This window comes from Rhipicephalus microplus, chromosome 7 (genome assembly GCF_043290135.1).
Source record: "Rhipicephalus microplus isolate Deutch F79 chromosome 7, USDA_Rmic, whole genome shotgun sequence".
Taxonomy (NCBI): Eukaryota; Metazoa; Arthropoda; class Arachnida; order Ixodida; family Ixodidae; genus Rhipicephalus; species Rhipicephalus microplus.
Genome location: NC_134706.1, coordinates 19,352,527 through 19,496,705, shown reverse-complemented (window position 1 = coordinate 19,496,705; position 144,179 = coordinate 19,352,527). Strand labels below are relative to the sequence as shown.

The window sequence follows — 144,179 nt, the reverse complement described above, 5'->3', positions numbered from 1 at the left end:
AGGTGTTTGTTACGTGGAGGACGACGACATTTCGTTAGCCACTGGTGGTCGATGTGAAAGTGTGTAACAACTATTGGGCCACCCAACATTTAAAGTATGAATAAGCTTCGGGGGCGGGTGCCAGAACCCCCTAACTGCCCCCTTGTTCGTGCATTGCTTTTGGTTGTATGTTCGCTCAGCGTAAGCAAAGTTTGCAATATTTTTTTGTAAATCTTGAATCGATAGAATGGAAGATAAAAAGTTAAGGTATTCATAATTTCCGGATAAAAAAGAACTGCCAAGGGCATCTCGATGTGGGGTGCCTATAGCAGCAAATCACTGTCACGTAAAGTTACTTGCTATTTCCTACCTACTATGAGGAAGTGGCAAAACACTCATGAATGTCCACGGTTAGTATGTGTATTTGACGAGTTTGTTGCTGCCTTGACAACTATCTGATGTGAAACGTTGGTTTCAGTGAAAGAAATGAAGCTTTGGTACAGCAGCGTGCCATTTATACATCTTCCTTAAATCCCACGAGAAATGTAGGTGACAAACTGAGACAATGAATCATTGATCGAGTCAAAGCATGAGACGTCAAAAAAACATACGTCCATTCGTAATTTTTTGCATGTGGCGCCACCTTTGCAATTGTTTGCAAAGCCTTCAAAACTAACATTTTTTCAGCGATGACAGATGGCGATACATTTTGCTGTGGCCGTGGCAGTGGTAGCATTGAAAGGCGGTCTTTGTTAAAATTACGGAGATATCCGCGACCCATGAGCCGCATTGCCAGAAAAGTTGAATCGTTTAATCAAGCAAAGACAGCTGCCTGAATACACTAATCCTGGCTAGAAAATATTCGCGCGACATGAGGCCCCTTAGTATCGCGCGCTCGCTGCGTACCACTGTCCGTTCTATTTATTGATTGCGGGAATTCTCACCACCCATTATGTGGCTCGATCATTTACCCTCCCATCTTTTAGCGTTTTTGTGTAGATAGAGCTCGCGCGCAACTTTAACATACTCACGCAAAATTTACGTCAGACTGGTCAGCGTAGAAATGACTGGCACATCGTCCAAGCGGCACGACCACCGCCGCCTTGGTCTGTGGTAAAGGGTCCGCTTCGGCTGCGGGAGGTCGTGGGTTCAAATGCCACTGCCGCCGGTCACCCACCGGTTTCTGCAAAACGGGCGCAAGCGCTTCCCCGGACTGGCGCTTGGCTACTCAGGGGTGACGTCGCTAGAGAAAGGAGCCTGCGCCGTAAGAACCCGTCCAAACTCACGTAAGCACAGAACGTGAGACCTACTCGAATGGGGCAGGCACTGCCCCGTGCTCCCAATCAGGCTGCAGAAATTACGTGCCTTTCTTCTCTTCTAACCACTACCACCTCCAATCGAATGAGGTGGTCAAGTTTATGTGATTCATATGTCTTTTCGTTTAGCCTGGTGGCTTCGACAGACAGCGATGAAGTCGTGGCAGTTGAATACGAATGCCTAGCTGTTGGTTGTCCAGCTGCCACACGGGTAACTTGGACGATGACGTTGTACGTGTCGTCCTGTCAATGCGAGCAGCGTGGACGCGATACTTGCTGACGATGCCGCGCGACCTGACTGCAATACGCATGCGCGGTGCGCCTGGGCGGGTGGAACTTTTTTTAAAATAAAGAACAACAGTGCAGCTGCGCAAGTTGTAGAGCTAGACCTCCGCCGTATTTCATGTCCAGGGTGATTTGACACCTCCCGCGTTTTTTTTTTTCTTCCTTTAGCTTTTCGTGTGGTACGAAAGTATTCACACGCCTTCACACCGACCACCAGTTGCCCAAGTTAGCCGTTCCACATGAACACTTCCCGAAAAAGAAACAAAAAACAAAATACTGGGTACGGCCCTGGTCGTACTGTACTTGCAGAGTAACACAAATGTGAGGAAGCCCCGCCTCCGTAGAATGTCAGAATAAGTTGTTGACGAATATACTGTTCTCGTCTAATGAAGTTTATTAATTGATATGTGGGGTTTAGTGTCTCAAAACCACCTTACGATTATGATTGATTGATTGATATGTGGCGTTTAACGTCCCAAAACGACCATATGATTATGAGAGACGCCGTAGTGGAGGGCTCCGGAAATTTTCACCTCCTGGGGTTCTTTAACGTGCACCCAAATTCGAGCACACAGGCCTACAACACACCTTACGATTATGAGAGACGCTGTAGTGGAGGGCTTCGGAAATTTCGACCACCTGACGTTCTTTAACGTGCACCACAATGAACGTTATATACGATCATAAAATGCGCGTTTTCATCGCTCAACTGTCGGGAAATGAAGTAGTTATGTGCGATTTTATCTCGCAGAAGACGTCAAGTGGACGAAAAAACCGTTATAGTCGTGAAAAACGAGCTAGGGTCAAAGTAAACGTTTCTCAGAGTGGCCTTTAGTGGCTAACAACGTAAACGATTTCTTAGTGTGCGTGAGTGCTGACACCCCCCCCCCCCGCCCCAAAAAAAAAAGAGACGTGCCTGACGTCAGCACTAAGCGGTGTCGCTCTTGAGGTTTCCCGATTGTCAGCTACGAGCTTTTATCACCACCTGTGCAGTTGGAAAGACACAAAACTGAGGCAAATCAACGAATGGAGCACGGCAGTCACGCTTGGCATAGAAAAACGATTGGGCGGCTGCATGGCAAAGCAGTACAGGAGACAGTTCACGTCTGATATTTCGCGTACAGGGACCAATGGAGAGAATGTAGGAAATTACAAACGTCGCGGGAATTGCAATTCGTGCGACACGAAGTGCACCAGAAGAGAAATCCCAGTAGAGAATCACTTTCATAGGGTGGTGGAGGGCCCTCTAATATTTAATTGCCCCGCGCTTCCTGAAACGCGCGTTTGTACACCGCACTACGAACATACATTCCGGCATTCTGAATGCTCTGAACATTGGTATGCTTCGAGGCCACGTCAAAACTACGGTTTTGAGGCATTGTGCTATTGTTTTTCAAAGTCAGTCGGTTGGTCGTTCGGTCGGTTGTTCGGTTGGTCGGTTTGTCGGTTAGTCAAGAACTTGATTAAAAGTTCATGAGGAGTTTAAACCACCAGGGTGTCCACGACAGGCATCCTAGCAGAGGCGACGCCCGAGTCGAGGCGGAAACGTGGTGGCGTTCCGGAAGTTCTTGGGCCCTCTGAACTGCCTCTAGTTGATATTGGAGCTTCGGGCTCCTGAGTGCCTCTTTACAGTCGGACTCACTGGTGAGAGGTCCCTGGGGTAACGCGGGACATTGCCAGAGCATGTGTACGAGTGAACAGTACATTTCTGTGCAGTCTGGGCATTGTGGATTTATGTCCGAGTTGTAACGGCTGAGTCGGCCCCGTGATAGCTACGATCGGTGGTGTGCCAAATACACTAAATAATTTAAAATGTACTCATGAAAATGTACGCCTACTATTTTGAATATTTATATTTCAAATATGATTTGGTGAACGTCCCTATTGATACCTCCTTCTTGCACAACTTTGTTTTCGAATGTAGCATGTTGGTTCAAATGTGAACTGGATTGCTTTGCTTGTGCCGTAGTGTTGACACCGTGAATCTGCGACGTGGGGCGTTGTCAAGCTGTGCCACGCAGCTTTGATCCCCTCTCCCAACCACTTAGTAAAAAAACAGTATGCGGTAAATAAACTCAGCCCAAAAGAAAAGGGCACGTCATTGTCTAGTCTACCATGCACAGGGATAACGTCAAACACCACAGCAAATGTAAAAGCGGTAGCTTACTGATATCAGAAAGCCATGGCGAACACGTGATATGATAATGGGCTCGCGTGTGGAATGCTCGAGTGCCGGTATAATTCTACAGAGATCCGTGTTTGCTACATTTTCATTGCTGAAAATGCCCACCATACCGACATCCGATGATCACCACTGCAGTCTAGTTCACCCTAACGAGACGCCAGACTCCGGGAAAGAGGTTCTACGTGCCGACTCCATTGTTAAGGTAGTTGTGCCCCCTCGTGGGAAATGAAATCGTGATGCCCCTGGTTTGAAACGATGACCGCTACAGCAACCATGGCCACAAAGCCCAGTGACATGTGTGATGGGCACCCGCTGCCTCCCATGAGCGAAGCCGGTACACGACCAACCACGATAATGGTGGCTTCTCTAGGCTTATAGCATCTGATATACATGACATAGCCGACATTGAATGACCCGATTTACATTATTGAAATGACATGGGGTCGTGTATGCGCTGCTGTGAAGTTCTCGGTCGTACCTCTGGTGCAAGACTGGCAGTGCGGGTCATGGTACCGCACAGCTGCCACCGATTGCCAGGAAGTCCGAAATCGTTCCTTCGGTGCTGAGAGTATGAGTCGTAGTGTCCTAGCCGCTGTCACCCCAAAGGCACAATGTCTACTAGCAAGGATGGCACGTGGCAGACAGTCACAACGCTGACAAGCCGACGTAGCCGAGGTTGGACTTTCACTCAGAGGCTGAGCAAGGGGGGCAAGCGTATAGAAAAAAAATAACAACATCAGAGCAGGTAAGTTTTTTGTCGTACGAAGCCTGCCAGCATGACAAAGTTGGCTGGGGTGACAGCCTTGATGGGGGGCCGGCATGACCTTAAATAACGCATACTCTTACAAAAATTCTTATTAAAAAAACAAAAAGAAGTTATTGAGCAATGACAACAGATGGCATTGAAAATACGTGACGGTTAAAAAAACGTTGAGTAAATTGTTGACCAGGATTGAAAATTAGCTCACGACTTTTAATTTAGAAGCCATCAATGAACACGATAGAGAAACAACATAATTATTGTTCACGAGATACTGAATTCCTCATAGGTACTTTTATAGAAATGAGTCAATGACATTTTTATTGCAAAGTGCCCAACAAAAATATTGTCGACAAACTTTTGAAGCAAGTCAATGAGTATTGCGTAACCTTTGATGATTAATAGAGTCAATCATGCGATGATAGTCCGACAATAAAAAAATCAATAGTAATTTTCACAAGGGATAGCCCATTGCCTCATGTCTTCTTCACGGCGCCTGGAGCGTAATCCACATCGTTCTCTCAATTTATGGATGGGCTGCCACGCAGGGGGTCATTGACCGATCTATGAAACAAGTGCCTATTTAATAGTGAAGAGAAAAGAAAAATGCCCTTGTTTGTAGTCTCTCTTATTAGGGTCATGGCTAAGCGCCTTGCGGGGAGGGAAATGGGACTTAAAGGGGATAGAGAGAAAAAAGTGAGAAGATAGTGGAGTAGAAGAGGGGGTCTTCCACCCTGGCACTGGCAGAAGGCCAACGCATCTTAATTAAGTTATCGTAGGGTTTAGCAGGTCCCGCAAATTACAAGAAAGCCCGTAGGGCTGGCAGTGGTGACTGCGCAGGGAAAAGAATGTTTTCCATAGATGTCGCTAGAAGCCCAACATGTTGGTAGCGGCTCACCAGTCTGCCGCAGGAGCAGATCATGTTCTTGAATATTTCGGCATCGCCGCATCCGCTACACGCAGCTTCGTTGGTCGTACCCGAACAGCACGAAGTAGAACAGCACTTCGCCCACCTGACAAGTGGTCAGTTGGGCGAAGTAGCAACGCCGATGTGTTCTTCCGAGGAGTTACGACTCTCGAGCGTCTACGACTACTACGGCGTCTTTAGACCCACACGTCACCACAATAGTGCCATGTCCTATCCGGCCATTTTACGGATGTCCCACAGATGTACTGGAAGAGGCACGACTCGCAACGAAAGTATTTCGGAGCTAAAAGCCTTCGTATTCCCAAGTGAACTTCACTGCAACAGGGAGTTTGTCGTGTGCGACATATGTCGCATAGCAATATCTACGCAAAATCCAAGGGGAAGAAAAGGTCAGGATATTGCACCCATATATCGTGCATGTCTTGGGCCTGGATCTTACGAAGACTTCTTTTTTCTGCACAGTACAAGACGTCCCGCGCACACATTGAAGAACGTAACTGTCACAGTCGTATCAGTTGGCGGTGCAGTGATTCAACTATCAGAACCAGCGGTATAGTTTCGGTGGTCGTAGCCGAACAGCACAAAATCGTAGAAGTACCGCTGGTATAGTCCTTCCACCTGACTCGCCGTAAGTTGGTCGAAGTATCGTCGCCGGCGACGCTCCCCAAGTGTCTCGTTGCGATGCTCCAGTGTCGATGACTCTGGTGGCACCTTGAGACCCATGCGTCGCCACAGCAGCGCCATGTCTCGTCCGGCCGTCTCCAGGTGTCCCACAAAGTTGTACCGGAAGAGACACGGCTCACAACGGGAGTAGTACGGCGCCCAGTGGTCGTCCCACTGGGATACAGGCACCCGAAGTAAGTAGTCCACAAACTGGGGAAAAGTGATGGCGTGGGTAGAGTTGGTCGTGGCGTCGCTGTTGCTGCTTCCGTTGTTGTCAGCCAGGATGCGGTCCCAGTAGACTTCGTAAAAGAAGCGTTCCCTGTCCCTGGGTTTTCCGGCCTTGTCCTCGAAGGCCGAGACTAGACGCTCGAAGGGGTGCCGCACGAAAAGAACCTGCGGATCGAAGCGATAGGACAGTTATTGGCTGGCCGTGACTAAAGGGCGTAGCGTGAATATCTTCATTTTGGCGGGAGGGTCGTTCCACACCTTGAATTATCAATTTTAGTGCGCACCTGTTTATGTTTGCGAACCCCCGACATCCCACCTACGTCAATGCCGTGACTAAATCTGCGTATTTAGGTGGGATCGGGGGTTCGCCTCGCGCTCGATATTTATTATGGACATCGCAGTGATGGGGAATGCGATGATGCGCTACATGTGCTCCTACAGTAGCTATCTGGATTGTGAGAATTCTAATAGTAGCGCACGCGCTCACCACAAACGTACAGTGAATAACCAAGCGCTGTGCGGCTGTTACTAACCTATAGCATTACAAATATTGCAGGCTCACCACCAAGGCGAGTCGCTTTTCGGAGCTAGATGCACCGCTGTATGCTGCTGCAAATATCCCACGCGCCATGGCGTGATAACCGGACGAAGCTTACAACTTCTAAAATGTACAGGAAAGACTCAACATACTGCGCTAAACGACTGTTTATTGCAAACGGGAACGCATACGACGCTCGGAAGTAGCGATGGCACCGGCGAAGATACAAACTCAGTTTGACGAATTTGGTTCGGTGTGATCGTTTCAAAGGTTGGAAGACATCGGCAGCAACTCTAGTACAAGGAGAACGCCATAGGCGTCCGCGTCAAGGGCTAACCGCTTGAAAAAAGTTCCTGTGATACAACTAGTCATGTAATCCGTTGTAATATTAGCTTTATAATAAACATCTGTTCATCACTATGCACGTTGTGTTATCGCTCTAGAAGAATATTTTAAAAGAGCATCGCAATGTTTGCCGTCTGGCCTTCATTGCCAGGATTATTTGTTAGGTCCCCAACGATAAAATCAGTATTTCCGGGCTGCTTTTGTGAGCAAGTATGAGTACGGTGTCCGCACCCAGTGTCTTATATTTTTTTTTAGAGTGGAGCACTCTAAACTCCCGATTAGTTTCCCATTCATGCATATCACGTGGCTTGACGATGCTCCCAGTAAAGCGCGCAGTACAGGTCGCAAGAAGTCTAGTGATACTCGAATGATGAAAATTAACCAGCAAGGCCAAAATATTATATTTAACAGAAATGACCAAAGAGTTATATTGAATTAACTATAAATTGCATAAAAACGTTTTTGAAAGCTGTGGCTGACTCAGGGGATGCGCAAAAAACGGTGCAACGCCTCATCTCGCCTCGCCCAGCGAGCAGTGGCCCATCCCCTTAAAGGCCAACTCCTGCGATTTTTTTTTACCATTTCGGGATAATGGTGCTGTTATGTTCCTGAGACAATCTTGTCACGCGCCCGATAGCGGAAATGCTCAACAGATTAGAAAAATAATTTTAATTAGCGAAAACCGCAACATCAAAACCCCGCCAAGTGCGCTTCTACGTGCGACGTAATCCTTTGCCTGAACTATGGCCTCCGAGATGGCAGGCGCGCAATGGGTTGAAAAACACGCTTCGTGCTCGTCATCTCGGATGCCATGTCTGAAACCTGCCTGGTTGCGCACAACGCCGCCATTAACACTACCTCTCCACACCGTCCAAGTTCGTACCTGTGGCGATCAGCTAACACGCTTACGCTGTTAGGATGAATATATGGCTACAGTGCTCTAGATAATATGGCGAATCGTGTGCGGACCTCTACGCAACACCTTTTTTCACGTATAGCACGCCCGCCAACACAATACGCCCATAGAGAAACATACTTGCATAAAAAGAGCGGACACTCTCGTAGGCCCCTGCAGCCGAACTACTGCGCTACTTTCAGCGCCACGACTGGCTGGGGAGACCCGATCATGTCTTCAGCATAAATGAAGTAATAAATTTTTCTTTCGGACGTTGGGATTTGAACCCGTGCCCCCATGCTCCGAAAGCGAGTGTAGACTACACACCCATGCTTCCACAAAAGGAATGCCTGTACACTCAGTGCGCACATTTAAACCACATGAATGTGGAGACTTTAAGCAAAACGAATGCAGAAAGACAACACTTTCTAGTGAAACTTTACTGATTTTAGTGGTAAAGCATTAAAAGTCTTTAGCAGGACACGATGCAGAGGTGATATGAAAAATTGCAGAAATCAATCTGGTTTTTTCTTCGCGAAAATTTGATGCCAAACTTTGGCTCTCAGTGTCCTTCTAAGGAGGCTATCAAATGTTTTTTTGCAAAAAAGTAAAACTTAGCATTAGCACGCAATGTAGCAGTCAATCCGAGTCTGGTTTCAAACTTACGGGACGGCTTTGTGCTCTCCCATAGTAGAGTACCTCGTACTCTAAATCGTTAACGACTATTTATAAACACACTTGTTCGGCCGTAGAAAGGCTCGAGTGGCCAATCTATACCCAGTATATTTCTCTACGAAGCGCGAGCCGAACCCATAGCGGTCAAGCAGACGCTGCAGTGGCACATCAATTTCGTCACTTCCGCTTTGTACAAATCGACGCAACCCCCACAATGTTGCCATTATTTCTGGCAAGCGAGGTGTGAGGTAGAAGGCAAGCTATAAAATCCACACGAAAAGAATCTGCCAAGCTCTGAAGCCTGCCAGTTGGCATGAATGGCGCAAACATGTAAACGAACGTACCCAGTGAATTTCACTGACCTTGGAAAATCGCCGGAGTTGGCCATACTCGCGCGTTGCATCGTGTCAGAGTGGGGGCTTTTTGACGCGGCGTCGCACCCTCTCCCTATGGAGAGAGAAAGCAAGCTGCGTGAACCTGCGTTCCCTCACCCTTCGAAGAGAGAGGGTGGTGGCGTCGCCGCGTCAAAACGCCACGCGCTGACGCAATGTGACGCGTACGTGTAGTCGCGCCTTTACGCTATGTCGGAGCTGTGTAGCTACACCCGATGGGGAAACAACCTTACGAAACTCGGCTTGCACGACGCCTATCTCAACTGCCCTAACAAGCAGGAAGTCGATACAGCGCACCAGAAAGTATACTGCGCATGTTGCACACCGAGTTTTCGAACTTCCTTAACAATATTCTACTCACGCTGGGGAAACGTGTATATCTGCTTACCTCCAACCCTGACGCGAAGGACGATTTGTCAAAGGGAACAGTGAAACCTGTACGAATAAGAACTGTTGGATGCCTACGATATATACTCATCGGGCTTCACCGTGGCGGAGGAGCCGTACGATTTTTTGTGAGCGGTACTGTTGTCCGCTACTGCTGTTGTGCTGTGACAACCGCTCGCCGATTCACTCCTTGACAAAGTTAAATTAGCCCCCCTCAACCTTCCTTTCCTTGCACTCGATCATGGCGGAATTCTAATTGAACAGCCATTTATACTTCTCGCTTCCCAGGAGTAGATACACGCCGGGTTCTCAGTTAGGAGCGGCGGACACTGGTTGGGAGAATGGCAAGGTTTCACCCCCCCCCCCCGCCCTCTCACTGAACGAGTACGAAGAAGAAGCAGCCGTGTCCTTTTCGTTCTTTTGTGCCTTGTCACCGTGTGCTGCTTGAGCAATAAACGTGCACCAACTCGTCCAACATTTAACGTTACGAAGAAGAAGCTTCGCGATGGATGCAAAAAACCAAAACAAACGGAACTCACTAATGACGTGTGCTTTACAGCGGCCTACCTTTGACGACCGGCTTCACGGGAGTAAAGAGGGTATGTACTGTAAACTTGGTACTGTAAACACTTCTTGAAGTACATCAGAGGAATTCAGTCATCATTGTCGCCAGAAATCTGGTTGGACGTAACCCTATATATTGCATTGTGGGTATGCGTAAAATGGAGACATTGAAAGCCACCTACATTCAAAGGCGCCTGGATAAAAATGAATATGACGTGGAGATATCAAATGTGAAATCCAGTGTTTTGGCTGAGCGTGTTTCCGGGAGACACAATATCGACTGGTGAAATCCACGTGTTCTCCACAGGGGAAAAACAAAGAAACAAACTGTCACACGGATGTATCCACGCTGGCGCACATGCTCTGGGAGTGTAAGGCAATGTACACTAACCCCGACCCTACTTCGGTCACGTGGGAGGCGGCCCAGCGCAGCTCCCTCCTGGCCGACCAACTTGGGTCGTCCAGCAGGCCCGCGGAGCGGCCTGCTTGGCCTAACGGTCCCTACGTGAGAGTCACCCACTGTGCGCTGACGCCCGCCTTCCTGGACCACAGTAAAGTTTCGCAACCAACCCACTAACACGGCGTCCTCATCTTGAGTCGCCCGTGATACAGACCACCCCGCACACTCTAAACAGGAATGATGACAATCTACCGTGTGCGCACTGCCTGCGTGATATATTCGAGCGCACAGAAGGCGGTCTGCTCGAACACATGTATTAATTTTACTTAACTTGTGAAGAAGGCTCCTCTTTAGGAGCCAAAAGGTCGTTTTTAGATGCGATTAGCTTACGGCGGAGTTCAAGACCGGTATGCGGCGTTCCCACTCTTTACGCGCATGCGCAACAGCTGGCCCAAGCACTGCCAGAACGCACTCACGCATACTGGCCCGTCCCGGCCCGTGTAAGGGGTTGGGTGCTGCGACACCGAGGCCTCTCCCACTTATTCTCTCAGCAATCGTGTGATGGTGTCGGGCAACGAGGTTCTGCACATGCACCCGCATGGCGCGCTTCAACAAGAGTTCGTGACGTGTAACAGCAACAGAAACTACTGAGCGAATTCGTGGTGTGCTTCACTTGCAAGGACGCGTTAACACCTGTTAATTCGTACGTCATGAACGGAGCTTTAAGTCGACCCATGCGCCGCTTCGCAAGCTGCTCACGGTTGAGGTGATGTAATATTTCTTGCGTGTTTCGAAATTCACTTTGATCGGCGGAGTGCCTACAGCTTTTTTGTCACCTTCATCAGGTAATCGGAAGCCATATCTGACTGAGTCACAAGGTGTCACAAGATGACAACCAAGAAAGCAATCGAAGCCATAAGGGCCGGATATTTTTTAACAAAGCACTCGAAGCCGTTAGCTATGGATATATATTTTCTTTATAAATACGCAGTGCAAGATAATAAGTGGCTATTTTATGACGAACAAAATTCAAAACTTCACTTGCTATCGTGATGCCACCACGACAAAATGGTACAACCTATAGGCTTCTTGACAAGACACCATTGTACTGTGAGCAATATGGAAAATGAGACGAACTTCAATGTTTGAAGGGAGTGCTGCACAAATATAAGGTGACGCGCTAATTTACCAATACAAATCTGAATCACCCCTGGAGAAACGTCGTCTGGTATGTGTAGAATTTAGTATCATTGCAGACCGCCCTAAACCTAGTCTTGAGGAGAATTCGTGTAAACAGCTCGAAGGACCACTGAAGAGCCCCTGCAATGTCCGAAAACTTTGTTGCCTGAGCAGGAATTTATTTATTTATTTATTTACAGATACTGCTGTCTCGATACACGAGACATTGCAGGAGTGGGTACATTAGGAAAAGGAACGGACATACGTTAAGCAATACCAAAGAAACATACAAAGCATTTAACACATATTACAAAATATGCTTAGGCAGTTCTTTCAAAAACAGTTCAATTGGTTTTTCGCGTAGGGAACCATCTAGGTTGTTCCAAATTTCAACAACGGCTGGAAAAAAAGAATGCTTAAAACAATTTACAAATGGCTGGAAGGGAACAATGTTGAGTGGGTGAGATCGGCGCGTGGCTCGTCGTGCTGAATCACAAAAAGTAATTGGTGCTTCAATGCAACTGCGGCTGTGTACAATCTTATGTAGCAGAGTGACACGGTCAAGTGTGCGTCGGAAAGCAAGGGGTTCTAACGACAATGAGCATGCGTGAGATGAGGGAGAAAAATTGCGGTCATACCGGCCAAATATAAATCGTATTGCTTTTTTCTGTATACCCTCGGGCATATTTATGTCAAGTGCAGTATAGGGTGACCACACCGCTGAGGCGTACTCTAGCAATGGTCGGACGAGCGATTTATACGCCGTTAATTTGCAGTCCTTGGTAGAGTGCTTGAGTGTTCGTTTTATGTATCCCAGTTTTCGAAGTGCTCTAGCGCAAATTGTTTCAATGTGATGGTGCCACTTTAGGTTTTGAGTGTAGGTAACACCAAGATATTTGAATGTATCAACAGAGTTTAGGTAGTGCCCATTGTAACTATAACTAAACTTTAGCGGCTGTTTTTTGTTAGTAATTGTCATTTGAACAGTTTTTTGGTGATTAATGTTCATTTGCCACATGGCGCTCCAACCACAAAAGGACGAAAATACTTTGTTCAAATCATCTTGGTCATGAGCATTATTTACGCTAGTATATAAAACGCAGTCGTCAGCGTACAATCGCAGCTTCACTGGTGTGTCCTTAATGATCTCTGCGACATCGTTAATATAAATAATGAACAATAGGGGCCCAGGCACCGAGCCCTGTGGTACCCCGGAAGTGACTGCACACGACAATGACTGCACATGCTCAAACGTAACAAATTGTGACCTCAAACGTAGCCAATCAGCTATCCAGCCTAATATTTTGTCATCGTTAATAATACTTCTGAGTCTAGTAAGAAGTTTTTTGTGACATACTACATCAAATGCTTTGCTATAATCTATGAATATGCCGTTAACCTGTCCTCGAGTATTAAGAGCCGAAGCGATGTCGTGAGTGAATTCAATGAGCTGTGTAGTTGTAGAAAAACCAGAGCGGAAACCATGCTGAATGGAACAAAGAGTGCTGGTATGAAATAGAAAACCTGTTTCCGATAGACATGGCTTTTATACCTACCGAGAACGCAATATGCCTATCCACAATTCAGGATGTATGCAGTTGCGTGGACAGTACGTGCAAATGTGTGGTTTCTGATGAGGACAGCTTTACTTCCCCATACAGCACTGCGCATGATCCAACACTCCATTGTTTGCTGCCAGTACTTAGCAAGAGTAATCAAAATCACACCAACTGGGAGACGGTGTATCTGAAATTTCCCAGCCGACTCCGTATGCCTGTAAAAATTGATCGTGTCAAAATAGACGCATAGGAGGATGGCGGAGCTTCCTGGTCCAGAGGTCGAGTAGACATCAAATTGTTTGTATGCAGTACACCCTCTTTAAGGACTCACATGCTCTGGAACGGTGGTCAGCAACACTGACCACCTCATGGCAGCTATATCACAAGCAGGAGTTTTTTTTCGTGTGTCTAATATAGTTTTTGTAAACTTTTCTCAAAATACTTGCACCAAAATTGGATATTAAAAATGAAGACGTTTTCTGTGCGTCAAAAAAAAAAAATTCCGCCATATCCACGAAGTGAATGATGATGAGTGGGCGAAGCTCCGGAGGTAAACCTGGTAAACCATGAATCCTCTGTACATTTTGCCCACTCGATTTTATTACATCGCTCCCCCTAGCGTACGTCGCCGCACTAAATCGAACGATTGCCTTCAACCAATGACACGCGCCATATGTGACATCATTCCTATTTTATAAGATCTCGCGTCTTTCATCAACTACAAGTACCGCTTTCTAGTTTATAACATCTTGCATCTTTTCATCATCAGCTACAAGTACCACCATCTAGTAAACACTACAAGAACTAAACGAGAGGTGGCTACATAGAGGAGACGGTACCGCCATCTAGTGAACACTGCAAGAACTAAACTAGAGGTGGTTACATACAGGGGACGGTACCGCCATCTAGTGAACACTGCAAGAACTAAACTAGAGGTGACTACATACAGGATACAGGGGACGCACAGCCCACGCCCTAAAGAGCTTCGCCCCTAAAAGTAAGGCATGTTGTTCGGTGCATCTAATTGCACTACATGTGACACCGTCAATATCACAACACATGTAGCCGAAGAACCTTGGGCACTTAACTGGCTTCAGCGCAGTGCAGCTTGCCGAGAAACAGTCAGATCAGTTTGGTAGAAGATTGCCAGGTAAACGAAGATTCAAGGAAAAGTTAAGCCGGCCTGTGTGAACGAACAAAAGAGACTGACGGATCTCTCCGAATCAAGCACCTCACTCTCGGGAAACAATTCATTCCATGCGTGTGCGTGTCAAACGTGAAAAGCAACTCTTTTTTAGCTTTTTATATCAGGTCATTCATCTTGGAGGTAGTCGTCGATATTGCAGTCGAAACATAGCATATAGTATATGATTGCATGCCAGACACAAATGCACTCAAAGCTCATCATAAGAAAGTCAAATCTGCCTAAAAAATATCTTGTTATATCCAAATGTTTTTTGCAAACAGTTATTCATAACACTGTATTCATGAAAAAAGTATTCTTTGCCTACTTCGTTATGACGAATAACTCGTTATATCTGAGTTCACTACATCTAGGTTTGAATGCAAGGGGCTGGCTCGATGCTTGCGTGATGCCGTTAACGAAATTGTGTGCTTGAAATAAAAGTTGCAGCTACTGTTGCAGCAGTACTAAACTCATTTGATGCCTCTTCAGAGGGCGCTGTCAATAGAATAACCCTAGCTCTATTGACTGCATGAGTTACATCACAGATTTAGCTCACAATCTAGAGGAACGGCGCGCCAGAGGGCTCATGCATTACAATCAACTGACCACAAAGACCATTGCCAACATTAAAGTACCGTGACAACATTAACAGCTCCTAAAACGCGTGCTAATGTCAATGGTCATATTCAGTTTTCATCATAATTAATGAAAGTGAACAATTGTGAAGTAGAGTGGTAAGTACGTGTCAATAGAACGCGCAGAATAAGATGCACAACTCAAACAAAAGATGCACATTTGGCTGTGATCTCGAGAGAGAGGAAATAAAATGTTCGTGTGGTCTCTCGGTGAGGTCAGTGAATGCGATTCTTATTAGTCTGGCATCCCACTGGGGTGGGCTACTGTCCTCTGCATCTCACAAGAACTTCTTGGGTCTTGAAATGCGAGCTGTACAGAGCTGCTTGCAGCCCCTTCTTTGTTGGGTTGTGTCATGGGTTGTGTGGGTGGCTTGTGTGGACATTCCTATCGCACGTGATACAGGGTGGCTGTTTAACTGTCGTAGAATCTGCACTGTGGTGCATCTGTGTCGAGATCTATCATATATTTTATGTAATATGTATGAGTTGGGTACGACGTACAGTGTCTGCCGACGGTGCCAAAGTGCCATACCTGAGGTTCCTGACTGAGGTTGGGACTCGGGGACAGATGTTTTCCTTGTTTCAGCGTTTGATGTTGCAGAATTTCAGAGCATGAGTGTATAAAAAAGGACCATATATATATGCATGGCCGAGGGTGGGTGTGGTATGCCAGGGTCTTCGATCTGGAATAGTAATTCTCGGACCAAGGCGTTGGCAAGCTCACTGCCTATTACTCTGCGGTGGCTGGGTATCCATATCAGCTAATTTCATTCTCCTAATAATAGTGGTGACGACTGCTATGCGAGTAATCGCTGTGCAATTAGCATGAGCTGGCATTTGCAGAAATTTCGGTATGCTGCTTGTGAGTCTCTGCCATGCTGTATAGTTAAATTGCGTCCGGGGCGTTGAAATACAATCAATTTATTTTTGCTTGGTGAATAACACTTGCCGTGTGTTTGCTGTTCACTGGTCCAGCTGCAAAGAGCACGTATGAGCAGTTGGCGTCCTCGAGCCTTGGCCAGTGTCCAATATATGTAGATGTTCGTGGAACTGTGGATGCATGGTGAAGTCCCGCTTCCATTCGCATGGGATATGTTGTGTCTTCCTACTCTGAATAGGTGCTGCGGCCGGAGGGTGTGTAGTTAATCGGATGCAGTCTAGGCGCGGATACAGCCACTCATTTTAAGGGAAGGCGGTCGCTTGAGGAAGGGCGGTTAGAAGTGTAGGCACTCTACTTGATGTGAAACCGATGATATGTGGTGAAACCAGAGACGTCGAGGGGTCCTCAGTCTTTTGATTTTAGTAGTTACGATAATCAAGAGAACCACATCACACCCTAAGTATTGAATTTCTTCTCACCGTGGTCTATCATTTCTCCTAATCGTTGGACGACAGACACTGAATTAGGGAGGATTCGGGGGTGCTAACGCAGGCACTACTGAGGGAAGCGATCGCTCCCCCCCCCCCCCTGCTGGACTGAATGCTTACTGCGCGCGATTACAGAACAACTATATACTACCATCTTATCCAGCGATCTAGTAGCGTTGCATCTTTATCAACGTCCTCTCCATGTTCAAACACAAAGACCGTTTACTAGCTTGTTTGTTTTGTCTGCAGACAGCGCGACAATCAGCGAATCTCAACTGCCTCAGAGATTGTCGCCACTGGTGTATTTGTATTTCCTTTCATACAGTCAAAGTTCTAGTTTCTTAAAAACATTGCACTGCGTGCAAAACGTTGCATGGAGCGTATGGTAGTTTTGCAAATCATAAGCGCTGTCGAGAGGGCTACTTTGCCGATCTCGCGATTTTCGAAGACGCTAGCGCCATCTGTTATTTGTATAGCGAAACGGTACGGTGCACATAAACCAGCGTTGTAGCGACGGCAGAGCCACCGCAGCCGTGGCCTCGTGGTTGAGTGTCCGCTTCGGCTGCGGGAGGTCGTGGGTTCAAACCCGCGTTACCGCCGGTCACCCACCGGTTTTCCAAATGGGCACAGGCGTCCCCCGGCCCGACACTCGGCTTCTTCAGGGGTGACACGTCTGGGAAAGGCAGCCTACGGCATTGAAATCCCGTCAAAACATGTGAGCAACCTGCAAAGGGACGAGAAGCCGATGAATAGAGAAGTCGCAAAAAAAAAAAAAAAAAACCTCGAGAGACTGGTTTTCCAGACCGCGTACATAACTCACTACTATGAGTTATGTGCCTTACTCACCAACAATTGCGAGCTGCACGTTGCGCGGTTATCGCTCACAGATCGCGTAACTGGCTCTTATCGACACATGGTCAATGTGCATGACGGGTGGCACATCGGTGGGGCTCCTTTCTTTTTTTTTTTTTCGTATTCGAACCGCCACCGCTGGGCATACGCTCTAAATGCGCGCCATTGCGAAAACGATGGCCGTAGTTGAGCTGGTAATTGATTGATTGATATGTGGGGTTTAACGTCCCAAAACCACTATATGATTATGAGAGACGCCGTAGTGGAGGGCTCCGGAAATTTCGGCCACCTGGGGTTCTTTAACGTTTAACGTGCACCCAAATCTGAGCACACGGGCCTACAACATTTCCGCCTCCATCGGAAATGCAGCCGCCGCAGCCGGGATTAGTTGAGCTGGTAGAGAACATCGGATGCATTTATTCGAAGGTCGCAGGTTCGGTCCCTGCCAGCGGTAAGTTGTCATTTTCTGCCAGTTCTGATTACTGTTTTGTGTCTAACTAAGGAAGCTACAACAACAACAAAAAAAGGAGGTTTTGCACCTATATTTTCCTCAATGATTGCGAAGTGCCATTCATGTCTGCGGAAGCTAGGGATAAATCATTACAAATTATCAACGTGGTAAAAGTTAAACACAGTGCAATGTTAGAAAAGACGAATGAAAAAAAAAAACAGGACGAGCGCTGACTGACAACTGACTGTTTTATTGCTTCAATGTGATTTATGCCAACGGGAGATTCGCAAATTCTACATAATGTAGACTCGGGGCCTAATGTTTGTTGAGCACGAGAAAACGTTGCATTATTAAACATTTTATGACTGCATTCGACCGAGCTAGTGGATGTTAGCGCGTATGAGAACAGGCTGGGTATCTAAATTGGAAGTTTCAGTTAGTCAAAGCAGCTCTTGCGTCACATGGTTTTCAGGTTTTGGCGTTAACTGTTGTAGTTTGGGGGATTAGGGAGCGAGGGGCGGGGGGCACCTGCTTAAAATGGGTTTAGAAGTGTGGCAGTTTGGGCTAGTTGGTATGACATGACGATAGTTATAGCGCGAGAACAGAACGACAACGAGAAGACAAGAAGGACACGAGCGATATTGTCCTTGTTTTTTTTTTGTAGTCGTTTTGTTCTGACGCTATAACTATCGTTAAATTTGACATTCTGAAATAGCCCGGCGTGACACACCTGGCACCGTGGCACTGTAATGCCCCTGCTTCACTGTGATATTATGCTATAGTGTACTATAATCTAGCACACTATAATTATGCCAGGATTTATTGGCGTGATATCGATTGTTACGTGAGAAGAATGAATTGAACTCAGTACCTTTGAGAAATAAAACTCTGATAACAAGATCTCTCGATAAATGCAACAGGCTCCCGCGTGCTAACGAACCACACAATAAATAAACATGCGGAACGCGCAGTGCGGAGACAATTGCTACCAATTCAACTAAAAACAACAACAAAGTACAGAACGTTAGCGCCATCTTTTGTTTTTACGACAAAGCTTGGTTGCATTGTGTTGTTTTAGTGTTGACAGATGGCGGAACAATTACAAAATTTAGTGGGGACTTTGATTTGATATTTGCCAGGTTTCCGCAGATTAATTGCAGAAAGGGAACCAATTTGTCAATTACGCAGTGAAGCAGGAACTCGAGTGCTAGAAAGAGGTATACTTAAGGTCTATATTCCGGGTGAAATTTGACCGCTAGCTTTTCGCTACTCTGATATGCCGTGAGCCACGGGCACCAACCAACCACGTTTTGAAGAAATTCACGCCACGCATTCGATTACATTTTGCCCCTTGCATGCGTTTTAGTTCACAATTCACGCGTGACAACTCAGTGTAGCCGTTAATAGCGCATCACCAACCTACCACGCCACAGCAGTTGTGGCTTCGTTATACAAAGAAAAAAGGGGTGAGGTCAAACAGTTTTCTTTAGACGGAGTACCAGTCCGGTCTAAAGTCCAGCTCGTCGTAAATGTTTTTTAGGTGGATAGCCATTTGAATGAAGTGTGCGCTTGAAGAGGTGGTGGGCTCTGCATTGCGGTCTTGCATTCGTGTCTTCCACAAGCTGTGCATACCCATGAGGAAAAACATATCATATGGTACTTCATCAAGCGCTGCTGGTGGAAGATAACGAATTGTGTGTGAATTAATGACGAAACGTTTTTTCAGTTTCGTGATTTCGCGATTTGATTGTACTTTTGTTCACTTGATTTTGTCTTTATTGTGCAATTACTCTATTAAATACCATGAAAAAACGAAAGCAGCCGTGGTTTCGCGGTAAAGTGCCCGCTTCAGCTACGGGAGGTCGTGGGTTCGAATTCCACTGCCGCCGGGTACCTGTTAGTTTCTACGAAATGCGCACAAGCGCTTCCCGGTCTGGCCCTTCGGCCATTCAGGGGTGATGTCGCATGGGAGAGGAGCCTGCGCCCTTAAAAGCCCGTGAGAAACTCGTGAGCACAAATCGTGTGACCAATTTGTTGTCACGGTTTTGTCCATCTATCTGGCTGTGGTCGGGAGCCATGGCGACGACTACGCTTTTACGTCGCGGTAAACGACGAACATCGCTCCGAAGCAGAACGTGGTAGACGACGTGCACTGTGCGTACTTCGCCGCGCGACCTGGCACAATACGCATGCGCAATACGCCTGGGCGGGTGGCACTTTCTTTAAATAAAAAACAGTGCAGCTGTGCAAGTTGTAGAGCTGGAAGTCCGCCGTATTTCCTGTCCAGGGGGATTGGACAACTCCGCGTTTTTTTTCTTCCTTTAGCTTTTCGTGTGGTACGAAAGTATTCAAACGCCTTCACACCGACCACCACTTGCCCAAGTTAGCCATTCCACATGAACACTTCCCGAAAAAAAAAACAAAAAAAAAAACACTGGGTACGGCCCTGGTCGTACTGTACTTGCAGAGTAACACGAATGTGAGGAAGCCCCGCCTCCGTAGAATGTCCGAATAAGTTGTTGACGATTATAATGTTATCGTCTAATGAGGTTAATAATTGATATGTGGGGTTTAGCGTCTCAAAACCACCTTACGATTATGAGAGACGCTGTAGTGGAGGGCTCCGTAAATTTCGTCCACCTGGCGTTCTTTAACGTGCACCACAATGAAGGTCATATGCGATCATAAAATGCGCGTTATCACCGCTCATCTGTGGGGAAATGAAGTAGTTATGTATGATTTTTTTCTCGCAGACGACGACAAGGGGACGAAGAAACCGTTATGGTCGTGAAAGACGAGGTAGGGTCAAAGTCAACGTTTATCAGAGTGGCCGTCAGTGGCTAACAACGTAAAGGATTTTTTATGTGTGAATGTGTGAGTGCTGACCCCCCCCCCCAAAAAAAAAAAGAAGAAAGGACGTAGAGTGCCGGGCTCCCAACCCGCCATCAGCATGACGTCGTACATGCTTCGCATGACAGCACACTCTTTGTGACAGCTGGGGAAGATCCAGCTCACCAAGGAACCTTGATCAGTGCCGTGAAACCAACATATGCGCACTGACAAACGGTAAAACACCGGTAAAACGTAAACGGATGTTCGCACTGGAACGACGGTCAATCTTTTACAAACATTATAACGACTTATACAACCGTACGATTTACAAATCTCCAAAAAGTCTTTCAACTCCACTAGTATTTCGTATTGAAATGCCCCTTCTCCTTGCCAAAAATGCCCCATGCCTGCTGACCCGAAGGAGAGGGCCCCGCCGCGGTGGTCTCTAGTGGCTAAGTTACTGGGCTGCTGATCCGCAGACCTCGGGATCAAATTCCGGCTGCGGTGGCCACATTTCTCGAAGCAGGCGAAAATGCTGCAGACCCGTGAGCTCAGATTTGGGTGCACGTTAAAGAACCCCTAATGGTCGAAATTGCCTGAGCCCTCCACTATGGCGCCTCTCGTAATCGTATTGTGGTTTAGGGACGCTGAACCCTGCATATCAAATTAAATACTACAGGTCCGTGTACGATGGACGTTGAAGAGGGCATGTATTTCAGGATACCTCCACTACGGCGCCTCTCAGAATCGTATGGTTTTGGTAAGCAATACCCTAGTGATCAAATGTCAAGCCCCTACAAGTTCTATGGGCTTGAATTAAAGGGCCTCTCACCACCTTGCGTTCAAAGACGAGGGAGTGGTTTCCTTCTCGGCTTTGCTGCCCTTCATACAGGCGATATTTCCTCCTCGCCACGTATTTCTGAAAAAAAAAGCACGTGAATGAGGTCTGCACTAAGCGTTGTCGCTCTTGAGGTTTCGCGCATGTCAGCTACGAGCTGTTATCACCGCCTGTGCAGTTGGAAAGACACAAAACTAAGGGAAATCAACGAATGGCGAACGGCAGTGACGCTTGGCATAGAAAAACGAATGGGCGGCTGCATGGCAAAGCAGTACAGGAGACAGTTCACGTCTGATATTTCGCATACAGGGACCAATAGAAACAAAGTAGTAAATTAATGACGTCGGGGGAATTACAATTCGTGCGGCACGAAGTGCACCAGAAGGGGAACCCCAGGAGAGAATAATGTGGTCACTGTTTTTCTTTTTTTTCATTTTCAGAGGCTGGTGGAGGGCCCTCTAATATTTAACTGCCCCATGTTTCCTGAAAAGCGAGTTTGTACACCGCACTATGAACATACAATCGAACGCTCTAAATGCTCTGAACATTGGTATGCTACGAGGCCACGCCAAAAGCACGGTTTTGAGGTATTGTGCTATTGTTTGCCAAAGTCAGTCAGTCAGTCAGTCAGTCTGTCTGTCGGTCGGTTGGTCAGTCGGTCGGTCGGTCAGGAACTTTGTTAAAAGTTCATGAGGAGTTTAAGCCACCAGGGTGTCCACGACGGACATCCTAGCAGAGGCGACGCCCGAGTCGAGGCAGGAACGTAGTGGCGTTCCGGCAGTTCTTGGGCCCTCTGAACTGCCTCTAGTTGATGTTGGAGCTTCGGGCTCCTGAGTGCCTCTTGCTAGTCGGACTCACTGGTGAGATGTCCCTGTGGTAACGCGGGACATTGCCAGAGCATATGTACGAGTGAACAGTACACTTCTGTGCAGTCTGGGCATTGTGGATTCATGTCCGAGTTGTAACGGTGTCACAAAATGAGCGCTCAAAAAGGGGCGTGCCGCCAAATTCTCGTGACGAAGCGCCGAGAGGTCAACGATAAAGAAAAGAAAACAAGCATCCAAAGACTCCTCGGGCGCACGTCCTTCTCTTCTCGGAAGCGAGGGTTCGCCGACGAACCTCCTCTCATCGGTGCCCTAGCAAGCCCTAGAATGTTCTACATGGAAAGGGGCGGGGTGATGCCGGCTTGTGTCATCCGTCGCGGACGGCCTTCGAACCGTCTCGCCCTTTCCCCCAGCCTTCGCTGCGTATCGCGCCGACAAAATGATAACTTTCTGGAATCTCGCACGGAAGGTATTTAATCGAGCAGCCGAGATGGGAGAGCAGCAGAAGGAAGGTAACGCCAGAGTGCGTAGGGTATCCCGCCGCGTCTGTCGGTGAAGGTTTTGTCCTTAGTGAAAAAGCAGGAGAAGAAGAAAGGATGTGCCAGAGTGCGTAGGGTATCCCGCCGCGTCTGTCGGTGAAGGTTTTGTCCTTAGTGAAAAAGCAGGAGAAGAAGAAAGGATGTGCCAGAGTGCGTAGGGTTTACCGCCTTGTGGGCGAAGCCTTTTGTCTTCCGTGACAAAGGAGGAGAAGAAGGAAGTGGAGAAGAAGAGGATTTCCACCTGAGTGGTGACGACTCGAGCTGCAGGCAAGAGTGTGTGTCTACCGCTATCGAGCGACGACGCGTGGCAACAGCTGCGAGTGTGAAGCCGACGTGTTTCCGGCGAAGAAGTTTGAAGCGTGGAGAGCGGCGAATTGAAGACGTGAGGTTTCCTGGAAGAGAAACTTCGGGGGCAGCGGAACGACAAAAAACGCTGGACTTTGAGTGAGTGATTCTCGGAAGAGTATCATTCACACTTTTGTTCCAAGAACTTTGGAATGAATAAGTTTTCTAATTCTTTAGTCTTTAAGTGTCTTGGTAGTTCAATGCATGCGACTGCATTGTAGTGCGTATTGCTGTCTGTGTCCATTATTTCGAGAGTGGCTGATTGTACTGTGTATTACGTTGTTTGATTGGTGACATATTGTACTCAACTATTGTGGAGTGTGCATACTGGTGTATTGGTTTTGATCTACCAATATTGAGAATATAATTTTGTTTTGTTTATCAACTCTCGGCTCTGACTTGTTCTTTGGACCACAGCCGGCGTCTGCTGGCGCGCCAAAAAGGACCACTTCTAAATTGTCCACGCTTTCGTGGTATGGTTCGGGGTCCGATACGTCGGCCCTCGGAATTACCCGGCGATCTTCCACGAAATAACGGGACCCGTGACAAACGGTTGAGTCAGCCCCGTTATATCTACGATCGGTGGTGTGCCAAATACAATAAATAATTTAAAATTTACTCGAGAAAAATGTACGCGTACTATTTAGAATATTTAAAATTCGAATATGTTTTGGCAAATGTCCCCGTTGATACCTCCTTCTTGCACAACTCTGTTTTCGATTGTAGCATGTTGGTTCAAATGTGATCTGGATTGCTTTGCTCGCGCCGTAGTGTTGACACCGTGAATCTGCGACGTGGGGCGTTGTCAAGCTGTGCCATGCAGCTTTATGCCCCTCTCCCAACCACTTATAAAAAAAACAGTATGCGGTAAATAAACTCGCCCCAAAAGAAAAGGGCGCGTCATTATCTAGTGTACCGCGCACAGGGATAACGTCAAGCGCCATTGCAAATGTTAAAGCGGTGGCTTACTGATATCAGAAAGCCATGGCGAACACGTGATAAGATGACGGGCTCGCGTGTGGAATGCACGCGTGCTGGTATAATTCTACAGAGATCCGTATTTGCTACATTTTCATTGCTAAAAATGCCCACCATACCGACATCCGATGATCACCACTGCAGTCTAATTCACCCGAACTAGACGCCAAACTCCGGGCAAGAGGTTGTACGTGCGATGTGGCGCCAACTCCATTGTTAAGGTAGTTGTTTCCCTCGTGAAAAGCAAATCGCGGTGGTCCTGGTTTACAACGATGACCGCTACAGCAACCAGAGCCACAAAGCCCGGCGACAGCGAGATGCGTGATGGGCACCCGCTGCCTCCCATGAGCGAAGCCGGCATACGACCAACCACGGTAATATTGGCTTCTCTAGGTTTATAGCACCTGGCATGCATGACATACCTGACAATGAATGATCCGGTTAACATTATTGAAATGACAAAGGGTCGTGTTGGCGCTGTTGTGAAGTTTGAGGTCGTACCTCTGGTGCACGGCTGGCAGTACGGGTCATGGTACCGCACAGCTGCCACCGATTGCCAGGAAGTCCGAGGTCGTACCTCTGGTACTGAGAGTACGAGTCGTGGTGTCCTAGCCGCTGTCACCACTAAGGCAAAATCGCTACTAGCCAGGATGGCGCGTGGCAGGCATTCACAACGCTGACAAGCCGACGTAGCCGAGGCCGGACTTTCACTCATAGGCTGAGCAATGGGGGCAAGCGTTTAGAAAAAAAAATAACATTAGAGTAGGTAAATTTTTGTCGTGCAAAGCCTGCCAGCATGACAACGTTGGCTGGGGTGACAGCCCTGACGAGTGGCCAGCATGACCTTAAAAAACGCATACCCTTACAAAAATTCTTATTGAAAAAAAAGAAAAAGAAGTTATTGAACAATGACAACAGATGGCACTGAATATACTTGGCGGTTCAATCAAAATATTGTTGAGGAAAATGTTGACCAGTATTGAAAATTGGCTCACGACATTTATTTTAAAAGCCATGGATCTATGAAATCGGTAGAGAATCAACAGAATTATTGTTTACGACATACTGAATTTCTCAATGGTATTTCAATAGAAATGAGACAATGACATTTTTATTGCAAAGTGTCCTACAAAAATATTGTCGGCAAACTTTTGAAGCAAATCAAATAAGTATTGCAGAACCATTGATGATCAATAGAGTCAATCATGCGATGATAGTCCGACAATGGAAAATCAACAGTAATTTTCAGAAGGGATAGCCCATTGCGTTGTGTCTGCTTCATGGCGCCTGGAGCGTGATCCACATCGTCCTCTCAATTTAAGGAGGTGCATGCCACGCAAGGGGTCGTTGACCGATATATGAAACAAGTGGCTATTTATAGGAGAAGAGAAAAGAAAAATGCCCTCGTTTTTGTCTCTCTTATTGGGGGCACGGCTAAGGGCCTTGCGGGGAGGGAAATGGGACTTGAAGGGGATACAGAGATAAAGTGAGGAGATAGGGGAGTAGAAGAGGGGGTATTCTGCCCTGGCACGGGCAGAAGGCCGACACATCCTAATTAAGTTATGATGGAATTCAGCAGGTCCTGTAAACTCCAGGAAAGCCCCCAGGGCTGGCAGTGGTGACCGCACAGGGAAAAGAATATTCTCCATGGATGTCGCTAGAAGCCCAACATGTTGGTAGCGGCTCACCAGTCTGCGTCGGGAGCAGATGATGTTGTTGAGCACTTCGGCATCGCCGCATCCGCTACACACAGCTTCGTTGGTCGTACCCGAACAGCACGAAGTAGTAGAAGTACTGCCGATGTAGTCTTCCCACCTGACTAGTGCTCATTTGGACGAAGTTGCAACGTCGATGTGTTCTTCCGAGGAGTTGCTGCTCTCCAGCGTCTACGACTACTACGGTGTATTTAGATCCACACGTCACCACAATAGTGCCATGTCCTGTTCAGCCGTTTTACGGATGTTCCACAGGTGTACCGGAAGAGGCACGGCTCGCACGTAAGTATCACGGAGCTAAAAGCCTGCGTATTCCCAAGTGAACTTCACTGCAACAGGGAGTTTGTCGTGTGCCACATGTGCGCATTGCAACATCTACGCAAAATCCAAGGGGAAGGAAGGGTCAGGATATTGCACTCGTAATCTGTGCATGTGTTGGGCCTGTATCTTACGCAGGCGTCTTGTTTCTGCACAGTGGAAGACGTCCCGTGCACACATTGAAGAACATAACTGTCACATTCGTATCAGCTGGCGGTGCAGTGATTCAACTATTAGAACCAGCGGTATGGTTTCGGTGGTCGTAGCCGAACAGCACAAAATCGTAGAAGTACCGCTGGTACAGTCCTTCCACCTGACTCGTCGTCAGTTGGTCGAAGTATCGTCGCCGTCGACGCTCCCCAGGTGTCTCGTTGCGATGCTCCAGGGTCGATGACTCTGGCGGCATCTTGAGACCCATGCGTCGCCACAGCAGTGCCATGTCTCGTGCGGCCGTCTCCAGGTGTCCCACAAAGTTGTACCGGAAGAGACACGGCTCGCAACGGGAGTAGTACGGCGCCCAGTGGTCGTCCCACTGGGATACAGGCACCCGAAGCAAGTAGTCCACAAACTGGGGAAAAGTGATGGCGCGTGTAGAGTTGGTCGTGGCGTCGCTGTTTCTGCTTCCGTTGTTGCCAGCCAGGATGCGGTCCCAGTAGACTTCGTAGAAGAAGCGTTCCCTGTCCCTGGGTTTTCCGGCCTTGTCCTCGAAGGCCGAGACTAGACGCTCGAAGGGGTGGCGCACGAAAAGAACCTGCGGATCGAAGCGATAGGACAGTTATTGGCTGACCGTGTCTAAAAGGTGTAGCGAGAATATCTCTATTTTGGTGGCAGGTTGTTCCACACCTTGAATGATCAATTTTTGTGTGCGCGTATTTATGTGTGCGGACCCCCGACATCCCGTCTACGTCAATGCCGTGACTGAAGCTGCGTATTTAGGGTGTTAAGAGGCGTAGGCGGGATCTGGGTTTCGACTCACGCTCGATATTTATTCTGGACATCGCAGTGATGGGGAATGCGATGATGCGCTAAGTGTGCTCCTACAGTAGCTATCTCGATTATGAGAATTCTAAATGTAACACACGTGTTCACCACAAATTTACAGTGAATAACCAAGCGTGGTGCTGCTGTTACTAACCTATAGCATCACAAATAGTGCAGGCTCACCACCGAGCCGAGTCACTTTTCTTAGCAAGATGCGCCGCTGGATGCTTCAGCAAATATCCCACGCGCCGTTGCGTGATAACCGGGCGAAGCTTACAAGTTCTAAAATGTACAGGAAAGACTCAGCATACTGCGCTAAACGACTGTTTATTCCAAACGGGGACGAATACAACGCTCGGAAGCAGCGATGGCACCGGCGAAGATACAAACCCAGTTTGACGAATTTTGTTCGGTGTGATCGTTTCAAAGGTTGGAAGACATCGACAGCAACTCTAGTACAAGGAGAACGCCATAGTCGTCCGTGTCAAGGGCTAACCGCACGAAGAAAGTTCCTGTGATACAACTAGTCACGTAATCCGTTGTAATGTTAGCTTTATCATAAACATCTGTTCATCACTATGCAAGTTGACTTATCAGACTTATCGTTCACTTTTCATCGGGTTACGGAACAATATCGTTCACTTTTCATCGGGTTACGGAACAAGACAGAGACACAATCTTACTATCTCTCCATTGATGCAACGAACAAATTGTTTCAAATATTCTTTTTTTCCGAGGACTATCGTGGATTGGAACAGTCTACATAACGATGTTGTTACCCTAAATACATTGTCTGCATTTGAAGAGTCACTGCAGAAATGATTGTTATCTATGTTTGTACCTTGCTTTTTGTTGATTCTCTTGTCTAGAAGAATCACTGCAGCTATCAGTTACATAAGTTTGTATTACAATTGTTTTTGATTGTTTGTTTGCCTGTTTTCACTGATGTTTATGTTTATGTTTTGTACCACCCCTGCTATGATCTCGTAAAAGATCGCAGTATCAATAAATAAATAAATAAAAAAAAGTTGTGTTATCGCTCTAGAAGAATCTTTTAAAATAGCATCGCCCTGTTTTTCGTCTGGCCTTGATTGTCAAGATTTTTGTTAGGTCCCCAACGATAAAATCAGTATTTCTGGGTTGCTTTTTTGAGCAAGTATGAGTACGGTGCCCGCACCCAGTGTCTTTTATTTTTTTTAGAGTGGATCACTCTAAACTCCCGATTCGTTTCCCATTCATGCATATCACGTGGCTTTACCATGCTCCCAGTAAAGCGCGCAGTACAGGTCGCAAGAAGTCTAGTGATACTCTAATGATGAAAATTAACCAGCAAGGCCAAAAATATTAAAATTAACAGAAATGACCAAAGAGTTATATTGAATTAACTATAAATCGCATAAAAACGTTTTTGAAAGCTGTGGCTGACTCAGGGGGTGCGCGAAAAACGGTGCAACGCCTCATCTCGCCTCGCCCAGCGAGCAGTGGCCCATCCCCTTAAAGGCCAACTCCGATGACTGTTTTTACCACGTCAGGATAATGGTGCTTTTATGTTCCTTAGACAATCTTGTCATGCGCCCGATAGCGGAAATTCTCAACAGATTAGAAAAATATTTTTAATTAGCGAAACACCGCAACATCAAAACCGCGCCAAGTGCTCTTCTACGTGCGACGTAATCCTTTGCCTGTACTATGGCCTCCGAGATGGCAGGCGCGCAATGTGTTGAAAAACACACTGCGCGCTTGTCATCTGGGATGTCATGTCTAAAACCTGCCTGGTTGCGCACAACGCCGCCATATAACACTACCTCTCCACGCCGTCCAAGTTCGTGCCTGTGGCGATCAGCTAACACGCTTACGCTGTTAGGATGAATATATGGCTACAGTGCTCTAGAGAGTATGGCGAATCGTGTGCGGACCTCTACGCAACACCTTTTTCCACGTATAGCACGCCCGCCAGCACAATACGCCCATAGAGAAACATACTTGCATAAAAAGAGCGGACAATCCCGTAGGCCCCTGCAGCCGAACTACTGCGCCACTTTCCGCGCCACGACTGGCTGGTGAGACCCGATAATGTCTTCAGCATAAATGAAGTAACAAATTCTTCTTTCGGACGTTGGGATTTGAACCCGTGCCCCCATGCTGCGAAAGCGAATGTAGGCTACACACCCATGCTTCCACCGAGGGAATGCCTGTACACTCAGTGCGCACATTTAAACCACATGAGTGTGGAGACTTTGTGCAAAACGAATGCAGAAAGACAACACTTTCTAGTGAAACTTTACTGATTTTTGCGCTAAAGCATTAAACGTCTTTAGCAAGACACGATGCAGAGCAGATTTAAAAAATTGCAGAAATCCATCAGACTTCTTCTTCCCGAAAATTTGATGTCAAATTTGGGCTCTCATTGTCCTTCTAAGGAGGCTATCAAATATTTGTATTACAAAAAAAGTAAAGGTGAGCATTAGTACGCAATTTAGCAGTCAATCGAGTCTGGTTTCAAACTTACGGGACGGCTTTGTGCTCTCCCATTGTAGAGTACCTCGTGCTCTAAATCGTTAACAACTATTTCTAAACACACTTGTTCGGCTGCAGAAAGTATCAAGTGGACAATCTATACGCAGTATATTTCTCTGCCAAGCGCCAGCCAAACCCATAGCGGACACATCAGTATCGCCACTTCCGCTTTGTACAAATCGATGCAACCCACACAATGTTGCCATTATTTCTGGCAAGCGAGGTGTGAGTTTGAAGGCAAGCTACAAAATCCACATGAAAAGAATCTGCCAAGCTCTGAAGCCTGCCAGATGGCATGAATGGCGCAAACATGTAAACGGACGTACCCAGTGAATTTCATTGACCTTGAAAAATCGCCGGAGTTGGCCACACTCGTGCGTTGCATCGCGTCAGTGGAGGCTTTCTGACGCGGCGTCGCACCCTTTCCCTATGGAGAGAGAAAGCAAGCTGCGTGAGCCTGCGCTCCCTCACCCTTCGAAGAGAGAGGGTGGCGGCGTCGCCGCGTCAAAACGCCACGCGCTGACGCAATGTGACGCGTACGTGTAGTCAGGCCTTTACGCTGTGTCAGGGCTGTGTAGCTATATACACCCGATGAGGAAACAACCTTACGAAACTCGGCTTGGATGGCGCCTGTCTCAACTGCCTAACAAGCGGGAAGTCGATACTGCGCACCAGAAAGTATACTGCGCATGTTGCACACCGAGTTTTCGATCTTTCGTAACAATATTCTATTCACGCTGGAGAAACGTGTATACTTGCTTACCTCCAACCCTGACGCGAAGGACGATTTGTCAAAGGGAACAGTGAAACCTGTGCGAATAAGAACTGTGGGATGCCCGGGATATCTGTTTCCTCGGGCTTCACCGTAGTGGAGGAGGAGTACCATTTTTTTGTGAGCGGTGCTGTGCTCCGCTACTGCTGTTGTGCTGTGACCACCGCTCGCTGATTCAGTCCTTGACAAAGTTAAATTAGCCTCCCTCAACCTTCTTTTCCTTGCACTCGATCATGGCGGACGTCCAATCGAACAGCCATTTCCATCTCCGGGAGTAGGTACGCGCTGGGCTCTCCGTTAGGAGTGGGGGACACTGGTTGAGATAATTGCAAGATTTGCCCCCCTCCCGCCCCCAGCCCTGTCTTTGAACGAGTACGAAGAAGAAGCAGCCTCGTCCTTTTCGTTCCTTTGTGTCTTGTCTCCGTGCGCTGCTTGAGAAATGAACGTGCGCCAACTCGTCCAACTTTTAACCTTACGAAGAAGAAGCTTCGTGATGGATGCATAAAGCAAAACAAACGGAACTCACTAATGACGCGCCGTTTACAGCGGCCTACCTTTGACGACCGGCTTCACGGGAGTAAAGAGGGTATGTACTGTCAACTTGGTACAGTAAACACTTCTTGAAGTACATCAGAGGAATTCAGTCATCATTGTCGCCAGAAGCTTTTATTACGGCGGACCCCCTCAACTGTCATCTGCGCCGGTGTATTCTTTCTGCTAGAATTAAGCCAGAACTGCTGACGATGAAAGCGCGTTGAACTTTCCCTGCAACTTGCAGCGACCATGAGATCGTCTCTGGCTTAGACCCCCACCTTTTCGCAGCATTCGAATCGAACGGCTTGTCAGAGCACGCCATGCAAATCGCCAACTGGTCCGGTGAAGAGTCATCACAATCTGCCCTTCCAATCAGTGTTTTCCACCTCAACAATGGAGTCCTGGAAAGCACTATTTACCGGCTTTCCAAAGGTACAAAAGTTCGGTTCATCCTGGGTCCCTTGCTGTATGGCAAAAATGTCAAGTTCTTCATAAACACCCCACTTGTAGCTGGCTCTGGCTACTCGAGGACAAAGTATAACCAAGTTCACTGGAGCCATGACGTCCACAACCCCAATGATGAGACGGCATACTTTGCTGATGTCACATTCACACTGGCTGGAAGCTTTAATTACTACTTCACATGCAATGAGGAAAACGAACAAGCTGGGTCGGGTTACTTTCTTGTTGATCCTGTGCTTCATCGTGGCAAGGATCGGGAGGTGCTGCCCCTGAACTGTATCCAGTGCCAGACAGTGCTGACCAAGTGCCTAGACCACTTCGATAGCTGGAAGGACAAGCTCGCAGTCAGCCGTGAGAGTGGTTACAACTTTGTCCACTTCACACCCATCCAGGAGCTCGGGGCCTCCCATTCTTCCTACTCTCTCCGTGACCATCGCAAGCTTAATCCCATGTTCAGCACGCCAGATCACACATACGACATGATGGACGTAGAGCAACTGGTCAACATGATGTGTGATGAATGGAAAATGTTGTCATTGACAGATGTTGTGTTAAACCACTCGGCCAATGAGACTGCCTGGCTCAGAGAGCACCCAGAGTGTGCGTACAATCTAAAAAACTCGCCACATCTCAAGCCAGCCTTCCTTCTGGATGTGGCCATCCACTGTTTCAGCCTTGAGATATCAACAGGCAAGTGGGCGTCCGAGGGAATCCCCGCATCCATCACACGAGAGGAGCACCTCGATGTACGTCAAACTGCCTCACGCTGGTCTTCTTTTTTTAGAACTCTTGATTGATTTTGACTATTTATATTTGTTAGGCAAACTAAGAATTTTAGGTCCGAAGTGAATTTGAAGCAAATAGTGATTTAGTTAAATAATTTCAAATAGTTCATATATCACGTCTTATTGAAATAATGCATATATTTGTCGTAACCCAACTAACTTGAGGTGAATAGAAGGAGTCCTAATATTGACTCCTTAGATACTCCATATTTTATTGTTCCGTAGTTAGAGCAAGTGTCGTTATGTAGCTTTGTGTATTGTTGACGTGCAGTCAGGTAGCTTTTCATAAGGATTTTTGCAATGCCACGAATTCCATAAATTTCTAATTTTGCTAAGAGAATGTCATGTTGAACCGAATCAAATGCTTTACTGAAGTCGAGAAATAGTCCAATAGTAAAGTGTTTCATTTCAATGTTTCGAATTAAGACATTCTTTATATAAAGTAATGTGGTTTCAGTAGATTTCCCAGGTTGAAAACCGTATTGATGGTCACTTATCACATTATTTGCGGAAAGGAGCCAAAGAAACGTGCATAAATTATTTTTTCAGCAACCTTAGAAAAAATTGGCAGAACTGAAATTGGCCGGTAAAACCGAATTCTGTTTTATTTCCACCTTCAAAAACAACAGCAACACGTGCTATCTTTAATCTATCTGGGAACACGCCAGTAGCCAACATCTGGTTGAATATATAGGTCAGTGGTTCTATAAGGCAACTAATGAAATTCTTAATTGGCAATGGTGAAATGTCATCATCACCAGGAGGGCAATTCTTTTTTAGAGAATTAATAATGGTTGTTATTTCTGCTTCTGTTGTTGGCGTCAGAAATATTGAGTCATAGTTGGAAATCTGAATGCATGACGTAAGAAAGGTATTATTAGGCAAGGGAATCGAGCCGGCATATTTGCCAGCTTCTAGGAAGTGTTGATTGAATTTGTCGGCTAACGTAACACCGTCATAGATAATACCCTTAACCAGCATTTCGACGGGTGTTGTGTTAGCTTTGCTGCCTATGAGTTTTAATTCCTTCCCAGATTTGCTTAGCATTGTTACCTTTGCTTTAACCACTGAGCTACCACAGCGGCCTAACATTGTTACTTATGTTTGAAAACTTTTTTCTGTAAAGTGACGACTTTGCTTTTTTTTAGATCAGCATTTAGCACATTACGAAGCTTTTTGTATTCAACTAATATCCCAGAACTTCTCGTTCTAAGAAATTTAGTGAACATCAAGTTTTTTCTTTTATTCTCATAAAAAGAGCCTTGTTTATCCAATCTTTACGGGCCTTTCTGTATTTTCTAATTACCATAACAGGAACAGCGACATTGTAATGGTTAATAACCTTTATAATGAAATTTTTGTACGCTTCATTTGGATCGGTTGCATTGTAAACGTCTGTCTAATCGGTTGTTTTCAGCAACTCACAGAAAACAGCGATATTATTGGAACCATTCGTTGTACGTGAATAGATATAGGGGTAGTTCGTTTTTTACTTAAAGGGACAAATACAAAGAACGGCAAGTGGTTACTTAGACCAGAGGAAAACACTCCGGAAAAAACCGCGTCCTGAGAAAAGTTCGTGTAGCAAAGATCTCTTATTGCTGCTGTTGATTAGTTTACTCGTGTTGGGGACTCAATCGTATTTGTATAGCCATACAGTAGCATTATTTCAGTTAAGGCCGCTTGAATCGGAGATGACCGCAGGGGTGCCTGCGCAAGTAGGCGTTTGGTGTGTAGCGACACCACGAACCCGAGCTAACGGGGGAGTTTCGACTCCCTCCCACGCCTAGCCGTGCGTGGCTTTGCCGTGTCCGAGGAAAAGGGGATCCTGGGGGTTGAGCCGACGCTGGGTGATTGGACCGTTAAGGCCCCCCGGCAGAGGCAACACACCCCTTTGGCCCCGGCTTCACGTAGACGGCACCCCTGAGCTGACCCACCCAGGGGAATCGGCAGTCGCCTTTTCCTATCTCTCCCTCCCTACATCTTCGTCTTTATCTCTTACTATTTATCTGTCCTGTCTTATACTCTCTTCCGTTTACTTCCAAACTTCCTGGCGGCTAGGGTTAACCCTGTGCAAATAGCCTACCTTAGTCTAGGCGCATTGGGTTATAGTGGCGTTGTACGGCTGGCGTCTGCAGGTTTCAGCATTTGTAAACTTGTAGCGTCCCCTCGTTGGGCTCCGTGGTGGGTGGCCGCCAATGCTGCTGAACAACAATAAGGAAGACATGCATGGAGCATTCCCACTACTGTCTGATCGTACCGGCTTAAAGCCGGTACGCACCGATGATCTCACCAGAGAAGGATTGGCCACCCTGGTGCAGTATCTGGCCACCCCCTCCCGTAGGCATTCGTCAATTAACTCACGGCCCTCAGTCCCCACCAGCTGCGGAGCAACTGACCACGGCGGCGGTCAGATCTGCAAAGCAGCAGAGGGTGCTAGGAATCTCTGGATACGGACAGGTCACCATTGGAACTTGAACTTAGCAACGTTTAACGTTAGAACGTTATCTAGTGAGGGAAGTCTAGCTGTATTATTCGGGGAGCTAGAAGGCATTAAATGAGATATAATAGGGCTGAGTGAGGTTAGCAGGACAGATGAGGCCTATACTGTGCTACAGAATGGGCACGTCATTTGCTATCGGGGCTTGGCAGACAGAAGAGAACTGGGAGTAGGGTTCCTAATTCACAGAAACATAGCTGGCAACATAGAGGATTACTACAGCATTAATGAAAGGGTGGTAGGCATTGTAATTAAACTGAATAAAAGATACAAAATGAAGGTAGTACAGGCTTACGCGCCTACATCCAGCCATGATGACGCTTCAGTTGAAAGCTTCTATGAAGACGTGGAATCGGCAATGAGTAAGGTGAAAACACAGTATACTATAGTAATGGGCGACTTTAATGCAAAGGTAGCGAAGACGCAGGCTGGAGACCAGGCAGTAGGAGATTATGGCATCGGCACTAGAAACGCCAGAGGAGAGCTACTAGTAGAATTCGCAGAACGCAATAATCTGCGTATTTTGAATACCTTCTACCGAAAACGAGAAAACCGCAAGTGGACATGAAGGAGCCCTAATGGCGTAATTAAGAACGAAATAGACTTTATAATGACTGCACACCCAGGAGTCGTGCAGGATGTGGAAGTGGTTGGCAAGGTAAGATGCAGTGACCGTAGAATGGTACGGGCTCGAATCAGCCTAGACTTGAAGAAGGAACGACAGAAACTGATACGCAAGAAGCCAATCAATGAGCTAGCACTGAGAGGGAAAGTACAGAAATTCAGAGTGTCACTGCAGAACAGGTACTCTGCTCTTAGCGAGGAAACCAACCTTAGCGTAGATACAATGAATGATAATCTGACGAGTATCATCACGGAGTGTGCAGTGGAAGTTGGAGGCAGGGTAGCTAGACAGGATACCGGCAAGCTTTCCCAGGAAACGAAGAACCTAATTAGGAAGCGTCAAATCATGAAAGTGTCAAGTACAACAGACAAAATAGAACTGGCAGAGCTTTCGAAGTTGATTAATAGACGTAAAGTATTCGATGTAAGAAGGTATAACATGGAGAGAATTGAGCACGCTCTGAAAAACGGAGGAAGCGTCAAAGCAGTGAAGAGGAAACTTGGGATAGGCAAAAGGCGGATGTATGCACTAAGGGACAAAGAAGGCAAAATAACTACCAATATGGATAAGATAGTTGAAATAGCGGAGGAGTTTTACAGAGATCTGTACAGAAGCCGGGACAACCACGACTTTATTACTATAAGAACTAGCAGTAACCCAGGTGACACTTCACCAGTAATGATAGAAGAAGTCAAAAAAACTTTGGAGAGCATGCAAAGAGGCAAAGCTGCTGGTGAGGATCAGGTAACATCAGATTTGTTGAAAGATGGAGGACAGATTGTGTTAGAAAATCTAGCCACCTTGTTTACGAGGTGTCTTCTGACGGTAAGAGTATCAGAGTCTTGGAAGAACGCTAACATCATCTTAATACATAAGAAAGGAGATGACAAGGACTTGAAGAATTACAGGCCGATCAGCTTGCTCTCTGTAGTATACAAGCTATTTACAAAGGTAATTGCTAGCAGAGTAAAGAAAACATTAGAATTCAATCAACCAAAGGAACAAGCAGGATTTAGAACAGGCTACTCAACAATTGACCACATTCATACTATCAATCAGGTAATAGAGAAATAACCAACCACTCTACATAGCCTTCATAGATTACGAGAAGGCGTTTGATTCAGTAGAAATATCAGCCGTCATGCAGACACTGCGGAATCAGGGCGTAGATGAAATATATATAAACATTCTGGAAGAAATCTACAGGGGATCAACTGCTACCATAGTACTTCATAAAGAAAGCAACAGAATACCAATGAAGAAGGGTGTAAGGCAGGGGGACACAATCTCCCCAATGCTATTCACTGCGTGCTTACAGGACGTTTTCAGAAGCCTAGAATGGGAACAGTTAGGGTTAAGAGGTAATGGAGAGTACCTCAGTAACCTGCGCTTCGCCGATGACATTGCATTGCTGAGTAACTCAGGGGACGAATTGCAACTCATGATTACGGAGTTAGACAAGGAGAGCAGAAAGGTGGGTCTTAAAATTAATCTGCAGAAAACGAAAGTAATCTACAACAACCTCGGAAAGGAGCAGCGCTTTGCGATAGGTAATAGTGCACTTGAAGTTGTGAAAGACTATGTCTACTTAGGGCAGGTAATAACCGCAGAGCCTAACCACGAGATTGAAGTAACTAGAAGAATAAGATAGGGGTGGAGCACATTCGGCAGGCACTCTCAAATTATGACAAGTAGATTGCCACTGTCCCTCAAGATGAAGGTATATAACAGCTGTATCTTGCCAGTACTTAGCTACGGAGCAGAAACCTGGAGACTCACAAAGAGGGTTCAACTTAAATTGAGGACGACGCAGCGAGCAATGGAAAGAAAAATGGTAGGTGTAACCTTAAGAGACAAGAAGAGCGCAGAGTGGATTAGGGGACAAACGGGAGTTAAGGATATCATAGCTGCAATAAAGAAGAGGAAATGGACATGGGCCGGGCATGTAGCACGTAGACAGGATAACCGCTGGTCATTAAGGGTCACCAACTGGATTCCCAGAGAAGGGAAGCGGGGTATGGGGAGACAGGAGGTTAGGTGGGCAGATGAGATTAAGAAGTTTGCGGGTATAAATTGGCAACAGCAAGCACAGGACCGGGTTAACTGGCGGAACATGGGAGAGACCTTTGTCCTGCAGTGGACGTAGACAGGCTGATGATGATGATGATGTCGCCAGAAATCTGGTTGGACCTAACCCTATATATTGGATTGTGGGAATGCGTAAAATGGCGACATTGAAAGGCGCCTGGATAAGGACGATTATGACGTGGAGAAAGCAAATGTGAAATCCAGTGCTTTGACTGAGCGTGCTTCAGGGAGACACACAATCGACTGGGGGAATCCACGTGTTCTCGGCAGCGAAAAAAAGACTGCCACACGGATGTATCCACGCTGTCGCACATGCTCTGCGAGTAGAAGGCAATGTACACTAACCCCGACACTACTTCGGTCACGTGGGAGGCAGCCCTAGGCAGCTCCGTCCTGGCCGACCAACTTGGGCCGTCCAGCAAGCCCGCGGAGTGGCCTGCTTGGCCTAACAGTCCCTACGTGGGAGTCACCCGCTGTGCGCTGACGCCCGCCTTCCAGGACCACAATAAAGTTTCGCAACCAACCCACCAACACGGCGTCCTCATCTTGAGTCGCCCGTGATATAGACCACCCTATGCACTCTCAACAGGAATGATGGCAATCTACCGTGTGCGCGCTGCCTGGGTGATATATTCAAGCGCACAGAAGGCGATCTGCTCGAACACATGTATTCATTTTACTTAATTTGTGAAGAAGGTTCCTCTGTAGGGGCCAAAAGATTGTTTTTAGATGCGATTACTTGACGGGGGAGTTCAAGACCGGTATGCGGCGTCCGGTATGCGACTCTTTACGCGCATGCGCAACAGCTGGCCCAAGCACTGCCAGAACGCACTCACGCATACTGGTGCGTCCAGGCCCGTGTTGGGTGCTGCGAAACTGAGGCCTCTCCCCCTTACACTCTCTCAGCAATCGTGTGATGGTGCCGGGCAACGAAGTTCTGCACATGCACCCGCGGGGCGCGCTCCAACTGGAGTTCGTGACGAGTAACAGCAACACAAACTACTGAGCGAATTCGTGGTGTCCTCCACTTGCAAGTACGCGTGAACAGCTGGCAATTCGTACGTGATGAACGTAGCTTTAAGTCTACCCATGCGTTGCTTCACAAGCTGCTCACGGTTGAGGTGATGTAATATTTCTTGCGTGTTTCGAAATTCACTTTGATCGGCGGAGTGCCCTACACGTTTGTTTTACCTTCATGAGATAATCGGAAGCCATATCTGACCTAGTAAAGATATGGACTGCACTCGACCCTTTCACCGGAGATGTTCATAGATAGAGCGCGGCCGCCCCCCCCCCCCCTGCATGCCACCCCCCTCTCCTAGTTCGCCTGCCTATCTTGAAACTCACGCTCACCCTGGTGTACTGGCGCAGCTTGCTGAGAGGCCAGTGCGTGGGGCCAATTCGGAACACCCGCTCGTTGAACGAGGAGTGCAGTGCGTCGTCATCCCGTTTGCCGGGGGTGGCGTTGATCCGCCGCAGGGAGGCGAACAGGGACTTCAGCGATGTCGAAGCTACCTGCGTCGCCGTGAAAGGTAATGCGTACGCTGATTAGTGCTATGATGTACTCGTGGCGGGATGAAATAAGTGGTTACAGCAGAAGGGACATGATGAAAACACTGTGGCCCGTCGACAAATTCAAAATGGTAGCACGGCGACGTTCCTTGTGCGCGATGACCCAGCTCATTGATCACCTGAGAGAGGGGGGGGGGAGACGCAAAAAGTCTGCAACATACATTGTTTTACTTTGTCGGACTGGTCTCGGAATGGTTTGACGAATAGGTTTATGATCACGCGAGCTTCTGTTGGCAATAGTGGCCGAAGGTTTCTGATGTTGCATTGCGAAAAATGCTTACTTCCTGTTTTTACTATTAGAAAGCCAAATACCAAACTCAGGACGCTGTAAAAAGCATGTAATAGTTTCATTTTCATTTTTAAACCATTGAAAAACTTGTTTTTTGAACTCGACCAGGGGTGCCCCACCGCGGTGGTCTAGTGGCTAAGGTACTCGGCTGCTGACCCGCAGGTCGCGGGATCAAATCCCGGCTGCGGCGGCTGCATTTCCGATGGAGGCGGAAAAGTTGTAGGGCCGTGTGCTCAGATTTGGGTGCACGTTAAAGAACCCCAGATGGTCGAAATTTCCGGAGCCCTCCACTACGGCGTCTCTCATAATCATATGGTAGTTTTGGGACGTTAACCTCACATATATCAATGAAGTTAACACTGCCAGGCGGAAGGTGAAGGAGGTGCTGCGATAATACTTTGCCTCTCCACCTGAATGATTTACTTTGTGCATACCTATGCCTGCCACAGTCTGTCAGCCGATCTTGTACACATAGAGTTTCCCAAAATTAACTAGAGAGGACTCTGGCGCTGCGATCGTTTTGTGACCATGGAAATAATGGGTAGTACACAGATTTGCCTAGTCTTCGTACTTGCGGACGGCGAATCGGACTTGTGGCTTCGTTTATTGCTGTGTTTCGGTTTTGTTTCGAAGGAAATAACGAACCATTTTGAACTCTGTGACCCAATTTGAAAAGGTAAACCTAAAAAAAATAATGCGGCAAAGCCATCCGCTGAACCTTTGCTGATTTTGTTTCGTGAGAAAACAGCTCCAAGCCATGCGAACACACAGGAAGCCAGAAGCAGGCCAGAAGTTGGGAGATTGGACAAAATCTTTATACTACGCATCATTACCATGCTCACTGAAGCATTGTGCGTTACAGCTCCCATAGACACTAGCTCTTCAATTACCTTGTGTTTAGATTCATGTTTGGGTTGTATTAGTGCCGCAGTCTTGAAGAAGTATGGAGCTGTATGAACTAGCACAAAATCTCAAGCGTATGCATGGGGCTTCACATGATTTAATGAATGGAGATAATTTTGGAGGGCTTGTTTTTTTGTTTGAAACTGCCTTAATGAGAGCCTGCAGATAATGAATCCAAGGAAGGTACAGGGAATGCTAATTGTACTGCTTTAGGTGCAATGTTATAATTGTGATAGAGATGTGAAGAAAGTAAAGTAGACGAAAAGACGACGCTGGCAGGAAGCGCACCTGCGTAATCGAATGTTGTAATGAAAGGTGCATGGTCCAAAGTTGGCCGATCTGGTCCCTCCCGGTGACAATTGGATTTTTTATCCTTTTTACTTTCCGTGCCGTGCTGTCACGATTACTACAATACACTTAAAATGATGCAATTAACTTACCCTATATCTTCCTTAGCTCCTCGTTCACGTAAATTAATAACATCTGGTGCCCTGCACATGCAACCTTACGGCATCTTTGGACAAACCTATATGCCCAGTACAGACCAGTACTGGGCGTACTCGTACTGGCCAGTTCGCACCGGTACGCCCAGGTGCTACGGTGATAGATGAGATGAAATGGTGCGCAAATAGCATGATAATGCAATTTGTTGTAGATGTCACGAGATGCCAAACAAGAAAGCGGTTGAAGCCATAAAGGCCGGATATTTCTTAAAGCGCTCGAAGACCTCAGCTATGGATATATATTTTGTTTATGAATACGCAATGCAAGATAATAAGTGGCTATCTTAGGACGAAGAAAATTCAAAACTTGACATGCTATCTTGATGCCACCACGACAAAGTGGTACAATTCATGGCTTCTTGACAAGACACCATTGTGCTGCGAGCAATATGGAAAATGAGACGAATTTCAATGTTTGAAGGGAGTGCTGCGCAAATATAAGGTGTTGCGCTAAGTTATCAATACAAATCTGGATCACCCCTAGAGAAACGTCGTCTACTACGTGTAAAATTTAGTATCATCGCAAACCGTCCTAAAGCTAGTATTGAGGAGAATTCGTGTGAACAGCTCGAAGGAGTGCAGAAGAGCCTCTGCAATGTCTGAAAACTTTGTTGCCTAGGGTAGAACAAAGAGTGCTGGTATGAAATAGAAAACCTGTTTCCAATAGACATGGCTTATATACCTACCAAGAACGCACTATGCCTATCCACAATTCAGGATGTATGCAGCTGCGTGAACAGTACGTGCCAGTCTGTGGTTTCTGAAGAGGACAGTTTTACTACCCCATACAGCACTGCGCATGATCCAACACTCCATTGTTTGCTGCCAGAACTTAGCAAGTGTAATCAAAATCACACCAACTGGGTGACGGTGTATCTGAAATTTCCCAGTCGACTCCTTATGCCTGGGAATATTTATTGTATCAAAATAAACGCATAGGAGGATGACGGAGCTTCCTGGTCCAGAGGTCGAGTAGACGTCAAATTGTTTGTATTCAGTACGCACTCTTTAAGGACCCCTATGCTGTGGAACGGTGGTCAGCAACACTGACCACCTCATGGCAGCTATATCACAAGCAGCAGTTTTTTTTTCGTGTGTCTAATATAGTTTTTGTAAGTTTTTCTTAAAATGCGTGCACCGAAATTGGATATTAAAAATGAAGACATTTTCTGTGCGTCAAAAAGTAAGGCATGTTGTTCGGTACATCTAATTGCACTACATGTGACACTGTCAATATCACAAAACATGTAGCCGAAGAAGATTGGACACTTAAATGGTTTCAGCGAAGTGCAGCTTGCCGAGAAACCGTCAGATCAGTTTGGTAGAAGCTTGCCACGTGAACGAAGATTCAAGGAAAAGTTAAGCCGGCCTGTGTGAACGAACAAAAGACACTGAAGAATCTCTCCGAATCAAGCGCCTCACTCTCGGGAAACAATTCATTCCATGCGTGTGCGTGTCAAACGTGAAAAGCAACTGTTTTTTAGCTTTTTATATCAGGTCATTCATCTTGGAGGTGGTCGTCGACATTGCAGTTGAAACATAGCATAAGATATATGATTTCATGCCAGACAAAAAATGCACTCAAACCTCATTATAACAAAGTCAAATCTGCCTAAAAAATATCTTGTTATATCGAAACGTTCGTTACAAACGGTTATTCATAACTCTGTATCTGTAACAAAAGTACTCTTGCCTACTTCGTTATGACCAAGAATTTGTTATATCCGAGTTCACTATATCTAGGTTTGAATGTATGGGGCTGGCTCGATCCTTGCGTAACCGTTAACAAAACTGTGTGCTTAAAATAAAAGTTACAGCTACTGTTGCAGCAGTACTAAACTCATTTGATGCCTCTTCAGAGGGTGCTGCCGATAGAATAACCCTAGCTCCATTGACTGCATGAGTTACTGCACGGATTTAGCACACAATCTAGAGGAACAGCGCCCCAGAGGGCTCATGCATTACAATCAACTGACCACAAGGGCCATTGCCACCATTATAGTACCGTGACAACATTACCAGCTCCCAAAACGCGAGCTGAAGTCAAGGGTCATGTTCAGTCTTCATCATAAATAATGAAAGTGAACTCTTGTGAAGTAGAGTTGTAAGTACGTGTCAACAGAAAGTGCAGAGTATGATGCACAACTCAGTCAAAATATGCACATTTGGCTGTGATCTCGAGAGAGAGGAAATAAAATGGTCGTGTGGTCTCTCAGTGAGGTCAGTGAATGCGATCCTTATTAGTCTGGGATCCCACTGGTGTGGGCTACTGTCCTCACGCATCTCACAAGAACTTCTTGGGTATTGAAATCTGAGCTGTACAGAGCTGTTTGTCACCACTTTTTTGTTGGGTTGTGTCATGGGTTGCGTGGGTGGCTTGTGTGGGCATTCCCATCGCACGTGATACAAGGTGGCTGCTTAACTGTCGTAGAATCTGCACTGTGGTGCATGTGTGTCGAGATCTATCATATATTTTATGTAATATGTATGAGTTGGGTACGACGTACAGTGTCTGCCGGCGGGGCCGAATTGACATACCTGGGGTTCTTTACTGAGGTTGGGACTCGGGGGCAGACGTTTCCCTCGTTTGATGTTGCATAATTTTAGAGCATGTGTGTAAAAGGTCCATATATATGCATAGCCGAGGGTGGGAGTGGTATGCCAGGGTCTTCGATCTGGAATAGTAATTTTCGGACCAAGGCGTTGGCAAGCTCACTGCCTCTGACTTTGCGGTGGCTGGGTATCCGTATCAGCTACTTTCGTTCTCCCAATAATAGTGGTGACGATTGCTATGCGAGTAATCGGTGTGCAATGAGCATAAGCTGGCATTTGCAGAAATTTCGGTATGCTGCTTGTGAGTCTCTGCCATGCTGTATAGTTAAATTGCGTCCGGGGCGTTGAAATACAATCAATTTATTTTTTGCTTGCGGAATGACACTTGCCGTGTGTTTGCTGTTCACTGGTCCAGCTCCAAAGAGCACGTATGAGCATTTCGCGTGCGCGAGCCATAGCCAGTGTCCAATATATGTAGATGATCGTGGAACTGTGGATGTATGGTGAAGTCCCGCTTCCATTCGCCTGGGATATGTTGTGTCTTCCTACTCGGAATAGGTGCTGCGTCCGGAGCGTCTGTAGTTAATCGGATGCAGTCTAGGCGCGGATACAGCAACTCATTTTAAGGGAAGGCGGTCGCTTGAGGAAGGGTGGCTAGAAGTCTAGGCACTCTACTTGATGTAAAACCGATGTTATGTGGTGAAACCAGAGACGTCGAGGGGTCCTGAATCTTCATTTTAGTAGTTACGATAATCGAGAGAACCACATCACGTCCTAAGTATTGAATTTCTGCTCACCGTGGTCTATCATTTGTCCTAATCGTTGGATGACAGACACTGAATTAGGGAGGATTTGGGGGTGCTAACAACAGGCACTGAGGGAAGCGATCACTCCCCCCCCCACCCCCCTTTGCTGGACTGAATGCTTACTGCGCGCGATTACAGAACACCTACATACAACCATCTTATCCAGCAATCTAGCAGCAATGCATCTTTATCAACGTCCTCTCCTAGTTCAAACACAAAGACCGTTTAGTAGCTTGTTTGTTTTGTCTGCAGTCAGCGCGACAATGAGCGAATCTCAACTGCCTCAGGGATTGTCGCCTTTCATACAGTGAAAGTTCTAGTTTCTTAAAAACATTGCACTGCGTGCAAAACATTGCCTGGAGCGTATGATAGTTTTGCAAATAATAAGCGCTGTGGCGGAAGCGCTACGTTGCCGATCTCACGATTTTCAAAAACGCTAGCGCCATCTGTTATTTGTATAGTGAAACGGTACGGTGCACATAAAACCCGCGTTGTAGCGCCAGCAGAGCCACCGCAGCCGTGGCCTCGTGGTTGAGTGTCCGCTTCGGCTGCGGGAGGTCGTGGGTTCAAACCCGCGTTACCGCCGGTCACCCACCGGTTTTCCAAATGGGCACAGGCGTCCCCCGGCCCGACACTCGGCTTCTTCAGGGGTGACACGTCTGGAAAAGGCAGCCTACGCCATTCAAATCCCGTCAAAGCATGTGAGCAACCACTGACCTGCAAAGGGAAGGAAAGGTGATTTGTGAAAAAAGTCGCTCAGTTAAATCACAAAGACGTGCCGCGCTCAGTCGCCGCTGTACTAAACTCGAGAGACCGGTGTTCAACACCGCGTACAAAACTTACTACCGTGCTCCGCACGCCTCACTCACCACGAGTGCGAGCTGCACGTTGCGCGGTTCCCGCTCACAGATCGCGTAACTGGCTCCTATCGCAACATGGTCGATGTGCATGACGGGTGGCACATCGGTGGGGCTCCTTTTTTGTTTTTTTTTTCGTATAACGAACGACCAGATCGCCCCGGTGGTAAGGATTCGAACCGCCACCGCTGGGCATACGCTCTAAATGCGCGTCATTGCGAAAACGATGGCCGTAGTTCAGCTGGTAGAGAACATCGGATGCATTATTCGAAGGTCGCACGTTCGGTTCCTGCCAGCGGTAAGTTATCATTGTCTGCCAGTTCTGATTACTGCTTTGTGTCTAACTAAGGAAGCAACAACAACAAAAAAGGAGCCCTTGCACCCATATTTCCCTCAATTATTGCGAAGCGCCATTCATGTCTGCGTTAAGTAGGGATAAATCATTACAAATTATCAACGTGGTAAAAGCTAAAAACAGTGCAATGTTAGAAAAGACGAATGAAAAAAAAAAAAACAGACAGGACGAGCGCTGACTAACAACTGACTGTTTTATAGCTTCAATGTGATTTATGTCAACGGGAGATTCGCCGATTCTGTCATAATGTAGACTCGGGGCCTAATGTTTGTTGAGCACGAGAAAACGTTGCATTATTAAACATTTTATGGCTGCATTCGACCGAGCTAGTGGATGTTAGCGCGTTTGAGAACAGGCTGGGTATCTAAATTCGAAGTTTCAGCAAGATCAGGGCAGCTCTTGCGTCGCGTGGTTTTCAGTTCTTGGCGTGAACTGTTGTTTTTTGGGGGATGAGGGATCGAGGGGGGGGGCACCTGCTTAAAATGGATTTAGAAGCATGACAGTTTGGGCTAGTTGGTATGACATGACGATAGTTATAGCGCGAGAACAGAACGACAACGAAGAGACAAGCAGAACACGAGCGATATTGCCCTTCCTGTTTTTTTTTTTTGTAGTCGTTCTGTTCTCACGCTATAACTATCGTTGAAATCGACATTCTGAAAAATCCCGGCGTGACACACCTGGTACCGTGGCACCATAATTCTTCTGCTTCACTGTGATATTATGCTATAGCGTACTAGAATATACTCTAGTACACTATAATTATGCTAGGATTTATTGGCGTGATATCGATTGCTACGTGAGAAGAATGAATCAAAACTCAGTACCTTTGAGAAATGAAACTCTGATAAGAAGATCTCTCGATAAATGCAACAGGCTCTCGCGCGCTAACGAACCACACAATAAATAAACACGCGGAACGCGCAGTGCGGAGACAAATGCTACGAATTCAAATAAAAAGAACAATATACAGGACTTTAGTGTCATCTGTTGTTTTTACAACAAAGCTTGTCTGTTTTGTTTTGTTTTAGAGGTGACAGATGGCGACACCATTGCAAAATTTAAAGGAGACTTTTTGATTTGATATTTCCGCAAATTTCCGCAGATAAATTGCAGAAAGGAAACCATTTTGTTAATTACGCAGTGAAGCAGGTACTCGAGTGCTAGAAAGAGGTATATTTAAGGTCCACATTGCGGGCGAAATTGGACCGCTAGCTTTGCGCCACTCTGATTGCTGGGATGCCGTGAGCCACGGGCACCAACCAACCACGTTTGGAAGAAATTCACGCCACGCATTCGATTACATTTTGCATGCGTTGTTGTTCACAATTCACACTGGACAACTTAGCGTAGCCGTAAATAGCGCATCACCAACCTGCCACGCCACAGCAGCCGTGGCCTCGTGGTATAGCTACAAACGTTCATAAAATGCGATCCGTGCTCGAATGTGTTGACAACAGTCAAGCTAGTGTGGCCATATTCCAGCTGGATCTGGAGAAAGCGTTTGATTGCGTTGCCCACGCTCTTTTGTTTCCAGTATTGAAGCACATTAATGTTGGTAAGATAATTATTGACGGAGTAGCCATGGAATACCGGAACGGTAGTACGAGACTAATTATCAACAAGACATTGGGCACCCCCATTAGAATTGAGCGCTGAGTGCGTCAAGGTTGCCCTGTTAGTCCACTTTTGTTTTGCATCTATATTGAAACTTTATGTCGGTCGATATTGCAGAATGACATCAATAATGGGTTTAGAGTACAATCTTCAGAGGTCAAACTACTCGCATACGCTGATGATGTTGCGATTTGTAGCACTTCCTATGAAGGTATTGAAGAATCAATCAGAGTTTTTAAATCTTTCGCCGAAGTTACAGGAAGCCACATAAACTGTGGTAAATGCTTCGGCTTCTGGCATGGATATTGGCCTTCTACACCAGAATGTTTTGCAGCCATTAAATGGACAAGAACGCCAGTTAAATATCTCGGAGTACCGCTCGAGTCATATAAAAGTACAGATGAATATTGGACACAGCAAACGAAAGAAATTAATGAGAAAGCGAATAGGTGGAATGCAACCTATCTGTCCATGTTTGCTAGGGCTATTGCATGCAATTGTTTTTTTTTGTGTCTAAGCTGTGGTATGTGATGCAAGTGTTGTACTGTTCCCGGGTCAATGTGCAAAAATTACATCGGGTGTTTGCAGTATTTGTGTGGGGTTCTAACTGGGAAAGGTGCAGTCGCACGAATTGGTTTAGACGGGTGAAGTGTGGAGGCCTTGGGCTAGGACATCTGTTTATCAAGCAGTTAGTAAATAGGTTTTTCTTTTTTCGCGAGACAAGAGATCCTTTCCTACTAACAGTGTGTCAAACAAGACTAAGTAGATTGTTGCCCGAGTTTGTTGTGAGCACTCATGTTACCACATGTGCTGTGGAAGGATACATGGAGGAAGTTGTGGCCAGCGTGCGGTTTTTGTGTGTTCGGTTTTCAACTGACTACCTGTGGTCTGTTGGAAAGAAAAAACTGTACAAAGATTTATGTGACACGATGCTCCCCATCCCATTGTACAGAGCGCTATATACAGCACGCAAGGGCATGAATGTACTTAAACGAGTTAAAAAAAATGCCAGCAGCTCCAATTGTGAAAACGTTTTTTTTTTTTTCAAATTACACACTGGAACACTTCCTGTAAGAACCTTCCTAGAGGAGCGTGGGTTTTATATGCCTTGGGGATCTCACTGTCTAATCTGTAAGAAACCGGAAACTATTGAACATGTTTTTCTGCACTGTTGGGAAGGAGATTATTTTTGGGACGTATTACAAAGGACAATCAAAAAAGAGTTCCCGTTAGACCCTCATGGGATCAGGTATTTGGCAATAGAGAATGAGGATGGATTACCTTTCGATTTTATCATGATGACTGCCTTGCACAGTATATGGCGCTCTAGAATGGCTGGATTTCATTGTGACCCAGACAGAAGACCAGCAAGAGAGTATTTTAAAGAAAGCATCTCAAGATTACTCGAGGTATAGTAAGAACAGACGAATGTGTACCTTTATGGGTAGAAAGGGTAGAAGCCCTGCTTACCATGAAGGAATTCTAGGGCGTGTTGTGTCTTAGCAATGCTTGACGGGCCTAGTTATTGTCAAGTTTTTTGTAATGTTCGTTGTGAATTGTAATATATTTATCTTAGCAACCCATTTGTGAAGTTTACCGTAAATAAAGAAAAAAAAAGCCGTGGCCTTGTGGTAAAGTGCCCGCTTCAGCTACGGGAGGTCGTGGGTTCGAATCCTACTGCCGCCGGATACCCGCCGGTTTCTACAAAACGGGCACCAGCGCTCCCCCGGTCTGGCCCTTTGTCTATTCAGGGGTGGTGTCGCTTGGGAAAGGAGCCTGCGCCCTCGAAAGCCCGTGAGAAACTCGGGAGCACAAATCGTGTGACCCATTTGTTGTCACGATTTTCTCCATCTCTCTGGCTGTGGTCGGGGGCCATGGCGACGACTAAGCTTTTATTTTACGTCGCGGTAAACGACGAACATCGCTCCGAAGCAGAACGTGGTAGACGACGTGCACTGTGCGTACTTCGCCGAGAGCAGCGTGGACGCGATACTTGCTCACGATGCCGCGCGACCTGGCACAATACGCATGCGCAATACGCCTGGGCGGGTGGCACTTTCTTTAAATAAAAAAAACAGTGCAGCTGTGCAAGTCTTAGAGCTACACGTCCGCCGTTATTTCCTGTCAATGGGGATTTGACACCTCTCGCATTTCTCTTTCTTCCTTTAGCTTTTCGTGTGGTACGAAAGTATTCACACGCCTTCACACTGACCACCAGTTGCCCAAGTTAGCCGTTCCACATGAACACTTCCCGAAAGATAAGCAAAAAAAAACAAACAAAATACTGGGTACGGCCTTGGTCGTACTGTACTTGCAGAGTAACACGAATGTGAGGAAGCCCCGCCTCCGTAGAATGTCAGAATAAGTTGTTGACGATTATACTGTTCTCGTCTAATGAACTTTATTAATTGATATGTGGGGTTTAGCGTCTCAAAACCACCTTAAGAATATGAGACACGCTGTAGTGGAGGGCTCCCGAAATTTCGACCACCTGCACCACAATGAAGGTCATATGCGATCATAAAAAGCGCGTTTTCATCGCTCAACTGTCGGGAAATGAAGTAGTTATGTGCGACTTTTTTCTCGCAGACGACGGCAAGGGGACGAAGAAACCGTTATAGTCGTGAAAGACGAGGTAGTGACAAAGTAAACGTTTATCAGAGTGGCCATGAGTGGCTAACAACGTAAACGATTTTTTAGTGGGAGTGTGTGAGTGCTGACCCCCCCAAAAGGACGTAGAGCGCCTGGCTCACAACCCGCCATCGGCATGACGTCGTACAGGTTTCGCATGACAGCACACTCTTTGTGACAGCTGGGGCAGATCCAGCTCACCAAGGAACCTTGATCAGAACCGTGAAACTAACATATGCGCACTGAAAAACGGTAAAACACCTGTAAAACGTAAACGGATGTTCGCACTTGAACTACGGTCAATCCTTCACAAATATTATAACGAATTATAACGCCGTACGATTTACAACTCTCCATAAAGTGTTTCAACTCCACTAGCATTTCGTATTGAAGTCCCCCTTCTCCTTGCCATAAAATCCCCATGCCTGCTGACCTGAAGGAGAGGGTCCCGCCGCGGTGGTCTACATTGGCTAAGTTACTGGGCTGCTGATCCGCAGACCTCGGGATCAAATTCCGGCTGTTGCGGCCACATTTTTCAAAGCAGGCGAAAATGCTGTAGACCCGTGTGCTCAGATTTGGGCGCACGTTAAAGAACCCGAAATGGTCGAAATTGTCCGAGCCCTCCACTACGGCGCCTCTCGTAATCGTATGGTGTTTTCGGGACGTTGAACCCCACCATCAAATTAAATACTACAGGTCCGTGTACGATGAACGTTGAAGAGGGCATGTATTTCCGGAGGCCTCCACTATGGCGCCTCTCAGGATCGTATTGTTTTGGTAAGCAATAGCCTAGTGATTAAAGGTGAAGCCCCTACAAGTTCTATGGGCTTGAATTAAAGGGCTCCTCACCACCTTGCGTTCAATGACGAGGGAGGGGTTTCCTCCTCTGCTTCGCTGCCCTTCACACAGGCGATATCTCCTCCTCGCCACGTATTTCTGAAAAAAAAGCACGTGCACGACGTCAGCACTAAGCGTTGTCTCTCCTGAGGTTTCGCGATTGTCAGCTACGAGTTGTGATCCCCGCCTGTGCAGTTCGAAAAACACAAAACAGGGAAATCACCAAATGGCACACGGCAGTCATGCTTGGCATAGAAAATAGCATGGGTGGCTGCATGGCAGAGCAGAACAGGAGTCAATTCACGTATGATATTTTGTGTGCATGAACCAATGGAGAGAATGTAGGACATTAGAGACGTCACGGAAATCGCTTTTCATGCGTCACGAAGCGCACCACAAGAGAAACCCCAGGAGAGAAGAATGTGGTCACTGTTTTTGTTTTTTTTCGTTTTCAGAGGCAGGTGGAGGGCCCTCTGATATTTTAATGCCCCATGCTTCCTGAAATGCGCATTTGTACAGCCCACTTCGAACATACATATCGGCACTGTGAATGCTCTGAACATTGGTATGCTTCGAGGCCACGTCAAAACTACGGCTTTGAGGCATTGTGCTATTGTTCTTCAAAGTCGGTCGGTCGGTCGGTCGGTCGGTCGGTCGGTCGAGAACTTGATTAAAAGTTCATGAGGAGTTTACACCACCAGGGTGTCCACGACGGACATCGTAGCAGAGACGACGCCCGAGTCGAGGCGGAAACGTGGTGGCGTTACGGCATTTCTTGGCCCCCCTGGACTCCCTCTAGTTGATGTTGGAGCTTGGGGCTCCTAAGTGCCTCTTTCCAGTCGGACTCAGTTGTGAGAGGTCCCCGAGGTAACACGGGACATTGTCAGAGCATGCGTACGAGTGAACAGTACACTTCTGTGCAGTCTGGGTATTGTGGATTTATGTCCGAGTTGTAATGTGTGAGTCGGCCCGGTGATGGGTGCGATGGGTGGTTTGCCAAATGCTCTAAACAATTTCAAATTTACTCGTGAAAATGTACGTGTACTCTTTAAGATGTTTTTATTTGGAATATGCTTTGGTAAATGTCCCTAGTAATACCTCCTTTTTGCACGACTTTGTTTTCGAATGTAGCATGTTGGTTCAAATGTGAACTGGATTGCTTTGCTTGTGCCGTAGTGTTGACACCGTGAATCTGCGACGTGGGGCGTTGTCAAGCTGTGCCACGCAGCGTTGTTCCCCTCTCCCAACCACTTACTAAACAACAGTACGCGGTAAATAAACTCAGCCCAAAAGAAAAGGGCGCGTCATTATCTAGTGAACCATGCACAGGGATAACGTCAAGCGCCGTTGCAAATGTAAAAGCGGTGGCTTACTGATATCAGAAAGCCATGGCGAACACGTAGTAATGGGCTCGCGTGTGGAATGCTCGAGTGCTGGTATAATTCTACAGAGATCCGTATTCGCTACATTTTCATTGCTGAAAATGCCCACCATACCGACATCCGATGATCACCACTGCAGTCTAGTTCACCCGAACGAGACGCCAGACTCCGAGCAAGAGGTTCTACGTGCCAACTCCATTTTTAAAGTAGTTGTGCCCCCTCGTTCGAAATCAAATCGTGGTGCCCCTGGTTTGCAACGATGACCGTTACAGCAACCATGGCCACAAAGCCCAGTGACATGTGTGATGGGCACCCGCTGCCTCCCATGAGCGAAGCCGGTATACGACCAACCACAGTAATGGTGGCCTCTCTAGGTTTATAGCACCTGATATGCATGACATACCTGACATTGATTGGGCCGGTTTACTTTATTGAAATGACATGGCGTCGTGTTGGCGCTGTGGTGTAGTTCACGGTCGTACCTCTGGTGCACGACTGGCAGTGCGGGTCATGGTATCGCACAGCTGTTACCAATCGCCAGGAAGTTCGAGGTAGTTCCTCCGGTGCTGAGAATATGAGTCGTGGTGTCCTAGTCGCTGTCACCACAAAGGCACAATGGCTACTAGCAAGGATGGCGCGTGGCAGACAGTCACAACGCTGACAAGCCGACGTAGCCGAGGTGTGACTTTCACTCAGAGGCTGAGCAAGGGGGCCAAGCGTTTAGCAAAAAAATAACAACATTAGAGCAGGTAAATTTTTTTGTCGTACAAAGCCTCCCAGCATGACAAAGTTGGCTCGGGTGACAGCCCTGACGGGGGGCCGGCATGACCCTAAATAACGCATACCCTTACAAAAATTCTTATTAAAAACAAAGAGAAGTTATTGAGCAATGACGACAGATGGCATTGAAAATACTTGACGGTTCAATTAAAATAACGTTGAGTAACTTGTTGACCGGGATTGAAATTAGCTCACAACTTTTAATTGAAAAGCCATCAATGAACTCGATAGAGAAACAACAGAATTATTGTTTACGAGATACTGAATTCCTCCATGGTATTTCAATAGAAATGAGTTAATGACTTTTTTATTGCAAAGTGCCCAACAAAAATATTGTCGACAAACTTTTGAAGCAAGTCAATGAGTATTGTGGAACCATTGATGATCAATAGAGTCAATCATTCGATGATATTCCGACAATAAAAAATCAATAGTAATTTTCACAAGGGATAGCCCATTGCCTCGTGTCTTCTTCACGGCGCATGGAGCGTGATCCACATCGTCCTCTCAATTTAAGGACGTGCTGCCACGCAGGGGGTCATTGACCGATCTATGAAACAAGTGCCTATTTATTAGTGAAGAGAAAAGAAAAATGCCCTTGTTTCTAGTCTCTTTTATTAGGGACATGGCTGAGCCCCTTGAGGGGAGGGAAAGGAGACTTGAAGGGGATAGAAAGAAAAAAGTGAGGAGATAGGGGAGTAGAAGAGGGGGTATTCTACCCTGGCACTAGCAGAAGGCCGACGCATCCTAATTAAATTACCACAGGGTTTAGCAGGTCCCACAAATTCCAAGAAAGCCCGTAGGGCTGGCAGTGGTGACCGCGAAGGGAAAAGAATGTTCTCCATAGATGTCGCTAGAAGCCCAACATGTTGGCAGCGGCTCATCAGTCTGCCGCAGGAGCAGATGATGTTCTTGAGAATTTCGGCATCGCCGCATCCGCTACACGCACCTTCGTTGGTCGTACCCGAACAGCACGAAGTAGTAGAAGTACTGCCGATGTAGTCTTCCCACCTGACTAGCGGTCAGTTGGGCGAAGTAGCAAAGTCGATGTTTCTTCCGAGGAGTTACAGCTCTCCAGCGTCTACGACTACTATACGGTGTCTTTAGACCCACACGTGACCACAATAGTGTCATGTCCTGTTCAGCCGTTTTACGGATGTCCCACAGGTGTACTGGGAGAGGCACTGCTTGCAACGTAAGTATTACGGAGCTAAAAGCCTGCGTATTCCCAACTCACCTTCACTGCAACAGGGAGTTTGTCGTGGGCCACATATGTCGCATACCAATATCTACGCAAAATCCAAAGGGAAGGAAGGGTCAGGATATTGCACCCGTAATCCGTGCATGTCTTGGGCCTGGATCTTACACAGACTTCTTGTTTCTGCACAGTGCAAGACGTCCCGTGCACACATTAAGGAACGTAACTGTCACATTCATATCAGCTGGCGGTGCAGTGATTCAACTATCAGGACCGGCGGTATAGTTTCGGTGGTCGTAGCCGAACAGCACAAAATCGTAGAAGTACTGCTGGTGCAGTCCTTCCACCTGACTCACCGTCAGTTGGTCGAAGTATTGTCGCCGGCGACGCTCCCGAGGAGTCTCGTTGCGATGCTCCAGTGTCGTTGACTCTGGTGGCACCTTGAAACCCATGCGTCGCCACAGCAGCGCCATGTCTCGTCCGGCCGTCTCCAGGTGTCCCACAAAGTTGTACCGAAAGAGACACGGCTCGCAACGGGAGTAGTACGGCGCCCAGTGGTCATCCCACTGGGATACAGGCACCCGAAGTAAGTAGTCCACGAACTGTGGAAAAGTGATGGCGCGGGTAGAGTTGGTCGTGGCGTCGTTGTTGCTGCTTCCGTTGTTGCCAGCCAGGATGCGGTCCCAGTAGACTTCGTAGAAGAAGCGTTCCCTGTCCCTGGGTTTTCCGGCCTTGTCCTCGAAGGCCGAGACTAGACGCTCGAAGGGGTGCCGCACGAAAAGAACCTGCGGATCGAAACGTTAGGACAGTTATTGGCTGACCGTGTCTAAAAGGCGTAGCGAGAATATCTCTATTTTGGCGGCAGGTTCGTTCCGCACCTTGAATGATCAATTTTCGTGTGCCCGTATTCATGTGTGCGGACCCCCGACATCCCGTCTACGTCAATGCCGTGACTGAATCTGCGTATTTAGGGTGTTTAGAGGCATAGGCGTAGGCGGGATCGGGGGTTCGCCTCACGCTCGATATTTATTCGGGACATCGCAGTGATGGGGGCTGCGATGATGGGCTACGTGTGCTCCTACAGTAGCTATCTTAATTATGAGAATTCTAATAGTAGCACACATGTTCACCACAAATGTACAGTGAATAACCAAGTGCTGTGCTGCTGTTACTAACCTTAGCATTACTAATAGTGCAGTCTCACCACCAAGGCGAGTCACTTTTCTGAGTAAGAAGCACCGCTGGATTCTGCAGCAAATATCCCACGTGCCGTGGCGTGATAACCGGACGAAGCCTACAACTTTTAAAATGTACAGGAAAGACTCAAGATACTGCGCTAAACGACTGTTTATTCCAAACGGGAACGCATAGGACGCTCAGAAGCAGCGATGGCACCGGGGAAGATATAAACCCAGTTTGACGAATTTGGTTCGGTGTGAAGGTTTCAAAGGTTGGAAGACATCGACAGCAACTCTAGTACAAGGAGAACGCCGTAGGCGTCCGCGTCAAGGGCTGACCGCACGAAAGAAGTTTCTGTGATACAACTATTCACGTAATCGGTTGTATTGTTAGCTTCATAATAAACATCTGTTCATCACCATGCACATTGTGTTATTGCACTAGAAGAATCTTTTAATAGAGCATCGCCATGTTTGTCGTCTGGCCTTCATTGCCAAGATTATTTGTTCGGTCCCCAACTATGGAATCAGTATTTCAGCGTTGCTTTTGTGAGCAAGTATGAGTACGGTGTCCGCACTCAGCGTCTTTTATGTTTTTTAGAGTGGAGCACTCTAAACTCCCGATTCGTTTCCCATCCGTGCATATCACGTGGCTTGACCATGCTCTCAGTGAAGCGCGCAGTACAGGTCGTTAGAAGCCTATGCTCAATTGATGAAAATTAACCAGCAAGGCCAAAAATATTTTAATTAACAGAAATGACCGAAAATTTATATTGAATTAACTAGAAATCGCATAAAAACGTTTTTGAAAGCTGTGGCTGACTCAGGGGGTGCACGAAAAACGGTGCAACGCCTCATCTCGCCTCACCCAGCGAGCAGTGGCCCATCCCCAAAGAACAACTCCGGCGACTTTTTTTACCACGTCAGGATAATGGTGCTTTTATGTTCCTGAGACACTCTTGTCACGCGGCCGATAGCAGAAATGCTCAACAGATCAGAGAGAGAGAGAGAAACAACTTTTATTGAAACGGCAAGTGTTAGAGGAATTGACTCCCCTCCCTTAGATGGCAGCTAGGAGTCCTTGGGCCCTAGCGGCATCTTCGGCTTGCCTGATGACCTGTAGTTGGTCCTCGATGCTTGAGCTTAGCAGCGCGGTCTCCCACTGCTCCGTATTCATGTATGTGTTTGGCCCCTTCACGATGTTGGGGCAAGCCCAGATAATGTGTTTGAGGTCCGCCCGCTGATTGCAGTGTTTACATCTGTCTGAGTAGAGGTCCGGGTAACAATGATTATAAGCGATTGGGTTTGGGAACGTGTTTGTTTGTAATAGGCGCCACGCTGTCGCCTGCTGCTTATTTAATGAGGAGTGTGGTGGCGGGTAATGCTGCCTCCCTAATCTGTAGTGCTTGGTAATTTCGTTGTAACTGAACATGCGGTCTCTCTCCGCACGCGGGCTCCGCGTCATTCCTGCCCCTGCTCGGCTCGCTAACTCTCGAGCTAGGGTGTGTGCGGTTTCATTGCCCGGGAGGGAGGAGTGGGCGGGCGTCCATATAACATAAACGTCGCGCTCTCCGCGAAAGTTATTTAAGATTCTTAACGCCTCTTTCGAGACCCTTCCGTTAGCGAAGTTATGAATCGCGGTTTTAGAATCACTGATTACGACGCTGGCCCTTGTGGACGCAAGCGTCAGCGCTATGGCCGTTTCTTCAGCGATTTCCGAATTTCCTGTTTTAATGGTGCCGCTAGCAAGCAGGTGGCCCGCTTGATTTGAAGCGACTATTGCCATGTGTCGACCGTCTGTATATTCGGCTGCATCTACATATACCACGTCCGCGTCATGTTGAAACCTCTTGTGCAGTGCTCTCGCTCTTGCATTCCTCCGCTCCCGGTGATGTTCGGGGTGCATGTTTCTGGGTAACGGAGGTATTATGATGCGCTCTCTGGTTTCTTTTGGGATATCGTATTTATTGCCGCTTTGGCCAGCGTACGTTATTGCAAGTTTGTGCAGGATGTGTCTTCCCGTGTTGCTTTGCGCGAGTCGTTCATATTGCGCTATCATATGAGCCTCAATAAGTTCGTCTAGCGTGTTATGCATTCCTAACGCTTCGAACTTTTCGTTAGACGTGGTGATCGGTAATCCGAGGGCTTGCTTATATGCTTTTTTAATTATGCATTCTATCTTTTGTTTTTCCGCCACTTGCAACTTGAGGTATGGGGTCACATACACTATGCGGCTGACGACGAAGGCTTGGATGAGCTGCACTAAGTTGTGTTCTTTTACGCCGTAGTTTTTGTTGGCGATTCTTCGAATCATTCGAATGGTTTGTTGGGTGTTGTTATCCAGGAACTTTATTGCTTCCCCGTTATGTCCGTTCTCGGATATTCGGAGTCCCAGAACTCTTATGTGTTGTACCTGAGGTATTGGGTAACCGCCTGCTAAGATTGTGATGTTGTGTCGTTCGTGAATGCGCTTGCGACCTCTGCGTGTAGGTCTGTAGAGTAATAACTCCGATTTTTGAGGAGAGCATTTTAGGCCATTGTTCTCCACGTATCGCTCTACCGTATTTACTGCTTGTTGTAAAATCTCTTCTATGTGACCGTCGCTCCCGCCCGTCACCCATAGGGTGATGTCATCCGCATAGATACTGTGCTGAAGCCCTTCGACGCGTTCCAGCTCTGAGGGTAAACCAAGCATCGCCACGTTGAATAGGAAAGGGGAAAGCACCGAACCTTGTGGTGTTCCCTTGTTGCCTAGAACGAATTCTTCGGATTCCGCTTCCCCGGCCATGATTGTAGCTTTACGGTTGGTGAGAAAATCTTTTATGTAATCGTACACTCTCCGACCTACGTGTAGGTTTTGCAAGTTGCGCAATATGGCCTCGTGGGTGACGTTATCAAATGCCTTCTGCAGGTCAAGGCCCAGAATGGCTTTTGTATCCAGGGTGTGCGTTTCGGCGTCTATGATTTGATTCTTTAGCTGCAACATGACGTCTTGCTTCGAGAGTCTTGGTCGAAAGCCGATCATGGTGTGTGGGTATAGCTCGTTGTCGTCCATGTATCTGACGAGACGCGTTAAAATTACTTTTTCCATGAGCTTTCCAATGCAGGACGTCAATGAAATGGGCCTGAGATTTCCGATGAGCGGCTTTTTGCCCGGCTTGGGTATTAATATGATTTTGGCGGTTTTCCATTGCTGGAGTATGGCGCCCTTCTCCCAGCATTCGTTTATGTACTTTGTGAGAGCAGTGACGGATTCGTCATCTAACTTGCGAAGTGTTTTATTTGTTATACCGTCGGGACCCGGGACGGACTTGGGATTGAGTCGGCCGAGTTCGTATCGAATCTCTGCCTCTGTTATGGAGGCGTCGAGGTCGACGTTATCCTTCCCTTCGTACTCTGGGAGTCGTGCCTTTGTGGCATCTCCTATGTATGTCTGGCGTAGCTCGCGTAAGAGCTCTGCTTCTGTACCTGCGTAGCTGTGTAGTATCCGTTGCAGGTTTTGTCTTTGTGTTGTTTTCGTGCCTTCTGGATCAAGGAGGCCTCGGAGAATGTTCCAAGTTTTGGACATTCCGAACTGCCTGTTCATTAAAGTGCACATGCCTGCCCACTGCTGCTGGGACAGCCTATTTGCGTAGTCTTCTATGTCTCTGCCGAGCGCGACGATTCTCTTTCTTAGACGCCGGTTGTGCTTTTGACCTTTCCAGCGCTCTTGCAGGCTGCGTTTTGCCTCCCACATGTGTAAGAGCTTGCTGTCCATTTCTTCCATTCCTGCCTCTTCGGGAACATGTTTGGTGGCTTTCTGCACGCTACGCTGGAGTGTGTCTGTCCACTTCTGTATATCTTCGATGGTCTCTGTAGCATCGTCCTCTCTTATCTTACGAAAGGTGTCCCACTCGGTTAACATTATTTTTCTACCTTTCTTTTTACGCGGACCTGCTTGTAGAATTGTGCATACAATGTAGTGATCGCTGCCTAGATTTACGTTAGTGTTGGTCCAATGAGGGTTGGATATATTCTTTATGAATGTAAGGTCCGGCGTTGTGTCTCTACTGACGCTGTTCCCCATTCTGGTAGGGTCTTGTGGGTTAGTTATTAGCGTGAGCTCCTCGTGCTGCGCGTCGTTCCACAGGTTGCGGCCTTTAACGTTTTCGATGGTGTAACCCCAGGCGGCGTGTGGTGCGTTAAAGTCGCCCACGACGATCAGTGCTTGTCTGCCCGCTACGTTTAGCACTTTGCGGAAAAGCGAGCCAAACTTTACCTTTTGTCGTGGTGGACTGTACACGTTCAGCACAAACAAGCTTCCCTCCTTTTTTCGAGACGGGAGAATTTCTAGTAGGACGTGGTCTATGTTGCGTACGCCAGTATCGTGTTCTACAGCCATTATATTACGATGTATCAGTGTGGTTACTGTTGCTTTTTCAGCTAAAGTGCTATATGATTTGTATCCTGATAATTTTGCGGTCCCCCCAGTTTCCTGGAGGGCGATTACATCTGGTGCTTGCTTGGTTTTTACGAATTGCTGCAGGTTACCCCGCTTACGACGAAACCCACGACAATTCCACTGCCAAATCGTGTATTCATTAGGCGGCGCCATGTTGGCTACTCGAGTTTTCTATGCAGCTCTTCTCAGCCGCAGGTGGTCTGCTGTACGGCTTGCTCTTGACCGGCCCCGCTCCTGCGGGTCGGGCGTCTTTCGAGACGTTTTCCAGCTGCCCTACCCTACCCTCGAGGGCGTCGAACCTCTGAGACATTTCAACTCGCATCTGCGTTATCTGCTGTTGTAGGTCCGCGCGCATCTGTATGGATTGCTGCTGTAAACCTACGAACATTTCCTGAAACATGCCTTTTACTTCTCCGAGTGTAGAGTCGCTTTGCTCATCGGCGTTTTCCTTTGCCCTTCGTTTATGCGGTGGCGTTTCTCCACTCATCGACGCGGGAACGGGCGTCGCCGGAGCTCGAAGAGGTGTCGACGCCCTAATGGGTGTTGGCGTGGTATGGGTCATCTCTGAGTGTTTTGGGTTCTTAAGCTTAGCGTTTTCTACTTTAAGCATTTTTACCTCTTCCATTAGCGTCGCGTTTTCTCGCGTTATTTGCTCTAACAACTGTCTGATCTGTGTTATTTCCTGTTCTAAGGCGGACCCCGCGCGTGTAGGTGTAACAGCAGTGCCAGAGACCGCGTCTGCAAAGCTCACCTGTGCCTGAGTTTCTACCGCTCCTCGGCTGGATTGCAATCTTGACGTTGCCCTGGATCTCGATCGGGTTCTCGAACGGGTTCTGGACCGGGTCCTCGACCTTGGTCTGCGACCGGGCTGCTCCCGACTGTCCCCCTCGTATGGTCCCGGGGGTGAGCCTTCTGTGCGATGGCCTTCTGATCCCTGGGTGTTCTCGCTCGTTGCTTTGCCAGCTCGTTTGTTGTAGTCGTTGATGCCGTATGGTGTTTCGGCCTCCGCTTCTTCTCTTCTTCGTCGCTCCCAGCGTCTTCGCCGGACCAAATACGGTATCTTGTACTTTGCCTTGCAGCGTCTGTCTCCCGTAAAGTGAGCTTGCCCGCATAGCTGACATCTTGCTTCACACTGGTGTTTTTGCGGCGGGTTGGCCACGCCGCATCCTCTGCATATTTTTTCGTCTGGGTTGGGGCAAACGTCCGCCCTGTGTCCCAGCCTCCCACATTCGTAGCAAATGTCAATGTGTTTTCTGTATAGCGAGCACCGGACGATGAGCGCTCCGTATTTCACGTATCTCGGCACGTGAAGTCCGTCGAAGAGCACGATTACATTGTCTGTGTTGCCCATCCTCTTCGCGTGTAATATGCTTGGGTTTCTTGCTGTCACTAGGTTGTCTATAATATCTTCGGAACTTTCCTCTTGGGATATCCCTCTTATGAGTCCCTTAGATGTGTTTTCCGGCGCTGCTCTGTAGGCGCTGGCTTCGTGTTCTTGCTCTCCCACTCGGATCTTCGTGATGGCTCCGTACCGCCTGGCTCGCTCTTCGGACGGCGTGCTGACGACCACGATATTCTGCTTGTAGTTTATGCATATACTGTCTTCTTCTGCTGCTTCGCGACCGACGCCAGCGGCGTTTCTCAGGCAGCAGTATATGCGTGCCTGCCTGTGCTCCGAAACGCTGAGTCCTCCTCGTGGTCGCACGATCACTTTGTAGTCTTCTGCCGGTAGACGAGGAAGTCTGCTTGCATTAGCAATTTGTAGTATGGTTCGTTCACCTTTCCACTTGCTGTCCCCAGGCGCGCCCGTCGGCGCAGCAGCGTCTCTTAGCATAGTTCTCTTCGGGCCTGAAATCCCTACAGATGTTTTCGTGATGTTTCTTCTGCGGACTTCGCACCATCCGGCGTCGTTGGTAAAGTCCTCCGGTTGCATATCTTCTCCTTCCACTCTTACAACCTCCATCGTGGTGCTAGACGCGCCGTCGAGGCGTTCCGGGGTCGCCCCAGGCGTCCTCGTCGACGCGTTGGACCTAGCTCTCCCCGCCGCTGCGGCGGCAGACGCAATGTTTGATCTCCGTGGCGACTCAGAATTATCGGTGTCAGTGCCGAAAAAGCGGGCCCACCTTGCAATAGTTGGTATCCAGGTGTTCGGCTGAACTTCCTCCGTCGATTGGCGTAGAGACTTTAGCCAAGTTTTGCAATTTTTTAACAAAAATCATTTGAAAACTGCGGAGCCTACACAACGTGCGTCCGCACTCTGCGACTCCTAGCGTCCAACCTCCAGAAAAATATTTTAATCAGCGAAAAACCGCAACATCAAAACCGTGCCAAGTGCTCTTCTACGTGCGACGTAATTCTTTGCCTTAACCAGGGCCTCTGGGATGGCAGGCGCATCGCGGTTTGAGAAACATGCTGCACGCTCGTCATCTCGGAGGCCATGTCCGAAACCTGCCTCGTCGCGCATAACGCAGCCAGATAACATTACCTCTAAACGCCGTCGAAGTTCGCGCATGAGGCGATCGGCTAACATGCTTACACTGTTATGATGGATATATGGCTACAATGCTCCAGATAATATGGCGAATCGTGTGCGAACCTCAATGCAGGTCCTCTTTCCACCTATCGCACGCCCGCCAATACAGTTAAGGGAAACGCACGCCCACTCAAGAAGGCGCCCATAGAGAAACATACTTACATAAACAGAGCGGACACTCCCGTATGCCCCTGCGGCCGCACTAATGCGCTACTTTCCGCGCCACGACTGGCTGGTGAGACCCGATAATGTCTTCAGCATAAATGAAGTAAAAAAATTTTTTTTTCGGACGTTGGGATTGGAACCCGTGCCCTCATGCTCCGAAAGCGATTGTAGGCTACACACCCATGCTACCACAAAAGGAAGGCCTGTACAGTCAGTGCGCACATTTAAACCACATTAATGTGCAGCCTTTGTGCAAAACGAATGCAAAAAGACAACACTTTCTAGTTAGACTCTACTGATTTTTGTGGTAACACATTAAACGTCTTTAGCGGAACACGATACACAGCGAATATAAAAAATTGCAGTAATCAATCAGACTTCTTTGCGAAAATTTGATGCCAAACTTGGGCTCTCAGTGTCTACCTAAGGAGGCTATCAAATGTTTGTTTCGCAAAGAAGTAAAAGTGAGCATTAGTACGCAATTTAGCCGTTGGTCTGAGGCCCATATCAGGCTTAAGGGACGGCGTTATGCTCTCCCATTGTAGAGTACCTCGTGCTCTAAATCGTTAACAACTATTTCTAAACACACTTGTTCGGCCGCGGAAAGGCTCGAGTGGCCAGTCTATACGCAGTATATTTCTCTACGAAGTGCCAGCCAAACCCATAGCAGACAAGCAGACGCTGCTGTGGCACATCAGTTTCGTTCGTCCGCTTTGTACAAATCGACGACACCCACACAATGTTGCCGTTATTTCTGGCAAGCGAGGTGTGAGTTTGAAGGCAAGCTACAAAATCCACACGAAAAGAATCTGCCAAGCTCTGAAGCCTGCCGGTTGGCATGAATGGCGCAAACATGTAAACGAACGCACCCAGTGAATTTCATTGACCTTGAAAAACCGCCGGAGTTGGCCACACTCGTGCGTTGCATCGCGTCAGAGTGGAGGCTTTTTGACGCGGCTTAGCACCCTCTCCCTATGAAGAGAGAAAGCAAGCTGCGTGAAGCTGCGCTCCCTCACCCTTAGAAGAGAGAGGGTGGCGGCGTCGCTGCGTCAAAACGCCACGCGCTGACCCAATGTGACGCGTACGTGTCAGGCCTTTACGCTGTGTCGGAGCTGTGTAGCTACACCCGATGGGGAAACAACCTTACGAAACTTGGCTCGGATGGCGCCTATCTCAACTGTCCTAACAAGCGAGAAGTCGATACTGCGCACTAGAAAGTATACTGCACATGTTGCACACCGAGTTTTCGATCTTCCGTAGCAATATTCTACTCACGCTGGGGAAACGTGTATACCTGCTTACCTCAAACCCTGACTCGAAGGACGATTTGTCAAAGGGAACAGTGAAAACTGTACGAATAAGAACTGTTGGATGCCTACAATATATACTCATCGGGCTTCACCGTGGCGGAGGAGCCGTACGATTTTTTGTGAGCGGTACTGTTGTCCGCTACTGCTGTTGTGCTGTGACAACCGCTCGCCGATTCACTCCTTGACAAAGTTAAATTAGCCCCCCTCAACCTTCCTTTCCTTGCACTCGATCATGGCGGAATTCTAATCGAACAGCCATTTATACTTCTCGCTTCCCAGGAGTAGATACACGCCGGGTTCTCAGTTAGGAGCGGCGGACACTGGTTGGGAGAATGGCAAGGTTTCACCCCCCCACCCCGCCCTGTCACTGAACGAGTACGAAGAAGAAGCAGCCGTGTCCTTTTCGTTCTTTTGTGTCTTGTCACCGTGCGCTGCTTGAGAAATAAACGTGCACCAACTCGTCCAACCTTTAACGTTACGAAGAAGCAGCTTCACGATGGATGCATAAACCAAAACAAACGGAACTCACTAATGACGTGCCGTTTACAGCGGCCTACCTTTGGAAACCGGCTTCACGGGAGTAAAAAGGGTATGTACTGTCAACTTGGTATAGTAAACACTTCTTGAAGTACATCACAGGAATTCAGTCATCATTGTCGCCAGAAATCTGGTTGGACGTAACCATATATATTGGATTGTGGGTTTGTGTAAAATGGCGACTATGAAAGGCGCCTGGATCCGGACGATTATGACGTGGAGAAAGCAAATGTGAAATCCAGTGCTTTGGCTGAGCGTGCTTCCGGGAGATACACAAGATACTGGTAGAATCCACGTGTTCTACACAGCAAAAAACAAAAAGCAAAAACAAACAAACTGTCACACGGATGTATCCAAGCTGGCGCACATGCTCTGGGAATGCTATGCAATGTACACCTAACCCCGACACTACTTCGGCCACGTGGGAGGCTGCCCTAGGCAGCTCCGTCCTGGCCGACCAGCTTGGACCGTCCAGCAGGCCCGCAAAGTGGCCTGCTTGGCCTAACAGTCCCTACGTGGGAGTCACCTTCCATGACCACAATAAAATTTCGCAACCAACCCACCAACACGGCGTCCTCATCTTGAGTCGCCCGTGATACAGACCACTTCGTGCACTCTCAACAGGAATGATGGCAATCTAATGTGTGTGCGCTGCCTGCGTGATATATTCGAGCGCACAGAAGGCGATCTGCTCGAACACATGTATTTATTTTACTTGTGAAGAAGGCTCCTCTGTAGGAGACAAAAGGTCGTTTTTATACGCGATTAGCTTACGGCGGAGTTCAAGACCGGTATGCGGCGTTCCCACTCTTTACGCGCATGCGCAACAGCTGGCCCAAGCACTTCCAGAGCGCGCTCACGCATACTGGCACGTCCCGGCCCGTGTAAGGGTTTACGTGCTGCGACACTGAGGCCTCTCCCCCTTACACTCTCTCAGCAATCGTGTGATGGTGTCGGGATACGAGGTTCTGCACATACACCCACGTGGCACGCTCCAACTAGAGTTCGTGACGAGTGACAGCAACAGAAACTACTGAGCTATTTCGTGGTGTCCTTCACTTGCAATGTCGCATTAACACCTGGCAATTGGTTCGTAAGGAACGGAGCTTTAAGTCGACCCATGCGCCGCTGCGCAAGCTGCTCACGGTTGAGGTGATGTAATATTTTTTGCGTGTTTCGAAATTCACTTTGATCGGCGGAGTGCCTACACCTTTTTTTTTACCATCATCAGATAATCAGAAGCCATATCTGACTGAGTAAATATATGGGATTCACTCGGCCCTTCTACCCGAAATTTTCATAGAAAGAGCGCCCCCCCCCCTGCACCCCCCCCCCCCCTGTCGGTTCGCCTGCCTATCCTGAAACTCACGCTCACCCTGGTTTACTGTCGCAGCTTGCTAAGAGGCCAGTGCGTGGGGCAATTCGAAACACCCGCTCGTTGAACGAGGAGTGCAATGCGTCGTCCTCCCGTTTGCCGAGGGTGGCGTTGATCCGCAGCAAGGAGGCGAACAGGGATTTCTGCGATGTCGAAGCTACCTGCGTCACCGTGAAAGGTAATGCGTACGCTGATTAGTGCTATGATGTACTCGTGGCGGGATGAAATAAGTGGTTACAGCAGAAGAGACATGATGAAACATCTGTGGCCCGTCGACAAATTCAAAATTCTCGTACGACGAAGTTCCTTGTGCGCGATGACCGAGTCCCCAGATCACCTGAAAGAGGGGGTGGGGGGTAGCAAAAAGTCTGCAACATACATTGTTTTACTTTGTCGGACTGGTTTCGTCATCGTTTGACGAATAGGGTTATGATCACGCGAGCTTCTGATGGCAATGGTGGCCGAAGGTTTCTGGTGTTGCATTGCAAGAAATGCTTACTTCCTGTTTTTACTATTAGAAAGCCAAGGACCAAATTCAGGCCGCTGTAAAAAGCATGTAATAGCTTCATTTTCATTTTTAAGCCATTGAAAAACTTGTTTTTTGAACTCGACCAGGGGTGCCCCACCGCGGTGTTCTAGTGGCTAAGGTACTCGGCTGCTGACCCGCAGGTCGCGGGTTCAAATGCCGGCTGCGACAGCTGCATTCCCGATGGAGGCGGAAATGTTGTAGGCCTGTGTACTCAGATTAGGGTGCACGTTAAAGAACCCCAGGTGGTCAAAATTTCCGGAGCCCTCCACTACGGCGTCTCTCATAATCAAATGGTGGTTTTGGGACGTTAAACCCAACAAATCAAATCAACAAATATAGTGTGATGCGCTAAGTTATCAATACAAATCTGGATTAAAGCCTGAAGAAACTTCGTCAGCTACGTGTAAAATTTAAAGTCTCATCGCAGACCACCCTTAACCTAGTATTGAAGAGAATTCGTGTGAACAGCTCGAAGGACCGCAGAAGAGCCTCTGCAATGTCTGAAAACTTTGTTGCCTAGGGCAGGAATGGAACAAAGAGTGCTGGTATGAAATAGAAAACCTGTTTCCAATAGACATGGCTTCTATACCTACTGAGAACACACTATGCCTATCCACAATTCAGGATCTATGCAGCTGCGTGGACAGTATGTGCCAATGTGTGGTTTCTGATGAGGACAGCTTTACTACCCCATACAGCACTGCACATGATCCAACCCTCCATTGTTTGCTGCCAGTACTTAGCAAGAGTAATCAAAATCACACCAACTGTGTGCACATGACGGTGTATCTGAAATTTCCCAGCCGACTCCGTATGCCTGTGAAAATTGATCGTGTCAAAATGGACGCATAGTGGATGGCGGAGCTTCCTCGTCCAGGGGTCGAGTCGACATCAAATTGTTTGTATGCAGTACACACTCTTTAAAGACCCATATGCTCTGGAGCCCCGTGTACTCAGATTTGGGTGCACGTTAAAGAACCCCAGGTGGTCTAAATTTCCGGAGCCCTCCACTACGGCGTCTCTCATAATCATATGGTGGTTTTGGGACGTTAAACCCCACAAATCTATCCATCCATATGCTCTGGAGCGGTGGTCAGCAACACTGACCACCTCATGGCAGCTATATCACAAGCAGCAGTTTTTTTTTTCGTGTGTCCAATATAGTTTTCGTAAACTTTTCTCAAAATGCTTGTACCGAAATTAGATATTAAAAATGAAGACGTTTTCTGTGCGTCAAAAAGTAAGGCATGTTGTTCGGTGCATCTAATTGCACTACATGTGACACTGTCTATATCACAAAACATGTAGCCGAAGAACCTTGGCGCAATCACAGAACTGCCATCTTATCCAGCGATCTAGTAGCGTTGCATCTTTAACAACGTCCTCTCCAAGTTCAAACACAAAGACCGTTTAGTAGCTTGTTTGTTTTGTCTGCAGACAGCGCGACAATAAGCGAATCTCAACTGCCTCAGAGATTGTCGCCACTGGCGTATTTGTATTTCGCTTCTTGCAGTCAAAGTTTTAGTTTCTTAAAAACATTGCACTGCGTGCAAAATGTTGCATGGAGCGTGAGGTAGTTTTGCAAATCATAAGCGCTGTTGCGGGAACGCTACAATGCCAATCTCGCGATTTTCAAAAACGCTAGCGCCATCTGTTATTTGTATAGTGAAACGGTACGGTGCTCATAAAACCCGCGTTGTATAGTCAGCATAGCTACCGCAGCCGTGGCCTCGTGGTTGAGTGTCCGCTTCGGCTTCGGGAGGTCGTGGGTTCAAACCCGCGTTACCGCCGGTCACCCACCGGTTTTCCAAATGGGCACAGGCGTGCCCCGGCCCGACACTCGGCTTCTTCAGGGGTGAAACGTCTGGGAAAGGCAGCCTACGCCATTCAAATCCCGTCAAAGCATGTGAGCAACCACTGACCTGCAAAGGGAAGGAAAGGTGATTTGTGAAAAAAATCGCTCAGTTAAATCGCTAAGACGTGCCGCGCTCAGTCGCCGCTGTACTAAACTCGAGAAACCGGTGTTCAACACCGCGTACAAAAACTTACTACCGTGCTCCGCACGCCTCACTCACCACGAGTGCGAGCAGCACGTTGCGCGGTTACCGCTCACAGACCGCGTAACTGGCTCCTATCGCAACATGGTCGATGTGCATGACGGGTGGCACATCGGTGGGGCTCCTTTTTTGTTTTTTTTTTCGTATAACGAACGACCAGATCGCCCCGGTGGTAAAGATTCGAACCGCCACCGCTGGGCACACCCTCTAAATGCGCGTCATGGCGAAAACGATGGCCGTAGTTCAGCTGGTAGAGAATATCGGATGCATTATTCGAAGGTCGCAGGTTCGGTCCCTGCCAGCGGCAAGTTGTCATTTTCTGCCAGTTCTGATTACTGTTTTGTGTCTGACTAAGAAAGCAACAACAACAACAAAAAAGGAGGCCTTGCACCTATATTTCCCTCAATTATTGCGAAGCGCCATTCATGTCTGCGGAAGCTAGGGATAAATCATTACGTATTATCAACGTGGTAAAAGCTAAACACAGTGCAATGTTAGAAAAGACGAACGAAAAAAAAAAAAAGACAGACAGGACGAGCGCTGACTAACAACTGACTGTTTTATTGCTTGGATGTGATTTATGCCAACGGGAGATTCGCCGATTCTGTCATAATGTAGACTCGGGGCCTAATGTTTGTTGAGCTCGAGAAAACGTTGCATTATTAAACACTTTATGACTGCATTCGACCGAGCTAGTGGATGTTAGCGCGTTTGAGAACAGGCTAGGTATCTAAATTCGAAGTTTCAGTTAGTCAAAGCAGCTCTTGCGTCGCATGGTTTTCAGTTTTTGGCGTGAACTGTTGTTTTTTGGGGGATGAGGGATCGAGGGGGGGGGGGCACCTGCCTAATTAAAATGGATTGAGAAGTGTTGCAGATTGGGCTAGTTGGTATGACATGATGATAGTTATAGCGCGAGAACAGAACGACAACGAAGAGACAAGAAGAACACGAGCGATATTGTCCTTCTTGTTTTTTTCTGTAGTCGTGCTGTTCTCACGCTATAACTATCAATAAAATTGACATTCTGAAAAAGCCCGACGTGACACACCTGGTACTGTGGCCCTATAACGCCCCTGCTTCACTGTGATATTATGCTCTAGTGTACTAGAATATACTCTAGTACACTATAATTATGCTAGGATTTATTGGCGTGATATCGATTGCTACGTGAGAAGAAATAATTAAACTCAGTACCTTTGAGAAATAAAACTCTGATAAGAAGATCCTCGATAAATGCAACAGGCTGTCGCGCGCTAACGAACCACACAATAAATAAACACGCGGAACGCGCAGTGCGGAGACAATTGCTACCAATTCAACTAAAAACAACAACAAAATACAGGACGTTAGCGCCTTCTGTTGTCTTTAAAACAAAGCTTGTTTGTTTTGTTTTTTTTAGTGTTGACAGATGGCGACACCAATACAAAATTTAGTAGAGACTCTTTGATCTGATATTTTGCAGGTTTCCGCAGATAAATTGCAGAAAGGGAACCAGTTACGCAGTGAAGCAGGTACTCGAGTTCTAGAAAGAGGTATATTCAAGGTCCATATTTCGGGCGAAACTGGACCGCTAGTTTTGTGCTAATCTGATTGCGGGGATGCCGTGAGCGACAGGCACCGACCAACCACGTTTGGAAGAAATTCACGCCACGCATACGATTACATTTTGCCCCTTGCATGCGTTTTCGTTCACAATTCACGCTGCACGGCTTAGTGTAGCCGTATATAGCGCATCACCAACCTACCACGCCACAGCAGTTGTGGCTTCGTTATACAAACAAAAAAGGGGTGAGGTCAAACAGTTCTCAAAGACGGAGTACCAGTCCGGTTTAAAGTCTAGCTCGTCGTAAATGTTTTTTTTTTTAGGTGGATAGCCCTTTGAATGAAGTCTGCACTTGAAGAGGTGGCGGGCTCCTGATTGCGGTCTTGCATTCGTGTCTTCCACAAGCTGTGCATACCCATGAGGAAAAACATATCATTTGGTACTTCATCAAGCGCTGCTGGTAGAAGATAACGTATTGTGTGAGAATTAATGACGAAACGTTTTTTCGGTGCTCGCTGAAGGACATCCCAAAACAATGTGGCATCTTTGCAGCTAACAAAGCAATGTTCAATCGTTTCCGGCACATCACATAGACGGCAGTTAACAGACGGAATGAAAATACCCTTTCTTTCTAACCATGTGTTTACCGCCAATGTTTCAGAGTGGAGTTTATAGAATAATGTTTTTGAATTCCGTAGAATGTACATTTTGCGCACTCGCTTGAGCACATCGTGGCCTGGAAGATTGGAGTACAGTGAGCGGTACAATGGAGGTGGGAAGAGTGTACTCAATAGGTCCTTATACAGCACCTTGCGTGATACCGTGTACAGGTAATCTACAGAAAAGTGGGCTTTAAGGAACTGAACTGCGAGGTAAACTTCCTGCGTGAATCCCCACAAGCATGGGCGTTCTGAGAAGGTCAATGAAACAATTAAATCTGGTAAGCAATCAACAAGTGTAACCTGCAAGAAGGAACGGATTACAGGATGGGAATTGTCTCGAAAAAAGAAGAATCAGGACACTATTTGCCATAGATAAAGGTGTTTTAGTCCTAACCCACCCTCACTAACAGGCTTGAATATATTATCACGACGCATGGGCTCAAAAGTCGAAGACCATATGAAAGTAGCGAAAATTCGATGGAAGCGTTGCATATAGAATCTTGCGCAATGAATAAGTTGCAATACATAGTAAATCTTTGACGCTAAGAAAGTATTTCAAGCTTCAGCTCTTCCAAATATCGAAAGTGGATAGGGAACAAATGTCTGGGCCTGTCGTTCAAGCTTAGGGACGCGTTCCTTCCAGTAATGCGCACTGAATCTATATGCATGCAATGGTACACAGAGGTATGTTGGAGGAGTTCTTCTCCAATTAATCCCTGCAAAGTGGTTCGGTGTTCTACCCACAAGCCAAACCACCGTCCTAAACATTTAGAGGCATTTAAACGAGCTTCTGATACTACGCCAAACTTTTGAATAGTATATACCACATTTTCGACACTTGGTTTATCTGTGCAAAAGAATGCGACATCGTCTGCATAAGCCAATACTTTAACCTCACTGCCTAATATACTAAAGCCACGAATGCAACTCGACTGTATTATGCTTAAGCACAGTGGTTCTAGATAAAGTGCAAATAAAATAGGTGACATCGGGCATACCTGTTTTACAGAAGAGCGAATATAAACTGGCTTGGAGAGTTGACCATTAACTATCAGACGTGTTGAGCATTCATTATAGCATAGTTTAATGCCTTTAAGTACAACTTTGCCAGCATTAGCTTGTTTGAGAAGAGAAAAAAGGAAGGAATGACAAACACGATCAAAAGCTTTTGCAAGGTCTACCTGTAGCATTGCAAGATGTTTTTGAGAACCCTGAGAGTATTGAAGCACTGTTGGAGCGACATGTATATTGGTTTGTATGGATCGACCTCTGATCCCACATGTCTGATGAGACTCAATGAGGATCGACCTATCAAATTGCAGCCTATTTGCTAATAGTTTCGCGAAAATTTTGTAGTCCACGTTTGACAGCGATATTGGTCTGTAGCCCTCGACGAAGCGAAGTTTTTTCTTGTCAGTTGTTTTTGGTAATAAAACACAGTGTGACTCTTGCAAAAAGATTGTGGGAGTGTATTCATGTCATAACTCATCTGAAAAATATTCAGCAATATAGGAGCAAGTGTTTTCTTGAAAGCTGTGTAAAATTCGCCTGAGATGCCATCAGGGCCCGGTGTTTTCAATAAAGGCAAGTTGTCGATTGCTTGCTCGATTTCCTGTATAGTAATGTGCCCACTAATGACTGCACAATCATTGTCCTTCAAGGGGTTCACAAGAGAAACAAAACTAGCCTTGAGGTGAGCGTCAAGATCATCAGAGGGAGAGCTAAATAAACTGTTATAGTACGTTTCCAACGCCAAAGTAATGTCTCCGTTATCTTTTATGAGCACATCGTTAATGTACAAGTCTGGAATAACTTTAGAAATCGCTTGGCGTTGCTCATCTAGTAAAGATTTGCGTGTTGGTTGCTCAGAATTTAAAGTGCGCTAGTTCCGAGATCTAATACGTGCCTCTTGGAAGCGAGCAGCATCATATCTCTGTAGTTGCGATTGCACTTTTGTTCGCTTGGTTTTGTCTTTATTGCGCAAATACTTTATTAAATACCATGAAAGAAAAAAAACGCAGCCATGGCTTCGTGGTAAAGTGGCCGCTTCAGCTACGGGAGGTCACGGGTTCGAATCCCACTGCCGCCGGGTACCCACCGGCTTCTACGAAATGGGCACAAGCGCTCCGTCGGCCTGGCCCTTTGGCTATTCAGGGGTCATGTCGCTTGGGAATTATAAAAGCCCGTGAGAAACTCGTGAGCACAAATCGTGTGACCCATTTGTTGTCACGGTTTTCTCCATCTATCTGGCTGTGGTCGGGGGCCATGGCGACGACGAAGCTTTTACGTCGCGGTAAACGACGAACATCGCTCCGAAGCAGAACGTGGTAGACGACGTGCACTGTGCCTACTTCGCCGAGAGCAGCGTGGACGCGATAGTTGCTCACGATGCCGCGCGACCTGACTCAATACGCATGCGCGGTGTGCCTGTGTGGGTGGCACTTTTTAAAAATAAAGAACAGTGCAGCTGTGCAAGTTGTAGAGCTAGACGTCCGCCGTTATTTCCCTGTCCAGGGGGATTTGACACCTCCCGCATTTTTTTTCTTCCTTTAGCGTTTCGTGTGGTACGAAAGTATTCACACGCCTTCACACCGACCACCAGTTGCCCAAGTTAGCCGTTCCACATGAACACTTCCCGAAAAAGAAACAAAAAAACAAAATACTGGGTACGGCCCTGGTCGTACTGTACTTGCAGAGTAACACGAATGTGAGGAAGCCCCGCCTCCGTAGAATGTCAGAAGAAGTTGTTGACGATTATACTGTTCTCGTCTAATGAAGTTTATTAATTGATCTGGGGGGTGTAGCGTCTCAAAACCACCATGCGATTATGAGAGACGCTGTAGTGGAGGGCTCCGGAAATTTCGACCACCTGGCGTTTTTTAACGTGCACCACAATGAAGGTTATATGCGATCATAAAATGCGCGTTTTCATCGCTCAACTCTCGGGAAATGAAGTAGGTATGTGCGATTTTTTTTTCTCGCAGACGACGGCAAGGGGACGAAGAAACCGTTATAGTCGTGAAAGGCGAGGTAGGCTCAAAGTCAACGTTTATCAGAGGGGCCATGAGTGGCTAACAACGTAAACGATTTTTTATGTGTGAATGTGTGAGTGCTGACCCCCCCCCCAAAAAAAAAGAAGAAAGGACGTAGAGTGCCGGGCTCCCAACCCGCCATCAGCATGACGTCGTACAGGTTTCGCATGACAGCACACTCTTTGTGACAGCTGGGGCAGATCCAGCTCACCAAGGAACCTTGATCAGTGCCGTGAAACCAACATATGCGCACTGAAAAACGGTAAAACACCGGTAAAACGTAAACGGATGTTCGCACTGGAACTACGGTCAATCCTTCACAAATAATATAACGAATTAGACAACCGTACGACTTACAAATCTCCAAAAAGTGTTTCAACACCACTAGTATTTCGTATTGAAATGCCCCTTCTCCTTGCCATAAAATCCCATGCCTGCTGACCTGAAGGAGAGGGCCCCGCCGCGGTGGTCTACAGTGGATAAGTTACTGGGCTGGTGATCCGCAGACCTCGGGATCAAATTCCGGCTGCGGCGGCCACATTTTTCGAAGCAGGCGAAAATGCTGTAGACCCGTGTGCTCAGATTTGGGTGCACGTCAAAGAACGCCAAATGGTCGAAATTGCCAGGGCCCTCCACTATGGCGCCTCTCGTAATCGTATGTTGTTTTCGGGACGTTGAACCCTACATATCAAATTAAATACTACAGGTCTGTGCACGATGAACGTTGAAAATGGCATGTATTTTCAGAGCCCTCCACTACGGCGCCTCTCAGAATCGCATGGTTTTGGTAAGCAATACCCTAGTGATTAAAGGTGAAGCCCCTACAAGTTCTATAGACATGAATTAAAGGGCCCCTCGCCACCTTGCGTTCAAAGACGGAGTGGTTTCCTTCTCGGCTTCGCTGCCCTTCATACAGGCGATATTTCCTCCTCGCCACGTATTTCTGAAAAAAAAAAAACACGTGCATGACGTCAGCCAGCGCCTCCTGTAGAAACATGCCAGAGGAATGGCTCGCGCTCCCAGTGGAGTTGGCCTGCCTTCAGTTTTAACAAGCTCCACGCGGTGGTGCTCGTGACCGACACTATCATCACGGCGGCGGGCGGTATCAGCCAATCGTTTTTCATCTGAGGCCCATAGGGGCGCGTCAGTCCAGAGTTGGTCGAGACCTGCAACTGTGCACCACTGTTTCGGAGGCTATGCAAAGTGTCGCGTTGTTGCACTGTCCGCCACAGGTGACGCTAGCGACCGAGAAAATTTTTAAATTGAAGGAGGGAAAGGGTATGGCAGGCATCTTTCTAGGGGAGGCGTTCCGTGAGCACTAAGCGTTGTCGCTCTTGAGGTTTCGCGATTGTCTGCTACGAGCTGTTATCACCGTTTGTGCAGTTGGAAAGACACAAAACTAAGGGAATTCAACGAATGGCGCACGGCAGTCATGCTTGGCATAGAAAAAACGAATGGGCGGCTGCATGGCAAAGCAGTAAAGGAGACAGTTCACGTCTGATATTTCGCGTACAGGGACCAATAGAGAGAATGTAGTAAATCACAGAGTCGTGGGAATCACAATTCATGCGTCACGAAGTTCACCAGAAGAGAAACCCCGGGAGAGAATAATGTGGCCACTGTTTTTCTTTTTTTTTTCATTTTCAGAGGCTGGTGGAGGGCCCTCTAATATTTAACTGCCCCATGTTTCCTGAAATGCGCGTTTGTACACCACACTACGAACATACATTCCTGCACTCTGAATGCTCTGAACATTGGTATGCTTCGAGGCCACGTCAAAACTATGGGTTTTAGGCATTGTGCTATTGTTTTTCAAAGTCAGTCAGTCAGTCGGTCGGTCGGTCAAGAACTTGATTAAAAGTTCATGAGGAGTTTAAACCACCAGGTGTCCACGACGGACATCGTAGCAGAGGCGACGCCCGAGTCGAGGCGGAAACGTGGTGGCGTTCCGGCAGTTCTTGGGCCCTCCGAACTGCCTCTAGTTGATGTTGGAGCTTCGGGCTCCTGAGTGCCTCTTGCCAGTCGGACTCACTGGTGAGAGGTCCCTGGGGTAACGCGGGACATTGCCAGAGCATGTGTACGAGTGAACAGTACATTTCTGTGCAGTCTGGGCATTGTCGATTTATGTCCGAGTTGTAACGGCTGAGTCGGCCCCGTGATCGTTGGTGTGCCAAATACACTAAATAATGTAAAATTTACTCGTGAAAATGTACGCGTACTATTTAGGCTATTTATATTCCATATATGCTTTGGTAAATGTCCTGATTGATACCTCCTTCTTGCACAACTTTGTTTTCGAATATAGCAAGTTGGTTCAAATGTGAACTGGATTGCTTTAATTGGGCCGTAGTGTTGACACCGTGAATCTGCGACGTGGGGCGTTGTCAAGCTGTGCTATGCAGGTTTGTTCCCTTATCCTAACCACTTAGTAAAAAATAGTATGCGGTAAATAAACTCAGCCCAAAAGAAAAGGGTGCCTCATTATCTAGTGTACCTTGCACAGCGATAACGTCAGGCACCACTGCAAATGTAAAAGCGGTGGCTTACTGTTATCAGAAAGCCATGGCGAACACGTGATAAGATAACGGGCTCGGGTGTGGAATGCTCGAGTGCCGGTATAATTCTACAAAGATCCGTATTTGCTACACTTTCATTGCTGAAAATATCCACCATACCGACATCCGAAGGTCACCACTGCCGTCTAGTTCACCCGAACGAGACGCCAGACTCCGCGCAAGAGGTTCTACGTGCCAACTTCATTGTTAAGGTAGTTGTGCCCCTTCGTGGGAAAGCAAATCGCGGTGCCCCTGGTTTGCAGTAATACCGCTACAGCAACCAGGGCCACAAAGCCCAGTGACATGTGTGATGGGCACCCGCTGCCTCCCATGAGCGAAGCCGGTATACGACCAACCACAGTAATGGTGGCCTCTCGAGGTTTATAGCACCTGATATGCATGACGTACCTGACAATGAATGATCCGGTTTACTTTATTGAAATGACAAAGGGTCGTGTTGGCGCTGTTGTGAAGTTTGAGGTCGTACCTCTGGTGCACGAATGGCAGTGCGGGTCATGGTATCGCACAGCTGCCACCAACTGCAAGGAAGTCCGAGGTCGTAGCTCCGGTACTCAGAGCACGAGTCGTGGTGTCCTAGCCGCTGTCACCACAAAGGCACAATGGCTACTAGCAAGGATGGCGCGTGGCAGACAGTGTTATGACCGCCATCGGTAGGCGCCATGCTGTCGCTGAGAAGCGTAGCCGGGCAGCGTTCCCACGCCTGGAACCGCAGTTTTCTTGGAACCAGCGTCGAGAGCTGACGGGGGAGCGGCGCTCTTTTAATCCTCAAACAAGTAGCCGAATGGCCGGCTGCCTATGCCCGCCAGGTATTGTCCCTGCTAGCCGGAGGATGAGCTGTAAGTCGTTCCAGAGAGGACAACAAAGACAGCGTCTTCCTTTGAAGAAACGGCGACCGCCGCCACAAAGTGCCCTGCTAATTGAGCGTACAGATTGGCGGACCGTTTGATGTCTGCTGTCCGAAGCTTGGAACCCCTCGACCAGTGACACACACGACGAGCAAGAGCCCCTCTGGCGCCACCTTTCAGTGCAGTGATCTTGACTCAAAATTGGATGTTCACGTGCGCCGTGCATGCTCGTACCTTTCACCTGTTGTGTGTGTGTGATTGGTGTTCCCCTCAAGAAGGAGGAGCCCGACAGGGCTTATAAGGACGCCGCCGAGTTCGGGACGTCGCTCTGAACCTTGCTCTGAACTGTGTAGCGGTTCAACCACCACGTTCGTGGTTTGTGAACTCCTAACCTACCATGCTGTAAATAAGTGTAAATAGTGCCATAAACCTGTTTGTTTTTCGTATCCCCATCTTGTAAGCGGTCGTTTCCTCAACCCGAAGCCACACCACGCTACCACAAGAGACCGGGTTTTGTTTTCGTATCCTCCAGCGACCTTCCTTCCGACCCGCAACAACTGGTTGGCAGAGGTGGGATACGACTCAGAACCCCGAGCCGCAACAACTGGTGAACAGCGGTGGGATCCCCAGCAACACGGGTCATCAGAGGTGGGATCCCCAGCAACACTGGTGGCAGCGGTGGGATTCGAAGCTACAAGTGACAACAACAGTCGGCCCAGGAGAAGCAGCTGGCTCGGGACATGGATCACGTATGGGTGAGTGCTTGGCTTTTCCTTTGAGTGAACAAGGTTCTAAAAGAGGGTTAAATTTTAGAACTGGTAGTTAACTTTGCCGAAAGACTCAGTTTCGCCGTTTCGGAAAGTTATTTTTGGAAGCAGCGAGCACTCAGTACGATCATGGACTTACGGGAGCTGCAGAAGTCAGACTTGTTGCTGTTGTGTGAGGAATTGGGGATCGATACAAAGGGTTTGGCACGGAAACCCATAATCATTCAAGCGATTAATGATTTGGGGGCTGATGATGAGGAACTAAGTGAAGAATGGGACCTCATCATCGAAAGAAAACTAAGAGCAGCTCAGGTGGAGGGAAAGAGTGAAGACGAAAAACTAGGCCTCAAGAGAAAGTTTTTCAAACAAGACTATGAGTTGAGTATGAGGTTGGGACCCCAGCAAGGAGTACTTCTCGAAAATGAGGCAGAGTTCGAGATGTCTAGGTACATGCAGCCATATGAGGTATCATGGGATATGGGCCTGTATCTTAGACTCTTTGAACGAAAGTGTAGTGAACTTAAGTGTGAGCGAGACACCTGGTCTCAGAAGCTACGCACGGTTCTGCCCTGCGAGGCAGCGGACGTTGTTGCGCGACTCAGTGAGCAGCACGCGAACAACTATGAAGTTATCAAATCAGAGCTGATCGGAAAATTCGGAACTTCTGTTAGCAAAAAGAAAGAAAGACTCGCACCGGAGTCTGAAAGCGAGGCGCGTCGCAAAGCGCCGGAAGTTGAGGCGCCTCATAAAGCGCGACAGGAACAGATTGCGCCAGAGAAGGGCCCGCATATTCTCGAATGCATTCATGTAAATGATGTAGAGAACGAGGCCGTGGCCGGTCTGGAGGTGGGGACGATGTCGAAAGACGCTCCTTGCGTGGATGAAGAGGGTGCCAGCAGCCCTAATGGGCCCAGTAAGAGGCTGGAAACCTTCTTCGTGCCTCAGGGGGACCTTTCGACATTGTCAAATTTAGGCATGGTTAGCGCAGTGGCTGATGAGGGCAAGAACGCCACGCTTCAGCAGTGCAGCGATAACCCCGAGCAGGTTTGCAAACTCTTAGAAAAAGGAAGAAGCGAAAGCGTTCGGCACTGCCTAGGCATAGGACTAGTCCCACACCGTCCCGCGAAAGACGAAAGGGTAGGCCACTAATCCGTTTAAGGAAACGTCAGTGGTGGCGTTCATGGAGGCACAAGCGGCGAGCCAGGTGTGGAGGGGGAAAGGGAGGTGCGTCGCCCCAACGAAACGCACGGTTCATTTTGACGACTTCGGGAAAGCGGCCTTGCCCGAAGGGTCAAAGTCGAAAAGGCACAGCAGCTAAGTACTGCGTGGGGGCGACCACAAAGACACTATTACACAGGCTTCCCCCAGCTTCTGGCGTCTTGTTCAAATTCCTGCGAAGAACAGGCCGAAGTGGAAAATGAGGCGTGACGACAGGCCACAGCCTAACGTTTGTGTGTTTAGTAGCCTCAGGCGTGCAGGAAAACTGCCGGGACCACGACACCATCGTGTGCGATTCAAGCGAATCTAGTTAAGAAAAGGGGGTGGTCAGATTGAGTAACACATGCTTATTCCGTATGGTTACTTAGTTTTACTTTGTAGGTGTAATTTCAGTACTTTTAATTTTGTAAGTAACGTAATGCGGTGTAAATTTTTCAGAAGGAAAACCGCCGAACCGAAGGCTGAAAGTTAACATCGAAGTGTTTTAATATTAGTACGAACCTGTCGACAAGGTAAAAATCAGAAAAGTGTGTTATTTTACTTTTGTTTAGAAGGTTTAGTGTAATGTCGTATGCCTTCACTGTCATGTGGATGCGGCGTGAATGAGCATTTAAGGAGGAAGATGGTAACATAGACCAAATGATTTCGTAATATGATTAAGTTTGGCGCTACACGGTAGAGTTGTCGTTACGCACTAGTAGTATTGAGAACATTCTAGTGCACTGTTTTAGCGTAAAACCTATGAATTTGTTGGGAGGTGCTTTAATGAGTATTGCACCTTGAATTACTTTTGTGTTGTACACGGTGTGTTACAACATAACGTTTGATTGAGAATTTAGACAAAGTGTGAGGGATTAAGCGTTTTGGTTAGTAGTACCGTGTACCTTGCAACGCTGTTGGAATGGGAGTAATCAAAGAGCTCAGGCGAGCCGAGTGGTTTTTTTTACTCAGAAGCGTTTGCATAAGCAGGTAACCTTAACCAAATGAACTTTCAAGAAAGCAGTGTTTGTCTCCTATGTTTTGTTGGTTTTCTTTGGAGACGATTGATCATATGAGCGGATCATTTAAGCTTTCCCTAAACGTTGAGGTAGCCCGTTAGGTCAAAGCTTAGGTTAAGCTTTCAGGAAAGCTAGATAGCTTACTGTATCAGTAGTAGACAATTATTGGTACACGTAAACAAAAACAGACATTAGGACAATCTTAGCGCTCGCTGAATCCGGAACCGAACCGATGCTCTCAGCGGGACAGAACCGATGAAAGCAGTCAGCGACGAAAAGAAGGAGACAGCCGTTCTATGTCAGGACGACAGTGGTAACAAGCAAAGCTGCGCTTTACTTGAGCCAGAAATTGGGCTACAGGAGATAACGTACTGCGCTTCAGGAAAGGAGTGCGATTGTCTTGTGTAGGGCATTCATCAGTGGCAGTGTTATCTCAAAGGGGCTAAATTTAAAGTAGGAACAGACCATTTTCCCCTTACTTGGCTGCAAACCCTGACATCAAAGAACAGTCGCCTTGTGGGGCGGAGCTTGATTCTTCAAAAATATCATTTTGACATTAGGTAAAAAAAAGGGGCAAATTGAATGGAAACGCTGACGCGCTCAGCCGCTCTTTCTAAACCATTCTGGAGTGCTCTTGGTGTATCAAAATTGATAATTTAGTTTTTTTCGTGCTTCTTATGTAAATCTGTAAGGTAGCACGTCAGCTCAAGTGAGTCCTGAGAGTTTTGAGTGTGAGCTTTTTGTTAAAGCTAGTAATTAAATTGGTTTGCCATCCCTCTTTTGGCTTGGTTTGTTCGAAGGGTGCCGAGTACTTGCTTGTGCATGTGGTCGAGTTTCAGAAACAGTGTCGAAGATTCGGCAATTACCCAGACCGGGCCACAAGCGAGGGCCACTGCCTGGCATTCAACTACTGACCCTTTCGTCGTCCCTGCGAGCAGCAGTGTTGACTGTTGCCCTCCGTGACTCATCTGGCGAGGGGGAAGCTGTTATGACCGCCATCGGTAGGCGCCATGCTGTCACTGAGAAGCGTAGCCGGGCAGCGTTCCCACGCCTGGAACCGCAGTTTTCTTGGAACCAGCGTCGAGAGCTGACGGGGGAGCAGCGCTCTTTTAATCCTCAAACAAGTAGCCGAATGGCCGGCTGCCTATGCCCGCCAGGTATTGTCCCTGCTAGCCGGAGGATGAGCTGTAAGTCGTTCCAGAGAGGACAACAAAGACAGCGTCTTCCTTTGAAGAAACGGCGACCGCCGCCACAAAGTGTCCTGCTAATTGAGCGTACAGATTGGCGGACCGTTTGATGTCTGCTGTCCGAAGCTTGGAACCCCTCGACCAGTGACACACACGACGAGCAAGAGCACCTCTGGCGCCACCTTTCAGTGCAGTGATCTTGACTCAAAATTGGATGTTTACGTGCGCCGTGCATGCTCGTACCTTTCACCTGTTGTGTGTGTGTGTGATTGGTGTTCCCCTCAAGAAGGAGGAGCCCGACAGGGCTTATAAGGACGCCGCCGAGTGCGGGACGTCGCTCTGAACCTTGCTCTGAACTGTGTAGCGGTTCAACCACCACGTTCGTGGTTTGTGAACTCCTAACCTACCATGCTGTAAATAAGTGTAAATAGTGCCATAAACCTGTTTGTTTTTCGTATCCCCATCTTGTAAGCGGTCGTTTCATCAACCCGAAGCTACACCACGCTACCACAAGAGACCGGGTTTTGTTTTCGTATCCTCCAGCGACCTTCCTTTCGACCGCAACAACTGGTTGGCAGAGGTGGGATACGACTCAGCACCCCGAGTCACAACAACTGGTGGCAGCGGTGGGATTCGAAGCGACTACGGTGAACAAACCCGGAATCGTAACAACAGTCACAACGCTGACAAGCCGACGTAGCTGAGTTTGGACTTTCACTCAGAGGCTGACCAAGGGGGCAAGCGTTTAGAAAAAAATAACAACATTAAAGCAGGTAAATTTTTTGTCGTACGAAGCCTCCCAGCATGACAAAGTTTGCTGGGGTGACAGCCCTGACGGGGGGCTGGCATGACCTTAAATAACGCATACCCTTACAAAAATTCGTATTGAATAAACAAAGAGAACGTTATTGAGCAATGACAACAGATGACATCAAAAATACATGACGGTTGCAATTAAAATACCGTTGAGGAAAGTGTTGACCAGGATTGAAAATTTGCTGATGACTTTTAATTGAAAAACCATCAATGAACTCGACATAGAAACAACAGAATTATCGTTTACAAACTACTTCCTCAATTGTATTTCAATGGAAATGAGTCAATGACATTATTGTTGCAAAGTGCACTACAGAAATATTGTCGGCAAAATTTGAAGCAAGCCAATGAGTTTTGCGGAGCCATAGAGTCAATCATTCGATGATAGTCCGACAGTGGAAAATCAACAGTCATTTTCATAAGGGATAGCCCATTGCCTCTTGTCTCCTTTACGGCGCCTGGAGCGGGATCCACATCGTCCTCTCATTTTAAGGACGTGCTCCCACGCAGGAGGGTCGTTGACCGATCTATGAAACAAGTGGCTATTTAATATATTAGCGAAGAGAAAAGAAAAATGCCCTTATCTTTGTCTCTATTATTGAGGACACGGCTACGCGCCTTGCGGGGAGGGAAATGGGACTTGACGGGGATAGAGAGAAAAAAGTGAGAAGATAGGGGAGTAGAAGAGGGGGTCTTCCACCCTGGCACTGGCAGAAGGCCGACGCATCCTATATAAATTATCACAGCGTTTAGCAGGTCCCGCAAATTCCAAGAAAGCCCGTAAGGCTGGCAGTGGTGACCGCGCAGGGAAAAGAATGTTCTCCATAGATGTCGCTAGAAGCCCAACATGTGGGTAGCGGCTCACCAGTCTGCCGCTGGAGCAGATGATATTCTTGAGCATTTCGGCATGGCAGCATCTGGTACACGCAGCTTCGTTGGTCGTTCCCGAACAGCACGAAGTAGTAGAAGTACTGCCGATGTAGTCTTCCAACCTGACTAGCGGTCAGTTGGGCGAAGTAGCAAAGTCGATGTTTCTTCCGAGAAGTTACAGCTCTCCAGCGTCTACGACCACTATACGGTGTCTTTAGACCCACACGTGACCACAATAGTGCCATGTCCTGTTCAGCCGTTTTACGGATGTCTCATAGGTGTACTGGGAGAGGCACGGCTTGCAACCTAAGTATTAAGGAGCTAAAAGCCTGCGTATTCTCATGTGCACTTCACCGCAACAGGGAGTTTGTCATGTGCCATATGTGTCGTATAGCAATATCTACGCAAAATCCAAGGGGAAGGAAGGGTCAGGATATTGCACCCGTAATCCGTGCATGTCTTGGGCTTGGATCTTACGCATGCAGACTTCTTGTTTCTGCACAGTGTAAGACATCCGGTGCACACATTGAAGAACGTAACTGTCACAGTCGTATCAGCTGGCGGTGCAGTGATTCAACTATCAGGACCGGCGGTATAGTTTCGGTGGTCGTAGCCGAACAGCACAAAATCGTAGAAGTACTGCTGGTGCAGTCCTTCCACCTGACTCACCGTCAGTTGGTCGAAGTATTGTCGCCGGCGACGCTCCCGAGGAGTCTCGTTGCGATGCTCCAGTGTCGTTGACTCTGGTGGCACCTTGAAACCCATGCGTCGCCACAGCAGCACCATGCCTCGTCCGGCCGTCTCCAGGTGTCCCACAAAGTTGTACCGAAAGAGACACGGCTCGCAACGGGTGTAGTACGGCGCCCAGTGGTCGTCCGACTGGGGTACAGGCACCCGAAGTAAGTAGTCCACAAACTGGGGAAAAGTGACGGCGCGGGTAGAGTTGGTCGTGGCGTCGTTGTTGCTGCTTCCGTTGTCGCCAGCCACGATGCGGTCCCAGTGGACTTCGTAAAAGAAGCGTTCCCTGTCCCTGGGTTTTCCGGCCTTGTCCTCGAAGGCCGAGACTAGACGCTCGAAGGTATGCCGCACGAAAAGACCGTGCGGATCGAAGCGATAGGACAGTTATTGGCGGACCGTGTCTAAAAGGCGTAGCGAGAATATCTCTATTTTGGCGGCAGGTTCGTTCCGCACCTTGAATGATCAATTTTCGTGTGCGCGTATTTATGTGTGCGGACCCCCGACATGCCGTCTACGTCGATGCCGTGACTGAATCTGCGCATTTAGGGTATTTAGAGGCATAGGCGTAGGCGGGATCGGGGGTTCGCCTCGCGCTCGATAGTTGTTCTGGACATCGCAGTGATGGATAATGCCATGATGCGCTAGGTGTGCTCCAACAGCAGCTATATCCCGATTATGAGAATTATAAAAGTAGCACACGTGCTCACCACAAATGTACAGTGAATAACCAAGCGCGGTGCTGCTGTTACTAACCTATTCCATTACATATAGTGCAGGCTCACCACCATGGCGGGTCACTTTTCAAAGCTAGATGCACCGCATATGCTGCAGCGAATATTCCAGGCGCCGTGGCGTGATAACCGGGCCAAGCTTACAAGTTCTAAAATGTACAGCAAAGACTCAACATACTGTGCTAAACGACTGTTTACTCAAAAAGGGAACGCATACGACGCTCAGAAGCAGCGATGGCACCGGCGAAGATACAAACCCAGTTTGACGAATTTGGTTCGGTGTGATCGTTTCAAAGGTTGGTAGACATCGACAGCAACTCTAGTACAAGGAGAACGTCAAGGGCTAACCACACGAAGGAAGTTTCTGGGATACAACTAGTCACGTAATCCGTTTTAATGTTAGCTTCATTATAAACATCTGTTCATCACCATGCACGTTGTGTTATCGCATTATAGAAGAATCTTTTAAAAGAGCATCACCATTATTGTGATCTGGCCTTCATTGCCAAGATTATTTGTTCGGCCAACAACTATGGAATCAGTCTGCTAGGGTTGCTTTTGTGAGCAAGTATGAATATGGTGTCCGCACCGAGTGTCTTTTTTTTTTTAGAGTGGAGCAGTCTAAACACCCGATTCGTTTCCAATCCAAGCATATCACGTGGCTTGGCTATGCTCTCAGAAAGCGCGCAGTACAGGTCGCAAGAAGTCTAGCGATGCTCAAATGATGAATATTAACTAGCAAAGCCGAAAATGATATAATTAATCGAAATGACCATAAATTTATCTTGAAGTATCTAGAAATTGCATAAAAACGTTTTTGAAAGTATTGGCTGACACAAGGGGTGCGCGAGAAAGGACGCAACGCCGCATCTCGCCTCGCCCAGCGAGCGATGGCCCATCCCCAAAGGCCAACTCCTGCGATTTTTTTTACCATGTCAGGATAATGGTGCTCTTATTCCTGAGATACTCTTGTCACGCGCCCGATAGCTGAAACGCTCAAAAGATTTGAAAATGATTTTTAATTGGCGAAAAACCGCAACACCGAAACCTCACCAAGTGCGCTTCTACGTGCGACGAAATCCTTCGCCCGAACCACGGCCTCCGAGATGGCAGCCGCGCAATGGGTTGAAAAACACGGTGCGCGCTCGTCATCTCGGAGGCCATGTCCGAAACCCGCCTCGTCGCGCATAACGCCGCCAGATAACACTACCTATCCACGCCGTCCAAGTTTGTGCCTGTGGCGATCAGCTAACACGCTTACGCTGTTATGATGAATATATGGCTACAGTGCTCTAGATAATATGGCGAATCGTGTGCGGACCTCAACGCAACACCTTTCTCCACCTATAGCACGCCCGCCAACACAATACGCCCATAGAGAAACATACTTGCATAAAAAGAGCGGACAATCCCGTAGGCCCCTGCGGCCGAACTACTGCGCCACTTTCCGCGCCACGACTGGCTGGTGAGACCCGATAATGTCTTCAGCATAAATGAAGTAACAAATTCTTCTTTCGGACGTTGGGATTTGAACCCGTGCCCCCATGCTGCGAAAGCGAATGCAGGCTACACACCCATGCTTCCACAGAGGGAATGCCTGTACACTCAGTGCGCACATTTAAACCACATGAATGTGGAGACTTTGTGCAAAACGAATGCAGAAAGACAACACTTTCTAGTGAAACTTTACTGATTTTTGCGCTAAGGCATTAAACGTCTTTAGCCAGACACGATGCAAAGCAGATTTAAAAAATTGCAGAAATTCATCAGATTTCTTCTTCCCGAAAATTTGATGTCAAATTTGGGCTCTCATTGTCCTTCTAAGGAGGCTATCAAATGTTTGTATCACAAAAAAGTAAAGGTGAGCATTAGTACGCAATTTAGCAGTCAATCGAGTCTGGTTTCAAACTTAAGTAGTCTTGTGAGTCTACGGGACGGCTCAGTGCTCTCCCATAGTTGAGTACGTAGTACTCGAAATCGTTAAACATTATTTTCTAAACACTTATGGGACGGCTTTGTGCTCTCCCATTGTAGAGTACCTCGTACTCTAAATCGTTAACGACTATTTATAAACGCTCTTGTTCGGCCGCGGAAAGGCTCGAGTGGCCAATCTATACCCAGTATATTTCTCTACGAAGCGCCAGCCGAACCCATAGCGGACAAGCAGACGCTGCAGTGGCACATCAGTTTCGTCACTTCCGCTTTGTACAAATCGACGCAACCCCCACAATGTTGCCATTATTTCTCGCAAGCGAGGTGTGAGTTTGAAGGCAAGCTACAAAATCCACACGAAAAGAATCTGCCAAGCTCTAAAGCCTGCAATTTTGTAAGAATGGCGCAAACATGTAAACGAACGTACCCAGTGAATTTCATTGACCTTGAAAAACCGCCGGAGTTGGCCACACTGGCACGTTGCATCGTGTCAGAGTGGGGGCTTTTTGACGCTGCGTCGCACCCTCTCCCTATGGAGAGAGAAAGCAAGCTGCATGAACCTCCGCTCCCTCACCCTTCCAAGGGAGAGGGTGGCGGCGTGACCGCGTCAAAACGCCATGCGCTGACGCAATGTGACGCGTACGTGTAGTCAGGCCTTTACGCTGTGTCGGAGCTGTGTAGCTACACCCGATGGGGAAACAACCTTACGAAACTTGGCTTGGATGGCGCCTGTCTCCACTGCTCTAACAAGCGGGAAGTCGATACAGCGCACCAGCAAAGTATACTACACATGTTGCACACCGAGTTTTCGAACTTCCGTAACAATATTCTACTCACGCTGGGGAAACGGTTATACCTACTTACCTTCAACCCTGACGCGAGGGACGATTTGTCAAAGGGAACAGTGAAACCTGTACGAATAAGAGCTGTTGGTTGCCCGGGATATATACTTCCTCGAGCTTCACTGTAGCGGAGGAGGAGTACCATTTTTTGTGGGCGTTGCTGTTGTCCGCTACTGCTGTTGTGCTGTGACAACCTCTCACCGATTCACTCCTTGACAATGTTAAATTAGCCTCCCTCAACCTCCTTTTCCTTGCACTCGATCATGCCGGAATTCCAATCGAACAGCCATTTCTACTTGTCAATTGCCGGGAGTAGGTACGCGCTGGGCTCTCCGTTAGGAGTGGGGGACACTGGTTGGGATAACGGCAAGGTTCCACTTGCCGTTATCCAAGGATGTACAAGGAGTGCAAGGATGTATACTAACCCCTAAACTACTTCGGTCACGTGGGAGGCGGCCCTAGGCAGCTCCTTCCTGGCCAACCAACTTGGGCCGCCCAGCAGGCCCACGGAGTGGCCTGCTTGGCCTAACGGTCCCTACGTGGGAGTCGCCCGTTGTGCGCTGGCGCGCGCCTTCCAGGACCACAATAAAATTTCGCAACCAACCCAACAACACGGCGTCCTCATCTTGCGTCGCCCGTGATACAGACCACCCCGCGCACTCTCAACAGGAACGATGGCAATCTACCGTAAGCGCACTGCCTGCGTGATATATTCGAGCGGCGCACAGTTGGCGATCTGCTCGAACCCATGTATTCATTTTACTTAACTCGTGAAGAAGGCTCCTCTGCAGGAGCCAAAAGGTTGTTTTTAGATGCGATTAGCTCTAAACCGGCATGCTGCGTTCCCACTCTTTACGCGCATGCGCAACAGCTGGTCCAAGCACTGCCAGAACGCACTCACGCATTCTGGCGCGTCCCGGCCCGTGTTGGGTGCTGCGACACTGAGGCCTCTCCCCCTTACACTCTCTCAGCAATCGTGTGATGGTGTCGGGCAACGAGGTTCTGCACATGCACCCGCGTGGCGCGCTCCAACTAGAGTGCGTGACGAGTAACAGCAACAGAAACTACTGAGCGAATTCATGCTGCCCTTCACTTGCAAGAACGCGTTAACACCTGGCAATTCGCACGTGATGAACGGAGCTTTATGTCTACCCATGCGTTGCTTCGCAAGCTGATCACGGTTGAGGTGATGTAATCTTTCATGCGTGTTTCGAAATTCACTGTGATCGGCGGAGTGCCTACAGCTTTTTTTCAACTTCATGAGATAATCGGAGGCCATATCTGACTGAGTAAAGATATGGGACTCACTCGGCCCTTCTACCCGAGATGTTCATAGAAAGAGCGCAGCCGCCCCCCCCTGCATGCCCCCCCCCCCACCCACGGTTCTCCCACCTATCTTGGAACTCACGCTCACCCTGGTGTACTGGCGCAGCTTGCTGAGAGGCCAGTGCTTGGGGCCAATTCGGAACACCCGCTCGTTGAACGAGGAGTGCAGTGCGTCGTCATCCCGTTGTCCAGGGGTGGCGTTGATCTGCAGCAGGGAGGCGAACAGGGACTTCAGCGATGTCGAAGCTACCTGCGTCACCGTGAAAGGTAATGCGTACGCTCATTGGTGCTATGATGAAACTCGTGGCGGGATGAAATAAGTGGTTACAGCAGAAGAGACATGATGAAAAATCTGTGGCCCATCGACAAATTCAAAGTACTCGTACTGCGAAGTTCCTTGTGCGCGATGACAGAGCCCCTTCATCACCTGAGAGAGAGGGGGGGACGCAAAAAGTCTGCAACATGCATTGTTTTCCTTTGTCGGACTGGTCTCGTCATGGTTTGAAGAATAGGGCTATGATCACACCAGCTTCTGATGGCAATGGTGGCCGAAGGTTTTTGATGTTGCATTGCAAGAAATGCTTACTTCCGGTTTTTACTATTAGAAAGCCAAGGACCAAATTCAGGCCGCTGTAAAAAGTATGTAATAGCTTCATTTTCATATTTAAGCCATTGCAAAACTTGTTTTTTGAACTTGACCAGGGGTGCCCCGCCGCGGTGGTCTAGTGGCTAAGGTACTCGGCTGCTGACCCACAGGTTGCGGGATCAAATCCCGGCTGCGGCGGCTGCATTTCCGATGGAGGCGGAAATGTTGTAGGCCCGTGTGCTCAGGTGTGGGTGCACGGTAAAGAACCCCAGGTGGTAGCCCTACACTACGGCGTGTCTCATAATCATATGATGATTTTGGGACGTGAAACCTCACATATCAATCAAATCGAGAACTCGACCAGGGAGAAGGGGAAGGAGGTGCTGCGATAATACTTTGCCTCTCCACCTGAATGGTTTACTTTGTGCATGCCTATGCCTGCCACAGTCTGTCAGCAGCTCTTGTACACATGGTTTCCTAAAATAATTAGACAGGACTCTGACGCTGCGATCGTTCTGCGACCATGGAAATGATGGGTAGTACACATATTTGCCTAGTATTCGTACTTGCGGATGGCGAATCGCACTTGTGGCTTCGTTTATTGCTGTGTTTCGGTTTTGTTTCGAAGGAAATAACGAACCCTTTTGAACTCTATGACCTACTTTGAAAAAGTAAACATAAAAAAATAATGCGGTGAAGCCCAACCGCTGAACATTTGCTGATATTTTTTTTGTGAGAAAACAGCTCCAAGCCACACGAACACACAGGAAGCAAGAAGCAGTCCAGAAATTAGGAGATTAGACAAAATCTTTATACTACCCATCATTACCATGCTCGCTGAAGCGTTGTGCGTTACAGCTCCCATAGATACTAGCTCTTCAATTACCCTGTGTGCAGATTCATGTTTGGGTTGTATTCGAGCCGCAGTCTTGTTGAAGTATGGAGCTGTATAAACTAGCACAAAATGTCAAGCATATGCATGAGACTTCACAAGATTTAATAAATGGAGAGAATTTTTGAGGGCTTGTTTTTTGTTAGAAACTACCTTGATGAGAGCCTGCAGATAATGAATCCAAGAAAGGTACAGTAAATGCTAATTGTACTGCTTTAAGTGCAATGTTATAATTGTGATAGATATGTGAAGAAAGTAAAGTAGACGAAAAGACGACGCTGGAAGGGAGCGCACCTGCGTAATCGAATGTTGTAATGAAAGGTGCATGGTCCAAAGTTGGCCGATCTGGTCCCTCCCGGTGACAATTGGATTTTTTATCCTTTTTACTTTCCGTGCCGTGCTGTCACGATTACTACAATACACTTAAAATGATGCAATTAACTTACCCTATATCTTCCTTAGCTCCTCGTTCACGTAAATTAATAACATCTGGTGCCCTGCACATGCAACCTTACGGCATCTTTGGACAAACCTATATGCCCAGTACAGACCAGTACTGGGCGTACTCGTACTGGCCAGTTCGCACCGGTACGCCCAGGTGCTACGGTGATAGATGAGATGAAATGGTGCGCAAATAGCACGCTAATGCAATTTGTTGTAGATGTCACGAGATGCCAAACAAGAAAGCGGTTGAAGCCATAAAGGCCGGATATTTCTTAAAGCGCTCGAAGACCTCAGCTATGGATATATATTTTGTTTATGAATACGCAATGCAAGATAATAAGTAGCTATCTTAGGACGAAGAAAATTCCAAACTTGACATGCTATCTTGATGCCACCACGACAAAGTGGTACAACCTACGGCTTCTTGACAAAACACCATTGTACTGCGAGCAATATTGAAAATGAGACGGATTTCAATGTTTGAAGGGAGTGTTGCACAAATGTAAGGTGACGCGCTAAGTTATCAATACAAATCTGGATCACCCCTAGATGAACGTCGTCTACTACGTGTACAATTTAGTATCATCGCAAACCGTCCTAAAGCTAGTATTGAGGAGAATTCGTGTGAACAGCTCGAAGGACCGCTAAAGAGCCTCTGCAATGTCTGAAAACTTTGTTGCCTAGGGCAGGAATGGAACAAAGAGTGCTGGTATGAAATAGAAAACCTGTTTCCGATAGACATGGCTTCTATACCTACCGAGAACACACTATGCCTATCCACAATTCAGGATGTATGCAGCTGCGTGAACAGTACGTGCCAATGTGTGGTTTCTGATGAGGACAGCTTTACTACCCCATACAGAACTGCACATGATTCAACACTCCATTGTTTGCTGCCAGAACATAGCAAGAGTAATCAAAATCACACCAACTGGGAGACGGTGTATCTGAAATTTCCCAGGTAGGTAGGTAGGTAATCAACTTTATTGATTCACGAAAGAATCATTTGAGGGGGGGTGTGGTTGGGGAAGTGGAATCAGGATGACGACGAGCCCTCGGGCCGCTCTAGGTGGCCGGACACTGCTGTGCTTCGGCGACCCTTCTGGCCCAGCTCACTGTCCGGAGCTGTAAAACCGGTTGCGAGCTGCACAGAGCAGCCTCCCATCGCTCCTGGTGTTCTGACCCTTGCCACAGAGGCTTGGGTTTGTTTGGACAATTCATAAATATGTGCTGGAAGTCGGCTCTGGTGCTAGGACATAAGTTGCAATGAGGCAAGGTTTCACCATGTGTAAAAAGAGAGAGAAGAAAAGGAGTCGTTGCTGTGGCCGTTTGAAGTCTGCGCCACAAAGCCTGGTCACTTCTGGAGCGAGATTTATGTGGCGGGGGATACGTTAGGCGGGAATTTCGGTAAAATAGCGTGATATCGTGATAGCTGAGGAGTCGATCCCTGGCACTTCGAAGCGAAGGCAGGTCGCTGTGAGCCCGGTTGGCGAGTGCTCGGGCTTGGGTGTGAGCGGCCGTGTTGCCTGGGGGTCCACAGTGCGCAGGGACCCAGAGGAGGTTGATGAGGCGATCAGGCGGAAGAGATGATTCAAGAATTTTAGCAGCCGGAGAATGAATTCGGAAAGTGGCGAAATTACGAATTGCAGTTTTTGAATCAGAAAAAATATACTCAGCGGAGGAGTGAACAATGGCTAAAGCAATTGCCGCCTCCTCTGCTTCCAGGGATTCTGTCGAATTTTGAAGGGACGCACTAGCGACCAGTTTTTGAAATCCATCTACGACGGCTACCGCGAAAGCTCGATGATCTACATATTCGGCCGCGTCTACATAGACTGCGGGAGAATTAGGAGGGAAGCGCTTCTGAAGGGACTTGGCTCTGGCTTCCCGTCGCGCCCGATTATGTTCTGGGTGAGTATTTTTGGGGAGTGGCGGAATTAATAGGTTGCCGCTAACAGTGACGGGAACTGCGTGAGTGGCGGTGGTGTGACCAGGAACGTTGATTCCAAGTCGGTGCAGGAGTACCTGTCCTGTTTCTGAGAGTGATAGTCTTTGATATTGGCTGAAAAGATGCGCCTCTACAAGCTCTCCCAGAGTGTTGTGCACCCCAAGTTGAAGTAGTTTATCCGTGGCTGTTGATTTAGGGAGATGGAGCGCAGTTTTATAGGCATTACGAATGAGTCTGTTAAGTTGCTCGGTCTCCGTAAGTGAGAGATAGAGGTAGGGGATAGAATAGGTAATTCTGCATAGGCAAAAGGCCTGTATGAGGCGGCGTGTGTCTGCTTCCCTCATGCCGCGATGACGATTGGATATGCGCTTAATGAGGGAAGCTGTATTTTGAACTGAGGTGCGGATTAACTTTATTGTGTCAGCGTTCGAGCCATTTTCGGAAATATTAAGGCCTAAAATATTCATTTTATTGACCCTGCGAATAGGGGTGTCATCAAGCATGACTTGAATGTGACATGTCTCTTGCTTTTTAAAGTCAATTACTAGGAGTTCCGATTTAGCCGCCGAGCAGGTGAGCCCAATATTGTTGGCGTGTTTAACAACAATGTCAGCGGCCAACTGAAGCTTCGATTCAATTTCGCCATGGTTGCCAGTATTGACCCAGATGGTGATGTCATCCGCGTACAAGGAGTGATTGATAGAAGAAAGTGTGGCAAGTTTCCGCGCTAGCGGTATGAGAGTAACGTTAAAAAGGAACGGGGACAAGACCGATCCCTGGGGCGTTCCCTTGCTACCTAGCATGAAGGGATCGGTTTTGAAAGCGCCCAACTGTAGGCAGACGGACCTATTGCTGAGAAAGGCAGAGACATACCTGTGCGTGCGAGAGCCTACGTTTAGTTCACTAAGAGATTGTAAAATCGAGGAGTGAGAAACATTATCAAAAGCCTTAGTCAGGTCCAATGCAAGGATGGCTCTGGTGATGTGTGGAAAAGTAGGATTTAGCACGTCCTCCTTAAGCTGCAGCATGACATCCTGAGTGGAGAGTCCCGCTCGGAAGCCGTACATGGTGGAGGGAAACAGTTTTTCTTGTTCCATGCAGCGATTAAGACGATTGAGAATTACATGCTCCATCAGTTTTCCAGTACATGAGGTAAGCGAGATCGGTCTCAAATTATTAAGGTCTAACGGCTTATTATGTTTGGGTATGAAAGTCACCTTAGCTGACTTCCATTCCTGGGGCAGCGTGCCCTGCTCCCATTGTTGATTCATGTAATCGGTAAGAGCTGCCACTGACTTGGAGTCTAAATTTTGGAGTGTTTTGTTAGTAATTCCATCTAGTCCTGGAGCAGATATGGTGCGAAGTTTGCTTACGGCAGCCCAAACTTCCGCCTCTGCAATTGGTGCATCCAAGTCTGCATTGGGAGCTCCATTGTAGGTAGGTAACGATTCTCGCCTTGGGCCAGGGAAATACGTTGTTTTAAGAGCAGTTTCAACGTTTTGCCCTTGTTTTTCTACTTCAAACAAGAGTTTCGTAATTCGCTTATTACTTTCACATCGCGAGGAGCATGGATCTAACATATGGCGAAGCAGGGACCAAGAGTTCTTCATATGTAGAGCACCGTCGAGCCGGTTACATATCTGGTTCCATTGCTGCGATGAAAGTTTGGCCGCGTGTTCAGTTACAAGCTGGAGTGTTTGTGACATTTTGCGTTTTAGTTTACGATTATATTTTTGCTTGAGCCATCGTTTCTCCAAGCTCTGATAGGCCTCCCATAGGTGGAGTAGCCTGCTGTCTACTGGATCACGGATATGTGCTGCAGGGGCTACTTTTTCGCTAAGAGCTACATCCTGCTTAAGCTGAGACGCCCAGTCTTTGTAGTCTTGAATTTCTTTTTTCGGGTTTCGGTCTCGGATTTCGCGAAATTTATCTCAGTCAACAATATGTTTTAAATGAAACTGTGGACGAAAATTGGCATGGGGCAGTGTAATTGTTAGGATGTAATGATCACTGCCGAGGTTGACCCCACTGTGTGTCCAGTTAGCTTGTCGCACATTTTTAGTGAAAGTAAGGTCAGGGGTGGTATCTCTGCTCACACTGTTGCCAATTCGTGCTGGTAGCATGCAGTCAGTGACTAGAGTGCACCTGTTTCGCTGAATGTATTGAAAAAGGCTGGTGCCCTTCCGAGTGTTTCTCCTGTAACCCCAATCTACGTGCGGGGCATTAAAGTCACCCGTTACAACTATGGGAGCAGAGTTTGCTATTTGAATGGCCCTATCAATTGCTTCAAAAACAGCAGTGAGGCCATCTCTAGGATGAGAATAAATATTCAAAATAAAATATGTGCCTTGTCCTGTACGACGTGGGAGAAGTTCAAGAAGAAGGCAGTCACTGTAAAGATCGGAAAGATCATGCGCTATAAACGAGATATTTCTCTGTATATATGTGGTAGCCCATGGGGAGCTAGGATGCGAATGTACAGCCTGATAGCCGAGGAGTTTGCAAGCTTTTAAAGGCTCCTGTACGGAGATGACATGAGGGGCCCGTGTAGACCGCTGTATATAAAGTGAGAGGTTGTCTCTCTTGTTTCTTAATCCACAGCAATTCCATTGCCATATGCAGAGTGAAAAGGGTGAAGATGAGGCAAGGGTGCAGGAGGGGGTTATGGCTGCGAAGGCGCTGGAGAGGGTTGAGATTGTGGGAAAGATTCGAGCCGAGCAACTAACACGTCTAGAATACTCCCTATCTTATTGAAGCGTTCAGCAATTTGCGTAAAGCCTAAATCAACCTTTTGTTTGAGTTCGCGGTGTTCTTTCCGAATTTTTTGACTGGTGCTTTTAAAATCGTCCTCCAATGGCTCGGGTTGCTCTGTTCTTTTCTTTTTTGCTGGCTGTGGAGAGGAATCTATAATATCGGTCCCTGATTTTACTGCCATATCAGGCTCTATGACAGAGGGGGAGATAGATAGGGGTGGAGAAGACGCGGGTGGGACAGCTGTAAGTGTACTTAAACGTTCCAGCACCAGAGCCAACTGTTGCTTTAACTCTTGATTCTCTCGCATTAGACGTTCGATAGTCTCCTGAGTTTTAGAATTTTCTTTAGCGTCAGAGAGCATACAACAGGAGCAGCAGGCTTGCTTCGCCCAGCTCACGTTTTCGGGTTTAATGCTGAAGTCGCGGCTTTGTGATGCACTTCGTCCAGGGCTTTTGCCTTTGCTGCCACGGTTTCGTCCAGGACTCTTGCTTCTGCTGCTACGATTTCGATCGTCGATGCTTGGAAAAGACTCCTTCTCGAGCTGGAACTCGGGCTGCTCCTGCTGGTGCTCTTGTTGCGGCCTTTGTAGTGGCCGAGAGAGACGGCTGAAGCCACGCTGAAAGCGTTGCTTGCATGCCCTGTCACCCGTCTTGTGAGCGTCCCCACAGATGACGCACTGCGGGGTGCAGGGATAGTCCTCCGGGTGTTTCTGTCCGCAGCTTGAGCAAGTGAGGCGATTTGGCAAAGGACATACATCTCGTCGGTGGCCGACTTGTCTGCAGTTTAGGCACGCTTCCACCTTCGGTTGAAAGTTGAAAACGGCGTAGAGGATGCCAAACATTTTGACTTACGGAGGAAGCTCCTCAGCCATGAAGTGAATGAGCACTGAGCGTGAGGTATGCCCCATGTCTCTTGCTTGGACTATTGGTAGAAGGGGATTCGCCCGACGTAATTCTTGAAGCAAGTCCTGAGGTGATTCACCATTCCAAGCGCGGTAGATGATCCCTGCCCGTGCCCCGTCCGGGGGAGCTATGTACGCGTGAAATCCCAGTTTTTTACCACGTAGCGTGAGTTCTCGTATTTTTGCATAGTTGGCAACTCGGTCGGCACAAGATGTGGACACGGTGAAAATATTTTTGGCCAGATTGGAGCACACAAGATCTTCGTCGGCAACCACAGAGTGCAGTCCGCTTTTGGCGACTACAGCCGCTCGTAACTCTACGTCGTTGTATTGGGCCAGATCTACTCCCGCACTCGGACGAAAGACAATCTTGAAGTCATCGACTGGCAACCGTGGCAGTCGTTTTAAGCGAGGACGCGCCACAGCTGTGCTGTCGAGCTTTGAGGAAACGCTGGGCGGTGTGGCGCCGCTTTGCTTGACTGCGTTCCTTCAGTTTCTTTTGACTGTTGTCGAGGTGAGCGTTGTCGGGCATTCAGGACTACACTCCATTCTTCTGGGTTGAATTCTGTGGCAGGTAAATCCGTGCCACTCACCATGTATGCCATTGCGCTGCCGAAAAACTTGTGCACGCGCGTCGAAGCGCGAGCCCGACGCCGGTGCCGGTGGGTGGCGTTAGGGCTAACGAGGCGGCGTTCCCCCGCTCAGCAAGAGTAGATGTTTGCAAAGCTCCTCAAAAACAAGGAGGTTTGAGACACTCACCAGCACCGTCGGCAACTTGCTGAAGTTCAAGAGAGACCACTGTTGGCACCAAAAAAGCAGTCTTGGTTCGACAAAAACTTCGTAGAATACGGAGCCCATGCGAGGCAGGTCAGCCTTGCCTGGCCCCCTAGTGGACTCCCCTAAAATTTCCCAGCCGACTCCGTATGCCTGTGAAAATTGATCGTGTCAAAATAGACGCATAGGAGGATGGCGGAGCTTCCTGGTCCAGAGGTCGAGTAGACGTCAAATTGTTTGTATGCAGTAATTACTATTTAAGGACCCATATGCTCTGGAACGGTGGTCAGCAACACTAACCACCTCATGGCAGCTATATCACAAGCAGCAGTTTTTTTTCGTGTGTCCATTATAGTTTTTGAAAACTTTTCTGAAAATGCTTGCACCGAAATTGTATATTAAAAAATTACCCGCAGCTTCCCTCGGGGGAACACTGAGGAGGATGCGGAAGCATGTAATTGGTTAACGGGTGTTAAATTGCGACTTACTTGGGTCGATGGCTAAATTGGTTAACGTGGTTGTGAAATGGGGTGTTAAATGAGTGAACACGTACGGCACGTATGCGAAAGGGCGGTGTTTTATTTATTGCGACGAACCAACGGACGAGCGGCAACTGAGCGAGCGAGCGCCGACCTTGAGTATATATACAGCGCGACGGTGCATGCGCTGTCTGCTGTCGAATGTTCTCCAAGGAGAAGCGCGCGCGCGGCACAGATGGCGACGGCGCGACGGCGCATGCGCTGTCAGCTGTCGAATGTTCTCGAAGGAGAAGCGCGCGCGGCACAGATGGTGGGCGACGGCGCGACGGCGCATGCGCGCGCGTCAGCTGTCGAATGTTCGAGAAGCAGTGCGGACGGCGCGGACGGCGCACTACAAGGCGCGAGTATAAGATGCTTCCGCATCTAATATGTTGAACGATTTTGAGTACTTCGTACTCAACTATGGGAGAGCACTGAGCCGTCCCGCTAAAACAGTTTAGTGGCTGGTAACAGAGTTAGACACATGCCTGAATACACAGGCATGGTTCAGTGTGCACCGACGCTCGCGTAGGTTTTAAATAGCTAACTTTACCGTACAAGCTCATGTTTGTGTTACTGGTTTCCGTACCAATACTTTACCTTCCCGGTGCATTTAATGTGAAACTTTGACCGTTTTAACTCGGACTCATGTATGCTTTTGAAGTGCAACAAATAACCTTATACTTGATGAACGCGTGAATATTGCAGTAGCAGAGAACAAGTGATTATTGTATCAGACGTAATGAATTAGCTCAACTAAGGCGGTGCGGACGGCGCGGACGGCGCGGACGGCGCACTACAAGGCGCGAGTATAAGATGCTTCCGCATCTAAAATGAAGACGTTTTCTGTGCGTCAAAAAGTAAGGCATGTTGTTCGGTGCATCTAATTTCACTACATGTGACACTGTCAATATCACAAAACATGTAGCCGAAGAATCTTGGGCACTCAAATGGTTTCAGCGCAGTGAAAGTTGCCGAGAAATAGATCAGTTTGGTAGAAGCTTGCCAGCTGATTGAAGATTCAAGGAAAAGTTAAGCCGGCCTGTGTGAACGAACGAATGAGACTGACGGATCTCTCCGAATCAAGCGCCTCACTCTCGGGAAACAATTCATTCCATGCGTGTGCGTGTCAAACATGGAAAGCAACTCTTTTCTAGCTTTTTATATCAGGTCATTCATCTTGGAGGTGGTCGTCGATATTGCAGTCGAAACATAGCATAAGGTATATTATTGCATGCCAGACACAAATGCACTCAAAGCTCATCATAACAAAGTCAAATCTGCCTAAAATATCTTGTTATATCCAAATGTTTGTTACAAACTGTTATTCATAACACTGTATCTATGAAAAAAAGTATTCTTTGCCTACTTCGTCATGACCAATAACTCGTTATATCTGAGTTCACTACATCTAGGTTTGAATGCATGGGGCTGGCTCAATGCTTGCGTAATGCTGTTAACGAAACTGTGTGCTTGAAATAAAAGTTGCAGCTACTGTTGCAGCAGTACTAAACTCATTTGATGCCTCTTCAGAGGGCGCTGTCAATAGAATAACCCTATCTCTATTGACTGCATGAGTTACTGCACAGATTTAGCACACAATCTAGAGGAACGGCGCCCCAGACGGCTCATGCATTACAATCAACTGACCACAAAGACCATTGCCACCATTTAAGTACCGTGACAACATTAACAGCTCCTAAAACGCGAGCTAAAGTCAATGGTCATGTTCAGTCTTCATCATAATTAATGAAAGTGAACTCATGTGAAGTAGAGTTGTAAGTACGTGTCAACAGAAAGTGCAGAGTATAATGCACAACTCAGTCAAAAGATGCACATTTGGCTGTGATCTCGAGAGAGAGGAAATAAAATGTTCGTGTGGTCTCTCAGTGAGGTCAGTGGATGCGATCATTGTTAGTCTGGGATCCCAACGGGGTTACCTACTGTCCTCACGCATCTCACAAGAACTTCTTGGGTCTTGAAATCCGAGCTGTACAGAGCTGCTTGCCACCCCTTTTTTGTTGGGTTGTGTCATGGACTGTGTGGGTGGCTTGTGTGGACATTCCCATCGCACGTGATACAAGGTGGCTGTTTAACTGTCGTAGAACCTGCACAGTAATGCATATGTGTCAGGATCTATCATATATTTTATGTAATATGTATGAGTTGGGTACGACGTACAGTGTCTGCCGGCGGTGCCAAAGTGCCATACCTGTGGTTCTTTGCTGAGGTTGGAACTCGGGGGCAGATGTTTCCCTCGTTGATGTTGCATAATTTCAGAGCATGTGTGTAGAAGGTCCATATATATGCATAGCCGAGGGTGGGCGTGGTATGCCAGGGTCTTCGATCTGGAATAGTAATTCTCGGACCAAGGCGTTGGCAAGCTCACTGCCTCTGACTCTGCGGTGGCTGGGTATCCATATCAGCTACTTTCGTTCTCCCAATAATAGTGGTGACGACTGCTATGCGAGTAATCGGTGTGCAATGAGCATAAGCTGGCATTTGCAGAAATTTCGGTATGCTGCTTGTGAGTCTCTGCCATGCTGTATAGTTAAATTGCTTCCGGGGCGTTGAAATACAATCAATTTATTTTTGCTTGGTGAATGACACTTGCCGGGTGTTTGCTGTTCACTGATCCAGCTGCAAAGAGCACGTACGAGCATTTGGCTAGCTCGAGCCTTGGCCAGTGTCCAATATATGTAGATGTTCGTGGAACTGTGGATGCATGATGAAGTTCCGCTTCCATTCGCATGGGATATGTTGTGTCTTCCTACTCTGAATAGGTGCTGCGGCCGGAGTGGCTGTAGTTAATCGGATGCAGTCTAGGCGTGGATACAGCCACTCAATTTAAGCGAAGGCGGTCGCTTGAAAAAGAGTGGCTAGAAGTTCAGGCACTGTACTTGAGGTAAAACCGATGTTATGTGGTGAAACCAGAGACGTCGAGGGGTCCCGAGTCTTTTGATTTTAGTAGTTACGATTATCGCATGAACCACAAGACGTCCTAAACACTGAATTTATGCTCACTGTGGTCTATCATTTGTCCTAATCGTTGGACGACAGACACTGAATTAGGGAGGATTTGGGGGTGCTAACGCAGGCACTGAGAGAAGCGATCGCTCCCCCCCTCCTCCTCTGCTGGACTGAATGCTTACTGCGCGCGATTACAGAACACCTATATACTACCATCTTATCCAGCGATCTTGTAGCGTTGCATCTTAATCAACGTCCTCTTTAAGTTCAAACACAAAGACCGTTTAGTAGCTTGTTTGTTTTGTCTGCAGACAGCGCGACAATCAGCGAATCGCAACTGCCTCAGAGATTGTCGCCACTGGCGTATTTGTATTTCCCTTCATACAGTCAAAGTTCTAGTTTCTTAAAAACATTGCACTTCATGCAAAACGCTGCATGGAGTGTATGATAGTTTTGCAAATCATACGCGCTGTTGCGGGAGCGCTACGTTGCCGATCTCGCGATTTTAAAAGACGCTAGCGCCATCTGTTACTTGTATAGTGAAACGGTACGCTGCACATGAAACCCGCGTTGTAGCACAGGCAGAGCCACCGCAGCCGTGGCCTCGTGGTTGAGTGTCCGCTTCGGCTGCGGGAGGTCGTGGGTTCAAACCCGCGTTACCGCCGGTCACCCACCGGTTTTCCAAATGGGCACAGGCGTCCCCCGGCCCGACACTCGGCTTCTTCAGGGGTGAAACGTCTGGGAAAGGTAGCCTACGCCATTCAAATCCCGTCAAAACATGTGAGCAACCTACGAAGGGAAGAAAAGCTGATGAGTAAAGAAGTCGCTCAGTTAAATATGTCACTATAGCGTTTGCCGCGCTCAGTCGCCGCTGTTTACAAAAAAACCTCGAGAGACCGGTGTTCTTCTGCACGGCGTATAAGAACTCAGCACCGTGCACCGCACGCCCACTCACCAACAATTGTCGACCTGCACGTTGCGCGGTTATCGCTCACAGATCGCGTAACTGGCTCCTATCGCAACATGGTCGATGTGCATGACGGGTGGCACATCGGTGGGGCTCCTTTTTTTTTCGTATAACGGCCATATCGCCCCGGTGGTAAGGATTCGAACCGCCACCGCTGGGCATACGCTCTAAATGCGCGTCATAGCGAGAACGATGGCCGTAGTTCAGCTGGTAGAGAACATCGGATGCGTTATTCGAAGGTCGCAGGTTCGGTCCCTGCCGGCGGTAAGTTGTCATTGTCTGCCAGTTCTGATCACTGTTTTTTGTCTAACTAAGGAAACAACAACAACAAAAAAGGAGCCCTTGCACCCATATTTCCCTCGATTATTGCGAAGCGCCATTCATGTCTGCGGAAGCTAGGGAGAAATAATTACAAATTATCAACGTGCTAAAAGCTAAAAACAGTGCAATGTTACAAAAGACGAATGAAAAAAAAAAAAACAGGACGAGCGCTGACTAACAACTGTCTGTTTTATTGCTTCAATGTGATTTGTGCCAACGGGAGATTCGCAAATTCTGTCATGTTGTAGAGTCGGGGCCTAATGTTTGTTGAGCTCGAGAAAACGTTGCATTATTAAATATTTTATGACTACATTCGACCGAGCTTGTGGATGTTAGCGCGTTTGAGAACAGGCTAGGCATCTAAATTCGAAGTTTCAGTTAGATCAGATCAGCTCTTGCGTCACGTGGTTTTAAGTTTTTGACGTTGACTTGTTTTTTTTTCTTGGGGGGGGGGGGGTGAGGTATTCAGAGGAGGTGTCACCTGCTTAAAATGGATTTAGAAGTGTGGCAGTTTGGGCTAGTTGGTATGACCTGACGATAGTTATAGCGCGAGAACAGAACGACAATGAAGAGACAAGAAGAGCACGAGCGATATTGTCTTTTTTGTTTTTTTGTTTTTTTTTTGTAGTCGTTTTGTTCTCACGCTATAACTATCGTTAAGATTGACATTCTGAAATACTCGGCGTGACACACCTGGCACCGTGGCACTGTAATGCCCCTGCTTTACTGTGATATTATGCTATAGTGTACTATAATCTATTACACTATAATTATGCTAGGATTTATTGGCGTTATATCAATTGCTACGTGAGAAGAATGAATCGAACTCAGTACCTTTGACAAATAAAACGCTGATAAGGTATCTCAATTAATGCAACAGGCTCTCGCGCGCTAACGAACCACACAATAAATAAACACGCGGAACGCACAGGGCGGAGACAATTGCTACCAATTCAACTAAAACAACAAATTACAGGATGTTAGCGCCATCTTTTGTTGCACAACAAAGCTTGTCTGCTTTGTTTTGTTTTAGTGGTGAGAGATGGCGACACCCTTACAAAATTTAGTTCAGACTGTTTGATTTGATATTTTGCAGGTTTCCGCAGATAAATTGCAGAAAGGAAACCAATTTGTCAATTACGCAGTGACGCAGGTACTCGAGTGCTAGAAAGAGGTATATTTAAGGTCCATATTCCGGGCGAACTTAGACCGCTAGCTTTGCGCTACTCTGATTGCGGGGATGCCGTGAGCCACAGGCACCAACCAACCACGTATGGAAGAAATTCACGCCACGCATTCGATTACATTTCGCCCCTTGCATGCGCTTTCGTTCACAATTCACGCTGGACAGCTCAGCGTAGCCGTAAATAGCGCATCACCAACCTACCACGCCACAGCAGTTGTGGCTTCGTTATACAAACAAAAAAAGGGGTGAGGTCAAACAGTTCTCAAAGACGGAGTACCAGTCCGGTCTAAAGTCTAGCTCGTCGTAAATGTTTTTTTAGGTGGATAGCCCTTTGAATGAAGTCAGCGCTTGAACAGGTGGTGGGCTCTGCATTGCGGTCTTGCATTCGTGTCTTCCACAAGCTGTGCATACCCATGAGGAAAAACATTTCATATGGTACTTCATCAAGCGCTGCTGGTAGAAGATGACGTATTGTGTGAGAATTAATGACGAAACGTTTTTTCAGTTTTCGTGATTTCGCGATTTGATTGTAGTTTCGCGATTTGATTGAACTTTTGTTCACTTGATTTTGTCTTTATTGTGCAATTACTTTATTAAATACCATGAAAAAACGAAAGCAGGCGTGGTTTCGTGGTAAAGTGCCCGCTTCAGCTACGGGAGGTCGTTGGTTCGAATCCCGCTGCCGCCGGGTACCTGTCGGTTTCAACGAAATGCGCACAAGCGCTTCCCGGTTGGCCCTTCGGCCATTCAGGGGTGATGTCGCATGGGAGAGGAGCCTGCGCCCTTGAAAGCCCGTGAGAAACTCGTCAGCACAAATTGTGTGACCCATTTGTTGTCACGGTTTTGTCCATCTCTCTAGCTGTGGCCGGGGGCCATGGTGACGACTACACTTTTACGTCGCGGTAAATGACGAACATCGCTCCGAAGCAGAACGTGGTAGACGACGTGCACTGTGCCTACTTCGCCGAGGGCAGCGTGGACGTGATACTTGCTCACGATGCCGCGCGACCTGACTCAATACGCATGCGCAGTGCGCCATTGGTTGGCACTTTTTTAAAATAAAGAACAGTGCAGCTGTGCAAGTTGTAGAGCTAGACGTCTGCCGTTATTTCCTGTTCAGGGTGATTTGACACCTCCCGCATTTTTTTTCTTCCTTTAGCTTTTCGTGTGGTACGAAAGTATTCACACGCCTTCACACCGACCACCAGTTGCCCAAGTTAGCCGTTCCACATGAACACTTCCCGAAAAAGGAAGAAAAAACAAAATACTGGGTACGGCCCTGGTCGTACTGTACTTGCAGAGTAACACGAATGTGAGGAAGCCCCGCCTCCGTAGAATGTCCGAATAAGCTTTTGACGATTATACTGTTCTTGTCTAATGAATTTTATTAATTGATATGTGGGGTTTAGCGTCTCAAAACCACCTTAAGAATATGAGACGCTGTAGTGGAGGGCTCCCGAAATTTCGACCACCTGACGTTCTTTAACGTGCACCACAATGAAGGTCATATGCGATCATAAAATGCGCGTTTTCATCGCTCAACTCTCGGGAAATGAAGTAGGTATGTGCGACTTTTTTTCTCGCAGACGACGACAAGGGGACGAAGAAACCGTTATAGTCGTGAAAGGCGAGGTAGGCTCAAAGTCAACGTTTATCAGAGGGGCCATGAGTGGCTAACAACGTAAACGATTTTTTATGTGTGAATGTGGGAGTGCTGACCCCCCCCCACAAAAAAACAAAAAAAAAACAGAAGGACGTAGAGCGCCGGGCTCACAACACGCCATCAGCATGGCGTCGTACAGGCTTCGCATGACAGCACACTCTTTGTGACAGCTGGGGCAGATCCAGCTCACCAAGGAACCTTGATCAGTGCCGTGAAACCAACATATGCGCACTGAAAAACGGTAAAACACCGGTAAAACGTAAACGGATGTTCGCACTGGAACTACGGTCAATCCTTCACAAATAATATAACAAATTATACAACTATACGATTTACAAATCTCCAAAAAGTGTTTCAACTCCACTAGTATTTCGTATTGAAATGCCCCTTCTTCTTGCCATAAATGCCCCATGCCTGCTGACCTGAAGGAGAGGGCCCCGCCGCGGTGGTCTACAGTGGATAAGTTACTGGGCTGGTGATCCGCAGACCTCGGGATCAAATTCCGGCTGCGGCGGCCACATTTTTCGAAGCAGGCGAAAATGCTGTAGACCCGTGTGCTCAGATTTGGGTGCACGTTAAAGAACCCCAAATGGTCGAAATTGCCAGGGTCCTCGACTACGGCGCCTCTCGTAATCGTATGGTGTTTTCGGGACGTTGAACCCTACTATCAAATTAAATACTACAGGTCCGTGTACGATGAACGTTGAAGAGGGCATGTATTTTCGGAGCCCTCCACTACGGTGCCTCTCAGAATCGTATGGTTTTGGTAAGAAATATCCTAGTGATTAAAGGTGAAGCTCCTACTAGTTCTATGGGCTTGAATTAAAGGGCCCCTCACCACCTTGCGTTCAAAGACGAAGGAGTGGTTTCCTTTTCGGCTTCGCTGCCCTTCATACAGGCGATATTTCCTCCTCGCCACGTATTTCTGAAAAAAAAGCACGTGCATGACGTCAGCACTAAGCGTTCTCGCTCTTGAGGTTTCGCGATTGTCAGCTACGAGCTGTTATCACCGCGTGTGAAGTTGGAAAGACACAAAACAGGAAAATCAACGAATGGCACACGGCGCTCATACTTGGCATAGAAAAAAGAATGGGTGGCTGCGTAGCAGAAGAGTACAGGAGACAATTCACGTATGATATCTCGCGTACATGATCCAATGGAGAGAATGTAGGACATTAGAGACGTCACGGGAATCGCTTTTCATGCATCACGAAGTGCACCAGAAGAGAAACCCCAAGAGAGAATAATGTGGTCACTGTTTTTCTTTTTTTTTCATTTTCAGAGGCTGGTGGAGGGCCCTCTAATATTTAACTGCCCCATGTTTCCTGAAATGCGCGTTTTTACACCGCACTACGAACATACATTCCGGCACTCTGAATGCTCTGAACATTGGTATGCTTCGAGGCCACGTGAAAACTACGGTTTTGAGGCATTGTGCTATTGTTTTTCAAAGTCAGTCAGTAAGTCGGTTGGTCGGTCGGTCGGTCAGTCAAGAACTTGATTAAAAGTTCATGAGGAGTTTAAACCACCAGTGTGTCCAGGACGGACATCTTAGCAGAGGCGACGCCCGAGTCGAGGCAGAAACGTGGTGGCGTTCCGGCAGTTCTTGGGCCCTCTGAACTGCCTCTAGTTGATGTTGGAGCTTCAGGCTCCTGAGTGCCTCTTGCCAGTCGGACTCACTGGTGAGAGGTCCCTGGGGTAACGCGGGACATTGCCAGAGCATGTGCACGAGTGAACAGTACACTTCTGTGCAGTCTGGGCATTCTGGATTTATGTCCGAGTTGTAACGGCTGAGCCCGCCCCGTGATAGATACGATCGGTGGCGTGCCAAACACACTAAATAATTTAAAATTTACTCGTGAAAATGTACGCGTACTATTTAGGATATGTAAATTTCATATATGCTTTGGTAAATGTCCCTAATAATGCCTCCTTTTTGCACAACTTTGTTTTCGAATGTAGCATGTTGGTTCAAATGTGAGCTGGATTGCTTTGCTTGTGCCGTAGTGTTGACACCGTGAATCTGCGACCTGGGGCGTTGTCAAGCTGTGCCATGCAGCTTTGTTCCCCTCTCCTAACCACTTAGTAAAGAACAGTATGCGGTAAATAAACTCATCCCAAATGAAAAGGGCGCATTATTGTTTAGTGTACCACGCACAGGGATAACGTCAAGCGCCACTGCAAATGAAAAAGCGGTGGCTTACTGATATCAGAAAGCCATGGCGAACACGTGATAAGATAACGGGCTCGCGTGTGGAATGCACGAGTGCTGGTATAATTCTACAGAGATCCGTATTTGCTACATTTTCATTGCTGAAAATACCCATAATACCGACATCTGATGATCACCACTGCAGTCTAGTTCACCCGAACGAGACGCCAGACTCCGGGCAAGAGGTTCTACGTGCGATGTGGCGCCAACTCCATTGTTAAGGTAGTTGTTTCCCTCGTGGGAAAGCAAATCGCGTTGGTCCTGGTTTACAACGATGACCGCTGCAGCAACCAGGGCCAGAAAGCCCAGCGACAGCGAGATGCGTGATGGGCACTTGCTGCCTCCCATGAGAGAAGCCGGTATACGACCAACCAGGGTAATAGTGGCTTCTCTAGGTTTATAGCACCTGATATGCATGACATTGCCGACATTGAATGGGCCGGTTTACTATATTGAAATGGCATAGCGCAGTGTTGGCGCTGCTGTGAAGTTTGCGGTCGTGCCTCTGGTGCAAGACTGGCAGGGTGAGTCATGGTACCGCACAGCTGCCACCGATTGCCAGGAAATCCGAGGTCGTACCTCCGGTGCTGACAGTACGAGTCGTGGTGTCCTAGCCGCTGTCACCACAAAGGCAAAATCGCTACTAGCCAGGATGGCGCGTGGCAGACAGCCAAAACGCTGACAAGCTGACGTGGCCGTGGCCGGACTTTCACTCAGAGGCTGAGCAATGGGGGCAAGCGTTTAGAAAAAAAATAACAACATTAGAGCAGGTAAATTTTTGTCGTACAAAGCCTGCCAGCATGACAACGTTGGGTGGGGTGACAACCTTGACGAGTGACCGGCATGACCTTAAATGACGCATACCCTAACAAAAATTCTTATTGAAAAAAAAAAACAAAGTGAGGTTATTGAACAACGACAACAGATGGCACTGATAATACTTGGTGGTTCAATTAAAATATCGTTGAGGAAATAGTTGACCAGGATTGAAATGTGCTTCAAGACTTTTATTTGAAAAGCCATCAATCAACTAGATAGAGAAACAACAGAATTATTGTTTACGACATACTGAATTCCTCAATGGTATTTCAATAGAAACGAGTCAATGACATTTTTATTGCAAAGGGCCCTACAAAAATATTGTCGGCAAACTTTTGACGCAAATCAATGAGTATTGCGGAACCATTGATGATCAATAGAGTCAATCTTGCGATGATAGTCCGACAATGTAAAATCAACAGTAACTTTCATAAGAGATAGCCCGTTGCCTCGTGTCTACTTCATGGCGCCTGGAGCGTGATCCACATCGTCCTCTCAACTTAAGGACGTGCTGCCACGCAGGGGGTCGTTGACCCATATATAAAACAAGTGGCTCTTTATTAGTGAAGATAAAAGAAAAATACCCTTGTTTAAAATTCTAGTCTCTCTCATTAGGGACATGGCTAAGCGCCTTGCGGGGAGGGAAATGGGACTTGAAGAGGATAGAGAGATAGAGTGAGGAGATAGGGGAGTATAAGAGGGGGTATTCCGCCCTGGCACGGGCAGAAGGCCGACGCATCCTAATTAAATAATGATGGAATTCAGCAGGTCCCGCAAACTCCAGGAAAGCCCGCAGGGCTGGCAGTGGTGACCGCGCAGGGAAAAGAATGTTCTCCATAGATGTCGCTAGAAGCCCAACATGTTGGTAGCGGCTCACCAGTCTGCCGCAGGAGCAGATCATGTTCTTGAGCATTTCGGCATCGTTGCATCCGCTACACGCAGCTTCGTTGGTCGTACCCGAACAGCACGAAGTAGTAGAAGTACTGCCGATGTAGTTTTCCCACCTGACTAGTGGTCAGTTGGGCGAAGTAGCAACGTCGATGTGTTCTTCCGAGGAGTTACGGCTCTCCAGCGTCTACGACTACTACGGTGTCTTTAGATCCACATGTCACCACAATAGTGTCATGTCCTGTTCAGCCATTTTACGGATGTCCCACAGGTGTACTGGGAGAGGCACTGCTTGCTACGTAAGTATTACCTAGCTAAAAGCCTGCGTATTTCCAAGTCACCTTCACTGCAACAGGGAGTTTGTCATGTGCCTCATGTGTCGCACAGCAATATCTACGCAGAATCCAAGGGGAAGGAAGGGTCAGGATATTGCACCCATAATCCGTACATGTCTTGGGCGTGGATCTTACGCAGACTTCTTGATTCTGCACAGCGCAAGACGTCCCGTCCACACATTGAAGAACGTAACTGTCACATTCATATCAACTGGCGGTGCAGTGATTCAACTATCAGAACCAGCGGTATAGTTTCGGTGGTCGTAGCCGAACAGCACAAAATCGTAGAAGTACCGCTGGTACAGTCCTTCCACCTGACTCGCCGTCAGTTGGTCGAAGTATCGTCGCCGGTGACGCTCCCGAGGAGTCTCGTTCCGATGCTCCAGTGTCGATGACTCTGGCGGCATCTTGAGACCCATGCGTCGCCACAGCAGTGCCATGTCTCGTCCGGCCGTCTCCAGGTGTCCCAAAAAGTTGTACCGGAAGAGACACGGCTCGCAACGAGAGTAGTACGGCGCCCAGTGGTCGTCCCACTGGGATACAGGCACCCGAAGTAAGTAGTCCACAAACTGGGGAAAAGTTATGGCGTGGGTAGAGTTGGTCGTGGCGTCGCTGTTGCTGCTCCCGTTGTTACCAGCCAGGATGCGGTCCCAGTAGACTTCGTAGAAGAAGCGTTCCCTGTCCCTGGGTTTTCCGGCCTTGTCCTCGAAGGCTGAGACTAGACGCTCGAAGGGGTGCCGCACGAAAAGAACCTGTGGATTGGAGCGATAGGAGAGTTATTGGCGGACCGTGTCTAAATAGCGAGAATATCTATATTTTGGCGGCAGGTTCGTTCCGCACCTTGAATGATCAATTTTCGTGTGCGCCTATTTATGTGTGCGGACCCCCGACATCCCGTCTACGTCAATGCTGTGACTTTGTGTCCAGGCCAGTGTCCAGGCCCGTGTTGGGTGCTGCGACAATGAGGCCTCTCCCCCTTACACTCTCTCAGCAATTGTGTGATGGTGTCGGGCAACGAGGTTCTGCACATGCACCCGCGTGGCGCGCTCCAACTAGAGTTCGTCACGTGTAAGAGCAACAGAAACTACTGAGCGAATTTATGGCTTCATTCACTTGCAAAGACGCGTTAACACCTGGCAATTTGCGCGTCATGAAGCGAGCTTTAAGTCGACGCATGCGCCGCTTCGCAAGCTGATCACGGTTGAGGTGATGTAATATTTCTTGCGTGTTTTGAAATTCACTTTGATCGGTGGAGTGCCTACACCTTTTTTTTTTCGTTCATCAGATAATCGGAAGGCATATCTGACTGAGTAAGGATATTGGATTCACTCGGCCCTTCTACCCGAGATGTTCATAGAAAGAGCGCGGCCGCCCTTCCCTCCTCCTGCATGCCCTCGCCCCCTTCCCCCCGGTTCGCCCGCCTATCTGGAAACTCACGCTCACCCTGGTGTACTGGCGCAGCTTGCTGAGAGGCCAGTGCGTGGGGCCAATTCGGAACACCCGCTCGTTGAACGAGGAGTGCAGTGCGTCGTCATCCCGTTTGCCGGGGGTGGCGTTGATCTGAAGCAGGGAGGCGAACAGGGACTTCAGCGATGTCGAAGCTACCTGCGTTACCGTGAAAAGTAATGCGTACGCTGATTAGTGCTATGATGTACTCGTGGCGGGATGAAATAAGGGGTTACAGCAGAAGAGACACGATGAAAAATCTGTGGCCCGTCGACTAATTCAAAATGGTCGTACTGCGAAGTTCCTTGTGCGCGATGACCGAGCCCCCTGATAGCCTGAGAGAGAGAGGGGGGGGTAGCAAAAAGTCTGCAACATACAATGTTTTACTTTGTTGGATTGGTGCCGTCATGGTTTGACGAACTTGGTAGTAGGGTTATGATCACGCGAGCTTCTGACGGCAACGGTGGCCGAAGGTTTCTGACGTTGCATTGCAAGCAATGCTTACTTCCCATTTTTACTATTAGAAAGCCAAGGCCCGAATTCAGGCTGCTATAAAAAGCATGTATTAGCTTCATTTTTAAGCCACTGTAAAACTTGTTTTTTGAACTCGACCAGGGGGGAAGGGGAAGGAAGTGCTGCGATAATACTTTGCCTTCCCAGCTGAATGGTTTACTTTGTACATGTCTATGCCTGCCATCGTCTGTCAGCAGTTCCTGTACACATAGAGTTTCCTAAAATTAACTAGAGGGGACTCTGGCGCTGCGATCGTTCAGCGACCATGAGAATTATTGATGGGTAGTACACAGATTTGCCTAGTCTTCGTACTTGCGGACGGCGGATCGCACTTGTGGCATCGTTTATTGCTGTGTTTCGGTTTTGTTTCGAAGGAAAGAACGAACCCGTTTAACTCCGTGACCCTATAGGCAATGGATGGATGGGTGGATGGATGGATATGGCTGTACCATTTAGATCGGGCGGTGGCTAGCGCCACCAAGCAGTAATACTTAACGAACCAAAATCTAGATTTAGCTTTTTTTCCCTTTTAAGAAGTGAGGTTGAGGATTCGTACTTTCCAGTGAAGTGTTTATTTTCACTCGTGCCTTGATTTTAGCCACCACTCATGTAACCTCCTTCTAGTTAATTCTACCCGCTTAAAGTCTATTTTGCCCTCCCTGTCCCTAAACCCAACTGCTTTGAAAAACTCTGCGCCATCATCCTGAACTATAGGGCGAAGTCCCTTACAGAACATTATCAAGTGTTCGGCAGTTTCTTCTTCCTCTTCACAGGCACTGCATACCGTGTCCACCCCTTCGTATTCGGCCTGATATGTCTTGGTTCGCAATACTCCCGTCCTGGCCTCAAACAGTGGAGAACTACCCCGAGTATTATCATAGATTCTTTTCTTGGCAATTTCCTGCTTAAAAGTTCGATAGACCTCTAGTGCGGACTTCTTAATCATGCCCATTCTCCACATGTTGGTCTCGACTTCCTTCACCTTCTTCTTAACCGATAATTGTTTTTGGTTTGGCCCCCTGCTGTTTTCTAAGTATATACCAGTCAATTTTCTGGTTCGCTTCCTCCATTTGTATCGACATTCTTCCTGTACAAGTAGCTGAATACTTTCCCAGCCCAACGCTCCTCCACCATTTCTCTCAATCGCTTCTCAAATTTTATCTTGCTAATAGTTTCCCTGCTCTCAAATGATGTGCATCCCATATCACCCTGTACTCCCTGATTTGGTGTATTCCCGTTAGCTCCTAAGGCAAGCCTACCTATTCCACGTTGCTTATATTTTTAATCTTGCTTGAACTTCTGATCTCATGCACAAAACCGCATTGCCGAACGTCAGACCAGGAACCATGACCCCTTTTCATATTCCTCTGACAACATCATACCTAATGTAATTCCACAGTGCCCTGTTTTTCATTACCGCTTCATTCCTGTTACCTTTAGTCGTCACGTATATTTCGTGTTCCCTTAGGTACTCAGCCCTATTGCTTATCCATACGCCCAGATATTTGTATTTATCTGTTATCTCTAGCGTGACCTCCTGTATTGTAAGCTCACTACCTTCATTGTCATTAAAAATCATGACTGCTGATTTTTGCTTACTGAATCTGAAATCTAACCTATCTCCCTCATTACCGCAGATGTCCACCAATCTCTGCAAATCTTCCTTGTTGTCGGCCATTAGCACTATATCATCCTCGTACATCAATGCTGGTAGTGTCTGTTCAATTAGTTTTCCTTGTTTGACGAAAGAAAGGTTGAAGGCCAGTTCATTTCCCTCTAATTTGGTCTCTAATCCTTGTAGGTACATCATGAATAATAAGGGTGACAGGGGACACCCCTACCTAAGCCCCCCTTTGACCTCTGCAGGCTTGGATACCTGTTTTTCCCACTTTACAACTACCTTGTTACCTTTATAGATATCCTTTAAAATTCCGGGTATCAAAAAGAAAAGCAGTCACTCCAGAGTAGCATTGAAGCAAGCAACACTGCTATTATTACATGAGTTGTACTTAGACCGAACGCAGATATACACTGATGGATCCGTCTTATCCAGCAGCTCATCAGGTGCCGCTGTAATTCCGGCTGCAGAAATGACAATCAAGTTTAAGTTGTCGCATATGACTACATCTACGGCATCAGAGATTGCTGCTATAAGGGCTGCTTTACAATATCTCGTTCAAGAACGTCCAGAAAAATGGGTCATATTCTGTGATTCGAAGGCAGCGCTTCAGAGTTTGCAGTCTGCCATGCGTAGGAGGAGTCATGACCAACTGGTACAAGAAATAAGACATTGTCATCATGAAGCTCTTGCACGAGGGCATGATATCATATGTCAATGGCTGCCTGGACATATCGGTATTACCGGAAATCAATTAGCCGATGATGCAGCCCGCTCAGCCCATGAAGAAACCCGTGTAGTTCCGATTCCTCTATCAAGGAATGATGCAGCAAGACAACTTTACCTGCTGGCTCGAGACCTCACACGTACGTTCTGGTCGTCTACCAGCTTCCAAAGGTGTCAATTTTATGAACTGGATCCTTCGCTCAAGCTAAAGCTACCATCACAACTTTCCCGCTCCGATGCGACACTGTTATGCCGCCTTTGGTTGGGTGTTGCATTTACAAAGGTGTACTCCTTTCGCATTGGTATGGCAGACACTCCTACATGCGACTACTGCGGAGCTGAAGAGACCACCGAACACGTCCTGTGCAGTTGCGCTTGCTACGACACACAGCGATGCCAGCTCCGGATGGTTTTGAATCGACTTGACCCCGGACCATTTTGTGTACAGAAGATACTAGGACCTTGGGCATCTGCCCCAGTTGCGCAGAAAGCAACAAAAGCACTGCTACTTTACCTCAAGTCAACAAACCTGAGCGACCGCCTGTAGACTGTGTGTGCTCCCCGAGTGTGCTCGTGATTGTGTGTACCTTCTCATCTTTCTGCAACCTCTTTTCTCCCCTTTCCCCCTTCCCCAGTGCAGGGTAGCAAACCGAATGTGCGTCTGGTTAACCTCCCTGCCATTCCTTGCATCTTTATCTCTCTCTCTTTCTCTTTAAAATATTAGTGACTACATGTTCCACGCCTAGTGTGTCCCTTATTCCCCACAATTCCTCTTGAACCACGCTATCGTACGCTCCCTTGATATCCAAAAATGCTAGCCACAGGGACCTGTGTTCCTTTTCTGACATTTCGATGCACTGCGCCAGTGAGAACAAATTGTCTTCCAACCTCCTGTGTTTCCGGAACCCATTCTGCAGTTCCTCCAGCACCCCCTAATCCTCTATCCATGCCTGCAGTCTTTCCTTTATAATCTGCTTCGCCAGCCTGTAGACCACTGATGTCACTGTTATAGGACGGTAGTTGTTTATGTCAGCTTTGTCCCCCTTTCCTTTATAGATCATGCTCTTCCTGCTAAGTTTTCATCTATCGGGAACTTCACCATCGATTATTAGTTTGCTCACAGCCTCTCTCAAAGCCCGCTTAGACTTCGGACCTAATATCTTTCTCAGCATAATTGGAATGCCATCTGGGCCTGTTTATGTACTACTAGGAACCCTTTTCTCAGCCTTTTCCCACTCTCGTTGTGAAAATGAAGCCATTGCGCCACTTGATTCATCCTTGTCTATTGTGGTGCATAAAGCACTTCTTTGTTGAAAGTTTTCTGTCACCCTTGTTCTTATATATTCAATAGCTTCGTCCCCTTCTAGCCTAGCACCTTGGGCTGTAGTTATAAACCTCTGCTCTAAACTCGTCTCATTTCTTAGGGAGTTTAGATGGTTCCAAAATTTCGCAGCTGCCTTTCTATCTTTCTTATGTACTTCTGCCAGCCACTGAGCTCCCTTTCTTCCGATCTTTTCATTGATCAGAAGGGATTCATCCCTTCTACAGCTTAGAAAGGTTTCCCATTTTCTTTCAACATCATCTGTCGGTTCACCCGGTGCTTAGCATGTCTGTGTTCCCTAGAGGCTTCCTGACGTTTTGCTATGGCTCTCTTAACTTCCTCATCCCAGCAACTTTTGGGTTTGTGTCTTCTTTTCCGGGATGACTTGTCACGCGTCTTAGCAAGCTCTAGCTCAAACAGTCCAATTAGATTCGTGTATGTCGACACTGTTTTATTATCCTCCTTGATTACTTTCTCAATTTGTTTAGTGGCTATTTCAATTTGCCTTTCTGGATAAAACTTTTTTGCGAAATATGCGAAATCAACAGCGCCATCTAGTGAACGCAGCAGCTCTCATATCCGCCATTTTGATGTTGGCGAGGCTTGACCACTACGCGCGGGCGACCCACGTGCGAACTTACGCGTTTCAACGCTTCGACTGTCGCATTAGGATTTTTTTTTTTGCTGGTGAAATGCCAGTACACTGCTGTGTGCCGCTGTGCAAGCAGCGCGGAGTCACAGACAGCGATGGGAGCAAGGTAAGTGGCATGAATTACGATTTGGCAGCGATCATTTAAACGCAAAAGAGGGTATGGCTTGCACAAGCTTTATGGGCACAGTCTAGGATGCAAGTATCTCCGCGGTGCGCGGGCTGCCGAGAGCAATGCAGGACTAACAATTTTTATGTGTTACGCGGGCAGGCCGTGTTTTTATAGGTTTTTCAACTTTGCGGCTAGGTGTTTTCTTTACGTCGGACCTCTACACGACAGTGGTGCTCTCCGATTTACCGTCTCGAACTCACTGAGACGCTGCGCGGCATTCAAATTTTCTTATGACTTCGGGGAAGCCTTGGACTACCCGTGGACTATCCGCGGTGAGTCTGAGATGGTAAATCGAAAAGCCCCGGTGATTCCCTGCAGTCGAATAGAGAGTCCGCCACTGCTGGTGGGGTAACTAGTGCGACAGAACCGAACTGTTAGGACGGGCTTTTTTGTGACGAGATTACACCATGTAGGTAGACGACGTAGAAATGTTATTTTTGAAGGTGATTGCGCACAGAGACGTGCAGAGCTTCCGCTACTCCGAGTAACATGCCGTACACGCATCCTAGAAAGGCAGCTCGGTTGCTTGTCTGCGTTCAAGCTCCGTTGTGTCCGCAAGTGCGGTCACCGCGCAGCAATAAAACAGTCATTCGGAAGATGCCCACTTTGGAACGGAAAAGTATCTGCTCAGGCACTTCAATTCCCCCAACGTGCGCGGACGCAACTTTTCCAATGGGGCCTCTCTCACTAATCTTTCTTTACCAACGACTTAAAGTCGAAAAGATAGCCGAGCGCACTGCCGTAGGTTTCGAAAACTGGCACCATGAGTATCGCCAAAGCTTGATTGAATGACGTTCTGCATGAGTTCAGAGTGCGGCAGTCCTATTTATTCGTAAGTTGTATGCGATTCAGCGTTTTGGCTGCCTTATACTCGCAGCTCCTAGAAACCTTTGAAGCTACTTAGATATAAAAAATAACTGATTTAAATTCCCCCTAGTGTCCACAAGTGACTAATGCCTTTTAAGGCTTGCTGTGAAGGGCCATATCTAGGAAAGGCTGCTAGGAAACGGGAGTGTGCACAGAAAAACTGAGGGGGAGGGGGTCACAATACAAGTGCATCATTAGTCCTGTAATGGACATATAAGTGTGACCTTTATTCCTTGTGAGATGAATTTGTGACAGTGCATTTGTTTGTAAACAACAATCGTTTAAACAGCTAAGAGAAACCTTGCTCATGAAGTCGCACTGAATGTTTGTTTGCTTATATCTTGTACGTATCCTTCCACCGCTTTACGAAAGATGCAATGACATACAAGTGGCACGATGTGGCAAGATTCCTAAACAGTTTGTCCACATCACATGTTCGGGCTCTGGGGAACGTCTTGCCGTTGCCATCACAGTAGCTCGGCGCAGTGAAGCAGGTGTTCAGGAGTCGTACGGCCGTACTAGCGAACGCGTTGCCGTCGACCACTCGCCCACATTAAAATAGCGGCGGGGTCAAAATGCACAGTGTTGCCAGAGCGCAAAGCAATTTCGCATATGGTCCGTTTGAAAAGTTAAACATAAAAAATGCGGTGAAGCCCAACCGCTGAACATTTGCTGATTTTTGTTTCGTGAGAAAACAGCTCCAAGCCACACGAACAGACAGGAAGCCAGAAGCAGGCCAGGAGTTAGGAGATTAGACAAATCTTTATACTACCCATCATTACCATGCTCGCTGAAGTGTTGTGCGTTACAGCTCCCATAGACACCAGCGCCTGCGTTCCCTCTAATGTACATAGAAAACTGTACAGCATTTCCAGTCGGTCGACAACTTTCGAATGCTTTCGCCCAGTACACGCAGCTGCCCTCAAAGATACAATACTCGCTCGCTGTATTCCGTGCCACCCGATTGTGCCCTCGTGATCTCCGACGTCAGCGTAGCTCTGGCCGACTGGGCTCGCCCTACGTCATCTCCTGACGCCGATCTCAGACGACAACGTAGCTCTGACCTACTGGAATAGCCCTACGCCATCGCCTGACGCCGACAAGAACTCTTGCAAGTCCATGGTGCCCCGTCCTCGGACTCCTGTGACCGTGTTTCATTATTTCCTAACTCTCCTATCCCTCATGTGTGGTGGTAGTGGTTAGAAGATGAGAAAAGGCACCTAATTTCTGCAACTCGGTCGGGAGCACGGCGCAGTGCCTGCAGGGAAGGGAAAAAGGAGAAAAGTGGAAAAAAGACGAAAGATTAGGTGAGCAGTGGCACGGCCGTCATCAACACGAGCAGCAGTTCAGAAGCAAGGGTAGGGGTGGCAAGGGGCCCGTCCTCAGCGATATGTCCTCGCTCGCTGTCCCAGCGCATCTCTTTCTCTCTCTCTGTCTATACCTTTAATCTCATTCTTTTAATCCCTTCTCACCCCCATCCCTCGTGAGGTATACTGTTGAGGTATCGCACCCTGATGCAGACACTGTTACGGGGCTCACTTTTCTCTTCTTTTCCCTCACTTCTCAAACATACAAGCTGGGAGCTGCGACATGGTCAATGTCACCTTGGGCACGAAGCAGAGGGCCACTTTTCTGAAGTCGTCCACGAAGATTGGGCACAGCCGGGGCGGGCAGTGCGTGGGCTTGCCGCGACGGCGGTTGCTGCGAGTGCCCAGGTAGTGCGGACCCAGCAGTTCGCGGTCCGGCGTGGCACACGCCTCTTCCAGAAGTCGCACACGGCGAGTCTGCTCGGCCCAGAGCTGCGCCTCCTGAAAGAGGGAACGGTGCACTTTTCAATGCCATGGCGTCTGGAAAGACTGTTTCACCGGCTTCAGTTAGACGTCACCTAGACGAACGGTCTGCTTCGTCACAGCGACCAGGTCACGTACTAACCCATATCGGGACAAGCGCGGCGCCGTGGAGTCTGTCGAGGCCGTCTGTCTCGAGTTGTCAACATGTCAAGACGAGCGGCAACAATATTGAGGCAACCTCCAAAAACTTGACCAAGGCTCCTTGAACGCGGATGATGGGCACCTTCATCACCTTGTCCAACACACCAAAAAAAAAAGCATTGAAATTAACGTTCGGCCCCGCCGCGGTGGTCTAGTGGCTAAGGTACTCGGCTACTGACCCGCAGGTCGCGGGTTCGGATCCCGGCTGCGGCGGCTGCATTTCCGATGGAGGCGGAAATGGTGTAGGCCCGTGTGCTCCGATTTGGGCGCACGTTAAAGAACCTCAGGTGGTCGAAATCTCCGGAGCCCTCCACTAAGGCGTCTCTCATAATCATATGGTAGTTTTGGGACGTTAAACCCCACATATCAATCAATCAAAAACTCGACCAAGGCTCCTTGAACGTGGATGATAGGCACCTTCATTACCTTGTCCACATACATACACACACACACAAAAAAAGCATTGAAATTTACGTTCGCATATGTCGAATCGATTGGTTGCCTTTGCAAACTTTCGTCCTAAGGAAGTGTGTGTTGTGATCATAAGTTTTTCTTGATTTTGCGTTTATTTATTTGAGTACTTCACAATAACTGTCTGTGCCATCATTGCCTAGGCAACTTACTGCAACACTAGCATTTTCTTATTTTTACCAAATTTACGCCCCCCCCCTTCTGCAGCCACCTTTTCTCCTCCTTTATGAGAAATGCCAAACAGGTGAGTCATCATCACCATCATCAGCCTGACTACGTCTACTGCAGGACAAAGGCCTCTCCCATGTTCCACCAGTTAACCCGGTCCTGTGCTTGCTGCTGCCAATTTATACCCGCTAACTTCTTAATCTCATCTGCCCACCCAACCTTCTGTCTCCCCCTAACCCGCTTCCCTTCTCTGGGAATCTAGTTAGTTACCCTTAATGACCAGCGGTTATCCTGTCTATGCGCTACATGCCCTGCCCATGTCCATTTCCTCTTCTTTATTTCACCTATGATATCCTTAACCCCCGTTTGTTCCCTAATCTACTCTGCTCTCTTCTTGTCTCTTAAGATTACACCTACCATTTTTCTTTCCAATGCTCGCTGCGTCGTCCTCAATTTAAACTGAACCCTCTTCGTAAGTCTCCAGGTTTCTGCTCCGTAGCTAAGTACCGGCAAGATACAGCTGCTATATACCTTCCTATTGAGGGATAGTGGCAATCTACCTGTCATAATTTGAGAGTGCTTGCCGAATGTGCTCCACCCCATTCTTATTCTCCTAGTTACTTCAATCTCGTGGTTCGGCTCTGCGGTTATTACCTGCCCTAAGTAGACATAGTCTTTTACAGCTTCAAGTGCACTATTACCTATCTCGAAGCGCTGCTCCTTTCCGAGGTTGTTGTACATTACTTTCGTTTTCTGCAGATTAATTTTATGACCCACCTTTCTGCTCTCCCTGTCTAACTCCGTAATCATGAGTTGCAATTCATCCCCTGAGTTACTCAGCAATGCAATGTCATCGGCGAAGCGCAGGTTACTAAGGTATTCTTCATTTACTCTTATCCCTAACTGTTCCCACTCTAGGCTTCGGAAAACCTCCTGTAAGCCGTGGTAAATAGCGTTGGGGAGATTGTGTCCCCTGCCTTACACCCTTCTTGATTGGTATTCTGTTGCTTTCTTTGTGAAGCACTATGATAGCAGTTGATCACTTGTAGATTGCTTCCAGAATGTTTATATATACTTCATCTACGCCCTGATTCCGCAGTGTCTGCATGACGGCTGATATTTCTACTGAATCAAACGCCTTCTCGTAATCTATGATGGCTATGTATAGTGGTTGGTTATACTCTGAGCATTTCTCTATTACATGATTGATAATATGAATGTGGTCAATTGTTGAGTAGCCTGTTCGAAATCCTGCTTGTTCTTTTGATTGATTGAATTCTAATGTTTTATTTACTCTGTTAGCAATTACCTTTGTAAATAGCTTGTATACTACAGAGAGCGAGCTGATCGGCCTGCAATTCTTCAAGTCCTTGTCATCTCCTTTCTTATGTGTTAAGATGATGTTAGCGTTGGTACAAGACTCTGGTACTCTTCCCGTCAGGATACACCTCGTAAACAGGGTGGCTAGGCTCTTAGTGAGGAAAACAACCTTAGCGTAGATACAATGAATGATAATCTGACGAGTATTATTACGGAGTGTGCAGTGGAAGTTGGAGGCAGGGTAGCTAGACAGGACACCGGCAAGCTTTCCCAGGAAACGAAGAACCTAATTAAGAAGCGTCAAATCATGAAAGTGTCAAGTACAACAGACAAAATAGAACTGGCAGAGCTTTCGAAGTTGATTAATAGACGTAAGGTATGCGATGTAAGAAGGTATAACATGGAGAGAATTGAACACGCTCTGAAAAACGGAGGAAGTGTCAAAGCATTGAAGAGGAAACTTGGGATAGGCAAAAGTCGGATGTATGCACTAAGAGACAAAGAAGGCAAATTAACTACCAATATGGATAGGATAGTTGAAATAGCGGAGGAGTTTTACAGAGATCTGTACAGTAGCCGAGAAAACCACGACCGTAATACTATAAGAAGTAGCAGTGACCCAGATAACACCCCACCAGTAATAATAGAAGAAGTCAAAAAAGCTTTGGAAAGCATGCAAAAAGGCAAAGCTGCTGGCGAGGATCAGGTAACATGATCTGCTGAAAGATGGAGGACAGATTGTGTTAGAAAACAGGTGAGTGGTGCATTCTCGAATCATATGTTGTAACTAAATAAACTATGCAGATTTAGATAATTTTAGTTGATATTCGTGGGCGCTGCCATCTTTGGCTGCTGCCTGAAAGAATTTTCATGAACGTGCCTAGCGTTCTTCATACATACCATAGGCGAAACTGCGCTGTGCAACTCGAACATGCTACATGGGGTAAATTTGTGAGCGATAGTTCCGAAGAGTACACCACCCCCCCCCTAAAATAATCTGGCTAGATCTTTCACTCCCTGTTTTGTAACGGGACGACTTACAGAAGGGTTCGATTAAGTTAGGAGTACACGTCTAATTTTGCCGTTTATGCATATTCAGCATTCTTCTTTAATGGTATACAACACTGTCTCTTCATTATGGGTACATTTCCTGAATAACATTTCTTGGTCTTTTTAGGTGATTGTACGCCTGTATGGTTTACACTATGTTCACTTTATGACGTACTTGGAGCGGACACTCGCCTGTATATTCCCTGTATCATTTAAAAGCTGTTGTCTCAAAACACCCGGCCCGAGAGCTGCACGTGACCCACCGACCTCTCCAAGGCTATCGGACGGCAAATTCGCCGTCCAATAGCGTTTTGTCAATTTCGTTACATCAAACTCTCCACCCAATGGCATTCTCTCACCTTCTTTACGTGGAACTCTCCACCCAATAGCATTCGCTCAATTTTGTTACGTCAAAGACTTCTCGAATATCTCGATAGTGGACTTTCCCACACAGACAAAAGTTTGTGTCGCCGGTTTTAGGCGGGAAACTTTAGAGTTCGGGAAAACTTCGAAAGGAACTCAAACGTAACGTCTCGCGTAGCAACGACAAATTTTCAACTCCCTAATATGATCAGTATTTCCATTAGCTTAAACAAAGTACTTATTGTTCGTGTACAAAACAGCTAGCAGGACTGTCTGTAGCACGTGAACGACAGGCGCGCCGCGGTTCTGTTAGCGGGGCCCACATGTTTTCTTATAGTTCGCAACTGACCCTACTCGTGCTATCAGCGACAAGCCCAAGCAGCGGTGTAGTAGGCGCACTCCAATCATGATCACTGGCGTGCGCAAAAGTCCATTTTGACAGCATTGCGCATACGCGCGCCTTACCACGGTGACGACCGGACGGAGCACACAAGGCCACTGCGAATGCCTGCCGCTGCTCGCGCTCCATTGACGCCGATACTACAAACGAAGCCGACAATACGCACGTCAGTTGTGAAGGCGGTCCCGTGGGCCGCGCTTGCGTACCTGATCGTCGATGCCGTTGAGAGCCGCGTCGTGGCGCCCGTTGTTTCGAAGCCAAGCGGCGGCGATCAGTAGGAACGCCACAAGCGATACGCCCAGTGCAGTCGACTTCCTCATGTAACGCCCGACCCGCACTGCATTCGCAGCGGCCACTACGGACGCGTCGCTTTGACCCTTCGTGCGCGAAGTTCCACGTTGCGTCGTCCCGCAGCTCCTAAACTCGCTACGTGCTCTCTACCGGCCCGACCTGTCACGTGACTCCTCCTCTCAGTGAAGGGGGAGGGAAGGAGGAGCGCGCGGGTTTCAAAGTGAACTGCTGCAGGCGAACCGACTGACTTGGTAACTGTAGACCAGGGGTCGTAACAGGAAATTATTTTTTTTAAAGGGCGTGGGAGGGGGAACAAGACCCTCCTTTATGTACGTTAGTTGGTTTGCCAGCGTGCACGCATACGAAATTCGCATATGCTTTGCGATTCATTTACAATTTCAATATAGACACAAAAGGAGGACATTGTTATAAAAATGCGAATTATTTGCAGATTTATTACTTGTTAATGATTATATTGATAATAATAATAATAATAATAATAATAATAATAATAATAATAATAATAATAATAATAATAATAATAATAATAATAATAATAATAATAATAATAATAATAAAAATAAAACAGGTTACCATAGCTACCTTTAGCCGGAGTTTAAAATAATGCCGACGCACTGTGTTATCACATACATCTGCTTACGTCTATCAAGTCACGTTTACATTTTTTTTCTGCTTGCGCAACCGGCTTACAGTGTTACAAGATTAATCATGATATCGGCACATTCCTTCAGATCTAAAGTTTTATTATCGTCCCGTTGTACTGCAAGAGCTGCCTTGCGCAAAGCGCGCCGAATGACCAAGAATCACCGTGATAATCGTGGAAACTTCTGATGCGATTACGCGCGCAATGAGAACATTTCAGCGTTATCGCTAGTGTCCACGTAACTACTATAGGAGAAACAGTAATGTTGGCGATGTGTGCTTAAACGCATCGGAAGGTTGTAGGGTCATCTCAGTGGTTCCTGGCAATTTGGAGTGGTCGGCACAGGACAGCACTTGCAGTGTAACGGGGCGATGACAAAACTTGAGAAATGAGTGCGGTGATGTATTAAGTACCCAGTACTAATCGTAACATCGGCTGCTTTGTGACTGATCTTGGCCAGAGGGTATGAGCCATCGATTATGAACGAGAACAAGTGAAGAAGAAGCCGCAGCATTGTGGTGGCTGTGCGAATTTGCCTCGATCTGTCGAGCTCATTGCGTTTAGGTAAGTGGCATTACTTGTTCCTCAAATTATCGAGCTTACTCTTGAAAATCACTGACCCTAAATTCGACAAAGCTTGCTGTCACGGATTCGGGTAATTACGGGTGATGTAATCAGACAAAGACTCGATAGATGACGTAAGACATTTGGTAAACAGAGGCACGGCACTCCAGAGTATAACCATACACCGAACAAATACCAGTACCTACAAATCCAGAATATAACCGCATACCAAACAAATACCAGTACTTACAAAGTCAAACAAAAACAAGCTGGAAACACCTTGCCAACTAAACCGTTCGTATAAAAGTCAAGCACCCATAGCCTTAGTGCAATAGTCAGGGCCGACCTTACTTGTCGGCGCTGAGTGGTTTCTCGTCAAAGTCATTCGCTGGCCTCAATAAGTCTTTGTCGGGATTCTTGACGTTCTCGACTAACGTCGCCTATTCTGCCACTGCCTACGTGGTCGCCCATCATCGTCGTCGTCACCTGATGTCGTCGGTGACGTGGAGGTGGCCTCAGCTGTTAGGATTAGCGGCGTTCGATGGCGCCCGGTGCTAAGAGCTGTCGTGGCCCAGTGCGGAAATGGTCTTCACCGACTTACTTCGAAGGGGCCTTGCGCCAGAACTGTCGATGGTTGCTGTGCGCAGTTGACGCATCCCAAGACCACCCTGGATCCGGGTCGTTGTCTCCGGCCCCCTAACGGGACGACCGTGTCACAGGCTCCTGAGTTGAACTCCTGCGACCCTCATCGCCAGTGCGCTTACTGTCGAGACTTTTTTAGTCTTTATTGGGTATCAACCATTGAGGAGCGTTTCTCTTTGAAAATGACCAATACAGAACATATGATCGACTGGAAGCTGAGTTTTATGACAAAATTTCGTATTTGGAAAAAAGAGTTATCCATTCGTATGCAAAGGAAGCGAGCAAAATGATTGAGTTGTTGAAGGGAGCTATGTTCCCAAACTGTTTATCATAATCTGTGTTATGGGAGTTCATTCTTGTGCGTTCGCCATCAGACTGGTTAAATTTTGGCGCATTTTGTCGAACACTTGGATTGTGTTTGTATATTTTTGTGAACAAACGAGTGACGTGTGTGTCGAGTAACACTAGTGCACTCTGAAGCCACAAAACGACACTGCTTCGGCCTCAACTGCGCGTGAAATTGAGCTGGTCAAGCTTCCTTCAGTTTCAGCGAACTTGAACGATATTGAACTTCGACAGGAGGCGATGGAACAACTTCGTGCACCAGATGGCGTTACACACGCCTTGACAAAATGGCGGTTGGGGGCAGAGGGTTATAGCCAGCGACTGGGGGTTTCCTCTGCACTGAAATGTTTTTTAGAGTAAAAGCAGGGTAAACTAGACATCACTGCTAAATGCGTTGTGGTCCAAATAAGCAAATAAGAATATGCTAAGAATCTTCGTGATGACTGACGTCTCTGGGCCTGCACAACTTGACTTTTTAAGTGAAGCTTCCTGGGAAGCTGGGAAGATCGTAAGGTGCACTGGCCACATACATATACAATGCATCGCTCCGTATATATATATATATATATATATATATATATATATATATATATATATATATATATATATATATATATATATATATATATATATATATATATATATATATATATATATATATATATACGTTTAAATTCCCACATATACCCAATAAAGTGGCTGGCAGAATAGCCGCAATGGTAGCTCAATGGTAGAGCATCGAACACGTTATTCGAAGGTTCGCAGATTCAGTTCCTGCCCACGGCAAGTTATCTTTTCACCCACTTTTCTTTTTTGACATTAACTCTTACAATTCGGTCTAATAACGTCCCCTATACTTTCCTTGGCATTATTGTATGGTAGATTTCATTAATATTGTGTCAAAACACGGAAAAACTAGCACTTAAGTATACAGTTCTTTACCCCATATGTATGGGCCAAATCCAGAACCTTTTGGCGTAGACGACGCCGTTGCTGGCATGTTCCTTAAAAACTTTGAAATGGATAAGATTCCTTCGCGCATCGTATGTATGTGCTGCCCGCGAGTAAAAGCACGCGATCGGGGAAGACAAACTTGACTGAATCAGAGACCGAACGATCCGGCACAATTAAGACGCTCGGAGGGTGCATGCGATACCATCCCGCTGGAGCTTACGCCTGCCGTGAAATGCGGCTCAAGCAAAGAAGAAACGACCCCGCCATCTTGAACGAGCACTAAAAGAGGCGGAAAGAGGGGCAAGGTGGTTCGAGCAGCAACTCTGAACTTAGATTCTAAGTGGACGATCGCAGACGTGTGCGCTATCTCGGTAAGCGTCAACGGACGACTCGTACGTATGCATATAACTTTCTACATGCGGCGCTCTCAACGTGAAGAAATTCTGCGAAAAGAGCGTCGCTGCCTGGAGCGACCGTATTCTCTTACACTAGAGCTTAGTAGCGTCACTTGAGATCGGATGCAAAAGGGTTGCCTACCAGTCTTACTTCGTATAAAATTTAATTAGTCGGTATCGCATTCATTGCAGTGACCTTGCGGTCAAACTATGATTCCCCTTCCCCCCCGAGAACCGGTGCTTTCTCGATCGCGCTTGTTGGTGATCAGCTGCTTCTAAAACGGGCATCTTGTCGTTTATTGAAAGCAATTGTCATTTCCGTTGCCACGTTTTATTTTTGGCTAGATACGAACGCATGACCGTTATCGTTTCAGGCAGCAACTGGTGTGTTGCACTGCCAAGCACGCGAATGAACGTCCAATAGGAGACATGGAGGGATGGAGTCAGGAGAAAATATTGCGCAATGCTATAGAGAAAAAGAATGAAAGAAAGAAAAGAAGAAGTACAGACGTGCTTGAACGTCCAATAGGAGACATGAAGATGGAGTCAGGAGAGAAGATTGCGCAATGCTATAGAGAGAAAGAATGAAAGAAAGAAAAGAGGAAATACAGAAACTCAGTACGTGAGGTATACGCACACGCCAGTTATCGTTTGTCCCCCGATTCGCATTAGCGTAAGGGCTCCTTAGGCCCGCACCACGCCTTCACCGTCGTAGGGTTCCCCACCGTATCACCGCTCCTCAACCTACCGCGTTCATCGAAGTCAGCAGTGGGATATATAACATCGGTGATGGATTGGTTCTTAAGAAAGAGAAAGGAAGAGAAAAGTGAGCCCCGTTATTGTCTGCTTCAGTAGCTGTGGCATTGCACGTACGCGTCCGCTTCAGCTACGGGAGGTGCGGGGTTCGATCCCCAGTGCCAGCCGGCCACCCACCGGTAGCTAAACAGGGTACAGGCGGGCTTCGAGTGGCTGTGACGCGTCGCCCCAGTGTTGAAGCTTACTCTGCCTGGATACTCCCAACACGCTGCGTGGGGACCCCGGTATATAACATCGGTTGTATTCGTACACGAAACAAGTGCTAGTTTTTGAAATAACTTTGGTTTTTTTTTGGCTCGCTCTTAACGTTGTACTTCGGATGCAACGCAGGGTGTGCTTTACCACCCGGGTACCGTTTCAGGTCTCCCGCTCCAGCATGAGGCAAGTTCGTCCCTCCCCTGCCGGCGCAGCTCAGGTGCCGGGCTATGATCGGCAGTACTATGATTCTGCCACCCCGCAGTACCCACCGGCTGCGTTCGAACCGGAGCCGCAAGTTGTGTTCGAAGAAACGCCCGCCACCCCAGGTATGCATGTTTGCAGATTACGGACACGTTGCGCTCTTTAAGGCTAAGCTTCTACTTTTGAAGGCGAGCTTCAAGCGTCCTGAAGTTTTCGTACTGCAACGTAACTTTGACGGCCATATTTGTGACAAACACCGAGAAACTGACCCTGCATGTTCACCTGCGAGGCCCTTTTTCAAAAATTGCAAAGTCAGCTTTCCGTGATTGCGGCTCGTCTATTACTGTAATGAAGAAGAATGGCGATTTGGGCAAGTTGGTTTGAATTCATGATAATAAGAGCTGCAGCGCGAGCACGAATGTGCTAGAAGAAACAGACAAAAGACGAGGCACGGAAGGCAAAGGGGACAACATGAGCGCTGTGTTGTCCTCTTTGCCTTCCGTGCCTCGTCTTTTGTCTGTTTCTTCTAGCACATTCGTGCTCGCGCTGCAGCCCTTATTATTACTGTATTGAACGCTTTCAAAAGCAGCTAGCTTGAGCTATGACGGGAAAATTTTAGACTCGGCTCTGTTGACAAACCCGCATAATACGCAAGCCCCACCACATGCACCTAAGGCATCGTCTCCACTCGAATAACGACAGCTGCCGCCCTTCATTGGGTTACTCTGCCATGCAGGGGCACGCACATGTGGATTACGAAAAGGGTCTGTGTGCAGAATTTAACATTTGCTTGAGGCAAAGAGGAGGAAGGGGCCAGTTAGACGGCATATGGGGTGGTTGGGGGCGGGCGGCTTAGATGTACTTGAGGCGGGATCACTCAGCACTGAGGCCGTCATTGGACATAAATGTTTCGTTGCTGTTGCACTTTAGAAGTGTATCAGTGAATGGTACATATTGCAGTGTGCTACATGCCAACGGACAAAATGAAGCTGGCAGTTGAGGCTTCTTAGGTGGGGGGGACCAGTGCTTCCTCGTACAAGTTCGGGAGTGGCGGCCGGGCGCACTTTTTTTTTTACCCCGCAAACAAGACTTCAATATCTGTCTGTCGGCTTTTCTTGAAAACATATTTGGCCTCGTAGTGTATATTTGCTCTTCAGTAGCGTTTGTAGGATGTACGTCATATTTGAAATAGTCATAAACTATACCCCCCTCCCCCTCCATTTTTTTTCTCGCGTGAGAAGTATCGACTCTTAATTGAAAACTTCTCTTGAAAGCGCCGGGAATCTCGTAGAAAAGTTGCCTAAGTACGAACAAATTGCGTCGCGTACAAGTGTACGGGTAGGCTTATATAGGTTTTGTTGCAGGATTGATTTTGAATGACTTGCTGAAGAAGGAGGGACGAGACGGCGGCGATGAGGCCGTGCCGTGGTCTCAGCTTTTATTCGGTACGCGAGGGTAGACGGGGTTCCAGCTGCCTCGTCCAGCCAGGCCAGGAGCTCAGCCGTTGTTGTTGCTGTTTCCCTGTGCAAATGGCTCGTACCCAAAGAAGGGGATTGGCCGTTCTGAAATTTCCTCGTCGCTCGCGCCTCACAAGCCACGCGGCTCGCTTCCTTTTCGGCTTGGCCAGCTCGCCAAATATACCGTGGCGCTACAGACTAAAGACGTACTGACACCTAGCAACCGCCACGGTGTTCTGGTAGTTAGCGTGTTGGACTGCTGACACGTAGGTCGCGAGATCGAATGCCGGCCACGATGGCCCCGTTTCTTATCGCGAAAAAAATACTTGAGGCCCGTGTGTTTTTAGGCGCACGCGGAAGGACCTCAAGGTGGTCCAAGTTACCGGAGACCTCCACTATGGCGTCATTCATAATGAGAGCTTGGTTTTGGGACGTAAAGTTGAAACAATTATTATTATTGTTCATATACTCGGTGTGTTCTTACAGCCTCTTCTGCAGAAACCAGAAATACTGCGTTGTAAGTACGATTTTTTACATAATGAGTTACGTTTTGCCATCTATGTTATTTTGAAGGCGTCAATCAATGTGCTTGTTGTTGTTCTTTATTAGACTAACTAGTCAAATGAAAGCAAAGAATTTTCTGCCATAAAAAGCCGTGCGTTTCGCTAATTTTCTAGCAGGTAGTTGACTTTACGGGCAACGTATTTTTGTATCCCGTAGAACGCAGAATAAACATGGCATGGTTGTTAAATATAGAAAGACTACAGAAAGTTTATTGAGAGATAAAGTGTCAACGACGTCAGCTTCAGGCCTTTCCGAATTGCCAAAACCAGGCGTACGTATCAGAGTAAAAAAAATGTGCCTTTTAATTCAGGGTTTTAACTGAACAAATGTGCACGTTGTGACAGAGGTCTTGCACGAATGAAGCATTTCAACGCGTAATCCCCAGATGTCTCATTAAAAGGGAAAAGTGGGCACCAGACTCAACACAAGTAAAGCAAAATATAAGGAAATGACGTCACCGTATGACGCCGTGCTGACGTCACGGAGCTTTTTTTAAATAATTTATCACGTCACGACAACGTAGTGACGTCCCTACTACCCAAGCCATCTTTACTAGGACGTAGGTGAGCCGATAGTGTCCGCCTCGGTACAGTGGTCCTTGGCTACTCTTCCGAAGGTCGCCGGTTGGATCCCCGCCGTGGCAGTCGCATTTAGATTACAGGCAGAATGATAGATGTCTGTGTACTGTGCGAATTCAGTGCACGTTAAAGGGACACCAAAGAGCAAAACAATCTTTCGCTTATTAGTAAAGTACAGTTTTCACAATTCCGAAAACGCCACTCTTACCGCGATGCGACGCGTGGTAAGCCAGGAAACGCGCGAAAAGAAAAATGCAGGTGGAGACTTCACATTGAGATTCCCGCTTAAATCACCATGACGTCAGAAATTTTGAAGGAACATACTGGGTCCTACGTAGGTACTAATAGATAAGCATGAAATATATTTCTATTTATGGGTGCCAGATACCCAGTAAATGAAGTTTCAGAAAATTTCATCGAGTCAGTGTCGCAAAACTATTAAGAATAATTTTTTCAATGCTTTCGTGTCACTAACAAACTTCGGCGTGAAATTCAATAATTGAAACTTCAACCTTGATTTCTTCCGCTGAAAATGAACTTATGATAGTGAAACATAAGGCATTATGGTTCTCGGAATGCAGTTTGTGCATCTACGCCAAGTCATGGTTTCTCTACGCCGGATGGTTCAAATTTGCGGAGCCCTCCCCTGTGGCGTTTCTTATCATATGGGGGTTTCGAGACGTTAAACTCCAGACATTATTATTGTTGCTATAAAGGGAGCCGATTTTTTTTAAGCCTGTGGGGCGCAGAATGATTGCAGCACCTCAAGTCTCGGAGGTAAGAAGATGTTTAATTAGAGGGAGGTGAGACCGGCCTGAAAAGCGGGTTGCTACTCCTGACGGGTAAAGGAAAGAAAGAGAAATAGGATTGATTGATTGATTCATATGTGGGGTTTAACGTCCCAAAACCACTATATGATTATGAGAGACGCCGTAGTGGAGGACTCCGGGAATTTAGACCACCTGGGGTTGTTTAACGTGCACCCAAATCTGAGCACACGGTCCTACAACATTTCCGTCTCCATCGAAAATGCAGCCGCCGCAGCCGGGATTCGAACCCGCGCCCTGCGGATCAGCAGCCGAGTATCTTAGCCACTAGAAAGAGAAAGAGGAGGTCATGATTAAAGGTGATTGTTGTATACAGGACAATGAGTCACTGTACACACTGTCCAGTTTGGTGTAGCACACGCACAAAAGTCGCTACATTAGCATATGCTCTAAAGACGGGAATCTAAACCTGCCTTGCTTAGAAATTTGAGCGACCCCTTAAGATGCGTTAGGCGTGATCGATGCGTTCCCAAGCACCAAAAAGCTACTCTTCTAAAAAGGGTGGGCAGTTTAGGTGACCTGCCGCGCCTCGGTGGTTTAGTGGCTAAGGTACTGGGCTGCTGACCCGCAGGTCGCGGCATCGAATCCTGGCTGCGGCGGCTGCATTTTCGTTGGAGGCGAAAATTCTGTAGGCCCGTGTGCTCAGATTTGGGTGCACGTTAAAGAACACCATGTAGTTCAAATTTCCAGAGCCCACCACTACGGCGTCTCTCATAGTCATATGTTTGTTTTTGGGATGTTAAGCCCAACATATCAATCGTCAAAGCATATTAGCTCTGGCATAAAAAAAAAGACAAAGGTGCGTTAAGCAGCCAAATAAAGACTCTCCTACTACACCTTAAAAACTCTTTTTTATAGACATGAGACCCACGTCTTCAGCACTCCCTTGAGAGAGGCACGTTGACTCTCTTTATGAAGTCCCGGGACACACGTCCTTCCAAGAGAGAGTCAACATGTCTCGTGGAACACACGGCTTTCAAAAATAGTCATTGCATGAGTTTCCTAAAGAGAGTCAACGCCCCTCGTGGGACGCATATGACTTCAAAAAATAGTCAATGCATGACTCTCCTAAGGAGAGTCAACGTGCCTATTCAAAGGAAGTGGTACACATGGGGCTCCCATGTGTATATAGAAGAGCCGATGTAGGCCTTTTTTAGTGTAGAAACAGATATGCCATAAAATGTCGCCTTAACTTTTTTTTCAGAGACAAAGGCTACGTGTTACCTGGCATGGTCGTGATGTTCTTATCAACAATGTGCATAATCGGCTGCATCTTTTTTGTCCTGCTGCTGATTGAGAAGAGTAAGCATACGCATATTTGAGATATCATCGTTAAATGTTTAAAGGTTTGTCGAGTACTATTTTGTGACGAATAATACATAGAAAAGTTTCCAATGACAGTCTAGCTGGGAGAATTCACTTGTATCGCGTGACTACACTGGCTTACAAACTAGAAAACAAAATCTCAGCTTCGCTTACATTCATCGCCGTCCCTCCAACTTGGATGATTTGGGTGTCACTCCTTATACACTCTTTATGCAACACCTTATACACCCTTCATGCAACATTTTTTCTATGACACATCTACCGAAGACTTAATATAACAACACTTGTAGAACACGTTATCCACCGCTTATAAGACCTAATGCAACATACCTTACCTGTCCGCCGTATCCTCTCCTTGTGTAACACAATCAAGAGGTACCTTATGAAGGTGAAGTGAAGCCTTCAAGTTCGTCAGTGGGAACGGCTAACTAAATTTTTATTCTCCCAGGCTCGTTCGACGGCGACGCATCAAGCGAAATCACAGATAGCAGCGGCGGTGAACAAGTCATTGTTCCACGGGAGACGCCGAGAGTGGTGCCGCCGGTCGTGTCCACCACGAGAGTGACCACCGTAAAGGCGACCACCAAAGGAGCGGCTACCACCTCGGAAAAGCCTACCACCTTGGAAAAGCCTACCACCTTGGAAAAGCCTACCACCTTGAAAAAGCCTACTACTTGGAAAGAACCTACCACTAGGGAAGAGCCTATCACCACGGAAGAGCCTATAACCCCAAAAGAGGCTACCACCACGGAGGAGCCTTTCACCACTACACAAGAATATACAACCACAGCAGAGGTGACCACTAGAGAAATGAGCACCACAACAGAGACGACTGCCACCACACCATCGACGCCCACAACAGAAAAGACTACTGCTGAACCGCAAACGACCTCTACAGAAAAGGCCACCACCATACCACAAACGACCACTGCAAACGCGACAATCACCACACCACCAGAAATAACTACAGAAGAGGCTAGCACTACACCGCAGACGACCACTGCGAACAATACCACCACTTCACCAGATATAACCACGGAAGCCACTCCAACCACTGCTACCACTGCAATGCACACCACTGCAATGCACACCACTACAGAAGAGGACACCGCTACACCACAGACGAGCAGCGTGTACAATGTAACCACCGCACCACCGTTAGTCACCACAGAAGTGGTGACTAGCGCGTCCCAAGTTATCAGTACAGAAGAAGAGGATGTCACCACACCGCCGGTGACCACTGAAGAGGTAGCCACCACACGGAAGGCAACCACTGCAGAAACGGCTACAACCACACCGCAGGTGACGAAAGCAGAAGATACCACCCAAACACAGGTGACGACAGCAGAAGATACCACCCTACCACAGGTGACGACAGGAGAAGATGCTACTACCACAATGCAGGTGACAACTGAAAAGGCTACAACGACGCCGCAGGTGACCACAGCAGAAGAGGACACCACCCCAACACAGGCGACGACAGCAGAAGATACCCCCCCACCACAGGTGACGACAGAAGATGCTACTACCACAATGCAGGTGACCACTGAAAAGGCTACAACGACGCCGCAGGTGACCACAATACCACATGCGACAACTGAAAAAGAAGACACCACGCCACCGCAGCCGACCACTGAAGAAGAGACTACCATTACCTCACAGGCGACAACTGAAGAGGACACCACCACACCACAGGCGACCACTGAAGAAGAAGCTACCACTGCACCACAGACGACTCCTGAAAAAGAGGCCACCACCACACCGCAGGTGACAACGGAACAAGAGGCTACGACTGGACGACAGGTGAAAACTGAAGAGGCTACAACACCGCAGCTTACCAGTGATGAAGACGCTACCACTATAGCGCAGTTGACCACAACAGAACAAGTCAGCAACGAAACCACAACGGGAGCGGCGCCTAAAATGCTTGAGACAGCTGAGCTGACCAGCTCACCAGATGAAGGTACGTCCACCCTACGCCTCTCCTAAATACTCGACTGGATACGTCACTTTCTTTGTAGAGAGCCTTCCGCCGAGGCCGATCGCGGAGGCTACACAGGTTGCCGCATTAGTTGACGAGGCGCTGTTGAGTAGCGCTCGTGACCATACCAGTTAATCATCTGATACGAAGAGATCAGCTACTCAGAGGCAGATGCGCCAGCTCATGACCTACGAGATGGCGCACCGGCAGGTGCGCCTTCTCGGAGGCCATAGACAGCTGTGCGTGTTTACGAATGAATACCGCGAAAGGCACTGGCCACTGCACCAAAAGGAGGCAGAGAACAAGACAAGCGAGGGGAGAGGTGGCACGTTCATGGCTCGAGTTCCAGACATTCAGTTATAGAAGACGTTTTTTCCGCCCCTAGAGAATGAAAAGGCAGCTATCTAATCCCTGCTGGAACAGCAACATCACGGCTCGAGTTCCATACATTGAGTTGTAGCAGGCGTTAGTCCGTCGCTAGAGAAAGAAAAGGCAGCCATCTCATCACCGTAGGAACAGCAACATCGATGACCCTTGCCGACTTAATAAGTAATGAATTGACTAGTGCACTAAACGCTGACAAGAGTGCTCGGTTACTGCATTAACCATAACTCCAACAGTTACTACGTTGGTGTGTAATTCTTGGGCAGTGCTATTGTCATTACCTTGTAGGTGTCGACGCTCATTATTCTCATCTTTTATTGTTTTACGCCACCTTTTCCCACGCTGAGTGCAGGCTAGTGTGGAACAAATCAATTAACCAAATAAATATTTAACTAAGAAGCAAGAAATAATATACAATTAGTTATTATAAATTGCCAACAAATAATTAAATAACATGTTAACCGAATATGAACTAACTAATTATATATAGGCCAAGCTAACTAATTAATCAATGAAATAATTAACGAAGTGACTACTTACCAGCTTATTGGCAAACTAACTAATTAATCAATGAAATAATTAACAAAGTGACTACTTACCAGCTTATTAATTAACTGATTATTCACTAAGTTTGTGTGAGTTTGAGATGAAAAATCACATGGGTTAGTCAGCAGTTCATTACCAACTAGCTGGAAACAAGAGAGCTGTACTAGTTGGTAAGTAGTCATCCTAAAGGGCAGGGCGTGCAAACACACACACCAAAAAAAAAACACAACAGACGCTCACTGACAACTGCAAAGGCGTACTACAGCAGAAAAGCAAGAAGCCATGAAAACTTATCTGCGCACGCGCATACAATATGCGAACCTATCAATCTGCCCCACATGCGGATCTACGTGACAGATAACTTTCGCGGCATTTGATTTCTCCTTTATGCAAGCTAATGAACGGTCCGATCGCGCATGCCCTACCACTAATATTGATATGTCACGGCTCAATCACCGGGCGCTTTGAAATTTCGGGAGCCCTTCAATATGGCGTCTCTCATAATCAAATAGTGGTTTTGGGACGTTAAACCTCACATATCGATCAAACAATTGTCAGACGCTTCTCCGTTTTTGTGCCGGTACAAAACTCTGCATTGATCGAACATCAGTGAAAACTCCCGCATTCAACGTAAAAAAAAAGATTTGAAGGTGAACCTTCTATTATCTATCTCTTACGCTGAAATAATCTTTGAGTAACTGGCTTGCTAACTAAGTTTGTGTGGGTTGAACATGCAAAAAAATTGCCCGCAGCTTCCCTCGGGGGAACACTGAGGAGGATGCGGAAGCATGTAATTGGTTAACGGGTGTTAAATTGCGACTTACTTGGGTCGATGGCTAAATTGGTTAACGTGGTTGTGAAATGGGGTGTTAAATGAGTGAACACGTACGGCACGTATGCGAAAGGGCGGTGTTTTATTTATTGCGACGAACCAACGGACGAGCGGCAACTGAGCGAGCGAGCGCCGACCTTGAGTATATATACAGCGCGACGGCGCATGTGCTGTCAGCTGTCGAATGTTCTCGAAGGAGAAGCGCGCGCGCGGCACAGATGGCGACGGCGCGACGGCGCATGCGCTGTCAGCTGTCGAATGTTCTCGAAGGAGAAGCGCGCGCGGCACAGATGGTGGGCGACGGCGCGACGGCGCATGCGCGCGCGTCAGCTGTCGAATGTTCGAGAAGCGGTGCGGACGGCGCGGACGGCGCACTACAAGGCGCGAGTATAAGATGCTTCCGCATCTAATATGTTGAACGATTTTGAGTACTTCGTACTCAACTATGGGAGAGCACTGAGCCGTCCCGCTAAAACAGTTTAGTGGCTGGTAACAGAGTTAGACACATTTTAGAAAAAATTTATTGCCACAAACGTCATTAACACTCAACAGAACATTTCCGTCTTAGACATACTCTAACGATGATGACAAGACAGACGTCATTTACATGAACATGGATATGAGATGACGTTGAAAAAAAAGACACATGATTAGAAAAAATTTATTGCCACAAACGTCAATAACACTCAACAGAACATTTCCGTCTTAGACATACTCTAACGATGATGACAAGACAGACGTCATTTACATGAACATGGATATGAGATGACGTTGAAAAAACATGTACATTCGATGGTTCACACAAACACAACCACAAAATACTTCAAAGTAAACAAGAGACAAATAAAACATAAATATGTACATTTTGCATATTTACATGTTGGCATGCCATTTTTGTCGGCACATCGACAGATCAGCCTGCCTGAATACACAGGCATGGTTCAGTGTGCACCGACGCTCGCGTAGGTTTTAAATAGCTAACTTTACCGTACAAGCTCATGTTTGTGTTACTGGTTTCCGTACCAATACTTTACCTTCCTGGTGCATTTAATGTGAAACTTTGACCGTTTTAACTCGGACACATGTATGCTTTTGAAGTGCAACAAATAACCTTATACTTGATGAACGCGTGAATATTGCAGTAGCAGAGAACGAGTGAATATTGTATCAGACGTAATGAATTAGCTCAACTAAGGCGGTGCGGACGGCGCGGACGGCGCGGACGGCGCACTACAAGGCGCGAGTATAAGATGCTTCCGCATCTAAAACACATGAGTCAAGTAATTATTCAGTCACTAACTCACCAGTCACCAGAGTAAACTACTTGTTCACCAAGCGAATAAGTCCGTAATATCAGTAATAGCCAGTGACAGGCTGTATTAAGGAAGGAAAGAAATCGTGAGAGCTTGTTTTTTTTTGATACTACCCCAATAAAAACCAGCAAAGAGTGAAGCCAAGGAAATTATAGGGAATGGTAAACGTGAAATTTGAAGTGTGTTTGTAGTAATTGGCATACATATGTAAAGAAATAAAGTCGGGGAGAACAGAACATCCTGCCGGCAGGAACCGACCCGAAGGTGGCAGCCTTGGTTCCTGCAGGCAACGAGATGTCTTTTCCTCCTCATCACTTCTTTCACAATAGTAGTAGTAGTAGTACAATATACATTACATATAGTAGTACAATATAGTAGTACAGTATAGTCCTTTTTTTACAGTAAGCACACTAGAGCTCACTGCAGGGCGAGGGCTAAAGGCCAACAGCCTGACAAAGACCCCGACCCCCCCCCCCCCCCCCACTGCTCGGGCTAAGCTTCGACACAAACACAGCAAATAAAAGAAGGGAAAAAAATCAATACATTGGTTTCATAGAAATGGACACCAAGGGGCTTGCAAGTGTACATATGAAATTCCCGCGCAATCAAAATAAGTTTACATAACACATTTCAAGAAACAGGGGTCACTCTCACTAGAGGTACATAAACGAGATAAATTGACGGAACATTTCTAAAACCGAGTGGTACAAAATGCGCGCGATGCACCAATTCGTACAATAAACTTAGAACAGTACACTTAACGTCCGCTGTACACTCGTTGGCTTCATTATCAGCTGCTTTTGACAAGGGTGTCTTACGGGATGTGTGTGTGTGTGTGTCTTTTACGAAAGTATCAGTTTTCCACATTTTCCTTCATGGTACCAGAGCCCCGAATCAACTTCTTATAACGTCTATATTAGGCTCCTCCTTTCTCCCAATTGTGTTAATTTTTGTTAATTGGATAGGTGTGTCTTACACGGTTTGTGTGTGTGTGTCTTTTACGAAAGTATCGGTTTTCCTCATTTTCCTTGATTGTTCCAGAGCCCCGAATCAACTTCTTATAACGTCTATATTAGGCTCCCTATTTCCTCTGATCGTGCTAATTTTGGTTGATTGGATTCCAGCCATGCAGGTTGAAGACGCGCCACGCGTCCGAACCCTTCGGGATCACCGCGTACTACCTGAACTACGAGGACCGATCGAGCATTTGTTGCTTCCCCAACCCGTACAGCGCCTTCCCTAGGCCCAAGCATCTGCGACATCTGACGAAACCGCAGGATAGAACAGCCTCCTTCGATTCGGAGCACTAAAGCTTCGCGTCGAAGAACGAGCACTCAGATTAAATCTGTTTCGAAGACAATTAGTGATAGATCACACAATGGCTCTTTCGTGTTATGAATACAGAACTCCATTTTTTGGCGAAAAACAGAGACCCACCAGGTTTACTTGCTAGAAAACAAAAACAACAAGAACAACAAGAACAAAAATACACGACGAGGCTTGCATTAAAGGGGTCGTGAAACGCTTGCTCTAACACGACAATGCGAAACCACCGGCGTCTACACGCACTAACTAGGCGACGTCATCATAGGCATTGCTCTGCCTATCGATGAACGCGGAACTCATCGGTACTTGCGAGTGCGTGCAATTCGGACACCCATTAGCGTCTTTGCCATGCGCAATCGGCGCTTACTTGAACTGTGACGTCATATTAAGCAGCGTTCTTGTGGGACGCGGATCGCGCATGGTGGACGCCGATGAGTGCCATATCAGGGATTTGCGGCCGTGTACTCGATATTAACGGTGGCTGTTTACCTTGTGTAGGTGGACCACGCAACTGCTGTTCAACGCCGAGCCCAGCTATCGTTGAAAGACGCTTGATCTGCGCATGCTGCACCAGTTCTTCTGATTGCGAGCAAATAGCGGATCACCAATCTAGAGGCCTTGGATCTGGGCCTGTCATCTGAAAATATCGCGCGTGCGTTCTCCCCTTCGCACTGCGCTGTCAACGGCATCGACAAGTGCGGCACCCCGTGGTCCATGGTTACCTACAAGTAGCTGCGGCGACGACGGACTTGCGGGATTTGCGGCCGTGTACTCGATATTAACGGTGGCTGTTTACCTTGTGTAGGTAAGTGTGTAGCACCTATTTCACCTCGATTATTACCATTGTCACTGGCTGCAAATCCCAACTTTCTATTATTGCTTGTTTGCTATGGGTGTTGATGTGTGTACGTATCGCGCGCGCATAGGACGCTTCCTCGCGCGCCACTTACAACTCAAACAGCAATTCGCTGTCTGGCTCCGTTCAACGGCGTTTTTTGGTTACTGGAGACCAGGATGCCGTCTACTTGTAGTTTTGTTCAGTGTTGCACACATACTGCTTTGCGCTGGTGACATCGAAACAAATCCAGGGCCTGACAAAGTAGAGCAGCTATTAGTTTTGGTGAAAGATATAGGACAGACAATTGACAAATTCCAGAAAGAAACTTCAAGCAAGTTGAAGGACCTTCAAACGACTATTACAGATACAAAACGGCGACTTTCGAAAATAGAAGAGCGACTTGACGTTATAGACGTCTTACGTAAAGACGTTACAAGCGTGAACGAGGTCCTACAAGAATCACACGCCCAGCTGAAAAGCCTTGAAACGAAACAGACAGAGCAAGCAGACTTACTGGTTGACGATCTGAATAACAGAATGCGAAGGAATAACCTAGTCTTCAAAGGTATTCCGGAGCAGACAGCAGAAAAATGGAAGGACACAGAAAAAATAGTATCTGAATTTGTCACACAGCATCTTGGAATTCAATCGGGTGAAATAGAACGTGCCCACAGAGTAGGGCGAGTCACAGATGATCGAGTGCGGCCGATTGTAGTGAAATTTTTGAACTTCAAAGATAAGAGTAGCATTCTAAGAAACGCCTACAAGCTACAGAAATCTTCCCCTCGAGTCTGGGTAGAGGAGGATTTCTCGCCAAGGATACAGATGATAAGAAAGAAACTTCGCGATTTCGTAAAGGTAGAACGAAAGCCTGGCGAAAAGTATAAACTGCTCTTTGATAAGGTTCTCCTGGGAAATAGATTGTACGGATTAGGGAATACTAACGACAGCACAATTGTTCAAATACCAAGGCACGAACCACGTGTAAACACGGCTTGACGCAGGAATCGTTGTGCGCATACCTTATCTCTCGTTGTATGTAATTTTCGCAGCATCTTGAACAAACAAGATCAACTTGCCACAATCGTTGAATGCTGCACTGCGGATCTAGTTCTCGGTACGGAGACGTGGTTAAATGCTGATGTATCGAACGGCGAACTCGCTTTGTCTGCTGATTTCAATATTTTCAGAAAGGACAGGTCATACCAGCGGGGTGGCGGCGTAATGATTGCCGTAAAAAGTCATTTTAAGGCGCAACTATTAGACACAGACGCACACTTAGAAATTTTGTGGATTTTACTGCAACTGTCAGCAGGTGAAACTTGTATTGTCGGGGTGTGCTATCGTCCGCCAGACGCTTCTATCGAGTTTGTCGATAATTTGAATGACTCACTTAGTTTTGTTCAATGCAAACATCCAACATCACCAATAATATTAGCCGGTGATTTTAATTATCCGGGAATAGACTGGCGGACATGCACACCTACGGGTGGTACAAGAAGAAATGAATGTATTGATTTCCTTGATACACTTTCATTATTTAACATGACTCAAATGGTCTCTGTCCCTACACGCGGAAGTTCTGTTCTTGATTTAGTGCTCACTACTGAACCTGAGAATATGCGCGTCCACGTACTAGATTGTATTAGTGACCACAATGTTCTACACTGCGAGGCCATGATAAAAGTGGTAAAACCAGAAAAACAGATGAAAGTATTGTACGACTACAAACGAGCTGACGTACTGAACATTCTGTCCGACCTGTCGTTTTTCTCTGATCATTTTCTCACCAGCCTCCATTCTCGTGACACGAATGAAAACTGGCGAATCGTTCACGAGAAACTCATGCAACTAAAAAACCAATACATTCCTACAATTACAATCACATCTTCGACTCACAACTCATGGTTCACCTCGCATGTCAAGCGGTGCATCAACAAAAAAAAGCGCTTGTATTCTAAGGCAAGATTCTCGGGCACCGATGCTGCATGGGAAGAGTACAGAAACTATGCAAAGATATGCGACAGAGAAATAAAAACAGCTAAAGACAAATTTTTTAATGAGGATCTACCTGCGCTGTAACAAACAATACTAAAAAATTTTGGAAAGTGGTAAATCCTAGGAAATGTTCGGGACAGCCAATTCATCTAACTAAAGACGATAAACTGTTGTCACCGTCAGAGGCTGCAGAAGAACTGAACTTATTCTTTGGATCTGTTTTCACTGAAGAGGAGCCCATTTCGGCCGATTTAAAATTTGACTCCATTAACGCCACAATGAATGACATCGTGATCACTCCGGAAGGTATCGAATCGGCTATTGAACGTCTTGCAAACAATTCATCCCCTGGACCAGATGGTATATGCCCGAAGTTACTTAAAATTACTAAGCCAGTCATATCCCGTATTTTTGTAGCTTTATTTCAGCAGTCAATTGACACTGGATGTGTGCCTGACACATGGAAAATCGCTCGCGTGACGCCGATATTTAAATCCGGTGATTCATCGATGCCATCTAATTACAGGCCTATTTCACTCACCAGCATACCCTGCAAATTATTAGAACACATCATATCATCTGCAGTAATGACGTACTTAACCGAGCAAAATTACTTTATTCCTAACCAACATGGTTTCCAGCGCGGGCGTTCATGCGAAACACAATTATTCGAATTAGTTACTGACCTCCATTATGCCGTTCATGCGTCTACAATAATTGATGCCGTATTTATCGACCTTGCCAAAGCATTTGACAAAGTTCCCCACAGTCGTCTATTAATGAAGCTAGACTGCCTTAAGATAAACCGAAACGTTACCACTTGGATAAATAACTTTTTGTGTAATCGTTATCAATTCGTGACTGTAAATGATTGTTCATCTACATTGATTCAAGTTAAATCCGGGGTACCCCAAGGCTCTGTACTTGGACCGATACTGTTTCTCATCTACATTAACGACATTTCTAAAAAACTGGCATCTACTACTCGCTTATTTGCCGACGACTGTGTGATTTATAGAAAGATTACTAAACCAAACGACCACACTGCTTTACAAAAAGACCTCGATAGCATCGCTACTTGGTGCGATCAATGGCAAATGAAAATTAACGCTTCCAAAACAAAAGTTATAACTTTTACGAATACTACCCAGCCCCCGATCAATTCCTATCTCATTAATGCAATGCCAATAGAACACGTTTCATCAATAAAGTACTTAGGCGTCCATCTTTCCGCCGACCTGTCATGGAATGCCCACATTGACGCAATAACATCTAAAGCATCTAAAACACTTGGATTCATTAGACGCCACTTACATCAAGCTAACTGGAAGACAAAACTTACAGCATACACCTCACTTGTTCGGTCTAAAATAGAATATGCTTCATTCATTTGGAACCCACATCAAATATACTTAATTAACAAACTTGAATCCATGCAAAATAAAGCTGCCCGATTCATAACCAGAAACTACTTGCGTCATTCGAGCATCACTAATATCAAAGCATCACTGAGCCTCCCATTACTAGAGAAAAGAAGAGTGCTGGCCCTGCTATCCCATTTTCACAAACTTTATCATAATCATTCGTCATTTGCTACCACTTACATATTGCCTGCCCATCGCTATTTTCCGCGCCTAGATCACCCCTTCAAAGTTTTAGTTCCATATGCGCGTACAAACATCTTCTATAACTCGCCTCTGTTGTGCGCACTCCGTCTTTGGAATGACTTACCACATGATGTTGTGTCTGTAAGAAACTTCGACGCCTTTGTAGAAATGTTAAAAAGCTCACCTAATATTGTATGAAAAAAAAAAAAAAAAAAAAATTAACCCGTATGTCTAACCTTGTGAATTATTTTTTTGTACGATAGTGTTTCATTGTTATTTGTTGTGCTTTAGTGGTGTTACCAACTGTTTATTTGTTCAAATGTAACCTAACCCTCATCCCGTTTACTGTAACCCCCCCCCCCTATGTAATGCCCGGCAAGGGCCTTTAGGGTATGTGAATAAAAAAAAAAAAAAAAAAAAATCAGCGTGCGCTTGATATGTCGTAGAGTTCCGCGTCCCCCGATAGGCAAGGCGTCTATGCAAGTCCACATGGGCTGACGATATGGAGCATGTGGCTTCCTATGGTGCCGCATTATTGTTGTAAAGCGAGTGTTTCACGACCTTTTTAAGGCACGACGACCTTCAAACGGCGAAGAACAATTATGAAGTCTTAATCTGGTTGCTTCTTGGTAGTTGCTGGGCCTTAGCTAGGTGATACAATGTTATGAACTTTTCCAACAAATAGCACGCAATCGACAAATTTTATTCCATCACAACTTTAATAATTGTTTAGCACCACTACGCGCCGCGGTGCCGGTGATGACGCTTGTGGAAGTACTCCTGGCGCTCCCCGGAAGCGGCGGTGGTTTTGTGGCCTCCCTAGGCCCTTAATCGTCCACCTTTGCAGCACCTCGTCATGGTTGTTCTGCTGCTGCGCCTGTGGTCGTGGCGACTCGAGAATGCTGGCTTCGTCACGCAGATCTTCTCCATAGCCTACCCGCGACGCCGGCCCACGTCTTTGCTTCTTGCGACGGTGTTGAAAGCGGCGCTTTCTGGTAGCGCAGGGGTTGCTCTGGACGGGTTCATCGTCATCGAAACCGGTGATGTACTCGAGGCCATTGTCACCAATCACAACGTCGAACTCGTCCATTTTGCCTTCGCCAACGCCGGGATTTTCCCCGCCGCCACCAGGCGACGCCAGCCCGCGTCCTTGCTTCTTGCGACGGTGTTGAAAGCGGCGCTTTCTGGTAGCGCAGGGGTTGTCCTGGACGGGTTCATCGTCGTCAAAAGCGGTGATGTACTCGAGGCCACTCTCACCAATCACAACGTCAAACTCGTTCATCTCGCCTTCGGCAACGCAGGGATTTTCCCCGCCGCCACCAGGCGACGCCGGCCCATGTCCTTGCTTCTTGCAACGGGGTTGAAAGCGGCGGTGTCCGGCAGTGCTGGGGTTGCTATGAACGGGTTTGTCTTTGTCAAAATCAGTTATGTACTCGAGGCCATTGTCACCAATCACAACGCCAAACTCGTTCATCTCGCTTTCGCCAACGCCGAGATTTTCGCCGCAGCCACCACGCGACACCGGCTCACGCTTTCGCTTGTTGCGACGGGGTTGAAAGCGGCGCTCTCGGGCAGCGCAGGAACTGACCTGGACGGACTCGCCACCGTCGCGACCATTGACGTTCTCGAAGCTGTTGTCACGAACCACGACGTCAAACTCGTTCATTTCGCCAACGTTGAGCGGCATCTGCGGATTGTTGACTGTGTTGCCTTCCGCCGATTCCAGTTCACGCATTCGCTGCTTGGTGACGACGTCCAACTCGACCACCTTTACATCGCCTACACTGAGATCTTCCGCGAAGTCACCTCGCGGCGCCGGCTCACGCCTTCGCTTGTTGCGACGGCGTTTAAAGCGGTGCTCTTGGGGCGCGCAGGGCTTGTCCTGGACGGGCACTCCGCTACCACGGCAGTTGGCGTTTACGTGGCCGTCGTCACTAACATCGACGTCAAGCTCGCCGATCTCGCCTTCGCCAACACTGAGCAGCTTCTGCGGGTCGTTGCACGCGCTGCCTTCCCGCGACGCTCTTCCACGCCTTCGTCTGTTGCGACCAGGTCGAGAGCGGCGCTTTGAGACTGCGTAGGGGCTGCCCTGGACGGGCTCGCCACCAGGACCCGTAACATTGGCGGCCTCGAGGCCCTTGTCACCGACGACAATGGCAAACTCTACCAGCTCTCCATCGCCAACGCTGCGCGGTGCTTTCTGCGAGTTGTTGCGCGCGATGGCCGTCTGGTGGACGAAGATGTCCTCGCGGGTGTCACGGCAAGTGATGAAGCCGTAGCGTTCCTTCACATTGAACCACTTCACTGTGCCCAGAACCCGCTCCGCGACTACGGGCTTCTTTCCGCCGCTGCTACGACTGTCCTC

At 47.4% G+C, this 144,179-nt stretch overlaps 5 protein-coding genes across 5 annotated transcripts; 1 reads left to right on the top strand and 4 right to left on the bottom strand.

Annotated features, from left to right (window-relative positions):
• Positions 1 to 5,984: 5,984 nt before the first annotated feature.
• Positions 5,985 to 6,975, bottom strand: LOC142767192 (carbohydrate sulfotransferase 8-like). The gene is made up of 2 exons (XM_075868419.1): positions 6,907 to 6,975; positions 5,985 to 6,509 (listed from the first exon to the last, which is right to left on the bottom strand). Exons 1-2 carry the CDS (start codon positions 6,973 to 6,975, stop codon positions 5,985 to 5,987), a joined length of 594 nt encoding a protein of 197 aa, XP_075724534.1.
• A 19,130-nt stretch (positions 6,976 to 26,105) lies between these two features.
• On the bottom strand, positions 26,106 to 44,999 carry LOC119179353 (carbohydrate sulfotransferase 8). The gene is made up of 3 exons (XM_075868417.1): positions 44,919 to 44,999; positions 38,777 to 38,938; positions 26,106 to 26,910 (listed from the first exon to the last, which is right to left on the bottom strand). Exons 1-3 carry the CDS (start codon positions 44,997 to 44,999, stop codon positions 26,386 to 26,388), a joined length of 768 nt encoding a protein of 255 aa, XP_075724532.1. The 3' UTR covers positions 26,106 to 26,385.
• Positions 45,000 to 53,057: 8,058 nt separating this feature from the next.
• On the bottom strand, positions 53,058 to 106,398 carry LOC142767191 (carbohydrate sulfotransferase 12-like). Its single transcript, XM_075868416.1, has 3 exons — positions 106,261 to 106,398; positions 88,003 to 88,164; positions 53,058 to 54,491 (listed from the first exon to the last, which is right to left on the bottom strand). Exons 1-3 carry the CDS (start codon positions 106,396 to 106,398, stop codon positions 53,967 to 53,969), a joined length of 825 nt encoding a protein of 274 aa, XP_075724531.1. The 3' UTR covers positions 53,058 to 53,966.
• Positions 106,399 to 107,036: 638 nt separating this feature from the next.
• Positions 107,037 to 121,591, bottom strand: LOC119179668 (carbohydrate sulfotransferase 8). Its single transcript, XM_075868795.1, has 4 exons — positions 121,374 to 121,591; positions 117,009 to 117,212; positions 109,536 to 109,697; positions 107,037 to 108,844 (listed from the first exon to the last, which is right to left on the bottom strand). The coding sequence occupies exons 1-4, from the start codon at positions 121,485 to 121,487 to the stop codon at positions 108,320 to 108,322; spliced, it is 1,005 nt and encodes a 334-aa protein (XP_075724910.1). The 5' UTR covers positions 121,488 to 121,591; the 3' UTR covers positions 107,037 to 108,319.
• Positions 121,592 to 126,203: 4,612 nt separating this feature from the next.
• On the top strand, positions 126,204 to 132,978 carry LOC142767190 (uncharacterized). The gene is made up of 3 exons (XM_075868415.1): positions 126,204 to 126,362; positions 130,868 to 130,965; positions 131,438 to 132,978. Exons 2-3 carry the CDS (start codon positions 130,893 to 130,895, stop codon positions 132,976 to 132,978), a joined length of 1,614 nt encoding a protein of 537 aa, XP_075724530.1. The 5' UTR covers positions 126,204 to 126,362; positions 130,868 to 130,892.
• The last annotated feature ends 11,201 nt before the right edge of the window (positions 132,979 to 144,179 follow it).

Coding starts and splice junctions, on each gene's coding strand:
- LOC142767192 (XM_075868419.1), bottom strand. CDS start 6,975: ATGGCGCGTGGGATATTTGCAGCAGCATACAGCGGTGCATCTAGCTCC. Junction 6,510..6,906: donor AAAAGCGACTCGCCTTGGTG/GTGAGCCTGCAA, acceptor TTCGATCCGCAG/GTTCTTTTCGTGCGGCACCC.
- LOC119179353 (XM_075868417.1), bottom strand. CDS start 44,999: ATGCACATCGACCATGTTGCGATAGGAGCCAGTTACGCGATCTGTGAG. Junction 38,939..44,918: donor ACGTGCAGCTCGCACTCGTG/GTGAGTGAGGCG, acceptor ACGGCGACGCAG/GTAGCTTCGACATCGCTGAA. Junction 26,911..38,776: donor AGCTGCGCCAGTACACCAGG/GTGAGCGTGAGT, acceptor TTCGATCCGCAG/GTTCTTTTCGTGCGCCACCC.
- LOC142767191 (XM_075868416.1), bottom strand. CDS start 106,398: ATGGGAGGCAGCAAGTGCCCATCACGCATCTCGCTGTCGCTGGGCTTT. Junction 88,165..106,260: donor ACAACTACCTTAACAATGGA/GTTGGCGCCACA, acceptor ACGGTGACGCAG/GTAGCTTCGACATCGCTGAA. Junction 54,492..88,002: donor AGCTGCGCCAGTACACCAGG/GTGAGCGTGAGT, acceptor TTCGATCCGCAG/GTTCTTTTCGTGCGGCACCC.
- LOC119179668 (XM_075868795.1), bottom strand. CDS start 121,487: ATGAGGAAGTCGACTGCACTGGGCGTATCGCTTGTGGCGTTCCTACTG. Junction 109,698..117,008: donor CCCTCTGCTTCGTGCCCAAG/GTGACATTGACC, acceptor ACGGTAACGCAG/GTAGCTTCGACATCGCTGAA. Junction 108,845..109,535: donor AGCTGCGCCAGTACACCAGG/GTGAGCGTGAGT, acceptor TCCAATCCACAG/GTTCTTTTCGTGCGGCACCC.
- LOC142767190 (XM_075868415.1), top strand. CDS start 130,893: ATGGTCGTGATGTTCTTATCAACAATGTGCATAATCGGCTGCATCTTT. Junction 130,966..131,437: donor CCTGCTGCTGATTGAGAAGA/GTAAGCATACGC, acceptor TTATTCTCCCAG/GCTCGTTCGACGGCGACGCA.